Here is a 144,179-nt window from a genome sequence, read left to right on the forward strand (position 1 = left end):
CACATAAGATAGTACAGTGTTGCTGAGACTGCATAGGTAGTGTAAACACGATTAAAGCATCCAGCAAAACTACTGAGGAAATTTCTAGAGCAGTACAGGGCTGGTTAAGACAAAAAGCAATTAGAAAATTCCTCACTAAGGCCAGTGGGCAGCAGAAATAATAGAGTTGCACTGTGGAAAGCATCTGTGAGAAAAGCTTATTTTGTGAATCCACCAATAGGTTTCACATCACCCATATGAGGCTGCCTGCCTGTTTAGCCCGCATGGAACAGAACATCTGAGGACAAATAATCTGCAGCTCCATCCCCTGCACAGCACACCTAGGGCTGGTTCACATATCCTTGAGCAGCTGTTGCCCCACCAGAAATTTACTCCATCAAAGCTGCTTACTGTCACCCAACTCTTCCGGCTAACCACCCTTTCACAGTTACCACCAGCTCAGCAGCTCACAGGAATAGTCCCTTGCTTGGTCAGTATCAAAAAGAACTGGGTTATTGCAGATGTCCATTACTCCTGGCACGCGTTGACAAAGTACAGAACAGACAGGGCAGAGCTGGGAGATTCAGAGGGGTAAGTAGCAGGTAGAGAAAACCTGAGCAAGCTTTGGGATCACAGTGGGCACCCTACCATTTTGGAGAGAGAGTGGCCGTAGAAGATCTGCTGCTTGCATGTCTCCACCAGGCAGGGCAGCTGCCCGGGCCAGCATGGGACGCATCCTCCAAAGGATGCCCGGTGCTGGGAGCCAAGCTGAGAAGAGGTGTTTCTCACATGAGCCTTCTTGCAAGATCTAGCCAAGCCTATGACTTGTCAAATGAATTCTTTTTAAAATAAATAATAGCACTTCAAAAAATTACAGGTTGGGTTTCTGTTCCCTACTATATTCACACAACCTCACACAGAAATTGAAAGACAAATCTACTGACACTAAAAAGTGCCCTCCAGACAAGGTTACAGCAGTTACACATGCAGCTATAAGAGAAGGATAGGAGCTACCACAGAAAACAGACAATAATTTTTGTGCTCAAACAAAAATAATTAAATGGGAGATGATACATGCCTCATAACAATAGCAAATGAACTGAACAGCTCCTTGAAAACCAATTAAATCAACCTCTTACTTTCAAGACTTAGAAAGAACTGAATATAACCTTAAATAAATGACACATAATTAAAACTTTAAGAAGCCATTCATGTAAAAATTGTATCAGGTTGTCATATGAAACCACAGAAAATAACTTTAATCTAAATATTTCCAGTTCCAAGTTGGGGAAATCTAGAGTGAGATCTTTGTGTTTCTGAGCAGCTGCTTGCATTATGCAGACTACAGAAGGAAAGGGGGTTAGGCCACTTTACAAGTTTACATCCCTGTTTAAAAACACTGTCTCAAAAAATGATACAGATAGAATCAAAGTTGACAGAAGTTGTCACAGTTCCATTCCCCAAAATGCCTGTATTTTTCTCAGCTTAATTATCCAGATACATATCTTAAATCAAAACCACACACAAGCCCTTGTTTCTAGCAGTCTCCATCTCTGATTGTTGTTGACAGGACCAGATCCAGCAGCATCTTACACCTTAGTAGCCACCTCCACGTCCTGCTTCCAGGCTTCTCTGCTCAGTTCCCAGGCCAAGCACCATAACCAGGAGGGAAAAAAGAGACTTGCACATGTGCCTGCTTGCATATGTGTGTTCTCACACACACACCCCACCAGATAAAATGTATGTTTATTATATTAATAATAGTAAAAGAGAAACATTTAATCTCTTGTTTTATGCTGTGCCAAAAAGTGGAGAACAAGTGCATTGACGTGAGCTGTTCGTATCTTACTGTACTTCTAGTGAATTAATCATTGCGCTCTTCTTTTTCTTATCTTTTTAAACTAAATTTCTGGTGCCAAGTCTTTTTTCTGCTTTAGACAGCTATACAGCTATAATCGCTAATGATTTTCGGTGGCAATTCCAGTGTAAGGAACTCCCTATCCTCCTGCTCACAACCCTCATTCCTGCCCTGCCCCATCCTTTCCATTGTGCTGACACAACTGTTTGTAGGGACACACAGGAACTGGTTCAAGGAACTGGGTTTCAATTTAAAATAGCACTGAAAAAGTAGACAAAAGCAGAGGAATATTTTAATCTGAACCTATTTAAACCTCACCTATTTTCCTACACCTTTTTAAAAAGATTTGTATCAAAACAACTAGAGAGGCAGGTGCGGGTCAGGAAAAACTAGCTGAGGACAGAAACTCTTTAAACGTCATTGCTGAAAAAGAAGAATGTGAAACTGCATAGTTAAACTGTACCAGGTATTTATTTAGCCAGTCGAAGAAGTAATATAGAGCTTGGGAGGTAAGGTTAAAGTCCTGTTTGCCATTAACTACAAAGCAATGCAAAGAGAGAGTTCAAGTCCATCTTCGAGTGAGCCACTGATGTTTGAAATGTATTCATTAAACAAAGGAACTGCAGGAACAGTAAGTACATTTCGAATAATTACTATTTTTAACATTATTTTCCTGCAGAATTTTTCATGCTTTTGGTTAATTTATTTGGTTTAAGGGCTGCAGGTCACTATTTTACTCTACAGTTTTATTAATTGTATGTTCTTGCTACAGTGCAATAACATGATTTTTTGCCTTTTTTGGCTTGAAGGCTTTTTTCCCCCCAAAATTATTGTTGCATGATAGAATTACCCACCTGTAACTAAGTCACTTTTCTTGGAGAAAATTTGCTTAAAATGTACTTCAGGATAAGAACACAATTTACCCTTTAAAGAAGGATGAAAATAGTTGTATGGGAAATGTTTGGCAGAGAGCAAAGGTTTTCCTAGAAAACCCTGGTCTACTAAGAAGATCTTTTGCTGCTTCCTCAGTTTTCCATAATTCTTCAAGATTAATTATCAGTAAGAAAATACAGTTCAAACACTGACACACTTTATTTCACAGTTAATACATGATTTACTCAAATAAAACGCTCAGAGTTTGGCTCCATCTAGAACAGCGTATTTAGGATTTTTACACAGTACTATTCATCAATAATTACTTAGCTGTTTGGGCCTTATTTTTCAAAGTTTAAATATATATTTTGCCACATTTTAAAATATCTAATGTCCTCCTAGGAAACTGCATAGGAGTGTTAGAATCCAAGGTAGCAACAAAGAGGTGGCTTATGGGTTTGGTGAATATTTTCATTACTTCAGAATACAGAAAAAATCTTTTCCAGAACATGGAAAACATCATTTTACCGGTTCCTGTATCAACTTCTTTTAATTGGAACACAAAATCACTAACATCAAATTCTAGTGAAATTTTTAAATTAATGGTGTTCAGACACTCAACCTAGTTGAAATTCTCTCAATGACTAAAAGAGTAGCTATAATTGTCCAACATTTAGGAACCTGTAGGGTCATTTCTGTTAAACGGAATTTATAATATTCAGAATATATTGTTCCAGACAGCCACACCTATGAAGAATTAATGCAAAATCAGCAGAATAAGAGCAAATACTCTTTGTGCATGTTTTCCTCATCTGGCCATCCACTCAGTTATCTGCCCCAAGGCGTTCTGCTTCTGAGCTCTTTCTTAGTGTCTGCCGGCATCTTTCCTTGTCTGCTGGTTTTCCTTTGCTAACATATCTGATTATGAAACAATTTCCTAGAATCTGTATTTGTGATTGGTGTCTCTATGGCTTAGTTTTATCTGGCATTGCCACTTGGCTCAAATACCAGCTTCTCTCTCTTTTAAAATATGTCTGTCAATATCCATAGGTTGGATTTTGATGGTGTTAATGTCTTCCAGCTTAACAAGAGGATGGTGAAGGTTCATAAACTTTTCATTTTGACTTTAAGTTCCTGTTCAGCTAGTTCCAGCTCTCATAAAGGGTAGTGCCCTGTCTTTATTCAGACAAGCGAGAAATCACACTTCCTTTCTCTGCTTATTCCTGCTTATTCTGTATCTTCCCTGCTACAAGGATCTGCGGTGGGGATCCAAAGCTATCTTAGAGTTTCATATTGCCATGTATCAGAGTAGCTTCAAAGCACTTGGCTTTAGAAAGCAGCTTCTGTTCTCATCCAGGAGCAAATGGGCAGGAGGGAGGCAATGCCTGGAGTCTGAATTTTTTTTTTTGCCATTGTCTCTCGGAGTTGGAAAACTTATGTTACACCTTTTGCTGCAATATGGCTAAGCCCAAAGGCTTAATCTAATATTACATCCCAAGTTATATTATAAATATTATTTTATTTGTTATTTTTGGAGCCTGTATGATGACAGCATTGGTTTTCATTCCAGATTACATCCAAAATAAGAAAAAGAAAAAGCAAGACAGATTTCCTAACAAGCAATATCTGTTTATCATCAGTTTGCCAAGAAACTGCACAGTAGCTTAGAGAAATGGAGTGCTTTTTTCTATGGCTTGGGAGTCTGGATCATTGCAGGAACTTATGAAATTGGGAATCCACACATTTTGCAAAATTTGTGTCTTGGAAATCAAGAACTGGTTTTAACTTATTTAATACTAAAGGTAACACAGAATAATTTTTCAGACTAAAATTCTTAAAGAGGCATTAATGTAATAATGTGATCAGAAATTGTTTTCATATTTCTAACATTCCTTCTCCATTCATACAGCACACAGTCTGTCAGCGATGAGCTCTTATTTGCTTGTATATCTCTTAAAGAGTACAAGAGAGAGACCAAGAGATAGCCCTTCTAGTACTGTGATCAGCCGTGTATTATTAACTAACCACAAATTAAAGTCATTACTGATGCTTATGCATATAATATTCCTGAGCAATGTTTCTATAAGAGTTTTGTAAATATGAGCCCAAATTAACTACACAGTATAATCAGTTAATTCAACTCAATGCAATAATTGACTTAACAAAATCCTTCACCACAAAAATGTGCAGGTTAAAAGAGCAAAGATCTGAATATAGGTCAGCAGTTGTCCTGGTTTTTCAGTATTTGAACCATTTCTCTAACTCTGTAGAAATAAAGAGGAAGCATACAGAGTCAAGAACTTTTCTTTCTGGCAGTGTAATCACACTTAAATCCCAGTCAGTACCAAAGTTAATCACAGAAGCAGGCTTCATTACAAGTATTAACTGTAATTTTAAATATCCTGCATTGAAATCAAGAGTTAACTTTCACAATCTTTCAAAACATGGCTATGCCACTGGAAAAAGTTATGTACCTGCAGATGCAATAGCTAAAACTGTTTAAGTAACTGCATTTAAGGGCTTTCTGAAACTGTTCTGTGATATTTGATGAAAAAATAACTAAAAATTATTTTCTCCATAATCAGTTGAGCCTACTAGTATAACCATAAGATTAAAAAAAAGCATCTATTCTCCTACCAACTTTCTTTAAGTGTTGTCATAGATGATATACAAGAAACAAAACCAGATAAATATCAATGCCTATGCAATGTCTCCAGGAGCAAGTGGATTGCATGAGTAGATGTAAGTTTAGCAAAAGGATTGAGAAATTGTCCTTTGGCCCCTTCATGTCCTGAGGGTATTCATATCTCCTCTAATCAAAGTGCTCACTTATTCTGACTCTTAAATCAGGTTCAGAGTTGCTCCTATTCACTCAGTCTGCTTACCCTTTAACTTACCAACACAACTTTCATTAACATCAACAAAAATTCATATTGGTTTTACATTGAGAACAGTTTGCACCTCTGAAACATTCTTATGCTGAACCATAGCTTTATTTGTTCAAAATTTTGCCTCTGGATGATGTTAAGTTCTGCAACTAAGAACTACAGGATAAAGGCAAAGATCTGCAAGTCAATATTCAAGATTTGGAACTGGCTAACCTGCTAGTGATATCTTTCTATTTTAAAATCATGTTTCCTTTACTATACTTATAATTTGTAAAATAGGATAGAAACCTCTGCCCCAAGATTCATATATGGGAACATTTCAGTGTTTTTCCTGTTAGCTGATTCACAATACTGACCCTATAAAGAATCAAAGAAGTCCCCTCTTAGTGAGGAATTCTTTCAGATTAGGTATGCTTAGGCCTACTGCATAACAACAGAAAGGTGAATCATGTAAAATATCTCAGAAAAGGTAGCTCAAAGCAACACTTTTTCTGTGTGTCCAACACACGTGTGACAATCACAGATGCCATGCACATGGTGCTGATGTTCCCAGGCTGCTATCTCTGTTGTCAAGAACCTAGAGAGATATGACACAAGTGATGGATCTCTAAACAGAGTTAACTTAACAAATGAAGCAAACATTATATTAGCTGATTAAGATTCTGGGGCTCAAATTTTCAAGCTTTTCACAAAAATTGTAATTAGGACTAGAATTCCCAAAGTATATGCTAGGTTTTCAAAAAAATCTAAGTTCTTAGCTTGCATACCTGAAAATATGTCCATATATGTCCATAGGTGAGATATAATTAGTCCAGAAAAACTTCCCCTAGTAATAGGTATTTGGAAATGGTTCTAATAGGTATAATAATGGCCTGATGAAGTCACCTCTCAACTGAGGCTCAGAATAAACTCTCCACTTTCCTCATGCAATATGCAATTGCAAACAGATCAGGATGTCTCCTGATCTGCCTTTCTGGGAGCATTTTGAGCCAGAAAATTACTGTCCAACTTGTTTAATAATAACAGGCAACAGCTGAGGAACAGATATCATACAAGACGTATATTGGTCATTTCAAGCAAGTCAACCATCTCTACAAACTTAGAGGAGAAAGCCAAATGGCACATATTCAAACACGAAATTATAATTGCAGAGAGCAATACAGCATAAATCCTCAGCTACCCAAATTGTTCTAGATTGAAGAGACCTATTTTTACTTTTTCTTTAATATCCATCATCTTGACATCTAAAGACTATGTATAAAAATACCGTCTTTAGACTTTTTTACCAGTATGTCACTACAGGCTGTTTGCCGCTCTTCTCACAGTATGTGCTTTAAGGGTTCGAGTCCATTGGTTTCACTTCTGAAAGGAACAGAGGAGAGAAAGCCAAACTCACAAGATGGATTTTCACTTTGTTCTGTTTATTTCCAGTAAAAAAAAAAGGCACAAATAAAATGTGCCAGGCCCAGTCCCTTTGAAGTTCTTACAGGAAGCTGATATACATCCTCACCAACTCTTACATCCCTCACAAAACAGGGAGAACAAGTGAATAAGGGGAGCATTGGGCTGGACAGCTTAATACCACATCTGTCCTTAGCTGCTAAAACATCCCCATGAGGCCATAGATGGTCAAGGAGTCTGAAGCTGCTCTGAATTATGCCTGGGACTTGTTCCAGAAAACGAACCACAGAAGTGACATAAACTGTCTCTCTCCTTCCCAGCTATGCCAATGATTTCTCTGTTGCAGCCTTATTCTTATTGGGATTCCCTGAAGAATCCCAGACACACAAACGCATTGTGTTATAAAGAAGGAGAGACATTGTTATCCCTTGTAGAAGCATCAGACCACATCAGCTTTGTCTTTAAGATTCTAGGTAGACTGTCCCCATTGCTTTCTGGAGTGACACAGAAGGAGGAATACACTTAAGAACACTACTTCTGAAATGAACATTGCACACTTGCAAATAAGACCAGTAGAAAATAGAACTAATGAAAGAAAATTCAGCATTTAGCCTAATTTTTTTTTGTCAGTAGAAACCATTGTTGCAACACTAAATAAGAATATTCTCAAATTACAAAAACAAAGATGAAAAAGCAGTACTGTTGACACTACCCCTCTGAACACTGAAGATGTGAAGACCAACCTTGAATTAAATCTTACTCAATGGAGTCAGAATAAAGAGTAGAGAACTTCTGCAGAATGTTCCAATCTCTCTTTTGTCCTCAGCAAACAGTCAACTATGCTTGAGCTACCAATACTGCTGTACGTTCTAGCAGGAGACTACAGCTGTAAACCAGCTTTGAAGAAAAAATAATCTGTAAAGGGAAATTCTCCTCCATATTGTCATACTCATTCTTTTAATAGAGAGATATATAGGCAGGCTTTTGTCTTACTACTAGTTATTTGTCATAGTCCACATCCATGTTGTAAAGCCTCTCTCTAATTGCCTCTAACTTCCATCTTAAATTATTAGGAGACATCCTCTCTGCTTCTGTATTGACCACCAAGAATCTCAAAGTATTTATTTTCCTTTATATTTTTGTAAACCAGTTGCGGCAATGGAAATGAAGCCTGATCAGTATATTTTGTTTGGGACATATAAAGTCCTTCATTTAGGCAATATTATTGAAGTGCCTACCATGAACTCCAAAGCATCTGGGAGTTTAATTGATTCCTAGAAGTGCAATGAAAGTAGAGCAGATAAAAAATGACAGAGTTGTTGCTGATGCAAATTAAAATGCTACAGCAAAGCAGCTGGGGAGAATACTGTAGATGTTTACATTTTCCCAACATGCTTACATTGTTTCTTCCACATTTTCCAGGCAAAGCTCACCTGGTTTTGCTCAAGGCCTGGAATGCAGCGAATTGTGTACAGCACCTAATATTTATTCATGCCATTGTCAAGAACATCTTTGCAGCTCCTGCCAAAGTCTGTCATTGAATGTGTTTGTTCAGCTGCATGGCAAAAACATAATACACAGTCATCATTTTTACTTCGTCACCTACTCAATATTTTTCTTCTCCAATTAAATTGACTCATAAATACTGTGCTTTTCATGCCAGAAAAATCTTACTACATCCATTCAGCTAACACCCATTTGTACATTTTTATGTTCTTGAACATTTAGATACTTCAATAATAAGTTCTGAAACAACAGAAAAGCCAAATGCTCTAATTTACCTGGGACCCTGGAAACTCTAATCAGCATTCTAAACGATTATATATTCAGGCAAAACTTTCTGCTAAGCTAAATTTCATCATTACTCACTATCAACTGTAGAAAGCTGCATATGAATGGAGAAAACACAAGGATAGAAAAGGACTTGGTAAAAAAAAAAGTTTAACACCAATCTGCATTTCCACAGGAGAAGACTGACTGCAGCACAGGTGACAAAGAATAATGTTAGTTAGTGTGAGTAAAAACAGAGCGTACCAGGGATTATGGCTAGACACTTCAGCTTCTAACCCAATGGTGTATCACCTTAGTGGCTGCTGCTACCCATGGTAGGTGAAGCATGGATACTCTCTTGTAACTACACTGTAACTACACTGTAAACACATCTACTGCCTTGGACGGCACAGAAACCGCAGCTTACAGACATTTATTTGACTTTGTGTCCGGGAATCACTGGAAAACAAGACTCCCCTGGGAGGTCTCTGCCCTCTCTCTAGGCAGGTTTAATTTATGAGAGATGTTCCTCTTAAACCCATTCTTAAACATTTTCAGTGATGAAGACTCCACAGCCATCTCAAAAAATCAGTTTTGCCATCTTTAGAGTCAGAAAGCTTTTTCCTAAGGTCTAATCTGAATTTGCCAGATCAAATTTGTTCTATCTACCAGAGAGAACAAATAATTCCTGTAAAAGGCTGTTGTAAATAAAATCAAAGGCTGTTCTCATGGCCCATCAGTCTTCTTTATTCTAGAGAAAGAAATACAATACACCTCTTCCAATTTTTCATATATGTCATGTTGTTGTGACCTGGTTATTCTCCCTCAGACTCTAACTACTTTGTGTCTTTCTAAGAGTTTTGTGCCCCAAAACCTGACATAATACACCAGCTCAGGCCTTAAACAGTGCTTAGATGGTTGTTCGAGACAATGTCATGCAACATGGTGTCAAACAGTCAGAATACCTGTGACCTATCACTTTTCCACTTTACTTGTGGCCAGTTACCCTGTTTTAAGAGGAAGTGAAATTGATTTGACATGATTAGTTACTGACAAATTCCTATTCATCAAGTGGATGAATTTCACAAATTCATATTGGCTGCTATTTATTTCCTTCTCATGTTTTGGGGCTTAAAAATTCATTATGAATTATGGAAAAAATCTTTGGCTAAATATGCATGTGACTAGCCAGGATTCCTTTGCTCTTCCTCTCCTTTTCTGAAATAACTGGCATTACATTTGACTTTTTACAGTTTTTCTCAGTGGTCTTCCCTGTGTCCTCCAAAACAATTGCTATCAAATCTGAGGTGGCCATGATGAACTTCATTCTGGGATAATTAAAAAGTGTGTCAAAAAAATGAAAAACATTTGTCCTGCCCTTATTTTATTCTAGGTGGAGGTTTTACCCTTTTAAGCTGGTGTTAATTACACTAGCCAACTGCTACAGTTCATGCATATGCATTTAGGACAGTCTCATCGAATAAAAATATTTCAGCTGTCACAGCACCATATATCCTTTTCTCTTGAGCTTACTTCCCAATTGTCTAACTTCAGAAGAGTTTATCTTCCTGAAGACTATTGTTTTACTTTTGCTGCTTTACCTTCTTCTCTTCCTATGCATTGTGAGTTCTGTCTATCACAATCACATCACCCAAGTGATGTTGCCCTTGATGTTCTGCAATGGAATAGTGTCATATTTTATGTACATTTGAATGTCCATGAAAATTAGAAACAAACACTACTTGACTGAGTGAAACAGGAACTTACAAGCACTCAAAATTAACTGCCTGACAATGAAGTCCATTCTTTGTTTCCCTGAGACACTACACCTTTCAGGATTTTAAAGAGTCAAGGCACAGTCACAATGTGCACCCCTGGTCACAGTGTACAGCATTTATGAAGGCAGCCTGCAAATGTGAGCAGGAAAAAGGAAGTAATGTGGAATAGGGCCTCAACCAGCAAATTGAGAAAGATGAGTTGTGACTTACCTAGTCCTGGCTGAGAGGTCTAGTTCAGTCATGGGGCTGAAAAGATGTCTGACAAGAATAATTTCTCTAATGAAGGCAAAAACTAAAACAAGTCTGGTTCTGAATTCAAAGCCCAAACAGAAGGACTCTGCAGCTAAGCTGAATCTGAATTAAAATGAGCCTGATCTTCATTAAGCTTTAACCATGGTCCCTACATTTTCATTATTCAGTACAACAGTGCTAGGGAAGATGAATTCCCTGCTGTCTTTGCTGTCCTTGCTTCGAGCAAAGCACAGATGTCATCAGACCTGAAAGGATGCCTGGGACCTGTCCAGCAAGTCCAAAAGATCCTGAAGTTTACCTTTTGCCAAGGGAAAGCCACTACGTGAATATCTGAGGAAGCCTCTTAAAAATTGGAAAACCAACTCTAGGAAAAAAACCTCAACTCTTTTTGGAAGACTGATTCACTTTCAGTTCTTCCCTTTTAACTAGCATCAACCAAGAATTTGCTGACCAATGTGTTCCACAGTATGCCTTTACCAACAGTTCGATAGTTAAAGCACATAGAGTACAGGCCCTTAGAAGAGTCTGCTACTTAATTATAAAAAATATCCTTCACTTGATCTTCCAGATTTAATGCTTTGCAGTAGACCCTAACTGTGAGATTGCCTATGTCTGTTTCTTCTTTATCATTGTGCATATGCTTTGAGCTCCATTGTAGACAGCAGAGCACATGACATCCTTCGTTGCTTTTACCCTGCTTCTCCTTCCTGAACAATCTATATCCTTTATATTAATATTCCAGTCATATGAATTCTCCCACCAAGTCTCTGTTATGCCAATTCAGCTGTAATTATGAACAATTATTAAGATTTTCAGGTTTTGTTTTTTATTCTTTATATTTTTTCCATTAGTATGATTGTTGAAGATACTCAGGACTGACCTGCTGTTTTGTTTCTTGTCCTTATGACTTTATTATGAATAAACATCTCTTTATTACTTGTAGTTTTTTGATGCTCATGCAAGCTGGTTGTGTTTATTTTAGTATATGGGGGTTTGCCAGCTCTCCCCTTAACTCTTAGATTAAAGTCATTCTTTTGAGATTAGCAAATGACTGTTCAAAGATGTTTTTCTTCTTTTACTGTGGGCTCAATATTTTCCCAGCAACTTACAGAATATCACTAATAGTCAAGGTAAACTAACATCCTTCCAGTTTCATAGGCATAGCTACACATTCATCTTCAGGCTGCAGCTTGACTGTCAAATGGGAGGTTTCACAGGAGTCCCACCTGAGTTTCTGATCTCCATATCTCCGCCCCCTTTCTGCAGATCTTTTGATCTGCCCTGCATTGCTTCCAGTAGTATCTTTGTGACAGGAGAGGAAGATGCAATAGAGATCAATGAGGCAGATGAGTTGCAGAATTAGTGACACTTTGACTCAGATTCCTGGGAAGCAGTATGTCTTTAGGGACAGTCAGGAGATATTAACACTGTCCTAAAGGTGATGGGGCTTATTTGCTACCAACTTTTCTCCCCTTTTGGGAAAGTGGCTCCCTGTCCATGAACCTCACAGTTCTTGATGGTTTTGGCTTTTCCCTCATTATCACTGAGGCACTCAATCTTACTGTGGTCAGAACAGGTCTACTCTCAATGTTAGCAGGTGGCTGGCATGGGGTCAGACACTTTGCCTACAAAATGCAATAGACTAGACATTCCCCCCTTCATTACTGGACATCACCTAATCTTGTTTACATTATCTCTTTGTCTATTTTCTTCAGCGGTGATTGTATGTATCCTGTTTTATGATAACAGATGCATCTCTGCCTGACCACTTGCAGCTCTCTTCCCTGCTTCTTAAGAGATTTTACTAGCAACCACAATCCAAACCAGATGTCCTTTCCTACCCAGCCTTCTTTGGAAGAGAATGTAGGTCACACTCCCTACAAATCTAATGCAGGACCGGAGCCAAGGCATACAGGATCAGGTCCCCATCTGGGCACAGCATTCAGTTTCCTAATTGCTTGCACAAACCAGGATGTTATATGTATAAAGAATTACATTATTTGCTGCACTTCACCAAAGCATAGTAGAAAACCTGTAGTTTCAGGGTGGAAGGGAAAAGGGGGAGGAAGAGCAAGACAGAGGCAGCTTTAAACCGTATATGTGCCTCTGGGGGATGCTTCAAGAGCCCAAGTAACTAAGTTATGGTGCACCCTGAGGTGTTAATGGGCTGCCCCAAAGCCAACAGCAACTGAAAATCCACTTAATTAGGCAATGGAAACACTCCCTCCAGTCTCGACATAGCTCCATGCCAGTCAGAAGCTTTTTCCTCAGTTAGTGAGCAGGAGGAATGTTACCCTGCCTAGATCTATTAAACTGCTCCTTAGATCTCTGTAGCTGGAGTACTGGAACCACAGCCCAGGTAAGAATATGTCACGTTTTGCCGCAGAAGGCTGACATTCTCTTTGTCAAAGATGGAATAGTCTCTTTTATCATATGACCAGAATAGGGCTATCACCTTGGCAAAATACTGGCTAGACAGGTATGTACCTACCACCCAAGCAGCATTCTTGACATGTGGCAGCCATGCTTTCAGTCACCTAATGGGAGGAGTCAAGAGAGGCAGTTTTCTTGCCATATGAAAACTGGAGGTGACTATTCAGCTGCCAGAGATAGGGCAGAAAACTAACGGGGGAAGAGCAGGTCTTCGATCGCTTTCTCTTTGAAGTTTTATTACAGCAGAACTTCCTTCTGAATATTCGACTGGCTGCAGCAGGAGTGCTGCACTTCAGCGGGCCTCTGTCAAACTCCCTCTGATGAACGTTAACATGTAGGCTTGGGAAAAGCCTCTATACTCCAGAACACATTAGGATCTGCTAAATAACCCGAGACTTGCCTCTGCTAAGTGTTGTACATACTGGGAAAGGAAGCCTTTTGTTAAAGGTTTTACAGCTCTTATTTGCTTTGGGTTTTGTTTAGTCTTGTTTTGTTTTCAAAGAAAGGAAAATAAAATGAATTTAACAAGTAGGTTTCAGATTTTTACAAGGTAAATTGATAGGTTTTGTGCAGTGATTCTCATGTTCTTATATTATAGTACCCATTTACATTACCCTGTTAGTCCACAGCAGTGGAAAACCTGGTGAATACATATGGAACCCTTAACTTGCCTTTGCAACTATTTGAAGCATTTAGGAATCCATCAACCAGGAAAGAGAGCAGCATATTGCAAGTACCATATGGGCATTAGATGTGAACTTGTCAAAGGAAGAAAGAATAAACCATTTTTTACATTCCTCATGGCCTGTATTTTTTTCTTTCAGAATATGAATTGTTTCTAACCATATTTTGTTTTTAAATACTCATTATAAGCCAAGGAAAGATTCAGGTTAGTAAAAAAACTTAGCAGGTTTACGGTGTTCTCTGATGATTACCTAACCCATTTGTCTCATCTGCTTTCCTTGTTGTGTGAAAACACACTGAGGAAAAGTGTAAATGCAGTGAATTGTTCCCAGCTCTTTTACTCACCTTTCAGCATGGTAGTTCCTTCCCTTGGCATTGATATTATTATGCATTTGTCAAAGATAGACTGTCACTTTAGAGCTTCTATTATGTGCAAGATTTGGCAGCACATTTTACCTTTGGGATTTGCTTGTATCCTTTGCATGTTATTGTACTGCTTTGGCATTCAGTAAATTCAGTACACCCATTTCTTTGATGTTCATTCCAGCCCCTAAATGTGGAAACAATGACTGAAATTTTGGATCAAAGCATCCCATAGATGGCAGGCAACATAATTTTGTGATAATTTACATGAACAGAAAGAAAACCCATAGCTAGAATCTAGGCCTGTAACTGTTCTACAATTTATGTACTTTAACATTCAAGAAAAGGAAAAAGAAGGGGAATAAAGAACACAGAGGTCCAGTTCAATTCATACGAATGTGCAATTTCTCAATATAATTAAAAGAAAACTCTTTTTTTTCCAGTATCAAATGCATATTCTCATAGAAGTATAAGAATTCAAAGGTTAAGGACTGAATTGAACAAGGGCAGAAAATATCTGCCTCATATTTGTTCTAGAACTGAGGAAAAAAACAATCTTCCCATTTTCTATTGTTTCCTAAAATACAGTAGCCAATACAACTACAGTAGCAAATCAAGTTAAGTGCAAATTTTCATCTATGATTTAAAACAAAAGAAGTAAAAAAATCTAAAGGAGCAAATTCTTTTCAAAACTAGCAGTCCCAGTTATATTTGTGGTGAAAATGAAAATGGTTTGGTCTAGTTGGTTTTAAATTAGGCCCCATTGACAACAAGTCAATCTAAAGTCATCATCCTTACCATTCATGTGGGCAGATAAAGGTGTGTAGAGGAACTAAAATCTTTGGTTTTGCTGGTATTTCATTCTACATAAAATATAAAATAAAATAAATGAAATACACAAAAATCTATTATAAAATATGCACTCTTTTTTGTAGCGAGGGAACATGCAAGTGCTAGGACAGCTACTAGGGGATATTACAATATTAGGGTCATTTTTTTATACACAGGTTTTGACATCTCCTGTCTTGCTATGTGCGTGTAGCATTATGGTACAGTTTGCTTGGCCGGTAATCCCATACCCACAGGTATGTGTAACTGCCCCAAACCTCATTTTCAAACTGTGGGCTTGAAGAGAAGAGTTTTTTCCTGCCAGCTATATGCAACAGTGCCATCCAGTGGCAGCTCAGCCTCCTCACACTTGCATAATCCCTAGGAATCCAACAAAATTACTATTTAAAATAAAATAAACATTTTTTTTTCCTGAAAGGTAGCAAGCTGCGTTCAGATTAAATGTTAACTACAGAGCAGCAGACCAATACATCCTGAGTTGCTATAAAATCCTCTCGTATCCACGGGCAGATTTTAACCGTACAAACCAGCGTGCGTTTTTCCGTGTTTGGGGGGGGCTGTGCAGGGGCTGGGGCAGTCCCCCGTGGGGAGGCGAGCACTGAGCTCCAGGCTTAGCGGCTTTTAGAGTATGCAGAACTGCACAGGGCTGGTACTAGATCATGTCTTACCTGAAGTGTGAATTCACCTCTGAAGCAAGACTCTGTGACTAATCTTGGCATCAATTGCCATTTAGGGCTGCTGGTTTAGGACCCTAAAATCCCACCCACCTCTCCTTGTCCTGTATGGCACTGAGTTTCTTTCAAGTGATAGCAACAGCTGTACTTTGTACTAAGGTAATGCTCGATTGCCGCATTTAAAACTCTTCTGTGTAATATTCATATGCAAATAAACACCCCCCAGACCAATATACATGTATGCATTGTATCGAGAACTATACAGAATAAAGTATTGCCATAGTGATTCATTCACAAAGAGCATTAAATATCCCCCATTGCTTTAAAAAAGGTATGTGAAGATGCACAACAGAAGTTGTGCATTTGATAATTCTCAGCCTTGCACAATTTCCTTGTTTTGACACAACCTGCCAAAGGCCTTTAACTATTTAAGTCCCATGTGAGAACTGCTGGCAGATGTGCCTATTATTTTAATAACTTTAAGGATGGACAGACTGAAAGACAGAAAGTTTAAATTACTTTCCCAAGATCATGTCGCAAAGCACTGGTACAGCCAAGGACAGATCATGCAGGACTGACCTTTAGGCTCTAACCCAAGCTACTAGCCCAGATAAAAGGAGGGTGGTTGTCTTTTTTATTCAAAGCAATGATTCAAAGCAATGATTTATGATAAGAAAAATCATAGAGTGTGTTTCAGGAAAAAAACCCCAAACGGTTAAAGTTTCAAGGCTGAGGAAGCATCTGCTCAGGGGAACAATCACATTAAACTCTTGCCTAAAACGTCTATCAAGGAAACAAAACCAATCCCTATCTTCAGAGACCAGATGCTCTGCAGGGATTGAGCCAATGATCAGCACAGAAAACTTGCTCATTTAGGCCCTGGCCCAGCACATCATGTTGCAAGAGTGCTGCTTTAGGCTTGTGAGCAATATTTGGAAGTACATAGGCATAGTTCCTTGCTTAAAGCTATAACCGTGTTCAACCATTCTTTTGAAAAGGAGCTTAATGATAAATGAACATGAATATTTCAGTGCCTTCTCTAGAGAGAACAGGATATTTCAGAGACTAGAAGCCAGTAACACGCTCTTTGGCACACGAGCCCTCCACACACCACGTTCAGCCTCTCCTTCCCCGCCAGCGCAGGGGAAGGGCCATCTCCGCGTCCATGGAAGAACCTTTTGGTGCCCTCCACTCCCCTCGCCTCAACCTCTGCTCTCCTCCCTGGAGCTCAGGCGCTCGCCTGCCATCCCCGGAGCAGGGACGGCTGGGCTGGCCTCCCCCGGGCCCCCTCCGTCCCCTCCGCCCCCGGGCAGGCGGCGGGGCCGGCAGCTCCCCTCCCGCGGGGCTGAACCGCGCCTCTCCCCGGCACTACCGGCTCCTGCCAGCCTGCGGAGCAAGAGACCGGCACTAGGAATCAGCACTGTCCTCCTCGTGACATCCCAGAGCCCAGGCACGTTTGGGCGACTTCTGGTGGGTTTTTCAGTACGGTAAAGAGGAAGTCCATGGTGGTCCGTGCATGTTTGCTTATAACCTTCAGATAACCGTGTGCTTTATTCTATTGCCTAACCTAGCATCGCATTAAATTTCTTAAGGATACTGAGTACTTACAGGCAATGGTTTGATGGGATCATGCACAATAAACCTGTCTGACCAAATCCAGATTTTAGAACACAGCAGGAAAATTTGTTTTACATGGTCAGCTGGTCATTTTTTGTATCTCGGAACATATCAGAGTGTCCACAGGAAAAACATAAATTCTATAAAATGGTAGCAGGGTTTCTGATTTACTGACAGTTGCTGGTTTGAGTTTTCACAAAAATATTTAGCTATAGGACAGTGTGTTGGGCGTATTCTTAAAGGTAAATAACTGCAGCCAATAAAAGTTCAGCCTATAAAGGGTCCCATCCTCTAGGAGTTTTCTGCACCGAGAATTACTACCAGCATAATCATGGCTCCCTGCACACTAATATTTCCTCTGATACAGTATGATCAATGTTGTGGAAAAACATTTATTATATTTCTTCTAGCTACTTAAAGGCATTACTGAATTATGAGCATCGCAAAATGAATCCACTGTGCATTTTTTCTTTATGTGACGTTTTTACAATCTTCATTTTCTGCTTTGCAGCCACTGAGCTATAGTGATCGCACTATGCACCCTCTTACAACTGACACAGGGGCCAGGAACTCCTTTCTGCTTTATTACATTTGAAATGCACTTCATATGACAACATTCATTCTCATTCTGCATTGGACTCTTATTTAGCGGGAGAAGCCATTTTTTACTGGACCTGTACTTAAAGGGAGAAGTTATAAAGGAAATTAAAATGGGGGAAGAGGGTTTAAACAGCTGTTTCAAACATGCCTAGTTAACAAAGGTGACAAAGTTTTGACTCAAAAGGGAGAAAAATGGACAAGGAGGTATCAATGCACTGAGCTGTTCTTAAGATGCTAATAATTTTAAAGATGCCAGTTTATTTTCTTTTATATTACATGGTTTTGAGACATGGTGCATTACTGGGGATATTTTAACTTCACTGGAACAAGGAATAAATGAGTAAGGAAGGAATAAATGAAAGCTGAGTTGGGAGTAAGATTCAGCTACACAAGATACAAACTTGCAGAGGGCAGCCCACCTCATGGCTACCACTCACAGCAGCTGCAGACTCAGTAAAGCCTTGTGGTAGGAAGTCAGTTCAAATAAGATGGAAATAGTAGCATGTTCATTGAAATTATATTTTCCTTTGGTAGAAGAAAACAGAATGTTACTCTTCAGAAAATAATCCTAGTAAGTAATATGTAAACGTATTCTTCTCTATAGGGATGAAATAACTATTCACTCTTCCTGCCTTCATATTCAGTGAAAATTTTCATCCAAATCAAAGTATTAATAGAGAGTGTAAGGCAAGAGAGAAATGTATAATAAGTTTGAGTCCTTGAACCTGTGATTTATGGCCTAGAGCTACAGCCAACTTTATTACAAAAATGACTTCACCTATTATAACCTTACACAGGGCTCTCTGGAGATGGTAGGGGGCTGAGCAGCATTAGAATAGCAGAGATGTTCACAAACAATTCTAGTCTCATTCTCACTTCCCTTCCCCCTCTCCTCCTTAATGCATACATATCATCTGTTGCCTCCTTTCCTGCTCCTTGGGGTAGGGAGATCATGGTACTTCTCTCTGTCTTCCTGTGGGAACTGGCCACGGCCTCTCATTTGTCATGAGCTCTGACTGAAAGGTTCCTCTCATATTTTTCTCTCCTCTTGCCTGAAGAACAGCCCAATTCTGAGAGTGACCCCTTTGGTAACTCTTGAAATTTGCTAATGATGGTTGTCTGCGCACTGCAGCTGATGATGTTGAACCACCATCTTTGAAGCACTGCACAACACACCAACTAGCCTTTCATTTTGTGAAACTACTGCATCAACTGTTTTATTAAATATAGATCTGTGCATGTTTTATGGAGACTGCATGTCCATTTGCATTATTCCAGGACTCTGTCTTTAAACTATCTCACGATAATCCTACTTAAGACAAATTAACAATCTCTAAATGGCATTAGAAACAGAATTTTGTTTCACAACTGCAGCCAAAATACTGGAGCCCACAATAGATGGTTAGCAAGGGCACTTGCACCACTAGTTAGGACCTATCATACAGGGAACCTGAAGTCATCAACAGAGATATCATTTCTTCAGGTGCACAGAGATGCTGCAAGCATTATTCTAAAGATCTTGTCAGTCATGACAAAGCTTCCTCTGGCATGAATGGAAGTGACACAGAGTGCCCTGCTGGCATCCTGGGGGTCTGTCAATTATACAGGAGCTGTGTATTTAGAATGAGGTGATCAACATCACTGTTACAGGACATGGCCTCTTCAAGTAGCGTAGGCTGTTTCGCTCCAAAATAATAGCTATTTTGGTGGTATACAAGAGACACAAGACTGGCTGTCGGCCAGATTTCAAAGCATAAATAAGCCATGATCTCATTTATGTACAGTCTTTACAGGCGACAGTAATATGTATGAGTGACCGCTATATTTAGGAATGACAAGATGGGCATTATTAATAGTTTAATTGACATTAATGCAATTACCCCTATCCTTATCACAGTTTGTAGAATTACACAGAAAGCACTGGCTGAGGCCTTATTTTCCCTAGAGCTACCCAAGGATACGACATTTTCCACCATGCCAAATCTAGTCTTCGACATTAGATACTTAGCTACAGAATCATTCCAGTAAATCATTATAAATACATTATAATAAAGATGTTATGAGCTATTGGATATTAACCCCTAGCCCCTGAAGAGAGATAAATACACTGGTTGCAAGATTTCTGCTTTTGTTTCGCAATGGAAAAAGGGTTTTGCTTACAACTAAGGAATTATAAAATGTTATGCTGAAAAGTAAAAAACAGACTTCACCCTCTCTGGCCAGATTAAAGCCAAACACACCCTCAAAATAAAAAAGAATATATCCATAGAACATGAAGAACCAAATTTTTGGTCCACCACAACCAAGCTTCTCATTTACAAATGCACATTTGTGTGTATAATGTTTGGAGACACAGCTATTGTATTTGCATATGCAAATGTCTCCCTTTAAACATCTGATTGCTGTGCCTCACGTCCAGGAAACTTGCTTCCTTTTTCTTTTTTTTTGTTTGTTTTGTTTTGTTTTGTTTTTTGCTCTTGGTCTCTCTTCAATATAGAAACGCAAGATTTTCTATTACTCTCTGATAAAGGAGTACATCACCTACATGTTCCAAGCCCAGGAAGTCAAAATAAACATAAATTTCAGGCTCAGGACTGCCTAATATTAATTTTTCATCAACTTTACAGGAGTCATGGATTAATTCAGTTTCCAGCACAAATAGAAATAGACAAATAGAAACATCATGACCATACATTAATTATACTGAAGTAATATAAAAGAGCATTTAGGACCACTGTGCTAGGTACTGGACAAAGACATAACAAAGCAATGGTGCATTGTTTCCTTCCTAAAGAAACTGCATTGCAATACAAGAAAAGTAAACACAAAGCACTAATATGTACATGTTGGTCATTACAAAAACCAAGAAAATAATTATCACAGCACAGCATATAAAAACCCAAACTGGGATCGCAAAATTAATTTTCAAACCAAATATGAAGTTTTTCCATCAAAACATGTTAAAGTGAATGCCCATACAGTTTTATGGCTTTGCTGGGTTTCGTTTTCTCTAATTCATTAAACCCAGTTCATTTGGGATTTTGTTTGATTAAGTCTAAAATCCACTGTAATAAATACTGTAATACGTAATTATAATTATATACACACATATGAGTTTTTATGTCTATATTAGCATGCGTACATGTTGGTATGCACATGTGTAGAGGAAGGCTTTGTTGTTTTCCTTTTTCTTATTACCTCCTGACAGTAACCTGTAGGCACATAGATTATAAACTTTTAAAGGTCATCTATCATTGTGGTGCATTCCATTTTTAGCAAGTCTTTCTTGGAGGTGACTGGGAATAAATTCAGCTTGAACTACTGCCTGAAAGAGATCTGTCTCCAGTATAACTGACTGCTCAGCTATGCTAGTTTGTCAGCTTTCAGGGCAGGGTTCATGTGCCTTATCTGTCCTGGCTATGCTCCTGATCACAGCTCAAACTCCCAGAGAGAACAACTCCCATAATGAAGAGTGAATTAAAAATGAAGCTTTAGCACCAGCTAGGCACTTCTTATCTTGTAAAGTCTCAAGTCAGGTACTTCATTATACTTAAGCTCTTCTAAAACAAATGCAGATCTGGCATCTGGTGAGAATACTTTCTGGGAAGGTTTCATGTGTTCTAAAGAGAAACTCAAGACAAGGCTATAGAATTCAGAGTTTTAATCTAACACTGAGTTTGCAATATACATTGCATATTTTTGAGGATAACTTTTAAGTGTTTGCAAAGTCAGTGTATTTTTTTTACATAAAACATTTATTTTTGACTACTGAATGGTTAATCACTGAGGCTTATCAGCTACAGGGGCAAAATAATCAGGACGATGGTGGATGTCTTGCCTTTCGATCTCTCCAAAGCAAGGTTGGAGGCCTATGGAGAAGATCCCACGGTCCAGTAAAAGGTGTGAGACAATGTCAGGAGAAATCTTACAATCTATAGAAATAAACAGATGATCTAACAGCCCTTTTCAGCCTTCAAGGCGAGCACCATTTAGATATATAATATACACAGAAGGTTTTACAGAAGAAAAGATTTAAGTCTGTGTTACTTTCTTCATTATTTCACATCATGGAGCAAAGAAAAAAAAGACAAAAGTAGTACTACTTAGGTACTATCCTAATTAGCTGAGATCCGACAACATTACGAATCCTCATCCTTCTCTCAGAGGAGAGAACAGGAGCTTGTGCAGCATCAGGGGGACTGCAGTAACAGCTATGGAGCACTCCAAACTCCCCTACACTGACTAGTTTGTAAGCTGGACGTCAGAGAATTTTAAATTCTGGCTCAGCTCATTGAATTCAAGTCTGGCTTTGGAAGATAGCTCTGGTATTAAGAAGGTGTAACATAGCTCAGAAGACACGGATACATTTCCTGGCTCTGCTTCAGATTTCCTGTGCAACGGATAGTATATGGAACTATTTCTATAAGTAACTTGGCTTAAGAGAACAGGATTCTTCAGTCTTTGCCCAGATGACCTGTTGGCTCTGCTTCACAGTCCCTTTTGGAATAAGCTGCAGCAGCTAAAGAAATTACTACTCTGTAGAAATTATTGAAAATACAACCCACCCACTCCCTGAAGAATGTGTGGAGTCCACAACAGAGGCAAAGAGGGGTGGTGTACAGACTTCCCAGCTGCTGCAATTCATGGCCTTATATATTACTATCAATTATTTTTTTTTAAGTTAATTGAAGTGACTATACCAGGCTGCGAACAATGGCAAATGAAGGCTTTGATTCACAACCCTACTTGGACTTGGCTGCAGCAGTGGAAGAAGTTACTGCCCCTCTTTGGCAGTTACTCAGTCCCTGCAGCTAAAGCAGTGAAAGATGACCAGCCTATAATCTAATTCTGGTTTTCAGGCTATAATCTAATACTGATTTTCAGCCAGCCATGGAGCTGTCATTACCAAATGTCTGTGCAGTGAGTGACCGAATGTTCCAGATAAAAGTGAAAGCTGACAGAGGTAAAAAGAGACAGAGAAGCTGCAGAATGGATATATTTTAAGATTAACTTGATGGCACCTTTTCCAGAACAGAGAAAGGAGAGAAATAACAGCCTTAAAGTTTGCCACCTCACCTGAGTATCAGGCATCAACAGCCAAAGACAAGCAAGTCCCAGAAATTATGTTTGATGGATTTCTGACAACAGCTGTATGGCTATAGTAAAGCAGACCCACAAGTCAAAGCCAACAATGAAGAGGTTATTGGACACCACCTTCGATTTAGTCAAAATTTTGTTTAAGAAGGTCAAACTTCGCTGTTGTGGAAACCATTCTGACAGGTTCAGCTTTGAAAACAAGCTGGGAAAGGGCAGAAAAAATTCCTTTTCCGTTATGCTACTGTCACAAAAATAATGAGCATCCTTTCCCAGCTCCTAGGATACAGACAATTCCTGAGCATTACCTTAGGAAACACATTTGTATGTCTGAGGAATGTTCAAGCTCCCTTCATCCACTTGTCTATCTATGCTGTGAATTCCTTGATTGGAGGTTGTGTTTTACTTCTACTTTTGTTAATACTATGTAGTCTCAGTCACAGAATCACAGAATCATATAGGTTGGAAAAGACCTTTAAGATCATCGAGTCCAACCGTAAGCCTAACACTACCAAGACCACCACTATACCATGTCCCTAAGCACCTCATCCAAACGTCTTTTAAATACTTCCAGGGATGGCGACTCAACCACTTCCCTGGACAGCCTGTTCCAACACTTGACAACCCTTTCAGTGAAGTAAAATTTCCTAATATCCAGTCTAAACCTCCCCTGGCGCAACCTGAGGCCATTTCCTCTCGTCCTATCACTTGTTACTTGGGAGAAGAGACCAACCGCCACCTCTCTACAGCCTCCTTTCAGGTAGTTGTAGAGAGCAATAAGGTCTCCCCTCAGCCTCCTTCTCTCCAGGCTAAACAACCCCAGTTCCCTCAGCCACTCCTCATCAGACTTCTGCTCTAGACCCTTCACCAACTTCGTTGCCCTTCTCTGGACACGCTCCAGCACCTCAATGTCTCTCTTGTAGTGAGGGGCCCAAAACTGAACACAGCATTCGAGGTGCGGCCTCACCAGTGCCGAGTACAGGGGCACAATCACTTCCCTAGTCCTGCTGGCCACACTAGTTTTGATACAAGCCAGGATGCCATTGGCTTTCTTGGCCACCTGCGCACACTGCTGGCTGAGGCTTCTCAGTCTTAACATAGTAAGAATACTAGCCTAATGTACTGCTTTGCATACTAAAGAATAAAGCTTACTGTGAGTTTTTATAGGATTTAAAACTTTTATATATTGGAATTATCATCAGAATGTACTGAATCAAAATTATCGTTTTTTAAAACCAGTTAAATGAGAAGTGGTGCAGTGGGGAGGGTGCTACTTCTAACCACTATATTCTGTCGATTACATCAACTTCAGTTTTATCACTGTTCCCTGTTTTGTTTCTTTTGCATGTTAAGGCATGGTTCATACCCAGCCCTTTATGAAATGACACCCTGATGCTGCATCAGGCTTTTCTTGCGAACAAAGTGACTTTCATACAAACTCTCTTTCAACTTCAAAAGTAAAACATTTCTGTAGTTATTAATGGTCCATTCTTGTGACTATCCATGGGTGAAGGGCATTTGCCTCACTCACATCTTTAATAGCAAATAATTAATGAGGTGTTGGAAATTAACAACAATTAACAATGCCTGGGAACAACAGCAGAAGGTGTTTGATCGTCTCTAGATGAAGTTGAGAGAATTTGTTTCCCAGGCAAGGGCTTGTGCCTGCAAGGAGGGAGAGACAGAGGGGGATTTCTAATGCGATCCTCCTTCTTCTGCATTACCTTGTTGAAAGTCATTGAAGTGACTTCTCAAGTTGAAAAGAGAACAGGAAAGCCTGTGTCTCTGTGATACAGGTACATTAATTCTAACTTCTACAGGGACTTTGAACCTTAAGTTCAGAGCTTTCAAGAAAAATCAAAACTTTCTAAGTGGGATCATAATTCAGAACCGTATTGCTTTGAAAGCCCAGACTTTCTGCAGTAACTAAGTCATTTCTGTAGCAAACACAACAGTCTGGTCTTTCATATGCAATTATTCCTGGTGACATCATGGTTGCAGAATGTTTGCATGTGTTCATAAAGGATAGATATGCTCATGGAAGATGTTGAGCCACAGCTCAGGGAATACAGCAAGAATATACTGGGAATATTCACTGCATGTATGATTTGTCCTTTTGGTCTTTCCCAGGCACAGACAAGATACTGGGCAAAACAGACCCTTGATCTAATGTAGTACAGACAGTCCTTTTCCTCTTATGTTATATGCAAATAAATCACACTAATAAACGTGCAAAATAGTCATAAAAATGTGCCGGATAGTCATAAACACATGTAGGAAGAAGAACAGGACTGTTCCCCTCTAAGTGATATATTTTCCATGTTCCACAGAAATGAAAAGCTGATGAAGAAATTCAGTTCTGCTTTTCCCTAGCTGCACATACTCCAGTCAGTGCAGCATACAGGAGCAAAGGAACTTTAAGGTAAGCAGTCAAGTCCCCACTCCCAATCCTCATAATGATCTTGCAGAAAGATCTACTATAATTGACCTGAAGAACATAACTGTGTCTGTTTACTCTCTCTGTTAATTTGAACAAGCAGCTGTGGAAACAGCTAGAGCTGACCTTGTCCCTTATTGGAGAGCACTGGAAGTATAGAAATTTGTCTGGAACCTGCCCAAAACAAGCAAAGTTTCTTCAGCCTTCTAGCTTGGAATCCTTTATCTTTAGGTTGTGGGTTGTAGCTTAAAATGTTGCCCAATGCCCAAGAAAGATCTACAGCATACAGCAAGAAAACAGATAGAGGAAAAATACTTTCTCCTGCATAAATGTAAGAAAGGCAGGACATTCTAATCTCTTGATTTAAATATGAAATTGGGAGTGTCTCGTTTCTAAGAATGGAATTACATAGTAGAACTGAATGATAACAGTACATCACACTCATTCCCTCTCCTTGGCCCAGGTGAACAGAAGATATTTGGATAAATAATGTTCTAGATGTAAACCATCAATTTTCTCCTAGCATGAGTTCAGTCAATGATCCCAATTTACAAAATAATTGTCTGTGTATTGTCCCTGAATTTCCACATTCTTGGAACATGGTGTTACAATTGGTATTTATATAGACAATGAGGAGTTTTAGAAAGCATAAGGAGAAAAAATATCTCTTTTTGCAAATGTTTAAGGTTAGAGGTTTAAGACACTGATTCCAGAAGTAGTTTTTCTGTTCTCCTGTTCAGTATGATGCAAAGACTATAGTTGATAACCTGCTAATTGCATATGCAGGAAATGTAATAGAATGCCCATCAATTGTTTTTTTGCCTTTGGATTTACACTGTGGAGGTGATTTCTTGTACCTCTGTGTGGATCTCATGATCAGCAGATGATAACGTGTGTATATATCACTTCTAAGTATTATTCTCACAACTTTGTATTTCAGTCAGGCACTACCAGGTAATACAATTTATTACCTATAGTACTCAGATTTGTGATGGGAAAACCTTAAAGAACTGTAACAATGCAAATACTGTGGCATGATTAAAAATATGCATAGAATGCATAACCTGAAATATATTAAATGATATTTTAAAAAAATGAGTTTGTTTGACTCAAGAAAAGAGGAGCACAAGTGCAAGCAAAGTACAGTGGGTATTATTCCATCCTTTTTCTCCAGAGCCACATAATGGGAAAAACACAAAATCGAGAAGAGTGTAACAGAATATAAAATTCAGAGAACAGGTCTGCAACCAGTCTGTACTGTCATTACTTGTCTGTAATGAATAAGATGGGGAAAGACTGGAGAATGTTTACAGAGATAAAGCAGATGCAAGAAACTTCAGAGGCTTCCATGTAAGGTTAAGCCTCCACTTTTCGGGTCAACTGCTGTGGACAAATTTGTCATTCAGTGCATTGTGACTAAATGATGGCAGCTCTATTTCATTTATATCTACAAGCAAGGGTCAAACACCGTATGCCCAAACTGATAGCAGACAGTTTCATCTGAGCGAACCAGGTAGAGAAGGAATGCACTTCAACCGTTTTTAACATCCCATTGGCTTTATCTGTACTTCTAGGCATGACAGCATGCGTGGTATTTATGGCTTAAAAGAATTTCCGTCTGTAAGTTTATTGTCTTGTAAAAATCAGTGAGAAAATGACTTAAATATACCAAACACAGCTTACAACAGGGCAGATAGATTTTATTCTCACTTTGTATACCAGAAAACCTATTAGCATGTTGCTATTTAAAGGTTTAATTATTAGAGCTCCACTGTGTTTCAGAACAGCCATACTGCTTCAGCTCAGCAGGTCCAACTAGTGTTTTACTGTGCCTCCAAGGTCATAAGCAGATGCCTGCAGAAGAATAAGAAGAGGGCAAACATACTTCCCGCTCATATTCTCCAACCTCCTCCTATTTTCAGCTTGGGGACAGTCTGAAGCAGAGGTGGTTCTTACACATTTACTAACCATCAATGAATGTCTCTCCCATGAACCCCTCCACCCCCTTTTTTAGCCACTGTAAACTGCAAGTATCTACAAGATGCTCTAGTAACAATTTCCAAGATCTGATATCCACGGCATAAGGGACCCCCCATCCTTTGGTTTCTACTACAGCATACTATTAGTAATCTATTATCCTACTAATCTTATCATAGTTTTCTTAGTTGTTTCATACAAAGCCCAAGTGTGCAGTCCTCCTTCAAGCAGCATTTTCACTGACTCCAAGTGCTGCAGGTTCGGGAGCTGAGTTGTTAACCCTGAATATGTCACTAAACCAGAGTACTTCTCTGAGAGCATTTTTGTGCAGAAGACCAAGTATATGAAGCTGTTACTGTAAGCTATATATAGCTGAATAGAATGAACAGAATAGTCAGAAACAGCTGGCACTATAGGCTTAGCTTTGTCATCAACTGATGAGCCTTTACTCAAAACTAGGTGCATTGCTAGGTTTTAAATAGAACACCAAAAAATGTGATAGATCTAGATATACAGCAGAAAAGACCATCTATAAGGAGAGTATCTTAATTTAGACATACAAATACTGTGACACCCTGGAAGTAAATGCAAAGATTATGAATATAGACCTTAAATTTAAAGAATCTCTTCCTCTTGTCTACGGGCATCCAAAGCATCTATTTCCAGAGCAACCATCCACAGCAACCTCTGCCAGAACCACTACAGAGAATTACTACTTCAGCATTCCATATGGACTTAAAACCTTAGTGATGGGCAGACCTCGGGCATAGATTCTTCACAGGAAAGGTTCCAGCACTTCTTGCACAGTGAGATCATATAGGTAGCAGGGTGTTCTCTAAGTGTCAAAATTGCCTACAAATTACAAGATAAGTTAAAAATTATTTGGACACTAAACTGGCAAAAGAATAGAAAACAAAATACCTTCCTATCCTAGTCGCCCTAGTTGTAAAGAGCGAAAGTGAGGCAAATCAGCAAGTCATTGCAAAAATACAAATGATAGCACAGTACTAGGCACAGTCATAATGATTAATTTAAATACCATTATTAATTACTTTGTAAAGTCACTAACAGAAGGATGAGTAAAATTGCAATAAAATAATAAGTCTAGGAGTCTGCTTTTTAAGATGATTAAAGTTAGTATCCTAAGCCTACATTAAGTGGCTCAGTGGTCTTATTTTCAGATCCTCATTTCAGATACTAAAAAAGACACAGCTTGCCATAAGCTTTTATTTTAAGAGCAATCACATTCTCAGATATGTATTTGGTAAGTGGAGTAGATGATGACTATACATCTTCTACCTTCTTCAAGAGGTTCAGCAACCCTTTAACCCTCCAGCTGGATACTAATCAGGACTAGCTAAGGAAGAAGGACACTAACACAGTTTGGGCCTCCATCCTGTGGGCTGCATAACTTACTGCAGGTCTAAACATCTGGCAGGGCAAACAAATTTAAACCAAGCAAAAAAGAAAACCTGGTAGGAACTAGAATGAAACATGACCAAAAAATCAAAAGCACTAGGGACACTTAGGATTCTGATACATACGACATCAATCTGCTCTTCTCCATACAGCTCCTCAGGGCTGGCATTCCAGCTTCTTTGGCTTCTAATAAAGTGGGTTTTTTTCCCGAACTAATCAACATGTATTTCTCTCGACCAATTCAATTAAATTTTACAAAGGAAATGCAGTCATCTGAGTACTGAAAGAATCTTGCTCTGTTAACTCCAGATATTGTCTTACTTAGGAGGAGTGTATGCCATTAAATCCAGCAACATGTCAATAAGTTCTCATGAATATATTGGTTTAGTTTTTGCATGTTGTCAGCAAAAATATACCACATTTCATTCACTGGAACATCTAGAGATTGTAGTAAAGAAAATAATGCAGTATTCTTAATTTGAGTTCACAATTTGTAATTTAGGGATTCTGTACATTTTCTGCAACTCAATGGATACCTAAATTTCCCTTTAAGCATTCTACATTCAATCCCTAATCTGGGTTTCTGCCTCCTTTATGTTCACTGCTCCCAGATTATGCACTCTGACCTTGTTTCCAGCATCCCACATATTACCAAGAATTCCTTGGCCAAGAAGATAGTATAGTACTATCAAGTTCACTGTACAAGTGTCCCATTTACAGCCATAACTCACAGATCTTTGTTAATTAGGCTGATGAATTTGTACCTAGACTGTTTGTATGTATACAGCCTTCATTCATTCACCAATTTAGATGACTAGAGGACTCTCCATAACTGTACTTTAAACACAAGAGCTTCACCATCCTATTTGAGCTCCACCAATACCTTGGCAAAGCTGCATGCCCTGAAATCACATCACCCTTAGCTACTTCACCCTTAGTGGCCTGGGCAGATTTACAAGGGAGACAGAAAGGACTTAGAAGGGCTTTAGCTCACTCTTTAGAACACCATGCAGTGGCATGGTCTTCCTTTTCCCCATTTCAATTGGAACTGCGTTCAACTCAAGAGACATCTTTTCCTTTCTAGGAATTTGAACAAGTAAATGAAAAGTAAATTAACAAGTAAATTCAAAACATGTTAATTCACTTTCTTCATTAACTAGTTAGGAAAATGTTATCCAAGTTTTGTTTATTGCCTTATGGCCCACTGATAGCTACATAGGATCCCCAGCTAAGTGTATTCTTACACAAGTTCCTCCAGGTAAAATACACTACAGAAAGCAGGTAAATATAACGTGATATGCTGGGTACCATACTGGAAATGGTACAAAGCCATCTGTTAGTGAACTGTTCTTCCATCTGATAGTACTGATGATGTCATTCACAATAAAAAAGAAATGAGAGGATTGTCAACAAAGCCATAAAATGAAATGATAGTCCCCTAATGTGAAGCAGAATCTAATTGCACCCATTCCCTGCTTGTCCCCACCCACTGCAGCTGTTAGCTTACCTTCACTTGCAGATGTTTCAGATTGTCTTGTCTCCTCCAAGGCCTCTCCTATTCCTACCCACTCTGCATCATCCCTTTTCACTGCAGACTCTTCTTTTAAGGATACTGATGCTGTTGCACACTCTTTGCATTAAGAGAATATTTTGTCAAAGCTCAAAGCTGACACACGGCACAAAAACCAGTTTGCATGAGCCAAACTTCAGGATAGAAGTACTACCTCGTACTGAAGTCTTACACCTACTTGACAAGAGGGGTAGTGTAACGCCAGGGCTTGACGACCATAGCACCCTTATTGCAACCTTCTTTCTCCTCATCAAGCCCAGTGCTGTCACAGATCAGAACATTTATTCAGGGATGCACAGGACAGAAGCCCCAAATACATACACTTGTGTAAACATGGACAGAGTCAGTCAATGTTTCCTGTGTAACTCCATATGAATGTCAGAAAAGGTCCACGAGTTCAATCAGAAGGGTAGAACAGGACTCTTCTGCTTTTTCCCCATAGAGATATATTATCTGATGAAAGGTTTACAGTAAATTAAATCTTATCTTTGGCATAATATTTAAGCCAACAATGATCTGTCTCTGGATTTCCTACTATAAATGCTTTTCTCTTTACTATTAGTTGGAAGATTCTGAAGGAAAAAGAGGAGTGACAAGAACTTCATGGGGAAAAAGGGAGGGGGTTTTTATATTTACAAGGAAAACTTACAGTAGCTTGCAAATTACAATACAGATATTTATTCTCCAAAGGCACACTGGGCAAAAAGGAAGGCAAACCACCACCCTGCATTGATTTAAGTCTTTTGGTATATCACCTTCCCAACTGTTCCATTCGACAGGAGAGTTCTCAGTAATAGCTTGCTTTCTGAATGTAATCTTGTATTATAAATATTGTCTGAACCCTTCCAAGAGGAATCTGTTTTACTACCATTTCATATCAGAATGGAATCGGACAGGTTTGTAAAATGTACAGTTTCTACATAGTAACTTCAAGTTCTTCTAAGCAAAAATGAAAACAATCACTAGCTCAATGGGTCTGACAGTTTTATCCACAAATTTAAGTACAAAAAGCATGTAAATCCAAAGTCAAAATTGCTATTGAAATTTTGTTACTGAAAAGGTCAACCCAAAATGATCAATCCAAAAATCAATAGTAATATGAACCAGATACATAAAATTAAATTGATGGACACATTTTGAGCTAGATTTGGTCTCCAATTCATATTGATATCATCACAGTTTATCCAAATTTACACTGGAATCTGATGAAAAAATAGGCCACATAGAGCTGTAATGTGGTAAGGCACTTAAACACCATGTACATTTTTATAGTCCTCTGCTTCTTAATCAGGAAATACTGTACCCATTGTTAAAGATTTGAGTAAATACTAGACTTAAGATATCCTAGCAGTGCATTCAGATCCACACCATGTTCTCACGCTAAGGCCATTCTTACCACTACTACTGATTTCTTCCTGTATTAAGCAAGAGATTGTAACAGCAAAAAATACCTGTGCTCTAAAATATATTGTGGACACACCACCAGATTAATAGTTAAACTCCTAGTCATGATTCCTATACCGGATCAGAAAAGATTTTCACAACAGTTGGTAGCATCTTATTTACAGTGGACTAAACACTAGACATGGGCTTGCATTCTGAGCAAGTCTGAGCAAAGTTAATTGACTTAACCTTTAAAAAGGGTTGACAACAAGGGATCTGTGTGCCATGAACCTCATAGCATCTATGTCAGAGGTGCTAAAGAATTCGGAATTATCTTGAATATTCTAAGCAACACAGAGGATGATGTCAAGGGAGAGAGAATGAAGTACATTCATTTTCCATGAATGGGAGTTCTCCATGACTAAGAAACTGATTAGACAACAAACAGAAACGAGACAGCAACCTTGCACCTATCAATCAGAAATCACCAACTCAATGTCACCTACCTGCCTCCCATTACCTACAAGTAAAGCTCCTTACTGCGACTGCAATGTAATCTTCCTTCCAAGTTCCACTGCATCCTGCATTAAGCAATGTGATCTGGTATATATCACAGAAGAGCAGGTGAGTAGAGGATCAATCTACACTGGAAAAGATAGCTGGGGGAAATGGCATTTTCCAATCCTCTCTTTTTTAAATGGAAAAAGGAGGGAGAGCGCCAAGTTAGATGTCTCTCTTCAGTGTAATTTAAAATACTTTCTTAGCACTAATATAAATTATAAATGTTTATTCTAATTTATGAACACCTGCTTGACATCAACAGAACTGACACGCCCCTCCAATTACTTTTCTTATATGATGGCATATTTATTTCACTCTGATGAGATGAGGCTTTTCTAATTTCCTGTATAACCACCCCCAGCTCTCTGTGTATCTCCCATTAAATTGTGAACAGGCTTCACACATATTTTTAGATGTTTGAAAACGGCAGGAAGAGCTTTTTGATGTTTCAGAACATGTTCAGCCCCAGTGTCTCAATATTGTTTGCTTGCTAACTCCTCAAGCTTATGTCATCCATATGAACGGACTTCAGGCTTTTGAGAAAGTTTACCATACCATTAACATCTGCCTAAACTGCTGTAGTCAGAGGTCTTTCCTTCTAATGTCAATGCCACTTTGAAAATAAAGTCATAGGATTCCTCCATGTCTTAGAACATATTTACAAGTCAATGTCTTATTTTCTATGATTAGTCTGTAACAATGTCAACTGTGAAATTTAAATTAATGAGCGCTTCACTTATTGAAATTACTTCAGCACTTCTGCTACTTTCATTGATTTCTCTTTACTTTGGCAACCACAAATATGAAGAACATATTTCTAGATGTGACTAAACAGACTAATAATATGCTAGTATAGATGCACCTAGTGATTGAACATTACACTTAACTCTAAGCTTATTTTGAAAATCAACATAATAGGAGAAATATATTATTTATAAAGCACTGTTCGTTTCCTGCGTTTCAGACAGTGTCACCTTTAAGTTATTTTCTTCCCACTCTCTCCACACTAATGATTGGCTTACACTACTGAAACACAGCAGTAAATATGGTATCAACATTACCCCTCCACAGAATCAATTTAAATTTGAACTAATATATTCATCATCCAGTAAATACCATCTCAGCAGCTGATAGTGCTGTAGCTAACCTTCAGGGTATTTTAGCCTTCTGATAGAGGCCAATTTGAAGGAAGAAGCTGTATTTGATTCGTAAGACATAGAGACAGAAGTGAAAATCTTTCCTTCCCCTTTGCCCTTCCCCACACATCAAACAGTAATTTATTTTATTTGTTAAAAATCTTAAAACACTTGCATTTCTTGCTAGTATCTAATAGAGTGCTAATCAGTGGGAAAAGCTAAAGGGATACTTGTTCAGAAGAGAAAGCCATGTGATTCTTTGCCTATAGGTTGGTTTGGGTTTTTTTTAAAGAAAAAAATAGAGGAGAAAAATGGAAAAGTGGAAAAGATAAAACAAGTCTCCCCAAAGGGTGCTCAGTGTGTTGAGCAGCAGGCTGCTCAGGCTGCTCAGGCAGGCTGCTCAGAGACAGCGTTGTGCCTGCTGGAACTCTACACACCCTCCACGACATAGGTTTACCCTTGATCTCCTCAAAAACCTGTGTTTTTATATAGCACAGCCAAATCCACAGCTATTAAAGCTATATTCTCATGTCAAACAAACCAAAAAAAGTAACTAAGGGTGGAATCTGGCCTTCAAACAACAGAATAACCACCAAAGCAAATCCCCACTCTGTGAAATGGATATTATATGCAAACATGGATTTCAAAAAAAAAAAGAAAATATTAGTAAAGTAAAAGAATATGGAGGGTTTGAACTTTTTTACTTTTTTTTTTTTAAAGCCAGATTCTGCAAACCCCTAAATTTCCCTAAGCATCTGTAGCTACAGAGATCCTTGCAAAATCAGTTATTCAGTCTCTCAAAACATTTGTCTACTAATACAGAAACTTGGATAATGACCAGTGGGGCTGTGACTGTAAACTTGAAGCCACTTGCTCCTGTAGAATTGCATGTGCAAATCCTGCAGGCATCACTGGAAGATGAGGAGTGCAGCATCACGTATAGTTTAGAAACTTCAACGTGGCAGTCTGCTGATGCAGGAGATTTATGAATTCTTTCATATATGGAAGATTGTGCTAGAATGGTGCTGCTTGCTCCATTTTAAGTTTGAAGATTAACTGATCTTTCTTCTTTCTTTTGTTTCCATTTTGCAGCAAAACCTGCTGCCCCTGGAGATTGCCCCTGGGGACACTTGACCAGTAAATGTGACAGTTGTGGAAACAGAAAGGTCTCAACCTTCATTTCTGTATCACAGCTTCTCTTTTGTGCTTCATTAATTTCTATCAATTTAGTAGACCAAGGCCTTCATTTTTGTAAAGGACCAAATCTGAAATATTTCCTATTTAAATTCCCAAATGAGCCTCCTTCCCTCAGACCCTACCTGTGATCCAAATCCCTCAGTTATTCTCAGGTAGAGTGCTGCAGCATGATACCAGTGTATGAGGGGCTTTAACACAGTCAGTAAGTTACTTTTAAAATGGTATATTTAAGAGCAAAAAGGCCATTTATTACTTCAGAAAAGATTGTCCATATAGCTATGACTGCACAGAAAGAATGACGTGTTCTTGTCAGAATAGGTGACAGTACTTTTCCGTGTAGAAAAGGCTTCTTAGAGCACGTGACAGAGACAAAATTAGAATTTTTCTAGCAAGCATCCTATACATGCACATCTGCAAGTGTTCCTGCTTCCTTCTCTGCAACCACTACTATACGTGACTGTTTCTGCTGAAATTAGAAAAGCATGTGAATCAATTTTAGCTTCATGGCTGCACCTTAGTCTGACTAAGCAATTACAGATGAACAGCAGAAGACTCACAGAGCCCTTTATTTATTCAAAGATCCAAGTAAAATGTGAAACCTTTCTTGACGTTTGGATCCAAACTGAAATTTATTTCTAGGTTTTCACTCATTTATGAAGACATTCTGAGGCTCTACAGAAATTCTGAATTAATATGCCTACACAGTAGCCTTTTTAGTTTAGGGAGGAGAAGGACATGTCTGAGCCTATTAAGAGGGGCAAGAGACTTGTACACTGAAGCCAGTCATTAAAGCTGAGATTTGAGAAGGGTATAAAAAAAGACAGTTTTGTGAAGGATGACACAAGCTGTTTAATCAGCTTGTAAAGAATTCTGGAGTCACTATTTGTGGACAGTGTGACCAAAACAAAGGTCAGATTCAGGTCTGGTTTTTTATTAATTTCAGCTATAACGGTAACACTATTTTTCTGTCATTGATCTCCTAGGTCAATATTAGAAAAACAGTTAAAAGAACTCATTCACTTGATCAAAAAAGCAAGTAAAATCAACCGTGTGGTTTAACGGAGGAATGCTTTCTCTCCGTGTGATACATACACTCTAACGTGAACAAGCCACATCATCAGAAACACGTGGCATGGCAAGACTAGGGGCAGTTTCTGCAAACAGCAGAATGCTCAATGGTGTAACTACCAGCATAGCTTTGGGGCAAGCACTCATTTTCAAGCAATGAGAAAGCAATTTCTTTGGTCATTTCATATGTGGGGATGTGGAGAACAGAACTGCTGTACAGAAAACAGGCAAACTGGCTGTAAAGTCATTTTACAGGCATACAAGGCCAAAATCAGTCCTCAATTACAGAAGTCTGAAGTAACTAAAACCATAAAAGATAGCTATAGCTTTCTGGGTCTTGCACTGCATTACAAAAGTCTGACAAAAGCTGCCAGAAGAGCTGTACACTTTAATGATAAGAGTGAGACAGAATTTCCCAAATTTGATTCTCCTGTTATGTTTGATAATGAAGCCAAGTATGGTGCCCAATATACCATGCTGTCACCTTCACCCCTACTGCTCTCTCCAGTGCTCAACTTTGAGTTTTATGACAAGATTACAGTGAGATTATTGCATATTGAGAGGAATATCTAGGAGGGCAAGGGCTCTTCTGATGAATTATGGAGAAACTCGTCTAGCTCATGCTGGAAACACCAAGAAGAAATAAAGCAAGGACTGATGCAGGGGCAAAATTAAGCCTACAACTGTTGTGCAGGAGTGCTCTACAGGTGTACTGGGAGGAACCAGTAGTTCTTGGAAAAGAGCTCTGTTGTGAGAAGTTGTGTGAGCTAACCTGGCACAATGAAAACACGGCTAAAACAGAAGCCAAGGCTCTTTGGGGTCTCAGAATATCTTACTGCTGGTTTTAAGGAGCTGTCCTGTGAATTCAATCCATCAGCATCCCAGTGACCCAAGAACAGTCTTCATTAGGTCCTTTCTGTGCTTTCTGACCCTGGCATAGTCATAACATTAAACACATAAGAGTTTTGAGAGCACTAAGGCAGACAGCATTGAAGTATAGACACTTGGCATTTTCCACCTTACACCATCAAACATAAGAACCTGCAATTCATAGAAATACAGAGAGTAGATACTGCAACTGCTCAAAGTTAAAGGACAATTTGGTACTAAAATGGGATTAGTCCACCATTATTTTTACCTCTTTCACTGTGCTACTTATTCGAAAATATATACATTGATTGCTGTCATTAAATAATTGTTTTGCCCCACACAATGCAGTGTTTTGCATATTTGCTGATGTTTCCCCAAAAGCACTGAGGGAATGAATCATTACTGAAACAATTTACTTTCAGTTAGTGCATGAATGCCTTCCCATGATGCTTTGATGCTTTGTTTGTCCTCCTATAAAAATTATTTATGACCCAAGTGTGATCTTTTAAATCAGAATACTTATTCAGAAATCAAAGCTCCAGCATGTTAATGCAAGTAGAAGCCCTGACTAATTTTTCAAAGCCACGTTGAATATTCAAAAGCTAGAACTGAAGGAAAGGAGTTAACATTAATTAATATTTGAAGCAGTAAAATAAAAGCAACAGTGAAGCTAATTTTGCAGGACAATTAATCATGAGTCTTGCTAATTACACATGGGATTTTGCAAATGATTTTTTTCTCAGGTAGCAGAGTAAAAATGACAATCCACTACCCATCAAAATCATTGGCTCCTCACCAATGTCCCCAGCAAGAGCAATTAGTGGGAACAGCAGAGCCCTAGTAATTGCATGTCAAGAGAGGAGAATGTTAGAATTTTAATTGCTCCAAATAAAGACCACTTGCTCATACATACACCTGACTGTCCAAAACTAGTCTGCCAGCCAGAGCAAGTATGTAACCACTTCCAGGTGTCTGCACAAAAATAACTCTGTGGGAGAAGCACTCTCTAAGCAACACATGCAGTTTCTGGAAGAAAATATCAATATGCACTTATATTCTGAACTGCAGTGTCATCACTTGACTATAAGAACTGGGAAAAAAATATATCACCCACTTGGGAAAAATGTGCATATTCTTTATATTTGCCAAATATTTATTGCTGACATTTTTTGAGAACTTTAACTATCTTCAGGGTGCCAAGGGCTTCAAATTTACTGAATTTTAGGATCACCGATAAAATGTTTTTAACAAGACATCTCAAGAGGGCATAAAATAAAAAATTACCATATTCATGAGAGCAAGCCTGTAAGATTGCAATGCTATAAACTGGATGTCTATAATTTGCTTGTGGCTTTCTTAATTAAAAAAAAAACAACAAAACCACAACTAGTAATTAGAGACTCCAGTTCCATTTTTGCACTTTATCCCAATCACTGACATGCTACCATTACTTTTTTGTTTAATATACCTACACATGGATGCACACAATTGCAAATAATCAATAATATTTAAGTATGTGTCCAAGATCTAAATGATGATGGATATATTTAAATATTGCTTTCCAGGAAATTATTACTTTACTGGTCATGTAGTAACTTAAAAAATGTATAGGTTAAAAGAAACCCCTGCTTTTTCCCTATTTCTCTTTAAGGTATTTACCATTTACTCTCATTTTTAAACCAAATGACTGAATTGGCTTCAAAGTACTACTAGCTCCTGTTGTCTTTTGCTCTCTCCTTCCATTTCTATATATACCATATTGAGGTGCCAAACCATTTACTTTCTGCTGTTAGCTTTGTTAAGCATTAAACCAAGAGTAGTAGCCTTAACTTGTCTAAATATATTCTTTGCATGTTCAAAATTACTGTACACTGTTTATTACACCATGACTGCTTGAGAGAAAAAAAGCAGGTCATGCAGAGTGCTGCTTCCTTTCCTGAATTACCAGCAGATCACAGGTGTTTATCAGACTCCCGGAGGTGATTCAGGTAATAAACACCAGGATGGCAGTTTAAATGGTTAGAAGCTTTTCCATCAAATACAGTCCTTGCAGTCCTATCGTTTTGCATATATTGCTCACAAATGGCAAATTATTTATGCAGCCTCCTTAAGTGGTTCCTTATGGTTTTTACTTTATTTTTCCAAAGCAGGAACCTTTTGAAGATATGTGTTCTCATGACAAGGCAAACTATCATTCCATCTGTAAGTCTGACTCATTTCTTAAAGCTCACTGTAGATATATAATGCCAGTGACCTTGTTTTGCCCTTCTGTTTAGCTCAAATGTCTTTTCTAAGAAAGCACCAGTGTCATAGCAGAAGTTACTATTCTGTGCTTGTACAAGGAGACCAAGAATAAACTGTATGCAGTAGAAACTGTCTTTTAAATAGGAAAAGCTTTTTCAAAGATTTTCTTGAGAAAATAAAATTACAATAGGCATTGACTAATGACTGTTACTTCTAATGCAGGTTTTAGAAGGATTTGCTGTAAATTATAATAAGATGAATTTTTGGAAACAAAATGCTTAAATGGAGTTTATTTTTGTCTAAGCTGAGCAACTTTAGAGAGTTGCAGAGCAACTTGACGTAAGTTTGTGCTACTACAGAAAGCTACTGCCTGAGACATACCTCTAGCAATTGCCCATTACCTATTAATAACTGGAATTTGTTTCATGGTGCTGAAATCACCAAGCCCGTATTTAACGCCAGGGTTGCCACATGAACCAACTTACTACTGTGCAGATCACCTGCTTCTTCCCTTCTTGACAAACAGCTCTGCAATAATCACTTAGAAATTCCTTATATGCAAAGTAGATTTCAGGAAAGGATTTATGGTTGTTCAACATAATTTAGCACCAGGAAAGAAAGAGGAAAAGCCAGAACAATGTGAAGTTTCTAAGAATCACTAGATCGTAATTACTGCACCAGTGGTATAACTTCTGTGGCTCTCAAAATTTTATCAGTTATGTCCTCTTCTTGTGAGATGCCACTGATTTCCACAGAAGTGATATGGAATTTAAGGTGTTAGGAAACACTCAGAATCTCCAAGATTAGTTTCTGCTATTTCTCTACAGTTTGACATATAACCGCAAGCCACAGACTAAAGATTATGGCTGCATCATACATACAGGGTAAGTAACAGAGTATCACCAGTTTGATAATGGTGGGTAAGAGTAAAGAGAAAACATGTATTACCATTTCTAACTTTTTAGAGTATGAAAATTAGCCATACAGAAAACAAGCAACTTGCCCAAGAACACATAGTAAATCTACAGCAGAATCAAAACCTGAATCAAAGTCTACCAAGCACTAAAATCCTACTAACCTCACAACCCACCCTTCCTTTGTAATTGAATCTCACAAATAAACGTACTATTTTATAATCAGTACTTTTTATGGCTTAATGAAAACTTATTCAGAAGATATATTAGATATAATGAGGAATGTCAAGTGTTGTGTCAGTATGAAATTCAAGTTGAACTCCACTCCTTTCCTGTTGTCTACTAGAGGCCTAGGATGTAAGTTCTCTAGCACTGTCCATATTTTCATGCCTTTTCAGACTGTCACTGCAGTAAATCTGATCTTACCTCACAGGCTGTGAAAAACTGACTAGGACCCTCACCAATGTATGTGAATGCAACGGAGGATGGCAGAAAATGCCAGTAGGTTGAAAGCAGACAAGAAAGATTTTCTGTGACTTCAGTTTCAGAATTCCAGATGCTTCAGAGGACAATAATTTTCAGAAAAAGGGAAAGTAGTTTTACATGCCAGCTCTGTTTTAAAGGAAGAGAAACAATTTCAAAATGAACTCATATCACAGGAATGTCCCACATGCATTAAGCAATGAGGATTCCAAAAGACTGGCCTGCCCAGGGAACTTGTCTTTTTCTAATTATTTTGAAAGAAAAACAAGAAGAATTCATTTCACTTCAATAAGTCATGACCTAATCAAAGCCAATGAAGAAATAAGCTAAGAGGTGAAATATATTGTTAGACCAAAAAAATGGGTTGGATCATTGAAATGAAAAATAAAGAAATAAAAACTCCGCAAGTCAAAAATTCAGCCCTCATATAATCTCATTATTTCAAGATACTGGTATCACAAAGTCTTACTAAGTTTACAAAGTTTTGCTCTATTGCATTGACTTTTCATCTTTGATAAAAACATAATATCCCAAAACACCTTAAGCAGAGCAATTTAAACAACTGGTACTGCATATGGTATGCAAATTGCAGATGGGTTAAATAATATACATACAGTGCAGCTGGATTTTATCTGGCAAACAGGTGCTAGATTTTGGATTTGCTGACTAGCCACAACTTTAATGACTTTTCAATGAAAGGTGAAATGGGGACCTGAGGAGTCTTCCATTCATGCTTGTCTAGCTATTTTGGTTTTGTTTGTTTGCTAAAAAGTTTCAAAAGAACATAATATATGAGTATATCACAATACCCTTCCTCAGAATATCTTACTCTGAGTAGAAAACTGGCAGTTAATAAGCCAGAAACTAATGTGCTTAGATACTGGAGAAAAATATAGCAGATGATGTGGCAGAAGAAGTTTTAAACACTTCAAACTGAAGCATCAAGACATATAAAGTGCTGCACATCAGAGAAGGTACTTTACATTTCTAGCTAAGAGTCTGGCCCCGCATATTCAAATACGTAAGAAGATAGCTAAGCATTAAAGATATGAGGTTCTCTCTCTTGGGTTTGGAGGAATAACAATGCAGTGTAATCTGTGTGTAGGTTTCTCTGGTTCTTCTAATAGCTCTACCCCATAAACTCTTCAGCATGTTATGGAGCCATATTTTTTAAACCCTTCAGGGTGGGAGGGTTTGAGGGCTTTTGGCCTGCAGAACAGAATGGTTACACAGACCCATAGTTGTTACTGCATGGAGCACTAACATTTCCTCCCTCCCTACAAGTAAGATAACTGGATACACTGTTATGCTACAAACTCAGGTTGTTCTAATATTTTGACCTGCAAAACATACATGTGAAATCTGTGGCACAATTAAAGAAACATTAATATAAACTAAAGATTAATATTTGGTTTGAATGCCCAACACTGAGGCACAATCTAAAATAAGACACTGTCAGTAAATACAGAGCTTAACTATGACCTTCCTTCTTCAGGGTTGCAGAGTGTAGAAGTGAGTCCTATCAAAATCAACAGCCAGAAAGGACTATCAGAGTAGTAATCTAAACTGAATTAAACACCTGAACAGATATTACAGAGCAGGGTCATTAGCTAAATGATTAGACAAAGCTCTTGGGCATCCTACTTATCCTCTCAGTTATAAAGAATGGTAAAAATATTGCTCTACTGAGCACAAAGCAAGAAGACAACATTGTGTTTTGGAAAAGGAGAAAAGCTCTGACTGGAAAAGAAACTTGCCTAAGGTTAATACAATTGTCCAGTTTCGGGTACTTTACAGTCCCTCTCCAATATATCACTGCACACTTGCACAAAATGCCATCACATAAGCACAGTAATCCTGCCTGCTCATTAATTATGCCATCAGTCACCTATCCTAAACACGCTGTAGCTGAAAAGAAACTGCAAGATCTTTTTTCTTTTCCTCAAGGGTCTTTACCTTGGCCCCGTGTCCGTTTTAAGTTTCCATCCACGTTCCTCCTCTCCTACAGTGTTTGACCTATTTAGCCTGTTATTTGGCATTCTTTCAAAAACAGAAATCTAAAAAATGTACGGTGAGGGAGAGAGAAGAGAGACAGGGAAATAACCCCAACTCCCAGAATCAACAGGATGTTGATATAAGAGATCCAGAAGTTCCTTCCCACCAGACAGATCAATGAACAATTATCTATAAAGGATAGGGCTAGGCAGCAGGGTTCAACACTGCTCAGAATTATTTACTTCTCCTGCAATTTTAAAAACTATTCTCCTTGCCCTTCAGTGTGATATATATATATGGAGGGGCTCTGAAAGCTGAAAATTCATTAGATGAACTAGGAACAAGCTAATAAAGCAAGCTCCCTGTAACACTAATAAGTTGGGGGGAAAAAACCACTCTCCTATAGACAGAGTACCTGCATATGACTATAATCCATCTGTTATTCATCACAGCAAATATTGGTACAGAAGGAATCAGCCAGAAGTCCCTTTTCATTAGGGGATAAATACTGCTTGTCTTTTGCAGAAACACAGGGCAACTGTGTGAAGAGTTTGCAAAGTCTGTATCCATACTGCAAGACGCCCACTCATGCAGTCTGGACAACGCCAATTTCAACCCCAGCACCTATCCCAGAAAATTTTGTGGCCTAATTGTTGCACTGCATCCTCATGCTCTGCAAAGCACTACCTCCAGTCTCCAGTGCTGTTTCAAAGGCATTACAGCTGAGACAACACAGATGGCCATATTAAGATAGAGGCTACTTTAAGTTGCCTGCGTTGTACCAGCAGCACCTATCTTCAGAGTTGCCATCTGGGTTAAGGATGAGGCAATGGCCTTCTTTCTATTTAGCCACCAACACATGGGTTCATGCTTTCAATAATCTGCCCCACAGCCATGATTGCTAAGATCCACTATACCCAGATGTCCCGGCAGAGATACAGATGGAACTAGGACTGGCACCAGATGATAGTTAAATAGCAAAAGGAGGCCTACAACAGTGAAGCCAAAGACTGGGGGTAGGGAGGATGAGAGCTGTAAGCTGCTGCAGGGAAGGAAGATGGTATATGACCCTGTTGAGCAATTAATTCAAGGATACGGAGCCCATCTGAGAGAAGCCTGCTTCTTTTGCCCCCAGCTGCCCCCTGCACACACAGGAGCAAGTACAAGTCAAGAACCAGGGAGGGTGTTTCTAGACATCTCTGCCTAAGCAAAGAGAAGGGAGATGGACTCATCCCTACAGGAGACTATACTGGTCTTTGGGCACCAGCTACATGAAGAGGGAAAAAAGAAGAATTGATGTTTGCTCTTATAAAGACAACTTGACATGGGTGCCCTCATCCTTGCTGTATAGACATGAAGCACTCTTCCCAGAATGGCCTGCAACACTGAACTCCTAATGCAAGCAATGAAGCAGCACAGGCAAATGCCATCCACCAGACATGCACCTCCTGGCAGGCCCTGCACCCTTCCAGTGCTGAACTTGGAAAACAATGAAAGTCTTACATGGTGTTTTCTCAATGGAATTCCATCAAGTTAAGGCTGAGACTAGCACAGATGTGGAAATTCCTCACTATCCCTTTAGCAGAGAATGAGGGTGCAAAAGGCAGGCCTGTGGCTGCTCTGGAAAGGACTCAGAAGGACTTGCAGCAAGCACCGAACACAGCTTCTCTAGAGATTGGACACCGGGGCAGATTGCTACATCAGCAAGTGTCTGTGCCCCCTAAGAACACTCGTCCATGCTGGAAGCATAAGCAGCAGGCTAATGAGCAGCTCCAGGTACTCCCATGGAGCTGACTTTGTGATCCTAGTCACCAGCTACAAAGGAAGGCTCCCAGCATGGCCGCATTTGTTCCTACACCTCCTCCTGGCATTGGAAGGCAAAACATGCCCGGAGGTGCTGTGCAATCTAGACAGCTGGGAGGCTGGAGGGGACAGGCACACCCCAGCTGAAGTAATTGGCCTGGCATCAGTGGGATAAGGGCGCGACAGGATCAAGTTAGCAGGAAGGCTGGCAAGTACAGCCTGCAGGAAGCTAAAATATATGTTTTCAAAAAGTGTATTTTGGACACAGCTTATCCAGATCATGGGCAGACAGCCTGTAGTCTGGATCCAAGGTCTGAACTTCAAGACCTGAGAGTCTCAGGCCCCTTTATTTTTGTTTATATTATATTTAAAGACACACCTAGTTCTACAAGGGCACTGTCAACTTCCTCCTTAGTTGTCTGTGCCCAGCTAGAATATGGCCTCTTTTTGTGCTCCTCATCTTTGTCAGGATAAGGTAGCCAAGGCTCTTTTGACAAGACTCGGAGGAATTCCAGATGGCCTCAGCAAGAGACCTCTCTTCTAGCTTCCTGTAAAAAAGCTCTGACTCATCTTTATGATTAATCATAAATAGCTTGTTTGGAAATACTTGGTGGAAGTTTACCTAACTGGACCTAATCAATCACACAGAAAGTCTGGGCCCCATGTATGAAATCTCTCTGGTATTTTTTCTTCTGTCCATCAGGCAGTCCCTGGGTGTTGTCTAAACTGTGTACTAACTTTCAGGGTCTTCCCTTTGCCAACAGCCGTTTTCTGTGAGGACAGCAAGATTTCCTGATGTTTGACAGGTTTTTACACTTGAAAATCTTTTTTTTAAAGAATTGTATCAGTAGCAAGTGTCTTCCTTCTTGACTCTATTCTCGTTGTAAGATTCTTAGCTTTGCAGTCTCCTCTTGCTCTTTTCCCACACTGAAGTGCTGTGTTGCAACGTGGGAGGTGTTCAGTATAGTTACCTTCCCAAGAATGACACTTGTTTCTGCTCTGGAGCTACTGTCAATTCATCATACAAAAACATGAAACTAGCCTCCACATCTGGAAATTAGCACATCTGGAAATTTTAATCTAGAGAACAAAGTAATCTCTAAAGGGCTACAGTGATGCAAGGCAGATTGGACTGACACAATAGAGTTCAAAGGCATCAGCCTCCAACACCTGTGCCATGCACACAGTGTGTTGGAAAGCATTCAACCTGAGCCTGGTGCCAGTGCCAGTTGCATAAGTATGGCACCTGCTCTGAATGTCTCTGCCAGGATGCCTGACCAGGAGCCAATACCTTTTTCCAAAAAAGGTGTTAACTCGTGGGTTTACAGCCTAAACACCTCCCAGAGACAGAGAGTAGATGGAGAAGAAACATGATTTATAAAGTAGATCTACCAAGTGGACCATCTCTCTTAAATCCTGTTTTGCTTGTCTACATAATGTAGAAAGTCTCTGCCAAACTGCTACGGTTCTGTGTGCAAAACTCTGTTAGAAAGAGAGAGAATTTAGTCTTCATCTGTGTAAAGGTGACTGGAGATAATAGAGCAGGTTGTAATAAATTTCTTTCTTTAATTAATGCCTCTGAATCTCAGAAAGGGGAAGTCTGCTCTGTAATTAGGTATGTGTTAAGCTTTACTCTACATTAGTCAGGCTCTCCACTGCAAAGCAGCATATCTCATCCTAGTCTCAGAAAGAACAGGGTTTGTTTTGTACAAATATATCTGCATCTAATGAACATCATTTATTACTGAGCCTGTGATGCAGGCCCAACCATACTCCCTAACACATAACTTTTCTCAAAGCATCAAAAGCTAAACTAGTGTCGTGGCTGTTCTAAAGCCATTCATAGCACCAAAACAGATCAACAGTGCAATATTTAAAGCCTGTGAATGCATGGCTGCCCAGTTTGCCCAGGAATGATTAAACAGGAGATTTGTCTGAGTTGCATCTTGAATTGGTGGAAGGGATGAAGACGGAAGTAAGTAAATGTACTCAAGAAAAAAGGCCATCGTGTTCTCTGTAGACACTGATCAACAGGAACATAGCCCTGTTCTCTGTAGACACTGATCAACAGGAACATAGCCCAGATGAGCAAATGCTTCAACACATCCACAGAGCTTCCTCCACCTTGCTAGAACATTTCTTCTGCTACTTCTTCACTACTGTCCTTACGACAGGCTTGCTCTTTCCACCACTAATGTAAGACTATCATTCTCCTAACTAAAGTCAGTCCCTTTTGAGATAGTTCATATTCAATCCCCTAAGCTCAAAACATCTCTATAATAATCCACAGACAAGGAAACCTGAATTTAACCTAGACTAACTCTGCCTTCCGTAACACAGACCTTTGCATGTCTACTTTCAGAAGTTCTTTTCTATCAGTGGCAGTAGCACAGTGCATTTTTTCCCTGTAATATCCATGGTGCCACTCTAGACATCATCAGATTAAATGACAAGCATGGAACCTATTCCAGCCCCTTTGTTTTGGGCTTTTGGAGCTAATTTTTAAACTACAGTAACAGGCCAGTCTGATTCTTAACAAAAATGAAACTTAAATGCTGAGAATATGGCCTACTGCACTGAGCAAATAAGGCTTAATTCCACCTTTTGGTAATAAATTGCATATGTAAGTGCTAAGTATAATTTGATATTAATAATTCATTGTTATTATTTATGTTATTTAATAACAGCATAAGTATGGCCAGGAAAGGAGGCAGCATGTCCCACCACTTTCTTAAGTGAACAAGTTCCTTCCTCTGCATAACTATTCCGGCCCAGAGGTGCTTTATGTTAGATGAACTGTCCAGCCCACCTCTACTTTTTGCAAGGGAAGGAAGCTTCCAGCTAAAGGAAAGAACAGTCTTAAATATAAGATACACAAGGGTGGAGACCATAATGGCATCTAAAAGCATTTCCAGTAACACGGAAATATCTTTATTGCTTTCTGTATGCTTGTTAATTACATTAATCACGATGAACTTTAATATTATTATCTACTAATAATCTTATATTGATACCAAGGTAGATGCAATATATAATACTATAGGAACTCCACACTTGTCTGCATGAAGGACAAATGGAGTGCATTTTTTTCATTATAGTTTCTGTTGTATTTTATTCCTACACCCTGGGTAAAGTCAATCATGTATTGCCATGAAAAGAAATCCATAACTCATACTGTTTTGAGGTCAGCATTTCCTATTTTGGGAATGAAAAGGTTCACTTAAGTATAGACATAGAGGTTGTTATATAGCCCTGGTAAAAGCATAGCAGAGTCAGAGATTTACATACTTAAGCCAAAAAAGCATTATGAATGTTAATATTAACTGCATAGAAGGAATTTGAATATGAAGATTAATTTATCATCCATTGCCAAACAACAGTTTATATTGGAGTGTTGGAGAAGAAAGTTAACTCATGAAATGGCCAGTGCCAATAAAAACGCTTAATAGTGCTTTATATAAAAAGTACTTATATTTGTTATCACCAGAGAAGATTGAGTGAAAGCTACCCAAAACTAGAATGTCAAGGAAATTGTATGGGAAAAAAAGCATTGCAGAAGAGAAATGGCATTGACAGGGGTGGAAGAAAGGACTCCTATAATGCCTTAATAGAGATAAAGCAAATGCTGTGATAAGGACTTTAAAAAAACAAACAACAACAAAACTGGCTGCATTGGGTTTTTTTGCCACTGGATTTCTGTCTGAGTTTGGTATAAGACATACCTACACTAAAGACCAAAGAAATTACCTCTGTATTAGACAGCCAACGTGCAAGTAGATGCCAAACAACCGATTTCCCTCCATAACTAATATGTTGTGCTGTGGACAGCTAAGACCCAGCTCTGAAAGCATGCCCCCCTTTCACACTGTCCAAGACAGCTAGGCAGCCCCAGGCCTGCAAGACAGTCTGAAGCTATTCCCATCATTGCCTCCTCACCTCCCCACCTGATTCTTGCTTCTTCACAACTTCTTACTCATTCATCATAGCTGTCAAAACTTCCTTCTGTAAAAGCCCTTGAATGAACATCCGCACTCTCTGCCTCTGCTCAGACAGCATGACACAAGGGCTCAGGAAACGGTACTGACTGAGGGGAGGCACTAGGACGTAGATGCTGAGCTATGCCCAGCAGGCAGTGATGGGAACCAGAGTGGACCAGAATGCCTGACTCAGGCTGTGAGGCCCAAGACGTCACCTCCACCCTGCTTGCCCCCATCCTTCTGGTCTCAGCATAGCAGGAATAGATGAGACACTCATTGCTTCCCTCATAAAAACGGGTGAGAGCACCTAGAGGAGTCAGTGCTCAGCATCCTAGACACAGAGGACACACATGGCCTCCCTACTCTTTAAAGGCACAACCCAGGCAAATGGTACAGATGCAAGAATCCCAACAGAACCTTCCTCAGCAATATCCAGACCACAAAAGATTTCTCTTCCTCCAGTGTCCAGTGTATGGTCAGGGGCAGAGGAACACAGCTCTTTTCCAGAAGGCTGTAGTCCTGAAACAGTTGGTATGATAAATACGGGTGCAGGGGAAGACATGCAGCTGCCTTGACTATCAGGGTCACAGTAATGAAAGATTCAATCATGGAAAAGCATGTGGGCATCTTAGCACACACTAAGAGGTCTTAAGACGGTATTAAAACAGATTGTTGTGCTGACAGAGCTTTCTCAGACAGAACAGCACCCTCTCTCATTTTCCCTTCCTTCATTCCCTCACTCCTCCCATGCACAGACATTCTCAACCCACTGACGGCTGTGGACACCCATCCACCAGTGACAGCCAGCTGGATGGCAGTCTTGCATACCACTGCAAATCTGCCCTTCTAAACATGCATCTATGATACTTGCTAATCCCAAATCTTTATAAATGGAAAATTAATTCTTAAGAAAGAGCCGAGAAAGAGGAAGACTTCTTTCTGATTCTGCAGAAATTTCTGGGTTATTTTTCTTGTCCCAGAAAGGCAACTCTCTGATTTATCAAGAGATTTCTACTAGTAACCCATACAAAGAGCTGTCGCACAGCCCTGCCTATAATTTTCAGTACTATTTCTCTTGTGAAAAAATCTTTTGCACTCTCCCATCCCTTTGTTTTTTGTTAAGTTTGGGGTACTGTCATATGGGAAAGTCTTTCATTTTTTCAGTCCCATTATATCTCAACTGAAGCCCCAGGAAAGGGCATTTAGCAGTCTTACACCTGACTAAAGAGAGTGGAGAAAGGAAGTAAAAGCCAGTTGCTGGAACATGGAGGAGACATCTCACCCAAGCCTCCTGCACTGAGGAGGAAGAAGCTAGAAGTTCAAAGGGAACTCACATAAAGTCCCTGGCATAGAGAAAGCATCTATTGGAAATACAGGAATTAAAGGGTGGGACAGATCTCTGCAACACTCACATGAATTCAGGCAATACCACACCCAGTCTGCCATGGCCAGCAACTGATCAACAGTAAGTTGGTAAAAGTGTCCCCTCACATCAGAGATACTGGATCCCCAAAAGAACTAGTGTTAAATCACAGAATAAATCCTGACACAAGTTCCTAACCTCAAACTTCCTAAATGGGAGGGTAGATGAATCCTTCACAGGAGAGTTTTACCACCATAGGACTACCAGGAAACTATGTCACTGTGTGTGCAGGAAGCATGATCCCAAGTTATACTGACAAAACTCTACTTGTTACTGGTAAAAAAACCTACCCCATACAGGCAAGATAAACCATGCCAGTCAATAGTTTTGTAGATACACTAAGGATTATTGCTACCACAGTTACATGATTTAGAGATCAAACTATTCATGCTGCTGAAGCCATTCAAAGAGAAGTCTCTTGCATAAAACACAACACCATAGCTAATGACAGGTTGGATATAATTAGTCATCTTTAGCCCTCCAGGGGGTAACTAATAGATTTAGCAGACATGCGACATGTAATGTAGAACTTTTTCCAGATTTCTCAAAACCAATTATTTTTTGGGCCCGCTTTTGCCAGGTTAGGAAGAACTTTCTGAAAAATAAGAAAAAAAATCCCAAAAACATGGCAATTAAGAAATCTGCATACTTTTGGACAACATTAGGAAAGAAATTTAATGCTGGTTGTTTCTCCAGGATATGGACATTTATACGAGATCCTTAACAGAAGGAGTTGATCTCTCTAACTGGTCTTTTTTTTCTCCCTGAGACAAAGTGTTTAGTAGTTTGTATTGTAACTAAGAGCATAAATATAGTAATACCAGAGCTCTGACTGGCTGCATTTCTGACAAACAAATCAAAATTAAAGTGTAACAGCAGTACTGGGAAGGACAAGGTGCCAAAACTGGAAAGGAAAATTCCGCTGAAAACAATGGCGCTGATTCTGACTTGACTTAATAGCAATGTCAATCAAGAGTAATTGACGCTGAATTCAGAGAAGTTACTCAAGGGGAGGGAAGGGGATGGAGAAGGAGAGGGAACAGCAGCTTTCAGAATTCCAGGCTGTAAAAGATATCCAGAGCCAAAAAAGAATTCCTTACTGACTTTCTATTGCATTCACATTTGTGAAACAATTTCATTTCTTTCCATAAGACCTTTGCATTTCCGAAGCTTCTTAAAGACCAAATATTTGGTGTAGTGTGTTACATTTGCGGTAGTTAACAGAGCAGCCAGTAAGAAACAGTTGTTGCAATGAAGCGTATCCACTGCAAAAAGGGCCACAATAAGGAGAGGAACAAAACTGACCTGCCACATTCCTGTTCCAAAATGGAGGACACAGTGCTGAACAAAGTTTGGTCTGGGTTCATTTTAACTGACCTGTAGGAATTCGTTGCACAGACTGTGAGATCCAGCTCTGAGAATTTCGTTCTCCTTCTCTAGGCCTCCATCTCCTGAGAATCCTACCCTCAGTTTCAACCTCTTCAGCATTCTCACTGAGCATAGCTGTCTCTGTGGGTCATGGAAAGTTTATATATGATGCTGGCCAAAGACTACTGGCAACCTAAGACTTTCTGCTGCGTATTTCACACACACATTTGTAGAGCTCATCAAGCTTCAAGAGCTGTCCCTTGGCTATACTGCGCTCACGGCTTACAGTCCTGGCCTGCATTAGCACATCTAATGTATAAAATACTTCTTCCTGTCCCAAACCCTGCACTTTGGCAGAGAGGCTATCAGTACTGTGTCTGCATATCTCTGCCAGTGAATCATGAAGGGTACAGAAGGATATCTGTAATGACAGCAGAATCTCAACCCTTTTGTACTTGTGCTGCTGCTGCTTCTGTATGTCCACTGCTCTGCCTACCTCTCAGCACCCCATATTTTTGACTTGTCCTCACTGCTATGCTGCTCTGACTACTCAAAGGACTGGCAGCTATTCACAGTTACCAAAATAGTGACATTCTCATTAAATATGCCTGTTACATAAATAGTTCTCTGATCTCCTTTGTGTCTGATGCTGCTGCCACGGTGTTTATAGTTCACACTTTGACAATGTCTTTCAGAATTCAAGTATTTCCACGGTATTAGAATGTCCAAACACAAATGCCATCTCAATCTCATCTCTCATTTTTATTCAAGTTTTCCTCAAAACTATTCAAAACCAATCATAAGCACTTCAGAAAGGACTGATCTAAGCAAGAAGCAGGTCATCTGCACGCTAACAGCAACTACCACAGTGGAAGCAAACCAAAATCACAGAACGCTCTGCTCAACCCAAAATGTGAACTCAACCAGAACCAAATAACAGCTGACATGGCCACCCAGAAATAAAATGAGAACAGAGTCACCGCCAGACCTTTGTCCGTACGGTCTCTGAATACTAAAAAATGTTTGCATTTGGGTTCTAGTGCAGGATTTTTTAAATGTATCAATAGGGCTATGTTCTTTTTCAGTCATCTGTGTGACAGGATCACAAAAATGATATAACATTGGAGATCTTTCTCTTTACCCCAGAAAAGTTATACAGCCTTCCTTAGAAAAAAAGGTGGGTGGGTAGGGAAGGAAGCCTGTGTTTGAAACTGAAGGAAGGCAAGAATGCAGCATTCTCAGTTCTTCCCTGTAAATTAATTTTATTGCACCTAAATCAAAATGTCAGCACGTACTTTATTTTCAGTTACTTTTATATAGTATATATTACACAGCTGTGATTTCATGTTGCATTTCAAAAATACATTCCCACAAAGTGTATTTCTAAATAGCAGAAAATGTCACAATTCTTTCACCTGAAGACACAGGCAACACCTACGGCCTAATATCTTTCTGAACCATTCTAGTACACAAATTGCTGTACCAATGGTGTAATTCCCCTGGATTTTGTCCATAACAACAAGCAGTAATAGAAATTTCAGAAAAAGATCGAAGAAAGCCTGAAATGCTTTCTGAGTAGACTAAGGAGAGTTTCTTCCTTCTCATCAGATAGATATGTCCTAGAATATGAAAATAACCTTTTTTTGATATATCCTATTTATATAAATGTTACTTTTAAAAACAGCTCTTGCCTGTTGCATGTTGCTGCTGTTTTTTTAGAAAGGTCTTGGAGGCCTTGATCTCTTGCAGCTATGAATTTTCACAAGTCAACCATGCACTGTCATAAACAGGACCTCACACATGCACATGGCGTTTTGTGAAAGAAGTGGTAAGTGTGAGACACTATGAGATTTCATTGGCATTGTATTTTTAAAACCCCCATAACTTAATCTATTTCCTCAATAGTTACAAGTATATGAGGCCATTAAGCCTATATGTCATACCATTAGAATAAGCAATCATATTAATTTTACATTTTTGCAGTATGAAACACAAAAACAGTGTATATACATGCAATTATAGGCATATGGAGGCTAGCTATTTACGTCTGAAATTTGGTAGCTTGTAGATGCACAGTATTTTTATTATTGATGTACCAGAGAATGTTGGTCTATATGACTGACAGGTCACTAAATTTATATTTACACTACAGAATGTAGCAGGTTTGGGTAATTATGGTATCATATCAGATACCACTCTTTTTAAAAGTGCTATAATATATATTTTCATGGCAAGGTCATCGATTTGCATTTAGAGAGCTTCTAAGTTAGGCATTACTGAGGTTTTCCTTTTAACTGCTTGGGTGCTGCTGGACACTGCAGGTGCTTTACAACCCGATCTCACCCCTCCATGGAACTACCAAGCATTGCAGGGCACAATGACGTTCCACTGGCTCCAGAGGAATCATTCAGAGAACAAAGGCAGATGCAACGGGGGAAGCACTAAAGCAGCTTATACAGCGCCTACTTTAAAACCTCCATTGAGGTAAAAGATTGTGACATGAGGGCACAAAAGTATTTAAGCACGTGGCTGACTTTGGGTTTAAAAAGTACATGTAAATAATACCTAGCTAACTGAGAAAATGGACCTTAACAATTCAGACAAATTCTGAAACAAGCACTTCCCGCAGATCAAAGTGCACCATTACATCTGAAAGCAGAAAAAGGCCCTCCATCCTAAACTCATTCCCTAATCCTGTAAAAATGTTTCTGTAACATCTCAGTACAAAATGGACAGCATTTAAGTTCTGCAGACAGTTTCAAAGATTCTTGCTTTTACCTATGCCAAAGGTAACATTTCTAGAAGTCAAAAGTTGTGACAGAGATATATCTAATGTAATGTTTATATTATGCAATGGCTAGATAAAGTTTATTAAAACTACCTCTCATGCTCCCAATGAATGCCACTGCATTATGTAGCTACCTTAATGTTCATCCTGTTATATCTCTGGTTGCCATGGCAATATCCTCCTAGGTATTTGTAAGGTCACAAAAAGAAGAGCTAACCCTCTTACTCCCAGAATAACTAATGCAGCGCTGTTACTGGCTTGATGTAAATAGTCTCAGGTGACAGCAAACTGTACATATAGTCAATTACAACTGCTCAAAGGAAATGATTTGTTGTAAGAGCCACTGTTCAACCTCGGTGACATCAATGTTTCTATGGCAACAGTTGCCTCTTGCACTGCTTAGAATTGAGTATTGATCAAACTAGGGCTAGCACTATTTCAGAGACTTGCTACTTTTCTGTGTGGCAATTTACAATAGGAACTCATAACATCACTGTATATTTCAAGCCCCAAGGAACCAATTTAGCAGACAGTTACAGTAGAATATTAGCAGAGGTCAATAATGGAAGTCTGATTATAGTCCTAGGACAATTATTCAATGCTTTTGTTGTCTGCCCTTTCAGCATTCCACCAGCTATTAAAATTTTCAAATAATAATATTCATCCCCGAAGAAACTGCTGAATTCATTCATCTTCTATTTTAAACTTTATTTTTCATTGTTATGTTATCTATCAATAAAATTATTCAGCTATATTAGCCAAGATCTGACCTCTCAGAAGTAAATAACTATTGATCAAGAAGTGGAGCTCTGATGGCATACTACAGGGTTCCCATTAATGGTCTCATTGGTCCAGCAGACAAGGTGATTCTTGCAGGAGAGCAGACAGTGTAGAAGTAGCAAACAGCACGGGGCCATTCCTGGCGGTGAGCAGTAAGGCACACCACTGTTCTGCATAGAGGCATGATGGGCTCCTCTCCCGGTTCTGTCAGCAGTGAAACAGAAAGGCCTCTGTAAAATGCGTGTGTTCTAGAAATAGCACTAAGAGCTGTTTTACACCTCTCGCACACAATCCCTGCAGCAGGGCCTTCTCTCATTTCAGAGAGGATGAGGAAAGTTTTCATGTCAACCTGCTTTCCTTTATGAAAACAGATAGGGCATGATTTTTTTGTGTGTTAAATGGCAAAAATGGCCACTCTTAGATTTAATTAAGAATTTGTGATGAGTAATAGCGCTCAGAATGTCAAGAGCATGATGTTACTTTAAGAATGTTTCTTCTTAATTTCTTGTGAAGGGTTGCAGACTGAAGAGATTACTTGCTTCTTAATTTTAAAAACACCACATACAATAGCCTATGATTTGTCACTACTTTTGCTCCTACAGTCATTTTTCTTTATGCATGAAATAGGGAGATGAAAGAAAACTCTTAGTGATGTTTACAATAATAAAGAATTTACTGTATTTGATTTGTCTAACTGTATCAATTAATGGGTATTCACAAAATTAGCCTATCTGTTAACATGATGCACTTTAAAAAATACTTACTTTCCTGTACTTCCCAGCTATTTGCAAAACGCGATCTTTATGGGAAGCAAAGTTTGTCTCCTGTTCTTCCACCTAATTTAGTAGGTCAACCCAGACATTTTAGTTCAGGCCTTTCTCCATGTAAATGGTACCTCAGATGCACATACATTTTCATTCAAATCAATAGGAGTCAGACATATCAAAGGAGGAAATTATCCCCTTATTGAGTCTTCTTCTCCCAAGTAGATTTATGTAACTCCTACACAGAGATAATGCAGTTAATTACATTCCTCTTCTAGTACATCAATGGGAAAATAGGATCCAACCATCAGGGATGTTAAGTAGACAAATTCACCAGGAATTTAGAAAATTCCCTTTCTCACCTCCAAAAAGAGGGAGAAACTTCCAAGCTCAGCAAGACCTAAATGAAAAAGCTAGAGGGAATGAAGAGAAAATGAACAGATCATTTAGGAAGACAGTAAGATTCTCAGTTTGTCACCATTCTCATTTAACTTGTTTGTCATTGTCTCCCCAAAGAGGGTCAAAAAGATCAGGCTGTGATGTCACCAGCATACCCCTGGCAGCTCCCCCATCTTTTTTCCATTAGGTTCAGGCTGTGTTGTTTCCTGTCTATCTCAACGTCTAGCCAAGATTGGGGCCTGGATGAAACTGGTTAGCTGATATACAATCCAGAGCAGGCAGATGTTATACTGGAACCGGCAAACTGAAAGGAGGTGGAACACATGTAACTACCTTGTCAGTGGAGGACCAGTTGTAATAACCTAAACGCTTTTAGGGAACCCTCTCTTTGTGCTTATCAAAGAGAAGAAAAAAGAAGTTAGCCTTTCAAGTCTAGTATTGATCAAGGATAATGGGAACTTTCCATTGCAGCTGCAGAAGTCATTCGAGTTCCTGTTTGATGGAAAACAGTCATATGAGTTGTATGAAAATGTCTAAGGACAGTCTAGAAAAAATGTCATTAATAAAATGCAGAAACGGTTTGTTACTGAACTTATTGCAGAAAGCGTAGTGCAATGACTGCCCCACTGTTAAGTTACATGGTGTTAAGTTAAAGTTACAATGACTCCATCCTTTAAATAGAAATGGGATAGGGCGAAAGAATCAAGGAAAAAAACCCCACAAATTCTAACACTGTTTTAGGGTTAATGTCAGCTGTTTCCTACTGGAACTAACAACTATATCTAGGCTGAGTTTTTAGGTTATTGTTCCATTTAGGCATAGTGCTTTTTGGCATCCTGAATTGGACCTTGAAATGATCAAGGAAGAAACTGACTTCAGTGAATGCAAGGACAGATTTTTAAAGCAGTTCTGTGTGGTTCTGATCAATAAGTACATGGTTTATGGTCTTGACTACAGCATCTTGATTTAGAGAGCTCTCTTGTAGCCCAAGACATAGTATTCCTGTATTGGGATGAGCTACAGTGAAATGACATGGAGACCATGAGCTCACCTATCATTTCTCACCACAGTCTGCAGGTAAAAATATAACAACTCATACTTTTTATCTTTCTGTATATCACTGTACAATCAGCAGTACTTTCTTTTCACCAAAACCTACTTGACAAAAATTGTAAAATGTGAAAAAGCAGTAAGTCTTTCATGTTGCAGAAATACAATCCACATCAAGTCCAGCCTTTAAGTGAGCCAATCATCCAACCGGAAGATACAAACTGTCAGAAGTGCTTTAGACAGACTGCTTTTCACTGTTTTTGAATTTCATTGTGAGCTGATATTACACAATAGCCATCAGTATCAGCATGAGCAACTAGGACCAGAGGTGCACCAAGAGATACCACTTCTGGATAAATTAAACTACCCACATGCTAGCAGTTTTATATTCATGGTATTCAGTCCTGTTCACCAACTAGAAAGAAATGGTTATACATTGAGAATGAATTCATATTAGAAAGAGTGAAACCCTAACAACTCCCAGTAGTTACAGCTGAGGAAGGATACACTTTCCACTTGAACAGCCATGCAAGAAGAGCAGTCAATCCTCTACTGTATTACAATAAAGATGACTCTTTACTCTGCATTTCAAACCGGTGTGACAGAGATGGACTTTTACCCTTTCAGCCTGCACAACACCAGTGCTATTCTTCTCACCTCTGAGTAGTTTAGAGAAACAGCAGTTAAAAGCCTGAGAAAGAAACAAGGATGTGATCGGCTCTCTTATACCTTTGCTTGATGAGGTATCAGAAAGGCAACATCCTCAAAACCAATAAATCAGAACAGCCAACAGAGTCAGAAGTTACCTTTGAAACATATTCCTAAAATTCAGCTTACAGAAAACAAATAAGCGACATAACAAGGGAGCTTACATACACAACTATCAAGAAATATGAAATGGGATCTTACGTGCATAGTTGCCAATGTCAAACTTGAGATATAGCTGTATCTTTAATTTCTACTGGAAGCTCAACAGATGTCAATTCCCTTGCAATTAAATGCTTATCACAATAAAAGGGAGCAAATGCAACTGTTGTACCAGACATTTATTTTTAAGCATTGTGCTTTAATATCCTTGGGTATCAAAATAAAAATTAAAAAACACATTTTGCCATTGCACATCAGGAAAAAGGATAGAATCTTGTTGAAGTCTGCCCAGTAAGCACTCCAGAATAAGCCTTCTCATGGCAAAAGCAATATGAAACTTCTCCTTTGAAATAACACTATTACTGAATTGTTTTAATGGAAAAAAAAAAAGCTCAGTTTCTCCATCTATAACTAGAAACAGTAATAAATTAAAGATGGAAAATCCTAGGGATATTCTTTGTGTTTGATTTCAAACATATTGTGTTTGTTAAAACAAGCCCCTCAAAGTAAATGCTACAGCTATAATCATGCAGGTTCTGTAACATTAGGAGCCCTTAAAGGACTGGCAATATGAAGACTGAGAAAATCTCAGACAGGCAGTTAGAAAAATCCCCCTGATTAACTGATTTTTTTTTCCTTAACACTGACCTGGGCAAGTGATTAAGTACTGTCAAGTAGTTTTTTAGGGCTTCCAGAGAACTTGTTTCTTTTGATTAGGGGATTTGCTAAAAATAAAATTAAAAACTGTACAAGCTTTCATGTGCTAAAACTCCACATTCCTATGTTCCTCACTCTGGCTTCGCTAACATAGGTTAACACCCAATCCACATATTTCAAGGTCAGAAGGGACCACTGTGATCATCTAGTCTGAAGTGCTGCAAAACACAGACCATAGAATTTCACCCAGCAATTCCAGTGTCTAGCCAAGTAATTTGTGGCTGAACTAGAGCATATCTTTCGAAAAGTTAGCCAGCAAGCTCTTAAGCATTTGTGGAGCTTCATTTGCTTGAGTATGTTCATTTAGCTCACTTGAGTAGATGTAATTAATTGTTTAGGCTTAAGAGTGTGTGGGGTCAAAATGCCAAGCAAACAAAACTCAGCTGCCAAAACCCCAAAAGTTTTCCATTATTAGTGAGGGAAGGCGTTGTTTTGATTCACAAAGCTCTGGGTCATTCTTGCAAGGTACAAGTTTTCTTAAATTTGATAGGATCTGGAATATTTAGAGCTTAAAAAAATCTGTCTCAGCAATGGCAAAATCCTTTGGCTGACCTCACAGGCGAAGGCACACACACAGATCATAATTTCCAAAGATTTTGGAAAGAGCAAACACTTGGCAGCCTCTAAAAAGTAATCCTGAAAGTGAAAAAAAAGAAAAAGGGGAAAAAAAAAGAATACTCAACACATCTTTTATCTTTGGATATACACACACAGCTTCCCCACGAATGAAGGGAAATCTCATCTACCTGTTTAAACCATCATCCAACCCATTTGCACAGGCTGAAACAACTTTATTTTATTCTGATTATTTAACGTGTTCTCAAACTCCTATTGAAAAAGAAGGATCAAGCTACAAAATAGGTTACATTTCAGACAAACACTTCATAATTTGAGTACAGTCCCACCTAGGCCTTTGGTATAGGCTCAGCTCCAAGTGTAATGGAACTTCATTTCAGTAAGTCAAGCCCTTCCTTTTGTAGAAGAGGTTTCACAATAAACATGTCATCTTTTCCTGAAAGGCAAAATGAGGCCAATTTCTCTATGGAAAGAGTAGAAGCAAAAGAAGTACCAGTAGAATGACAAAGTACTGTAATAAGTCAAAACATATACATATACAAAATACATACAAAACATTTCCAAGCCTGCTACCAATGTGGAAAATCTCTTCCTTTTCTCCATGTCCATCTCCAAGGTTTGTTCTGGAAATCTAATTAAAGTTGCAAGCCTAATTAAAGCTGTAAGCTTTCCAGAGCAAAGCCTATGCTTGCTCTGATTGTGCTTGCATGACGTACTAGTAAGTACTAGCACAAGTATTTTAATGTTACTTGCTGTTATGTGTTACAGAACCAAGTCAGATGAGAACAAAAGAGGAGGAAGGTGATAAAACCTTCTGAAATAAGGTAATTTGAAATACATGGGGGAGTAGAAAGCTAAGATGTTAAAAACAATAGAAAAGTGGGAAGGAGAAAAAGACGGGAAAAATGGGAATGCTGTTGAAGTAGGTGAGACAAATGCAGAGTGGAGATTCTTAAAAAATCAAAAAAATCTAAGCATGAAGTCAAATACCAAATGGTATTTCCTGACAGGGGTCATTTGCAATGTGTTGCATCACTGTGCTACAGTAGTAAGACAGATATTACATAGCTAAAGCTTTGAAGACAGTGCTTGGCTTGCCAGTATGGAGCCTGCCCTCACCTTTATTACTGAAGGAGGATGTTCTTATTTGCCTAGTGCAATGCATTATACCCATAAATTCCATCCACTCAGCAAGTCAAATTAATGCTAACCTACAAGATACATTAGTTATGGGTTTAAATCAGTCATTTTTAAAGATATACTGCAACCTAGTTTCTATCCAGGTTTGCAATATATTCACCATTCAAAATACCCTGCAAACATTCTTCAAGATGCATTGTTTGTTGAGGTGTCTCACCTTTTCCAGCAATGTAAAGATGTAAAGAATACACGATCTATTTTGTGTTGCTCCATGATCACTACCAATGAAACTGCAGGCTGCCAAAATATTCCAGTGCCATGGGAAAATGCACCCAGCTGAAATGCATTAGTTAGTCACATAATAGTAAAACCTACTACTTTCCATCATGAGTAGTTTGCACTGGGATTACATGACAATGTGAATTTTTTTCACGTGATTGCAGAAAGAGAAAAGGTGATGAATTATGTGTGAATCTTTAATGGTGTATGGCAAAATTAAGGTCTACTTAATGGTGATGTGCAAATTTTCTCCACTTATCAAATTGTCCTATTTTACATAATATTAAGCATTTGTGTGCATAATCAGTTATGTGTTATAGTGTGTATGTATCAGTTATCAAAAATAATTTCAAAGTTAACAAACTGATTCCTGTAGTTGCAGAGCTACACCTACTGCAATCATTTTAGATGAGAAAGGGGTAGGAAAGACAAAAGGAAAAAAAAAAATAGTAGGGAAAATTCAGAATACAGAAGTTTCCCTAGAGGGAATGCAGGATGTAGATACATTTCTACAGCATGCGCCACTCCTTTGTCAATATTTACCCAGCAAGTGGAATGATAATGTGCAGTCATTATTAAACTCAGCCTTCTAAAAGAATAGTTTCTGGCTCTTGATACAGTTGCTCTGTGTAAATTATGCCAGGGATTATGCTTGGATTGTGCCACTGGCATAGTTATTTCAGATCTCCATCTTGTTTCCAGATGGTTCATCTGTTTGTTTCTTTAATATATTCAAGATTCATTGTGTTTGCCACAAATTTACACATTTTTAATGTTGGTTAGTCAGATAAATCTGATCTTAGACAAAGGATAAAGAGCTAACATCTGTAGGTTTTCATGCTAATGCTAACTTAAAAATTTCCCTAAACAGTGAAAGCACAATAAAGTTTTTGAAAGATTAGCCAAACATTAGAGGTTTTCTTGCTCATCAAATATTGTAGGAAGCAAAACAGATCTGCTCAGTTTTACCAAATGATTTCTTTTAGTGCAGGAAGCCAAGAGATGCATGAAGCAATGCATAGCCCATATTTTTCCTGCCAAGTTTCAGACTTTTGTTCCTACTCTTGAAACAAACAGTATTCATACAAGACAGATTCATATAGTCATCCCTTCTAAGCACTTCATGGCATTTATTACTGCTTTTCTGCAAAAGCAGCTACTGCTTTCATGGACAGGGTAAAAGGTAATCAACACTAGGTCTCAACTCCCAAGCTGTGTTTTCAAGCTTTCATAGTGAAACTCCATAGAGTCACCATATTTTCCCCTTGTACCTTCCATACATTTCTTATGAGACTGTTCACAAAGGACAGAAAGGGATTCATTGTTTCTAAGAGGGCTTTTCATTTTTGTTACATATTTTTAGGTACAGGAGATGTTAAAAGTGTCGCCTAAAATAAGGATAACATTGTACTGGCTACTGTTTACATACAGCTTGGATTCCCAAGGCCCATGGTCTACTTGGGCAATCGAGGCAAATAATTACTATCCCCAACGTACACGTAAGAAGTGGGCATAGGAGGGTGACTTGCCCAGGTCAAAAAAGACTGTGGGAGACATTAAAATGGAGCTCAAGTCTCCTGAGTTCCAGTCCAATGCATCTTACTTTTTTGCTAGATTATACTAGCAAAGGAATGGGGAGAAGTGTGAAATGTTAAGAGCTTTCTCTGATAGACAGGAATATACTCAGAAAAAATGTAGAGGAAACAACATACTCTGAAAGCTAAGTTTTGTGTTTCACAAACAAATCCCATTGTATTACAGAAACTCAAGAAACAGATCTGCATGGCATAGCTGTTTGTAGAAAATACTGAGCCATAGCCGCTAATTACCGAGTCCCCCAAGTTTTGTTAGCAGTGTGAAATGACATTTATTCACAAGTTGTAGCATTCCCACTCCTATTTCATTATTAACTAGCACTAAATGGTGATGAAGAAGCAGAAACCAAGCTCAATGTCCTGGCTCATATGTCAGAGAAAGGATTATATTGCAGCACAGACCACAGGTTAATAGAGGTAATTTCAGAAAGAACTCCTCACGTACTGCTGCATTTTCGTACTCAGCTCCAATGTGGCCTTTGCTTATCAAGGCAGTGTCTCCAAATTTTAGCAATCTTCATGTCTTCATGCAATATATATTACTTTATGGAACATATACTAGCTATGGATTTCTACTCCTCAGCTACCTAGTACTTTTGACTTCCAACTACCAGCTCTCATAACGTATTTCCCTCTCCAAGCCCTGTCACCTTCACAGGCCTCACATCTACTTGACTACCTCATTCTCCATAGAGAAACGCTACTCAGCAAACTATTCTGCCAGATATGTATTCTCTCATAACTTTCCTAAACTCATTACTAACTAGTTAGTTGGTATCCAACAACCCAACCTCTTGTTTAAAAGCAACTGCCCCTCCTCATCACCAGCTGTGTACCTCAGCAGCAATCACCAATGGGGAAAATCTAGACCTCTCCATACTGCTTTTAGCAGAGTTTGAATGTACTTCCATGACTGGAAAGTCTGGTCAGGTGTGGGAGCAATGGAAGAGGCCGGGTGGTTGCTTAGCCATTATCCAAGAGTTTATATACAAGTTGCAAAATTATTATAGTAAAAGTTACAAAACCTACTAGGAAAGGTTTCCTGTAGTAAGCATTTTCTGGAAGATAAGTCTTGCTCTTCTGGTTAGAAGCCACTAATTTTAGAGGTATATTTTAATTGTTTGGGGAGGGGCTTGCTGTTTTTTGTGCTTATACCCAGAATAAGAGGATTTTGAAGTGGAGCTTCAGAATGATATATTTCTGAACTACTCTTTTCAGGTCAAGTGCTAAAGCCTACCCCTGACTGAAGAACAACTGGAAATCCATGCATAGTTCAAGTTCTGCTTTAATCCAAAAGTATAAACAACTTCCCCCAGCTGATCAAGAACCTATGGTTAAGTAGCATATAAAGCCAGCTAGCTTTTCCTGCAATTTCTATATTTTCCCAAGTTACTAAATTTCAACCCTTCTGTTGGAAACACTTTAGAAAATAAGAAATGACTTAGCTTCTTGGAATCTCCATCTCTCAACTCCTACAAATAGTAGCAAATGTTGGACAGGGTTGTCAAAATTTCTTTCATACTCCTATAAAACTCTTAGGTTTAATTGGCAGAACCACATCTTTGATCTTTTAATGTGGAGTGGTTCTGGAATTTCATAATCCTGACAGGTTTGTCAGATACAATGAAGTCAAAAGCCACAGCCCAGATGCAGAGGCATGAACGGCAATACAAACAAGCTCTAGCAATGCTGTTCCTCAGTACTTTAGTACCAGAAACACTGTATTAAGCAAGGAGGCCATACACTTGGGGTTCTGTCACCTAAAAAGCTTCAATTGCCCATACCAAAAATAAAATGCCACACATTTGAGAATCCTTGTGGAATCTGTGCAAACATCAGTGAACATACCTTTTTTGCCCAACGGTATTTTCAGGTCTATTTTTGAGATAAAGAAATGAGGCAGAAAAATATCTTCAGCCTTTTAAAACTGCTACAAGTTCCTAGAGCTTATTTGTATATGCATATTATTAATCAGTGGCATCATTAAGGGTTGCATGTAAAGTTACACCTGCAATTATACTGATAAAGTTTTGGGTCAGTGAATGGAAGGTTAAATCAAGTGCTTAGTAAAATAATTCAAGTCACAAAGAAAGCTTTGGACCCAAAACAATTAAAATGAAGCTCTCCCATTCCCCTGTCCTGGGCCTCAACCCCAGGAATCTTTGCTCTGTACTTGACAGTGTTTTTTTCAAAGCTTAAAAAAAGAACAATAACAATTTTTGCAGCCACAGAAGCATGTTCACTCTTTTCCAAACAGTACATTTGCAATTCATCAGTTAACATTCGGCATTAGATAATGAACCATTAACACTGTTCACCTGCACTGTGATGAAAATATCTCCACTTGCCATTTGAATAAGGCAACAAAAGAAACAGAGCCCACGTATGGTTTTAAATATCTACCAGCTCACAGTGGCATGTCACAGCAAGAAGGCTGAACAAATATGCAAAAGATTGTTGTTTAATGGAGAGAAATACAGTAAAATTATTTATAGCGGGGCAGTAAGTTCTTACGGGCAAAGTAAATTACAAGCAGATTTTTCAATGACATTTTAAGACTTCATATTAGATTCTTATATACTGTTCAAAAATCAATTTTGCATGGAATTTCTGTGAGCGTTCCATTATTAATAAAGCAGCAGTAGGCAACTCTGGCTGCACTCTCACAACAGCAACACCTGACGGGGAAGAATGCTGCCACACATAATCATTGCTTTAAAGGACTCAGCCCTGCATTGCCTGCACAGAGAATCTCTACCTGGGACTGGGCCTTTACACCATCCGTAATCAAAAGAATTTCAAAGGCTGGGGAGGAGATGAATTATTGGTACATCTCTGCAGTTCTTCACTTCACCCGACTCAAAGTAATTTAACTTCTATGGGCATTAAATTAATCCACAACCTTGTACAATTAAATACAAAGTGAAATTCTCATAGAAACCAATTAGCAAAATGTATGAGAATTTAAAAAAAAATGTTTACATAGATACAGAATGGGTCTAAATTATTTCCTGTTGTTTATATCATGCAAAGATGGTCACTTTTTTTACTGAACAAGTCACCTTTTTATCTAACTCACTCTGGCTGCTGCATCTTTCCATATAATTTATGTAGATGGCATGGTTTTGATTTCATGAGTAACAATCAGAATTGGGATATCTTTATCGTAGTAATGTCATGTAATCCACATCTATCTTGAATTACAATTCCCCCTATGCATCTCATCTTCAATTTCTATATGCCTGAGAGTACTACAGATCTCACTTTAATTTAGGACACACTGAAGCATATGTTTGACTTTAAGCACATGTTTAAGTGCTTTCACAAAGAGACCTGGAATGAGGCTTTCACAATGAGGAGATGAAATGCAGAGCTAGATCCAAAATAGCGAAGATTAAAGTGCTTTAGGAAAGTTAGCAGACAGGAGAGACTGCTGTTGCCCTCAAAAACAACACTGCTTAATTGCCCAAGGTTTATGTGACCTGAGGTTTTCTTACCTTTTAAATGAAGAGTTAAATGCTCTTTCCTACATCGCTGACCCCTATGTTTAAAAATTAGTAATGAAAATTTTCTGATAAAGTCCATCTGAATAAGAAATTCCACATACTAAAGAAAAATCTCATAGCCTGACATTATTATATAGTATATTAAATAATAGAGAAGTCTGTGTACCTTGATTGGCTAACAGATGAAATCTGAATAGTGCCTAACACAACATAATTCATTGTTCAGAATTTATGAGACTCATCATCATTTAATTAACAATATAAATATTAAAAAACATTTTCTAATAAAATTTTATAATTGTAATAAGACACTCCACTATATGAATTATGGAGTATTAATTCACACCCAGTTGTGTTGAAACTGGGTATGAATGAATAGATCATAATTCACAACTTGTCATGTCCTAGTACTGAAAATAAAAATGCAGACAAAATAAAATGGAATAATACCTTGCAGAGACAAATTAGCTAAAATTTAAGTTATTAATATAATTTATTGTTCCAGCTCTTTATTAACCAGCTTCTCACATATTACATGATGCTTAATCTCGTAGTCCTTACACATGGAAAATGTCTGCTTCAGCAGACAGTGATGTGATGGTGATGACTTCAGAGATCTTGCCAGGAACACTAGTAAAGATGCTCAGATTTGCACCAGCCAAGAACTTGGCTGATTAGCTTAAAGAGCAATTTTTTCTAGTGAAAGGACTCCAAAACAATGGATCTTAACAAGTAATTAGGCTGTGCGACATGTTTTCATAAATTCAAATCATAAATTGATTTGTCAAAACTACAATTTAAGCAGAATGCTTCAAGAATCTTAGTTGAACCAGACTAATATTTATGGTCAAAAAAGGGAGCAAAAAGAACAGAAAACTCAAAACATCTTTCCAGTTTCTAACTAGAAATTGTTTATTTTTCATCTCAAACCAATGTTTATTTTTAATTTGTGAACACTTTTTAAAGTGTGTACATGTTAAATAAAATATCTTCATTTGTTCTGTGAGCCAGAATGTCAGTTACTTCCTAGCTCTGGTAAAAAAATTGAGGTTTTTGTCATATATATTTAAAAAACTCAATATGCAAAAAGTTTACAGAGGCTCAACTTGTGTGAATTTTAGGGATGCTTGAATTTGAATCAAGGTCAGTCTTGGAAATCAGCCATCCACTTCTGGAATGGCTGATATTAAGCTCCATCCAACTCAAGATAAAATATAGTGATCCAGCCGGTTTCACTAAAGTTCCTCTCAATGTGCATCCCATGTCTATGTGCAAGAAGGAATGTTGGAGTACTGTAAATCCAACACAGAAATTAAGAGGAATTCGAGCTTTATTCTGGTTCTCATCGAGTGCAACCAAAGTACAAGGATTCTATCTCTGCTCCGCAAGAGATACCTTCTTTCAAACAACATGGACTGTTTGCGCAATGCTCATCACGTGACCCAAGCATTTGCACTGATGACAAATGACTGGACATGCATCCATCCCACGGTGGACTGCATTTTAGCCACACAAGGACGGCATTTCCTTTCGCATTACAGAGAAGTATGTTAGGGCCCCTGGGAAAGAAATCAGATTGCAAGAACAATTCAGCTGCCTGTAATCCACTTTCTACACATCTGAAGAGTTCCAAGAAGGGCCACACAGAAAGAGCAATGGGTCAAATACAATTTTCTGTTGGACCAGATCCAATCATGACCCATAGACTGTGACAAAATATGCCACAGACCCAATTTCCCTAAGACGTGCTTCTTACCACTGGAAAGCTCCATATTGCCCTTCCTCTCCAGTGCATGCTAGTTCTTGTGTCATTTCCCAGTGATCTTCTCCACTTCTCTCTGCAAAGTCTCTGAAATAACTGGCACTGCTAACATTTGCAGACAACTGTGTGGCTACCATAACTGTAAATCTGTATCCCTCTCACCCCAAGAAAAGAACTTAATGCAAACTAGAAAACTCAGAGGAATGGATTACATTAAATCAGCGATAACTCAGTTCTTATTCAAACTTATCTTGAGGTATGCAAAGAGAGAACAAGAGGACAGGATGCTATTTCTCAACATTGGCTCTTTGTATTATTAGGGTGGCTGAACATCAAGGGTGAAATCTTGGCCCTTGCAAAATTAGTGGGAAATTTGCCATTGACTTCAATGGATCCAGGATTTTAACCTGGGTGAGCACAGTTCCCATATGTGCTTCCATAATGAAAATTAGGAATGATTTGTCTGGTAGCATATGGAATCCATTTATGCATTATGAATAAGATTATTATTTAAAATGGAAGATAAATGTAAATTAACTACTACATTAATGCATGCATTGCACATATGAAATACAGAACATGGGAAGGAGTATCCATTACATTCTCTTTTTATCTGTATTAGGTAAGAGTCTAAAAACTTTGTTGGGGAAGAGACTTACAGGACAGGGGAAAGGTAATCAGCAACCTATCAAATTCTTTGCTAAGTTTTATAATGATACAAGCCAGGTTGCCTGGGTTCTGGATTTCCTGCTGCCTGTCAGTTTAAATGGATCTTTAATATTGCTTAATGGCAGGTTTTCTGTTTGTGAATTAATTTTACTATTAAAAGAAATATATTTGAAGGAATAAGAATGGAGAAAAAGCTGAAAAAGGGAATCTCATCCCTCATGGCTCTGTACTGTCTGACCTTTCCCACCAGAAAAATTATTCTGCCTCTTTGGAAACATGGCTCAGTGCCATCCCCACTGCAGACATGGTTTCAAACTGCCTTGGAGTTGTGCCACAAGGAACCTCTGGCTTATTATACAGGACGGATGCCAGACAAACTGGCTGAGGTGTGGTTGGGTTTTATGGACTTCCAATTTGAAAGTTATGCTATACATAATGTGATTAGATCTGACTGGAACGTTATTCCTCATTTTCTTTTATTGAAGTTTAATTGTTTCCTTATTCCACTGTCATCTCTCCATTTGACTAACACTTGTGTATCACTGGTAAGATGTAATACTCAGCCTGGCTTTGTCTTTATACACCACTGCTCTGTGGACCCTTTTATGTTCACTCAAAGAAAGAAAGAGAGAAAGAAAGAAATTATTCAAAAAGCAAATTCCTTTTTAAGGCTCAGTCCTAAAGTTTTTGCAGAAATCCTGCTTGCAGCAAATGTTTTACCTGAAGTAGGATAACAAACATAAGCCATCAATCATACAAACAGACCTCATTCTCACTAAAAGGCATACATAGTTTAGATGGCCATCACATTCATTTTTTAGCCCCTATTTGTGCGTTCTGATCTATACAAGCAGATTGCTGCACACATCCCATAGAGCTCCTTTTCCTCTGAATAGGTACAGTGACCACACAGTTTGATCAAAACAAAAGATAAAGACCTTCATTAACACGGTTTTTATCTTGGGATCAAAATTACTACCATTTAAAGATTTTGTATTTGCCATATTCCAATCTAGCCAATTAGTTTGGCTAAAAAAGCTCCTGAGGTGAATAAATTACTTCCATGCAGTTTGGTGCCAAGAACATATGAAAACAATATATATAAGATTTACAGATATTCACAATTTCTAAGGTCAGAATGAGTGACTAATTATAATGTCTTTGCCTAACTCAAGTGCCAATTTACATCATGTGCTTTTCCTACTAGTAGTGATCAGTTGGATGTGCCATCACATGGCTTGGTTTGTCTTAAGGTGCACCACATCACTCTGCCTCTCGTAAGCTCAGGTCTGCACCTGCCATTAATATTTTACCTTTATATATGTCCTGTTCCATTCCACCTTAAGCTAATACCTTGCAAGGATTATTGACAGGTGATTGCCAATGGAGAACGTTATGGTGTGGTCTAGTACATAAACTCCACACTTCCAAAACCCTTAAAAAATGAAAGAAGCCCACAGGCTTTGTGGTTACACAACTAATCCTCAACTCTAAAGTTTATTTAAGTAGATCTAAACTTGGAAGCTTTTTTCTCAAGGAAACTAGAGAAACTCATAATGAGGATGTACATTTTTATGCCCCCTAGTACATTGTGTCTCATAGGCATACATGTACTTCTTGATTATTTTTGGTAGAGGTGGGAGCTAACTGGCTCAGTAGCTGTAAATAAGGCAGACTTTCCCTAAGTGGAGAAAAAGAAAGTTGATCAGATGCTATAGCACTAGTATTTAGCATTAATAAAAAAAATCCCAAAGATGCAGTTTTCTTTTATAGGAAGACAATAACTTGAAAAAGCCAATATATGACTAAACAGCTTCATACAAATGCCATTTTTACAGTGCCAGTGGAACAGAAGTCATAGAATTAAGCTGGGCTGTTCTTGAGTGTGTTTCCTCAGGAAGCTAGTGCTGAGTTGGGGGCAGGGGGGGAGATGACACAATTTTAGTTCTATTCATTTTTTTTGTTTCGATTCAAAGATTTTTCTCTTCTATAGCACTATAGAGGCAAAAATGTAGGTATTTTAACGTCAAGTTGTATGCTTATGTCATAATTTAACCTACTTAGTCACATATCATATGGAAAAAATCACTTTATTAGAGGTTTTTATATAAAAGACTGCAAAGCCTTGTTTTGAACAGCCAGTGACAGCACTGGCAAAACACGGGCTAATATGCAGTCCTTGCCATTGTTCAGTTCAATTCCTAATAATATTGTTCCTTGCCTATAATGTCCATGATTCTCATATCACAGATTTTCTCTTTTCCCTAGTGCTCTGTGACCTTGCTTTACTATCCAACAAAATAGGAGAGCCAGCAGGATGCCTTTATCAGCAACAATCATTTCAAATGAATGTTAACATACCTATTTCCTGTCTGTCCTGCCCTCTTCCCCCCCACCTTTGGCTATGATTTATTAAAATGCTTTTGATTGAGTGCACATGGTCCCCTGCCTTCTACTGGAGAGTATCAGATGGGTTCAGCTGTGTGTCATAAACTTCATTCCTTCAGCAAATAAGAGAAATACTCTAGTCTTTCTTGAGGAACCAGTCATGGTTGGGAAGTAGGAATGTCTTTGCTAGGGCTATGAAGTTCCAAGTAGCCATGGTATGCAGCACAGCGCCAACAGCAAAATTGCTATGGGGTCATGGATTTGTTAAAATAAATGTTGTTTTCTATCCAAACCTCAAGTGACATTATAACAAGGTTTTACTGTTCTTGCTGTCACTTTGCATTAAAAGTCTTAGACCAGTGAAGAAAGGCAGAGCTGAGGAGTAGAGGACAAGTAGGGAAGTGCAGAGACACTGTGTAAGTTCATTTTTGGTGGCAGAGAAAAAAAGATTCCAATGGCTGGACAAAGCAGGAGAAATGCAGATTGAACTGTAAACAACAAAGCTCTGTCTCAGCCTTGAGTGCACTAATAGACCTTAATTGCCCCACCTGGGGCCTCCACACACCCCTGCCCATGGCCTCAGTAGCCTCATTTAAGCTCATGCTTGAGGTACACTGTAGGTGTACTTTTTCCCAGACCTACACCTAAATTGTTGCTTGACTTTCCCAGACTGGGTTTCGACTTGACTTGTTACTTTGCTTTTGCCTTGGTCATCACTGGTCTATCAATAGGACCTGTTAACTGCCACCACCCTGTTGCACTTCCCTGGCTCAGGTGCTGTATGACTTTGCCCTGTCAGTGAAGTTACTGCCTGGCCTCTGTTCTGACCACCCTTGGCTTCCTCCTCCCTGAGGGAGCAGCTGGTCCTCACTGGAATAGAGAAGGGGAAGTTCTCCTTGAGGAGTGCATCCTGGAGAAGAACCAATAAAGGAGTGCTACATATCCAAGAAGAGGAAGGAAAAGAACTCTGCTTCCCCCTCTATTTCACCTCCTCCAATCCCTGTTTAGAGACAGAAACATCTTCCCTACAAGGATGTGAAATGTGTTTCATGAATTTCTGAAAGGAAGGCAAAGGCAATTGTAGACTCTTGCAGTCTCCATATTGCTGGCAGTCGTGCAAAAAAGTTGCTGGCAAACTGCATGGGAAAGCAAGCAGTAAATACATTCCAAGAAGTAAAAATAAAAATAATGATGCTTCAGACTTACTTAGTTTCCATAGTATCAGAAATTTTAGCCAACAAGACATCATTACTTACCTGATGTAGGATCTCCAGTAGCATCTCAGCCTTTTTACCAAGCCCCTGTCAGATATTACCATAAAATAATTACCTACATCTGAAAAAAAAATAAAAAAAACAAAAACCCCACAACAAAACCCCCACACACACCATGATTTGAAGTTAATTGCTTTCATAGAGGGAAGTGAATAGTCAGGAAGATGTCAGAAACTGAAGCTGTATAAAGAACATATTCTTAACTAAAATCTAAAGGACACCACATACAAACTGTGAAGGAGTCTTGAATTTGATGGTACTGATAGTTCTGCAGTTATGTTGTTAGGCTCAACAGGCTGACTGTAAGTGAGCATAAGGAGATCCTCATAGCTTATTATAGATGAATAAAAATAAGGCCCAGAAGATGGAATTGATGAGAGAGCTCCACCTCTTTCAGCTCAAGCAAAGAGGCTTTCCTTTTCTAACTGATGGTAGAATAGAAACGGAAAAACATTGACATCACCTCTTAAGACCCCCCCAAAAAAAAAAAAAAAAAATAATGCTTGTACCTTTTGGCACAGGTCAGGTCAGTAGAATTCTCTTCCCATGAGATGCGGAATGGCTGCATAACTACTCTGAAATAGTTTTTATAGCATCTGGGAGCTGTTCTGAGGCTTACTCGCCTGAGGGTTGATGCTTGGTCTGTGGATCTCCACTGGCATGGAAATACTGGTCATGTCTCTCCTGGCCTGTCCTCATTCCAAACACCCTTCTATACATTCAAGTGACACTTTGTTCCATTCCATTTATTTTGTAAAAGCCAAAAGCTTTGACCAGGATGTGGGAGGACTCAGTATTTTTATCCTTCTCAGATCTTAGCACACAGCCCACAGGAAAGAAAGATCTGAAATTACTTGTTTGCTTCTTTTATGAAAAATAACAAAGTTCACAGCTGTTGATCTGTCAGTCATTTTCCCTGTTAAATGTCAACATACATCTGAGGTCACTAGAAGTGCAATATCCAAGTAAGATTCAAAATAAAAAATAAAAAGATGTGCATGTTTAACAGACAGTCCTGATTTATTTCCAGCCTCCTTAAAGTAGCGTTTTTCCTCTCCCCCCAGATTTTTGTCCTCTGTTGTTGTTCTCACTATCACTTGTCATTACAAACACAAACCCTCTTTCCTTTTTCACAGAAGCTAAAGAAGCTTGGTTAAAAAGATATAGCTTCTAAAAGCAGTACTTCCAAGATGTGCACAGGCACTGTATTAAGAGTCCATGTATACAAAACAAGGACTAATGTAAATGGCAGTGACAGTGAGACCCTTCTGCTCCTGGCTAGGGCCTGCTTTTCCTACAAAGATAAATAATTCAAAAATTATTTGCCTCTTTATGATTGTTCTGATTGATATTTACTGCAAGAGAATGTTGTACCACTGAGTGCACACTGTTTGTTTACCAATACAGCTTAGACTGTAAAATAGAAAACGAACAATGAAATAGCCGAGATGCTCATCTTTCAAACAAGCATACTGGAAAGATGTTCTAGCACATTCTGTTCTCTGCAGCCAAATTAATTGCTTTTTTGAAATAATAAAGGTTCCTGGTAATTCCTGTGTAAATTCTTAACTTATTCTAAAAGACATCTAAAATGTGTATCAACTATAAAGGTTTGCACTAAGGTCTCCATTCATGTTCACATGCTGGGAATATAAACAGCTCTGCATACTTTTTTCTTAAACACACTGACAGTAGATTTGTCACTCTGTTCAGTTTGTCTCAAACCAAGAAACCTTGTCCAAGCAGTTTCTCCTGAGCTGAGGTCATTGTGAGGTTTAGGACTTACCACATAATATGTTCGGGTTTGTGCTTTCAATTTACTGTATAGTGATTTTAGTACTTAAATATCAGTCTATCTCAATATAGTTGTATGCGTTCCCACTCTAATAATTCAAATCAATCAGCCATATATTGCTTTTTCTATTTCTCCTGAAATGATTACATTTACATGCTACCAGTTCATTAACAGAACTCACAACAGCAAGAGATTAGGGGGAGAAATTGATACAACTAATGAAATAATGAAAATTAAATCATTCCCTCAAAGCACTGCATTTTTAGCAAAGTTTTGTTCTGTGGTGAAACAAAACTACAGCTGTCAAAAATATGGCATCCTAACCCCTTAACAAATTTTAAATATACCATCTGCAGGCAATGCAGTGCAGATAAACAGATGTCGCAGAAGTACAAAGCCCAAAGAAAAGAAAATGGTTTGACAGTTCTAAGGTTAATATGTCTGAAAAAAAGAGAACATATGTTTCTCTGATGAAGAGAAAGAGGGACTGCAAAATGTAACAATTGCTAATGTTTATAAATAGCTCTTGAATGACTAACACGCAGTTAATACCTGCATTCATTATTGTTTTGAGTTTCCTTAAGAACAGTAAGTAGATCAATTAGAGAGGACTACAAGTTCAGCATCTTTCTGTGTAGCATTAGTTGTTTAGTTTAACTGGAGAAGGTCCCTACACTATCTTTAATCTGCTTGTGGGGTTTTTCTTCCCCTGTCCAAGAACTCCTCTCATTAAAGCGAACTCTTTTGAAATATGCAACACTGGCTAGCTTAGTCCCACTTACTAATGGTCCTGAATTGATTCTTAATTAGTTGCAGTTTTGGTCAGAATCCCATTAAAATAGCTGAGTGCTCCAACAGGAAAGAAGGAACTGGCTGGTGTTCTGCTGTAAGCTGCTGAGACTGAGGGTGAGCTTTCACCCACGATGGCAGCTATGCAGAATGCAATGAGATTCAAATCACGCTCTGTGTCCTGGTTTGAACACAAACCTTCATATGGTAATTTGTCCTCCATCTATAAAATATGATGAAGAAAGGCATCCAGATGCTGTTAGAAAAATTGCATTCTTCCAATACTCTTCTAGTCTCTTCTTAAGGAAAAGAAAGGATACTAATTCAGAAGAGTATGAAACCTTTTCAATAAATCACTGATTTTTTTTCTGTGTAATTTTATTTGCTGTATATTTTCTAACCTTCTGTTTATATTCTAGAAAGCCTCTGGGAAGCTAAAGATTACATTTTCATGTTTTACTTCCAAATGACTATTTGCTATGAAGTGAAGCGTATTTTTGTTTATGAAGGGAATCAGTGGTCATTGTACAGCTATTGCTTTATGATTTGAGTTTAATTATAGAAAAGTGGGGTATCAAGAAAACAAGCTCTTCTAAAGCACTATCTGGAGCAAGTGTCCCTGTTGTTAGGGGACAGTGATGTCACGTGAGCAGCTTTTGTATTCAGCAGTAATAATTCACTGCCTGCATGGGAGGATTGATCCCAGCTATGGTATCCCCAAAGGAGCCTCCACTAGGAATGGGCTCACATACTTTGATCTGCAGATTAACATGAGCAGGATCACAAGCCTTTGTCTCTTGTAAACATTGTATGTCCCTAAATTTGTATCCAGCAAAAGGCTGAGTCTTGTGTTTATTTGGGTAATGAATTGCAGTAATTAATGCATGCATTGATTCCTCTACTGACTCTCCCCTAAAGGCCATTTCCATTTTTAATTTATAGAAAATGCATACGATTCCTTTAATCAGAGCACAGTCTGGAATCTAAAATAAACACACAAAAAAATATAGTAAATAGAAGTGAGATTACTGAGCAGAATTAAGGTAGGAATTTAGGTAGACAGAAGTTGTATTTAACGTTGTATTAAAAGACAGCTACATAGCAATGAGTTTAAGAATATGCATTTGGAATTTTCAGGGCAGATCCAACCCTATAATCACAGAAGCACAAATCCTACTATTTCACTGAACAGATTTCCACTTACTTCAGGGCTCAATTTGGTCCCTAACATATGAATGTATATTTATGACATATATTTCTACTACAAGGATGTTTTGATGCTGTCTTTCTTTCAGTCTTTATGGCTTTTGCATTAAAAAAGACCCTACCATTTACTAAATATTCTTGAGGGGGGAAGATTCAAAGGAGCAACGTGTGCTTCCTTTATGAATTGTGAATATTTCTTATTTGCTAAGTGCCAAAACTATACTCAGCATTGTACAAGATACAAAATGCAAACAGCCTTTCCCTCACAGTCCTTCAGCCCAAAAGCAGTTTCTAGCATTCCAGACATTACCCTGATCTTAAACTGGACCATTCACAAACGGCATGGCTTCAGAACAAAGCAAAAATCAAGTGCAAACCAAATAACACAGTTTAGAAATAAAAAAAAAACAAACCAAATAATATCAGAAATTTTTTAAATTCCTGCAGTACTTTCAGACAATAATACAATTATCTTTTTCCTTACTTTGGAAATGCCTGGCTTGTATCATACAGTTCTTTGTATATATAAAATTTCCATATATGTATTGAAATGTGTGTAAAATATGCCTGGGGAAGTATGAAAATACAGCATTATAAATACACAGCAAGGCAGATGATGCTGTGCTGAGGAATGCAATCTAATATTTTTCTGAAATGTACAGGTAATATAAATTAGAAAATACCCCACAATATGTATGCAGCATAAAGAACACAAAAAGAAAGACCGATTTGGAAGCACACGCAAACTAAAGGAATACCTGATTAACCTTTCACTGACTCCTGGGCCACGTGATGCAAAGCTTGCCTTCCTCTTAGAGTGATGGCTTTAGAAGAAGATGTTAAATTTAACCTCTGGCGCAATGATAAATTGACAGTAAAAAATTCAATGGCTTGGTAATTACCAATCACTTTGGACATCGGCAACATTTTTCAGTTCTGTCAGTGCTCATTGGCACAAAAGCTTCAGCTGAAATTCTCTCGATCTCCCTCTTTTTAACTTTGTTTTCATGATGCAGATTAAATCTGCCACCCTATTACTGATTCATTTTCCTAATTTTTCATGTCTGCACCATGCCCCAGCTGCACTAGGCTGATAATTGTGGAGCCCAGCCCTGATGATTAACATCAGAAGAATTAATTATGCCTGCCATTAAAATTCCAGGTTGCACATGGTGATCAAGAAAAATTAAGTTTCTCTAGGCCTCTAAATCATTTCACCTTTGAGGAGAATGATAGTGCCTCGACAGCTAAACTGCAGCCTGCGTTCCAGAAAAGGTCTAAACCACACACCCTTTGTGTAATTCACTAAATGCCTTCCTAGTTATTCTCACTGGTTTATTCCACTTGCTAAAAGGATTTACTGCTCTCCAAATAAAGACAACTAAAGTATCTAGCTGATTGCTTGATTCCAATATAAACCACCTTTTTTTCCTCCTTTCTGAGACTCTTTGAGGAGTATCTGTTATATGAATTTCCAGATTAAAGCATCACACAGAGAATGAAAGATCCAGGCACAGAAGTAGTTCCACAGAATTGGTAGATAATTTACTTTTGTGCCAGTTACAAACTGAAGGGAAATTATTATTTGAGTACTAGGTAAAGACAATGATATTTCTCAGAAATAAATTGATAATGAAACAAAAACAGATTCCTAAGATCTTTAGGCTAAGTAGTAATGAGTAAGGAAAAGCCTGTTGACTGACTCGTTTCGAAAATTATTTTTGCATGGGAAACTCAAAACATATTCGGTCTAGCCTAAGGTATGACATTTACTAGAGCCATAAAGAGTAAAATGGTATGCATTTATCAGGTTCTTTTTCTATACTATGTTTCATTTTTAAATTACCATAATCATGTATATTACTGGCTTAGCTTTAGAAGACTGTGATGAGGAGTCATATTTTGATGAACGGATGTAAATATCTTATGTTAAATGGTAAATGTCACTCACTACTCTACAAAGAGTATGCATAAACTATGCATTGTATCTGCTTCCCTTGTTATGTTTAGGCAGTACCACCACAGCAAAACTATTTAGATGTGGATATTCTTGTTAGCTTTTATAGGTAACAGATTTCTAGAATAAACTTAGCAGAATCAGACCAAAGAGCAGCACCAGAGCAATTATCTTCCTCTATAAAATATGTTATAAAATAGGAGGACTCAATGCATTTAGAGATTAACTTCTACGGGAAGTCATGCGCATGGCGAAATAAGAGAAAGACCCTTGAATTTAAAACTTAAATCCTTGAGTTTAACATGAACATCACTGCTATAGCTCAAGGATATTGTATTCTATATAAAATAGGCCATTTAGAACTTGTGAGGACTTTATTGCACTGTCTCACGAATGACAACTAGCATAGTATTCGTGATTAAATGAACATTTATTGTATTTGTAACAGTATTCCAGGAATGCCATAAAATGAAGCATGAAGTCATCCATTTAAACATTTTTAAAACATGTCTTAACTGAAAGTGTTGAAAGTATCTCCTTACAAGACTTTTGGCTAAATCCAAAACCTTTTTCTTTCTCCCCCAGGACACAAGGGATAACTCAAAGGTACCAAGATTTTTGGCAAATCACAGATGCCTCCGCAGAGAGTCAAGAAAACAGTCAAAAGCCTATGAAATAAGGTGAGAGAAGTCTGAATATACTCACTGGTCTTGTGCATTTCTAACATCCATGAAGAGAGAGCAAATGAAGTCCTTAAAGGGGAAGACATGGTAAGCAACACAGTGAAATGGAATTAAAACACTGGTGTAAGATTGTCAAACATTTTCTGAATTAGACCAGCATTCAAAACCATAAATCCCATTTTTAGCAAGCATGGCTATCAGTCAATACATTTAGGTGATAAAAGGTTAATCACAGATTTAATTTTAAGACTTCAAAAAACACAAATTTAACAGTAACAGGATGAAAATTAACTGTACTGATTTTTGATGCACTTAAAACTTACTGCAAATGGATTTACTATGTAAATACATAAATGCTGTATCAGAATCACAATCAGCACACTATGAGCTTTGGGAGAAGATTATCTTCACTGACTCCAGTCTTGAGAATGCCAAAAAATAATTTATCTTGAAAGTAGTTTGAAAGGTTATTCTGGGATTAAGCTTTAGGCCAGGGAAGACAGGGATTAATATGTTCCATTTCCCCTAAAATAACCAACAGCCTTTGTCCAGTTTATTCCTACTAGTTCACAGATGACTCTTGCTCCTACATATGTGGACATAGCACTTTATCTACCAGTCCACTGAAATACAACAGATGTTAAAGAGTACAAGAGTACAACAGCACTAGCATCATCTCAAGTCACAGAGTTAATACCCAGTCCAAATCCAGGCTTCCTCATTTATGGGAACTTGAATATGATATTTGTAGTGATTACAGTCTGTTCACTAATTACTGTAGTGAACAGACAGAAAACTTCAATCAGGATCTTACATAAACTATTTTGGTTGTAAGACATTTCAGTTCTGAATCTCTAAATTTTGGCTAATGCTAATTTCTACTCAAAACTTGACACATTAGCACAGGGAGAAGAAAAATACTGTGGAAGGGAAAGGAAGGGAAGGGAAGGGAAGGGAAGGGAAGGGAAGGGAAGGGAAGGGAAGGGAAGGGAAGGGAAGGGAAGGGAAGGGAAGGGAAGGGAAGAATAGCGGAAAATCTGCTTGCAGAAAGAATTTTATATAAGTACAGAAACATTTATGTTGTCATCTGAAATCAGAGAAAATTCTGTCAGAGCATTGTCAGGATGTGAATTCTTTCAGCCTACTGGAGAGCAGCTACAAGAAGTGACACTGCTTCTTGTTAAAAGTGAGATTCACAACTTGGCTTGCAAAACCCCTGTAACACTTCGATGGTTAGAATGATCAGCTCTAAATAACAGAAATAAGCCACACCCCATTTCCAGATAACTTTAGGCAAATTTAAATTGAGATTTAGTTACCAAACGTCAGTAGCTCTGTATGAAATATATTAGATAAAGAGGTCTCTGCCATTTTAAGAGATACAATTCCAGTTTTTAACTGCTCAGCTTTTTTTTTTTCCTAAAAAAAATTATCCCATCCCTCCTAGGTAAACACCATCTACCATCAAAAAAAAACATTTTGCATTGTCATTGATGGTCGTCATCTGCCATCCTTTATCCTGATTTACTTTGCCTGTTCATTCCAATTGCATGGTTGGTGAAATAAGTTACTACTGGACATCAGCAGAATTTGGCCTTTAAGCTTTTGTTGGTAATTCCTGGCACCACAGATGATTGAAAGCCTCTGCATCTGCCATCCAAATTTTTGCTAATGTGGTTTTCTACAATATCACATTACAAACTTGTATTAGATATACAGTGTGGTCACCTTTGGCATGAAAATAATTCCAACAGCTATCATGTGTACAACATCTGCGTGAAAGACAATGAGATCTTCAGCCTAATCTCTTGTGCACTTGCTTTTTGTCTTTTTGGCATTACATCTTTTTGGCATTACTACTATTCATTGGTTTGAGTATCCACTTGAATATTGTCTATTAAGAGATTTTAATTTTACTTATTATATATTTGCATTAATGTGACCATGAACTTGAACCCACTGTGACAGGTGCTGTAAAATACAGGAAGTCTTTACTTAGCGAGTTCACTTTCCAAGACAAGATGACTGACAATGACAGACCAACAGAGGAATACAAGTAAGCAATGAGACTGAATTTGTCAGCATGTTATTATAAAGTTTTTGTAGCCATCACAAAAAAAAAAAGTTTTGAGGGGAATAATGTAAAAGCATTCCTTTCAAGCAGAATGAGAATCATGTCTGTCATTTTTTGTTACGCACACATTGATACAGCAAGAGGTGCTTTTTGTGGTGATATTTCTTCTGTGATATACTCCTCCCTTCCATGTTATTTAGGTATTTCTTCATCTCCCAAATCTATATCTATTTTTCCCATGCTGTCAATGTGAGGCTCATGTCATCCCCTAGTCTTCAAAAACAGTGCTAACAACACACGAAGGTGTGAGAACACATACAGCACAGCAAATAGTTAATTTTGAGTTGCCGCCTGGTGCATGAATTCCTGAATATTAGCCAAAGAGTTCCAGAGGAAAGCACACCTCCTGATCATCAGCTTTGCCCCACAGCTTCACCTGTCAAACAGACTGGAAGCAAACTGGTAATGCTAGACACTTCTGCATCAGTCATATATCCCAAGGCAGTTGATGTCCCTCTATCCCCACATATAAATCAGGTGTACCTCGCGCGCACTAAACTGAAGTAGATCGGCAGGTCCTATTTCAGCATTTTTCCTTTCAATTTGCCATACTTTCAGAGCTGTATCAACTTGCTAAAGATCAGAGACAACATTCCAGTGTCATGTGAGAATCATGGAGGGAAAAAAAGAGAAATAATACACTTTGAAGTGTAACAGGCTTACAATTATATAGAGATATTGCACTGATGCAGCTAGACATATCTGTCTTCTATATGAAATAAAAATTGCTTCACAAATACAGGCAAAGGAGAGGAAAGTCCTTTTTCCTTAATTGTTGTTGAATGAGATATCAGTTCAAGAACCCTAGTCTTGCTCACATGAGTAACCACTGACTCCAAGAAGATAACTTGTGTTTCTAAGGACAAGTTGTATGAGCAAGATTTGTAGAATCAGCCTCCAAATTTGCAGAGTAACACAGTAAAAGCAATTACTAGTGAGGAATGTGAGAATCCAGGGAGTATTATACAGCTTAAAGTCATAAGTGATAAAATGTTCCTGTACTGTAACACCGTTTTCTGTGTTGCTGGGCTGGGACACTGCAACAGACTGTTTTGGTTCCTTCTCTCTGTACCCACTACTGGCAAAGGAACCACTGGCAAGCCCTCATGCTGTGATCTGCATGTTGCTTTGTCACAGGCTGTAACATCTCTGCCTCTAAGCTGATGTAGATGGTACTATGTCTGCTGTCTCCTCCACAGGCCATTTGTTTCTGAGCAGCCACGCGCTGGACTACTGCTCTGTAACGTACATATAAGCAAAGACACTGCCAAATGCAGTGTATGCAGTTGTGTTTACTCTACTTAACACTACTGCATGTCGTCTCTTTTTCTAATGAATTAATAGTCATGACTTTTGAATAACACTTAATTGTTATTAAAGTTAGCAATATTGGTATGGAGACCCATTTACTATTAGAAAGTTAAAAAGAACAACTAATCTTTTATGCACACAAATTCTGGACTTATTTACCCTACTGATTTCAATGAAGTGTACCAGTTTAAATAATTCCAGACTTGTTTCCAGTTAACTCTTAAACAAAGAAAATAGGATGATTTATGCATACATCTTCAGTTCTATGCTAATTAGATCTGGGCTCAATCTCCCTTGCTCTCCGTCACTGTAATTTGACTTGCACCATATCTGCCTAAAATATAATACAATGCATTCAGCATATATTTATCTATATGTAAATCCAGAAGCATGTATACACTCAAACACATATCAACAAAGTTTTGCCACATGTTTATGGGGCATTTCCTATTACAAACTCCCTGAGGATGGTCAGGTTTCAGGTCCTTTCCCAATTACGCTGCAGCAAGCCAGGGAGCTTGCCTGTCTAATGTAAGTCACTAGAAGACACTTCTTCCACACCAGTCTTGTGGTGTGGAAACTGGCCCATGCAGTATATGGTGCAGCAGCCTGGTCACTGGAGTACCATGGTCCTGGAGTACCACGGTGTCCTGGTCCTGGAGTACCATGGACTGGTCACTGCAAGAATGTTCTAGCTCTGTGGCTCTCAACCTACATGTTCCAGCTGTTAAACTGTCAGATATATGTAGGCTTTCATGTTACACATCTCTTCCCAACTCTGTGTTCATAGAAGAGGACCTAAATTTGGAACATACATTTTTCTTTCATCACTCAAATCCATATTTAGAACCTATTCAAATTCAACCCTTTCTCAAGGATTTCTCTATCCTGAAACAAAAAGCAGTTTAAGTCTTCCTGCTGATAGGTCATTGTCTGTTTCCACCATCTTTCACCTGGCACATCCAGGAGAACTCCTAACTGACTCAGATGTTAACCAGAGCTAGCTAATACCACTCCAATGTTTGCTAAAGTCCAAGCAGACTGTTAATTCTTTGGAAGGCAGATGCCCATTTCTGCAAGGCAGGGAAATGTTCACATCCCAGAATAAAAGTTTTATCACACAGAGTTAATCTTATGTTCCAGATACACATATAACTTGCTAATCACATTTTGTACAATCATATTCAGGTTCATGAAATTGCATATAATTGGTCAGAGGCTGGGTCCTGATGCTCTAGGTTTAAGAGCTATAAATTATATTTAAGAATATTATTTTTCTTCAAGTAATAAGTTTTACTAATTTACTGTCACCACCTGCATAGGGGGCTCATTCAAAATATAAAAGTAAAATGGTGTTTATTCAGGTCAGCCCATTTTGCTGGCAAGATCTGGGGGGATGATTCACATAAATAAAGATTTGGCAAAATATTCCCATGACAGTTTCAGTTTCAGATCTCCAGGGAAGACTTTGGAAATAGCAAAATACAGTGAATTGATTTTTTTTTAGCAATACTCAGAATAAGGATAACAGAATTGGAAAAAAATTCACAATCATTTTTACAGAACTATACTTACAATATTACATTTTGCTATTAATGATATTGCTTAGGCAAAAAAAACCCAAAGCACACATGAGAAGTAGTGATTAATAACGTTCTAGTTGGTTACACTTTCATTTGATGAGGGCCTGCTAGCTTGGTCAATATTTCATCCCCGGTGATTTCCCTTTTCACATGCTACTAATCCATGCTCCAGGTTTGGAGAACAGGCCACTAGTTTTAAACAGTCTCTAATTCCTTCCATTTTACAGTGTCAGCTATATTTCATTTTAAAATCTCTTAATATTGAAAAATTAGTAACCATCCTCCATATGCTGTAAAATAACAAAACTAGCAAACTGATGGCAATTTAATATTTTCTGGTTTAAAACAGTAATTTACAAAAATCTGACATTCACCGTCAATGCATTTTTCTGCTGTGAAGAAACCTGCATGAATTCTGTACTAATATACCCTTATATGACCTTCCAGAAAATACAATGACAATACCTTTTTCATAAATAATACTTTTTAATATTCTTTGCAGTGACAGTAATTGTTAAAAACATCATTTGGAGTGAAAAAAAATCTAGAAACTTACAAAGTATCCTCACATTTTCTGCAGTGACTAGGGTCAATTCCTCAAGGGATTGATGGGGAAAAAAACACCTTTCTCATGGCAGTTTTCCCTCCTTATCCTATACTCAACATAACTAGTAGCAGCCAAAGGTCAGGGGACAAATGAGAGCTACTCAGCTAAGTGAGGCTCTGCAAGAGACAAAGATAAATTGATATGGATGTGGGAAACTGGAATGAATGAAGAATTAAAAAGATGTTCCCACTGGTCTGGCACCTGTAACAAAAGACAGAAAACCACATACCCTACTACCTATGTCAAAACTGTTTACAACATTTCAGCTAAGACTGGCTGGGAAAAATAGTGTGACATCTCTTCAAAATCACAGAGTCAAGCATTTAGGTGTTTACACAGGTTTTACTCAGACACATAAATTCCAGAGTGTAGGATATATTGAAAGATAGGTCATATACTTGAAATATCACTCTCACATCAGATTCTCTGTTGAAGAACTGGATCTTTATACGCAGACATGCTTTAGCAACCTTTCTGCAAGCAAACTCAACTGAGGACCAAAGTCGGAAATCTCATATAGTCAATTTTTTGATGAAATTCACAGCACTTCATGATTTTAATAAGGTCAAAAATGCCACAACTTCTTTGAAACTCAAAAAAGTTTGCCTGAGAGACAAAACCTTGTGGATTCAACAGTGTTCAAGTTTTGATTCTGCTTTGATTTAATTCAAATAGCTTTGCTCTTTACCAGCTGATACCTTGCTGGAGCAAATCTTTATACTCCTTTTCAAGAATTGCCTCTTTCTGTGAGGGGATTTGGCTTCAGTAATATGGGGAAGACTCCAAATGATAAATAACCTGAATATTGAACAAATGGCAACATTTCATTCATGCAGAGCAGGAAAATTTAGCCCCCATGGGTTATGTTACTGAGAACTCCTTAAATCAAAATGTGAAAACTCAATATTGAGGTACATAAACTATAAGCTTTATTGATCATGTCTCTTGTGACTGGGCATTCCTACCACGCTACAGACATAATTCTGCATGGGGCTGATTTCCTTCAACTCTGACTTAAGGGTGCTCAGCATCTAAAAAAAAATCATAAAATCCTGTTTCTGCACACATGTTCCTCAGAATAGAATGTGGAGGAATTCTCAAGGGTATTCTTTTTCTTCAGCTTTTCTGAAATCCTGGTCAGGCATCTAAGAATCCTGAAGGAAATTAATGGATGTGCTTTCCAGTGGAGGAGGTTGCCTATTTGGCATAAACTGCAGTAACAGTATGAAATGCCTTCTGATAAGAGGCCAATGTCATTTTGTTTTCTGATCTACTGCAACGCTAGTAATCCATTCTTACATATTTGCATAACTTTGCTTTATATCAATTTGAGTGACTATTTACCTGTCATGTATGGTGTGATACTGAGTAGATGCAGAAAAGGACAGCCAGCGGAGGGTGAAGGAAGATGCCAAGGTTATAAACCAGTGCTCATATTTACAATCGAGCTTTATTTTCATGAGAAGCTTCTCCAGCACAGACATAGGTGCAAGTGGAGAACATCAGAGCTCTCTATCAGGCAACACCCTCCCTGGCCCATTCCTGTAAATTCTCCTCAGTGGCATGTTTTATTGCCCCGGAGACACCACATGATGGCTATTTATTTAATTGCTTGGAAAGCCCAGCCAAAGAAGGGTGTCTCAAGTTTGGCATGTTAGTTTCCTGCTTGCAGATTTACAATTTAGCACCATTCGGGTTTTCAGAGTCTCCTTGTTAAAAGTGCGAGGGGCCCATTTCACCAGATGAAGTACAACTGCTTTGTCTGCCTCCAAACAGCCGAAATCCCCCAAAAGGCACAGAGCAGAAGTGCAGTCTGAAAACTGGTGTGTGCCGCCCCTCCAACCACTGATTAATATTCGACATATTCTCCAAGCAGAGCTCTATATCAAGTTCAGTGTTTTCTCTGTCCTGTCCTTTCCTTCCCTCCTCCCGCCTAATTTTGTAGACAGACAGCCATAATACGCAATAGAAGCATAACTCTTTAAACTGAAAATGTCATCACTTAAGAATACAAGAGAGTGGTATGTGTCATGTATGTCTGCAAAATGCAGTTGCTGTCTGTTACAGTCTGTAGCAACTTTTAAATCTGTCATCACGGCATGAATTTCATATTAAGCTCCTTCCCAGTGCTTTAGCCAGGAAGTAAAGGGGGGAACATACTGTATCATTTATGGGCATGCTGGTGCTGGGTCAACCATGACATCACTCTCCACTCCGCTGAGCTGTAATGAGGTGAAAAGGCAGCTTTAGAACAACATAGCACTTTATTTATTAGGAAAATTTAAGTGTGCGTGTATTTCAATTTATGATAAAACTGAAAACAAAGGTTATGGACTATAGCTCTCCTACAGCACAAAGTAAGGGGGGGAGGGAAGGCATTTTGTAGATGGTGAAAGATTTAATGCACATAAAGCACGGAAGATTGAAAGTTCCGGGCAGGCTAAAATCCTGTACTGACAGCCCAACCAATTAGAGATGGTACACAGTGCATTTTGCTGCAGTCCAATTGTACTATATCCTTTGATCAGAGGGTGTCACTGGAGCAAGAGTCTAGTGGAGGCTAGCTAAAATCTTCAAATTTGAAAGGATATAGGCATATAAATTGAGCATAGAAGAAAAAAATTTGGTGAGAGTTGGAGGCTATGAGTCTTTGATTGCAGAAAGTTCCCTAGAAACCTGCAATGCTTTTTTAATAACATTGAGAAGCTGGGCACTTCATAGCATCTCTCCAAATTAATGCTTAAATATAAGATGGACGTTTGTACTTTACAGTAAGGATTTTTTTTGCTCACAGCTGGAGATGGGACAAGAGTGGCACAAAAAAAGTAGAAAGCCACAATGCAGAACAGGTCTGATCAGACTTGCAATCAACTGCTCTTGTTCCTTTTTTCTCAACTACTTCTTCTAGTGTTCTGTTTTATTTTTAAGGTTGGCATAATTATTTTTCATGTTTAAGTGAAACAGTAAGGAACATATTATTTTTACTGCAGGCATTGTACCAGCGGTTGGCTTTTTCTGGAAAGCACTGCAAAAGCATCACTGCTGCTTACTTCCCTATTTTGAATCTTGCCTTGCTTCTATCTTGATCCCACTGCCGGCTGATCACTAGCCTGGTAACCTTGTCTTCCTTGGCACGCACAGGAAACCCCACACCCACAGCGTTCAAAAAAGACTTTTAAAACACTAGACGCAAGCTGGAGTTTTCTGTCTGTGAGATCTGAACACAGTAAGGACCAGGTCTATGACATCAATTTCTAGGCAATACTGTCATACAAATAATTATTTACATAAATACACTGATACATATAGTTAAATAGAGAATTACATCTAGGTTTAACTAAGAAATGCAAAGTTTGATATTGAGATTTTTTCCCTATTACAAGATGTTACTTTAACAGCTCTGGACCCACAAAACAGATAGCCTGAAATTGGTCTGTAGCCAGAATATCTAAGGTTCTAACCTTCCTAAATCTCACAAACCTCTAATACCTAGCAAATGTCTGAACAGTATTTGGCAGAAAATACTCCATGAAAAACCCATCTGGAAGGGTCAGTGTCAGCCCCCGAAAAGGGGGTATTCTTTTTTCAAAGTGGTGGTAAGCCGATGTCTCAGCATGGTGCTAACACACAATGTACTGCTGGAGTTGTAATTTTTCAGATGAAACTTAAAACTACATTCCTCAGTGTTCATAGAGGTTTAAGAAGCCATTATATGTTTCTCAAAGCAATTGTATTATTACTGGCCAAGCTCTCACAAGGGGGAATTAATTCTGCATAGTACATTTATCCCAAGAAGGGAAAATTGTTTCTTTTTTTTTTTTTTTTTTAATTTCATACATGTATCAGGCAAATGTCTTGGACATTTTTAAGATCATGTTTCAAAAGCTAATATCAACCTTCCAGAAAAAAAGGGAGAAAGTAGGCAGAACAGATAATTTTCTATATGGTCTTATTTCTGCCAAAAATATCCACTAGACAGCACCAAATATTTCATAAGTTGCAAGGGCTACATTTCCAATTATGCTCTGCAATGTATATGTAAAAGAGCTGAGTAAATGGGGCAACTCATGCAGTAGGCAACTCCTCAATCCAAATGCAAGCAAAAGCTAGACATCTTTCACTCTTTCTTTGTTCTTTTCTTGATTTTTTGGGAAAGGTTAACCTCCTATATTGTCTTTTTCTGTTTTCTCCCCATTCTAATCAGGTTCAATCTATCTACGGATTTCCTTGCTTAGGAAGAAAGGTCTAAAGAAATGGCATGAATATAAAGTCTCTTAGTCCACCACTCATTCTTAAAATATCTTAGTCTGCCTTCTCAGTGCACATTTGAAAAACAGTTCTGGAAAGCTATCTGAGAAATCTATTAGTGAAAATATTTTTTAAATTTTACTTGTAAAACATTCTCTTTACTTCCCCTCACGTATGTTACTTGTTTCAAGTACAGCATGAACCAACAGTAAACATTGTTTTCCATCTCTAGCTGTGATGGAAATCACCTGGAAGACAAAAGATGACGGAGAGCATCAAACCCAAGATTATACAGCATGAACCAAATTCATTCTTCATATGTTTCCTCAAATGCTGACCTAAATTGAATTACACCGTGAGTGAGTCTGTCTCTCTATCTGCATTTCTTATTAAATTGCTCCCTGTTAGCATCTGCGTTTTCATTATACCTTGTGGCCTTTTCTTTCCCATTAATAACCTCACCATATGCCCCAAGTTCAGTACTTCCTCCACTGAATTTATTTTGTCATCTACAGATTCTTTAAACTGTTTCCTTTTTTAGTATGTGAAACATCTTAGTAGAAGACAAGAAGCACAGTGTCTAAATTATCCACTACTTGCATGATGCTCTTTTCAACAGGTAGCCCTCTGTACCTTTCTATATTTAGTAGTCCTGTTTCAGACACCCCCAGTCACACTGAATAGCATGGTACTCCCTATGAATCTACAGTCTTCAAAAAGGAGGAGAGAAAAAAGCAGAAAACATCATTATGTCACTGTATGAATCCAGAATAGGCTACTCTTGAGTACTGAATACAGCTTTGGTTTCTCTAGCTCAAAAAGTTGTAGCAGAATTTGAAAATAGAAAGAAAAGGGCAGCAAAGACAATTGGGACTTGGAGTGACTTCTACACAGAAATGATTAAATAGAGCAGGACTCTAGCTTAAAGCCCTACCTCTGAGAAGACATGATCCTGACTATAAAAATCAGAAGTTGCATGAAGAAGCTGAAAGGTCTTTTCTAATACAAGAATTATAAAGTATCAAATGAAAATAGTTCAATCAATGCACAGTTATACTAACAAAATTAGATGCAGGATGCTGGGAACACTGAAGATTCAATGTGAATTTTAAAAGATGTTAGATATTTTCATGAAAGAAAAATCCATCCAGGACTATTAAACACAAAGATATCACCTTTGCTTCATGAAATCCTAGAGCCATCCATCAATGAAGACTAGAAGAACAGAGAGGGGATTATCACTATATGTTTGACCTAATCTCATGCCCTTCCGCAGGCAGCTATTAGCCGCCACTGTTGGCGGAAGAAATCTGGGCTAGCTAGGCTGATAGAAGAACTCCAGTAACGCTAGCAGCAAAATTTTAAAATCTCATCATCTGACACAGCTTACTGCCTGTGCAACGAGAGTTAGTAAGAAAGAATGTGTACTCCTGCCCCAGCTGCTCCAGTTCACGGTTTCAGTTAAAACACTAAACTGAGCTCTGGAACACAATACAGATCTCGGCCAACTTTCTCCTGTGACAGCAGTGACATTCAGCTAGTGAGGAAGCAGAGACGGCTACTCAGCAGTGCCTTACACTGCTGTAGTAAGATTCACAAACGCTCTTCTGATAATGTCTGTATCATCTGCATGCTATACTGCATAGCAGTTTGGCTCTAAAGTATGAATGTTTGTCTCGCTTTCAGCCTGCTCGCTAGCTGACACTACAGACCTTCTATAAATACTTCACCTACATCTTTCTGTGTTCACAAATCAGAGGGTCCTTTTCCACTTTAATTCTGTAGTATTTCTCACAGTGCCTTATAACCTGTACAGAAAAAGCTGAACGGGAAGAAACAGACAATGAAACACAACGCAGGAAGATGCCAAATCAGTCAGAAACCCCCACCCTATCCACACACAATCAGCGCCAGCTGTAGTCCAATTAAACTTAATCTAGTCACATGCTCATGTGTTCCTCAGAAATTAGAGGAAATCAATTCAAATGCTAATGAGAAAACCCATAATTTATTATCTGCTGAGGAATGCATGTTACATTAATTTTAACTGTAAACAATTATTTTTATTGCAAGATTAATTACACCATCTTACACAACTTCCTTTTTTCATATTTTTTGAAGGAATTAGTTTTCTGCTACTGTTTTGTTGATCTGTCACAGTATTTTAAGCCTGGAAAAGTATAATTAATTTAGGAATACTACAAATGTGGTTTTCTATTCTTCTGTCAAAGGAAAGTGGGACAAATGCCTGGGGCAAAACACAGAAAGATCCGGCTGAAGATCTTGGCCTAAACAAAAGTACAAGAGCTGGTAAACAGTGCATTCTTATTGGGAGTCTGGAGCTAAAAACATAAAGGTAAGAAAAGAGAGAAAGTCCAGGTAAAAGTAGAAGTAAATTTTCATGGGTATTAGCCAAAAAAAGAATGAAAAATAGAATTCTGAGTTAACCCAAAATGTCATTCAGCTAGCCCCAGTAGTTTGCTTTATTTTTAGTTGATCCCTTTTATGTGATGCTTTCTTTTCCTCTGTACATCAATTTTTTTTTAAATCAACTTCATTACACGGTCAGGAAGTTGCAAAATATTTTATCAATAAAACACAAGGAAGCAGTGGAAAAGGAGGCTTTCCTGAAATGCCTGTATCTTGTTTGCTGACCAGAAGTCTTACTGTTTTTCTATGAAGTATGTGTACAGAATGAAACATCTGCATTAGGCTGAAGTTTATTGCAGCGATACAGAGGCAGAGAACAACAAAAATAATCCAAACGGTGTTTATTTTTTCAGTTCCCAGACTTTATTTTTGTTTGAAAAGCCCGTTCTAATCTTAGAAAATGTCAGTGATAAAATGCCTTATCCTAAGCAGCCCATTATTCTTTTTGTGTGTTTGATTTTTAACACCAATAAGAATTCAGACACCCTTACCAAAACAAAAATCAAAACCAGAAATGCATTTAAAGAGTTAATTTAATGGCTGGACAAGCAAGCAAGACCATCCAATGTAGTAGTTTAATTTCACATTAATTGCTAGGAGTTTCCTCAATAACTAAAAACTAAATCAAAACTCATTTTCCTCAAAAACTAAATCTGGGCCTCAGGTTTTTGAGATGACTGTGGGGCTCAGGTTTTGGGGCTACAACTAAATAGGAGATTTTTCTTGACAAGTATTTTAGCGCTACCATTGGTCACATTACTCTATGGGAAACACAACAAATGTAGATCTTTTCCTCCTTGCAAATCCTTTGCAAAATTGATTTGCATTTTCACTGATTTATTAAGTACTCATAATGTATTCAAAGAAGACTTTAAACATATCTGACTGTGTATCATTTAAAAAAAATTTTACTCTACTTTTTATTCTTGTCATATGTCTAGTAAATGCAATCACATGTTTCTGTTTATAATAAATGGTTAGCACACTTTTTAGCTGAGAATAAAAAGTGTAACTTTGCAAATAAGAAAATGCAAAGAGTAACAGCTAACACTGTTCTGCACAACTAGCCTTGTTCACATGCATATAGCGAGGAAGATAAGATCATATTCAACCTACAAACTGTAGTGCAAACAGAATACATTATGGTAAATAGTCACCAAAAGCATCTGAAGATGGGTTTCAGAAGGTTGGGCAGAATGAACTGTTTGTCCTCAAACTGTGTTTTTAGTATTAAATCAGATCAGTATGTTATAGAGAAACAGGGGACCAGTTTATAACAGCTGGCCCATTTCATACCTGAGAGTAATAGCTTAGTGAAAAATGCCTGAATTTCTTAGTGTTTCTTTCACTGTCTTTACCTTTCTAATAAACATGGAAACTGTACTGCATACAACACCCACTCTTTTCCTCTATCTTTGTGTTTAAAAAAGCATCCTTTTTAAAAATCTGTCACAGAGGATTACCATTAGCTATCGTGAAGTCTTGTTCATAATGCAAAGCTAAAAGGAAATAAAGGGCAAGGGAACTTCAGATGTCATCTGTGTTTGAATGTTGCTGGACCCTATACTTCAGCAGACCGAACAGTTCAGCAGTCACCAGAATTATGCTTTGCCTGCTCTAAAACACCTTTGGTTTTCTGAGCTAAGCTGAATGTGACCACGTCATTTGTTGCATTTGTTAAAGAAACTCAGTGCATTGTAGTTCCAGGTTCATCACTAATACTGGTTAAACTGTAAACCTCTCTACAAGTTAATAAAGTAAATGGAGCACACTAGCATATATCACACGTATGTTAGGAACCAGTGCTCCCATGAAGCTCTGATTAAGCAGTACAATCTTCATGCTTCAAACCCATACGTTTTGAACTCCTTTCCCAATAAAACTAGAGAATGCGATGAAGCTACTCTGGACCCCTTTGTACTTCACATACTGATGACATAACAATGACCAAAGGAACTTTTCCTTGGGACAGGGTATTATGTTGCCGTAGCGTGTGTGTACCAACACCCCTTCCTCTCAGTTTCCTTGAGCACAACCTGCAGTTCATTCTGACTAGCAGAAGCTTTGCCATCTGTCTTTACTGACACTTCTCACCAAGTAAAAACAGTGCTGACAGTTTCCAGAAGAATGTAGAGTTTTTCAGAGAGATATTTAGTGGCACAATAATAATCACTAGAGTTGTAAAAGTGTCTTTAAAGACAACCTAAGGAGAAAATTGAACCACAACGCCAACTCTGTTAAGCAAAGAGCCCTAAATAAAAGTCATTAAATTGTATATTTCAAAATTTTATAGTTCAAAGTCAGAAAGAATTATTAGATGCTTCCAGCTCACCATCTGTTAATCAGAAACCATTAAGTTTCATTCAGATAGCCCACACCGATTCCCAAAATTTCTAGTTAAACCAAAATACTTGGCCCCATTGGGGTATTAAATTACTTGCTGAGGCAGAAGGTAGAGGAGCACAAATAAGAGTCCAATAGGCAAAACTTCAACACAGGCAGGAAACTGATGAGGTGAGATATGTCTAAGTGATCTCAGCAAATGAACTCTAGCCTTCACTATTGAGGGCCTTCCCCATCTGGGTTGCAGGTGTATTCCCTCCCAGACAGCAGTCAGTCTAACACAAGTACATGAGCAAGACAAGTCAGCTGCATCTAAGAGGTTTCTCTGTACAACTCAGAACACTGGCTCACACTATCTAGTGTCCCGTGTCTAGTTATGGTCAGCTTCTTCTCCTTTAGAAGAAGCTGCAAACAAACAAAATCCTTGGATCTATATACTTAATTGGATGTCTGGGGAAATTCCTTCTTGACTGGCTGAAGCTCTGAAGCTTGATTACTCTTGTCTTAATTAATTAACCATTAATTAACCATTGTCTTAATGCAGAGCTGGCTGTGTCACAAAACAATGCAAAAGCATTTCAGAAAGAGCAATGCAAGCATCTCAGTTCTTGCTACAACCCGCAAAAGGAGGAACTCAGATTTACAAACTCCAAGGACAGAAAAGGTAACTGGAAACATCCAGCAATCCACTTTCACTGCTATCCCCACAATCCTGTCCCTGTAAACACACAGGTATTAGAATTTCTCATTGAAGCTGGATTACAGCTTTTTTCTTTTTTTTTAAAGACTATCTAATCTTCCTTCCTTAAAAATCTAAGTAATGGTGAGTCCTCCACCTCACCTGGCAAGCAGTTCCTGCATCTAATTACTCTCACAGCTTCCAGCCATTCGATCTTGTTATGCTTTGTCAGCAGGACAGAAAAGCCCAATTATCACATTTTTTTCCCATGGAAGGGTATCTGTGTGCTTCTTGACCTTATCTTTAAGAAGCTGTGTAAGTAGAACTCCTTGCTTCTTTCTTGGAAGAATAAGGCTTGTTCTCTAGCACCTGTATCATTTTCATGGCTTGCATTTGAACTCTCTTGCTTCCACATCTACCTCTTGAAGGGTAGTCTCCAGAAAACAACACAGTCTTATTAGTGATCTTGCCAATATTGTTTGTACTTCTTTACTTCTACAGATACTTTTCTTCTCGTACAGCGAAGGAACCCTTTGCCTCTTTTAGCTACAGCGTTGACAGCTCATATTGAACTGAATATTCATAAGGTACTACATTCTTCTAAGACAGAATTACTGCTTACGTTCTTAACTTCTAGGTATAGCATATCTTGCTATATTATAGCAAGTATCTACATTATAGTATCTATAGTGATACTAATGTGCATTTGGAAATAACATGATAATTGGTCTGTGACCGAATCACTGATATCCATTTAACAATTGTGCTTTTTCTTTATTGTTACTAACTCACTAATGTTTGTCTCATCTACACGCTTTAGCAACTAATGCTTTTCAGAATTGTCTAGCTTTTTTGACAAAAATATTAGTGTCAAAACAAGCCTAGATCCCTGGGGAGCTTCACTGAAAATAAATTTACCAAATTAATCTCTCCCTACACACAAATATATTTTGGTATCTGTCATTAGCCTATTTTTAATCCTTTTAGTAAGTGTTCTGTTAACACAACACAAGTTTTTTTCTAATCAAAATGTTTTCAGATGAAAGATATGTGCAGACAACTGCAAATAATAGAGTTAGCTTAGCACTTATAAACTGGACATACATATGCTACTTGCCTGTTCCACTTGAGAAGTAAACCAGGTTAACTAAAGCAAAAGTGGATTAACTAGGACATTCACAGCAAAATTGCAATGGGCCATACTTGTGCAGAGTCACTTAACGCAACACACCTGATGTGTATCTCAACTCAGATTGCTGCTGCACTTTACCAACCACATACAGCTGCACTGAAGACGTTCCACATAAGTGCAAGATTCGGCATGGCTTAGATGGTGCCAATGATGGAAACATCATGTAGCGCTACCTGGGATGCTTGTATAAGCTACCAAAGAACGCCCCAACTAATGATTTGCAGCCTCCAGCTTTTCAGAATCTCCTTCCTCAGCCAAAGTTCAGTGAACTGGTATAACTTTTTGTGTACAATGCTGTGCTTTCTAAATATTGCACACACCAGTTTTCACAGTAAACTGATAGATGCCTAATTAAAATGTGTTCTTTTTGGAAGCTGTATTAATTGCACAGGATGTGCCTGGTAGATTTAGTCTTGTTCCTGGTCTACATATGTCTCGATTGCAAAAATTCTGTCAAAAGCTTGACTGCCAAATTTTTATATACTTACTGGATGGCATTCAAATACAAAAGTTGCCTGTAAACCTAAAAGCTAGTAGCTGATTACACCCAGAAACTTAATTGCTCTCTTTCCCTTAAAAAACTTCCTAGTTTGGAATCTCACCTTTTGGGTAAATGTGTGAACAGAAAGCCTGAATCTTTGAGGGTCATTTAATTCTTATCAGAAGCCATGATGAATATTTGAGTAGCTGTACAGCCTTAGATGTGACAGTTACCTGTGTACTGCCGTAGCTTCATCACAGATAATGTTGTAAGCGTTCCCAATAGAAACTCAAACATTATCCTATGAGCGGGCTGATATCAGACCGTCTGTGAGTATAAACATTTGTGCAGATGAATTCCTGCTGCATATCAGCTGATGAACATATAGATCAGTTTCCTCTGTGTAAAACAAACTCTTTCTGACTAATCAACCTTTGCATCTTGACACTTCAGTGGTATAGTATATACATCCTTTCAGCTCTGCCATCAGAATGTAATAAATCTTCCTGCTAGTGTCATAATAGTCTTCTCAATATTTATAGTTACAAAAATTTAACTCTTGACTGCATGTTAAAAAACGTAGAGAGGATTGATTGTTAAAGTAAAAATCAATTTGAGGGTTTTGATGATTTAACAAGCCACAAAAGCATATAAATGTATCACAAAAACTTTGATTGATTTATAACTTTGTAATCCATCCCTCCTCATCTATTATACTGTAAGTACTATTTTAGCAATCATTAGTAGCAAGACGAGATAGAACACTGACATCTTCCTGACACAATATGACCATAACTGGAATCTTCTAATACACAAATGCTTTTACCTGGCTATTAATAGTGCCCTTCACTAAAGATGGACTGGTATTGCCAGCCGTATTGAACGACTGAAGTTTGCTATCAATCCTGGAAGTGTCTGCTCCGGATGGTTGTACCTACCGGAACAATAGTGGAGTGCCAGCCAGACTACCATATTACTGTTCTTCTTACCAGTACTTTCATTTATCTCTGTAGAAAGACAATCATTTAAAATTAAATCCATAGTAGTAAGGGAGAGATGGATATTTTTCAAGATCTTAGAATCAGAATCTGTCTCTGATCTCCATGAAAAATGTTTTCATTTTTCCATAAGCTTACAATTCTCCCATATGCATGAGACTTCAAGATCACAGGCACAGGCTAGGACCAGCAGTGATGTCAAATAAAGATCAAGAGCTTACTACGTAACAACTCTTTGTACCGTCACTATGATAGCACTTTTTCTGAGGTTTTAAATTGTCTCTAAAGAATTTTATACAGGATGAAAGAGCACAAAGTCTCCACCAAAACCTAAAAACAAGCAAGACTGCCATTAACTTCATTTTAAAGAAATTATAAGAAAAAAGGACTCTTTGTCACTTGTACACTAAAAAGGTGGTATAGTTCTATAGACTATATACACCATGGATGTCAGTGGTTTAAGCAATATAGTGAACAGCTTGGGACACTACACATTTTGTTTCTTCCTCCCCTTGGGAAATTTTTGGTAGGTGACACTTGTGTTCGAGCTTTTAAAATTCTTTACAGAAACAGGTGTTGTGAAAGCCAGCCTAGACAGCAGGCTCTCCCAGAGCGATTCATGGCCCTGCCAGACGGAATCCCCTCTAGTTTCCTCATATGTCTTACTGCTGTACATTTTCACCCTATAAATGGATGCATTTTATTGCTAAAGTGCCTACCCTGGGCCAGTTTCTTATCTTCTTTATACTACTGTAAATCTAGCACAATTCCTTTAATGATAGTGGGGTCATTTTGCATTTATGCTTGTGTAAATCAAATCAAACTTTGTAATTTCTGTCTCCACTTTTAACACTAAATATTCCCATTAACTTCAGTCATGTCTTTAGCTGTGTAAGAAATCCATAACAATGGCAACAGCCTGTAATGTGTTTAAGACATTTAGAAATACATGGCATTATATAATGTGGTCTATTTCATATGCATTTATTGCTTTTATATAAGTAATTCCTAAATAAATTCCTGCTGCACCCTATTGAGAGCTCAGTTGTGGATAATTCTATGTCAAATGACAAGCTCCAAAATTTCTCCAAACAGGGTTTTGTCTGCAGAAGAGGACTGTGAATTGGATCTTCATGCAGGTGTCTAGGCCAACTTTTTGGTGACAATGAGCCATTCCAGGTTGAAATCTTTTGTTAAACTGTTGTCTTACACTTTCATCTACTTTACTTCTCAAGTGGCACACTGCAACACATTTAAAACATAATATTTAAATACTAGTAATTAAGTGTTTATATTAATGCCAATCATGAGCCAGTCTTTCTGCATCAGAGTGATTCACCTTGAACCCTGCATTGCAGTCACCTTCCATGTGCATATCATATCCTTCACTCACAGAAGAAAAAAAAAAGATCTCTGGGAACTCTAAAATAGTGACTTTTCCCCTTGGTTCCAGTGGGCCAAGAAATTCTTATGGGGAAATAAATACTAGAAATATCTGATGGGAACAAACAGTAGCCACGTTGTATGTGTACTCATTTTCTGAAGACCAAAACAGCTTCAGGATGGATTATAATTTTTAAGATACTCAGTCATGTCCCTAATAATATGGGGAAAGTTGGAAATGTCACTGCAGAAAACTAGTATGCAGATCATCGGTGCCACTCTACCAGCAGTAAAAGGGGGAGTATAGAGGGCTATAATCCCATTGAAATTGGCAGTAGAGCTTCCATAGATCCCAGGGGTTAATTGAAAGAGTGTCAGAAAATAAATCAAATGGGAATTTGGGACCAGAAAGAACAAATAGATGCATGAGACCTCCTTGGATATTTGCAAGAAGCTCATACACCTTCCAGTGTGAATACATGACAGAACAGGATTGGTCAAGAAAACAGCAAATACATATAAAATTACATAAGTACTTTGCCCTGCAAAGGAAGAGGGCGTAAATCTCCTCAGTGCCTAAACATGCCTCAAAGGTTGCCTTCTTTAAATCCAGCATCTCCATATACCTCTTGTTCTCAGGTCCTTCTCATTCAGGCCCCGTCAAGAAATATTTCCGGATTTGGCAGAATCTTACTATTTATTTTTAATTTCAGAGAAATAAAAATCAGACAGGCAAAATAGCATAATGCACACAGTCATGCTGAGCGCCGATTTCGAATGAAGTGTCATGTTCGTACTTGCATGCTAGCATATATTGTCCACTGTCTGAATCTGTAGTGTAATATAAAGAATTTGTAAGAAAACTCTGTCTGTAATGTTTTCACCAATGAGCATTTCATAGATTTCACCTTAGCCCTTTAGCAATCAAACCAGAAGCTGAAAACTGCACACTCGATTATTTATGAAATACCTTACTAAGCTGCTTCTATAGCTGTGTTTTCCTTCCATTGTGCTTTCTTTCTCCTAGAGAGCACAACGAAATAGACACTTTTAAGAGTACTTTTTAAACATGGATTGGTTTAAACATTAAACTGCCACAAGCCTAAAATAAAATTTTATTAAATTACCACTATATTGAAGATCATGGCCCAAACCTGAAGACAACTAAGTATATTGGTAGCATTATTGTATGATTAGTCTTAGCAAATTTACGAGACTGTCCTAAGCATCTGCAGGAGCATTTCAGTATTCACAGGTGCACATTAATTAGTTAATTGCTTATATTATACATTAATATCTAGGCAAGGATTCCTTAAAAATTATTTAAACACTTGTCTTACTCATGTAAGTAGCCCCATTAACATCTATAAAGCTACTCCCATGAGCAAAATACAGTTCACGGGTGTTTCCAGGATCAAAGGTTAGGGCATTCTTGGAAACTTTTGAACTAAATTGGCCTTAGAAAGAATCAGTGAGCTGCGGGTATGCTCACAGTTCTTTACTCCTGCAAGTGCTTGCAGAATCAGGGGCCTTTATTCATAATAGTAGAACACATTTCCATTTCATTCTTAGTCCAGGTGTTCTTCCCATTTTGAAATTCCTTAGAAAATATTACTTTAGTGAATATTATCAAGTTTTGATTTATACAGTGGGTGAACTGTACTAATATTTTAGTACTCCATTTCCACTCCACCATTAATGATTTTTGGTTAAAATCCCACTTCCGTTATGTTATAAAGTTGGAGATATATACATACAGATAGATACATAGTCCATTCTTGACAGATTTTTCTGTTTTTCTTTCTCTCTTTTGGATGGCTATTAAGTGGTTATCTAACACACCAAGAATCATTTTGGAGGGAAAGAGTTCACTGTTTCCAAATGGGCTATTTTATGTGCAGCGGATTCTGTCATCCTCAAACAAGCAGTACACAAACGCTCTTATTTAGCTGATGGAGACACTGTATAGATTGGAGAACCTTTAATTAGCACAAGGACAGCACATTCCACCCCTTTGTTTATGATACTCACAAGGAAAAATTTTGTAAAATTTTAATTTACTAAAAATATTTTACACATAGTTTAAATAAATAAACGCAGTACTCTCTTACTGTAGACATTATAGACCTGATCTTGTAATCATGCAAGTGCCAGAAATTCTTTCCTTCTGACTTCAAATCTTTCCAGAAACTGCCTCTATGTGAGCACACTTTCTGGATCTTCCAGTAATTATGGACCTGATCTGTAAACACTAACTCACCAAAGACTTGTTATATCAACTTATCACCACTTATGAGTCATCCTACAATAATTTACAAGGTTGGATTGCAATTTTATGGACATAATTACCGCAATGAGTACAGTAATGCACTCTTCAATGTTATTTCCCATCACGCTGCAAAACTTCATTCTTTAACACCACACTACAAGAGACAGGACTAGTAAGTATGGTATCAACAGACAACTACAAATACTTAGGAATACAAACCAAAATATTTTTTGTATTTACATATAAAATTCTCTCCTCTTCTGGCCATGAAAATTGCCCCTTCTGTGTGAATGTCAGGCCAGGAGCTGGCCAGGAGTGAAGCACTGCATTCTAAGTGTGATACTGTCAGGTTTTGTGCATGCATATGGCTATCTGCAGGCCCAGGTACCACATAGCCAAAGGTCATAAAGGAAGTCTGTAACAGAATTCCCTCAGCTTACTATAAGTACAAGCATACCAAAGCTGTTTTCTGTTTTCAACTGAATTTCAAATCATGTTCAGAAGTTCTTTTTGTTGCAAAGGCTCTGAGGTAGCTCATTCAGAGCCATCTCAAGCGTGACCCCACGCTGTACTTTATCATGTACTCATTTCCTCAACAGTCTGGACCCAGAGAACAAAAGAAAAACATCTCAAGCTCTAAGTGGAAGCCTGTTAACTGTTACACTCCTCTAAAACAGCGGAACTCTCAACAACAAATGATTTTTTGCCTAATTTTTTGCCTACAGAACACAGATCTTTCTCAGCTCATCCAAATGCATGGAGTGAACTCCCACAAATAATAAGGACCGGTGCACAGGTTGTGCCATTCCATTCCCAGTGCAAGGCACACTTCTTTGATATTATTGTCCCTAAAATAAGCCCACACCAACTTGTGAATTTTAAAATAAAGCCTTAAATCTCTAGCAAACCAAGACATTCCATTGCACATGCTTCTTCCCTGGGGAGAGGATGAGAGAATGACCAACGTTACAGACATTAATCGCATTCCTTCATGAGCTGCTGAGCCCAGAACTAAGATGACAAACATCATTTAAGAGCCTAAATGTAATGGAATCTTGGAACTGTGTCTCCTGAGAAACCCAAACAGAGAGCTTTAATAACAAGACAGAGTCTTAATATGAAAATGTATAGAGGCAAAAAACACTCACCTGTGTGATGTCTGTTGCATGTAACTGCAATTCACCAAAAAAAATACATTTTAGATTTCTTTTACACATGGAAAACAGTGGTCTGCATTTCCTACTAAAATTAAGAGAATGTAAATTGGCATTTCATAGCTTCATATTCACAACCATCTCTCCAGAACCATTTCTTCTGATCACAAGAAGTTGTTTAGACCTACACGCAGGAAGATTTATGCTTAACACTAAATATGTAGATCTAACTTATTAGTCTGAAGCAATTTATTTTTCCTTGATCTGCACATGCTTTATGCACAGGCATGTTTAAGGAATGCACCCAGTGAATCCTTCCTGGAATATAATACCCAGAAGAGAACAGGCCAGTCCACAAATAAGAAAAGGTACTTTATTCAGAATCACCCTCAAACTGAAAAAAACACTAGAAAGCAGTCAAAATATCAATTCTTCCTTAAACTAACAACCACCCATACTCTTTCTGTTTTGTTATGAAAGACTGACATATTGAGGTCTCTTAAATCTAACAATTGCTGTCCCTGGATTTATGCTACTTCCAAATAAAATTAAATCTCATATTTAAAATAAAATATATTGAAGTATTATAGTATGATATTTACTAGTAGCAGTGCTACTGGTCTCCAGAAAACACTTTCCCCCTTTCATCTACATGTCATTACACTTTTTTCCAATGTTCTCCATTTAATCGCCCTATCTTTTAGCATAGTCTCCCTATGAAGACATACCACACTTTGTGGTATGTGCACCTGACAAAGCATACATTTATAATAACCTTCAATGCATGGGTGATATATGTTAAAATGCATTACAGGAATTATTCGTTTTTTAAAACACAAATATATAGAAGAGAAATATCACCTAAAAAAGTCAATTGGATGGCATATAAGCCAAGGGTGTAATTCTTTGACCAACTCTAAACAAACTGAATTTGTGGATCTGGGTGAAGTTTCAGGCTATTGCTATTAAAATTAATCTTTCAGTTGAAATTATAAGTGATACTTCTTCAGGCCATTTTTGCCATACTAAGAAGTTAAGAGTAAGGTTGATGGTATCAGGGACAACAGGAATCATGGCATCAGAAACATATTTGTTACAGTGGCAATAATAAACAAAGTAAAATTAAGAACAGCAGTGGACCAGAATCAAACTTCTAGTTCCAAATGTCACTGAGCTTTAAACACCAGTGAAGCCCGCATATAAATTCTGTGGATAACCCTCCCCTCTGGCCAAGCCAAAATCCCAAGGATAAACACCAGTGAACCTTAACTGAATGTGACTCCAGATATAGTGGAGAGCAAGAAATGTGTGGCTTGTTACCATGCAACATATTTAAATACAAATTAAAAAAAGCAATAGATGAACAAATGCCAACAATAATTCTAAGAATAATACTAAGGATGTGCTTACGGTAAGGTACCCATACAGTTTATAAAAGAAAAAGGGTGCTTTAATTGTATGTTTCAGTTTCTCGGGGGGGGGGGGGGGGCGGAGGGGCAGGGGGCGGTGAGGGGGAGGAAGGAAAAGGCAAACAAAGCTGAAACTAACTTTATTAAGTGGCATTTCTAGGCTAAGAAAGAATCACAAGCATTTGGGAAAAATAAACACAAGAACCAGCAAAAGGCAGCCGTAATATATGTTTAGGAGAAGGGAGTAAAGAAGGAGTTCTACCATTTTGTCATTTTCTGTTTTGAGTTATTTAACAAATGCAGGGATAACTGCAAAGAAATCAGCTGGATGCAATTATATAATGACACCATGCCAGCTTCAGTAATGCTAGAGCTCTAAAATAAGCTCAGAGCTCCCTCTCAGCCTAAACAGTGTTATTACATACTGTTAAAAGATTATTTTCAAGCAAACTTCATTACTTAATATTGACATTACTCGACCATTGAAAGGTCCAAAACATATTTCTATCTATTCACATCTTCTGATCATTATAGTAAGGCTTTCAGACTTCTTCCATTTTGCTGCTTCTACATACTTTGAATTTTTGTCAAGTTGCTATTTCACTATCATCAGGTCTTCATTTCAATCTCTTTGGAGCAATGTCTGGATTTTTATATGAACAGAGCAGATTTTTATCTGTGGCCTATTCAGAATACATTAATGAGATTTTATGTCACTTATGAGACATAATTCAGATTATGAAAGTTGACATAAAGCTGCCACTATTAACTCAGTGTCTATGTGTGTGATTATAGGGTACAAGAAGAGCTAATAGAACAAGTGTTCCAGATAAACAGTTAAAATAACTTACTGACATTCAGAAAATTCCCTTTACCCCATATTTCTTATGCAACTACTAAAATGTGCAAATATATAGGTATATTTGTACAACATCTGCTATCTAAGAAGACACACTTAAGCAAAGATTCTAATAGATTTTAGCAGAAGTACTCATGTTTGTAGCGCACAGGAGATCAGGCTATGTTTGGGTATGACAGTATATGAAAGAGAGAATGAAAGAGAAAGACAACTTAGGACATTATGCATGTAGTAAATAGTACTATAATTGTTCTTTAACGGAGATTTTCCAAATATTATATATCTTTTAATAGAATAAAACGAAAATATATCACATATGGAAAATTGATTTTTACTTCAATGGAAGCAGAAATGGGGCTGATACATGAGATACAGACAATGTTTCTGAAGGTTGTTCATTCCCAAAAGGGGTCTTTTTGCTTGCAAAAATGCTGTGTATTTACTGCCACCTCAGCTAATGAAAGAAAGACTATGATTTTCTCAACTTTGACAGAGAAACAAGCATATTAATGGATAAGTTCATAATTGCCTTGTTTCAGACTGGTTTTATACTTCATAGAATGTGCATTCAGTGAAGAACAGATTACAGAAAATTCTCAAAATTCTCAAGGAATAATCAGCTAGCAGCTATAAAACAAAGAAAAGAAAGTACTTTTTTTATGGAGTGCATAATTAAACTGTAGAACTCAAAAATATATATGAATCCAACATTAATTAGATAAATTAATGGCAGATAGTTGCACTGATGGCTAATAAACAGTGCTGTACAACAGTACTGAAAGGAGTTCAGGTTTATTAGTTTGGACTTCACATCAGCACACTAAGAAGGCAAACAGCAAAAATAAGGACTCAGCAGAAGGCCAGAAGATAGGTAAGGGAGATGCTAGGATACAGAAGGAGAACTCAAGTGGGTTTGCAATAAGGAATCAGCAGAAGTCTTGTGGCAGAAGGTGTTAAAACAATGACTCACATTCATGAGAATTCAGAATTTTTTGAAAGCTGCCCCTTCACTTAATTTTTTACACAAAGACAACAGTTAAAGCATGGAACAATGAGAAGAAAGAAAGTAGGGCTTTTTGAGAGCAGATATCGAATGTCAAGCTCAATGAAAGTATGGCATGTTAATTCTTTTATTGCCCCTTTACTTCGTATTTGCACTCACCTCTTTACCCTGTTTCATTATGAAAGCAATTGAGAATGAAGGACAACCACGGATTAATGTACCTTTAACATACAAAGAAACACAGTCAAAACACAGAAAACTCTAAATTACAAAGCACATATTTATCAATATCTCTCTCATTCATTCTAAAAATAAAAAAGTGCTTCTCTGGAGATCTTTTAATCCAGTCAGTCACTACTTCATTTGGTGGTGTGACTTATCTGAGCATGTTCAGGGCCAGATAACCCAGTTAAATCTGTAGCTCTCCAAACTGCCGCTATACAAAGACCTTTAAGGAAGTGACTGGCTCTTTTGCAGCATTCTGGGAAGCAGCTGATGGATGATACTATATCATGGTGCTGATGTTCAAATTATGGTTTGCCTCTGTGGAGGTGAAAAATTTGTAAAAGTTCCCTCTCATTATGTCAGGTTATGCTATCTAAATAAATTAATTCCTGTGAAATAGTACAAAAATAATGTATCATAATTTCATAATAATTTTGCCTGTTGTTAAAATAAATAATAAATAGGCAGTCAGGGGTTTTTTTCTTCTGAAGAGATAAGCACTGTAACTCAGAATGCAGAGGAATAAGTCACTTACTTAACATTTCTCAAAGAAATTACTGAAAGCACGTATCCAAGCCTATGGAAATGTGAAAAAATCAACTATTTAAGGTCTTCACCTTCATTCCTTCAGATACGTGTGAAGGGAGGCATGAGCCTGACCTGTGAAACAAGTAACGAGATGAAACCTGCACATCTCAAAACCAACCAAACAAAACCCCAACGATATAGTGAGAAAATATGTCTCCTTGTGCACCTACAGTTATCAATCATTCTTCACTCTCCAGCTTTCTCGCTCCCTTACTGTGGACTCAAGAGTCCATTCTTCCTCTAGAGAATATTTGCTGGCTTGGGGTAAAGTCCTGCTGGACTTCCACTCAGAAATCGGGATGTGAAACAATAGAAGGGACTCTAGTGTCCAGAATCGGGAGCTGAGCCAGTATGAGGAGCTCTTGCAACCAGCAGCTGCAGCTCATATTCACAACTTATCCTTGGTTTTTAATTTTAAAAGTATCGTCCTATTTCTTTCTCTCCTTGCAAGGGTGTAAAATAATTGCTAGACTTGAAAACCCATGAGCTTCCCTAGGTATCTGAGGGACAGAGTTGCAGACAACACACTCCCTGGCGTGCCCAGTGGTTAGGCCTGGGCCAATGGGTGTAACAAAATGGATGTAAGCATGCACATTTCTTCTGCTGCTATTGGTATCAGTCAAGGAGGGTGGGGGGAGGCAAGAGGCTGAACTGGAGAGTTCATCACGCAGCCATGCTGCTGACCACAACCCTCAGCCATCTTGTTTCACAGGGATAAAGCAGTTAGGATCCCTCTGCCAGGCTCGCTAGCACCTCTTTCTCCCACCAGCTGACATTTGCCCAGAGTCTGTGTTTATAGAAAGGCGCTGGACATGCAAAACCTATTGTGGACCCTGTAACGTAACATGCTTTGTCAGTCACAAAGCATTGCTACTACCTCTTTCGTAGCAGCCCAACCTTTCTACTCAAAACCATAAAGAAGAAAGAATGATCTCACTTTAAATGCACAGTCTAATTAGCTGGTCCCTAAGCATAATATTTGAACATTAACACAAAACTCTGACTCAGTGAATCCTTACAGCTGTGTGAAGGACTGTCATTTTCAGGTGTGAAAAGCACCAGGGAAATTTGATTACAATGTTAATTAATACTAGCAACTAAAATAATGATAAAAACACATCTATTTATACAGCAAAACATCCATTCAGACAAAGAAATTCCCACTGGTAACCTTTTCCCAACTATGTGTCAGCCGTTCATTTTCATTTTGCTGATGTTTCTCTTCTCTCTTTGGTTAACACATTCCTGGTTATGCACTTTATCTCATTTTCCAAGAAGGCCTCTATTTATGAAGAGTCACAGCCATTTTCTTCTGGATGGAAATGCTGCCCTCAAGCTGCCATTGTAACCTGAAACAAGGATGCTTCATTGCTTCAGAAAAGACCCCAGGGACTCTTATTCATACACATATTTGTCTTCTTTATGATGTACACACAGATTTCCATTGTGAAGAAAAGCTGTGTGATACCAAAAGGCTGTGCCTTTCATGAAATGAAGGTTTGTTCAGGATTAAGATTAAACTGCAGCATTTTGGGGAAGAGAGAAAGAATCTTACCAGAAAAGCACTTCAGCTACTGTAAGGAAATGGACAGTCAGACCACGGTTTTTGCTGTATTCCTTCCTCCTCATTTCATTTCCTTTCAGGTGTCTGTTCCCTTCCAGTCCCCCACCTCCATCCTCTAAAATCTGTTGGTTTTCAGCTTCATTCTTGACCCTCAGCTATAATCCTATTATTTTCCTGCACACTACCCAGAACGTTCATCTACATCCACCTTTTTAATAGCATTGTTAATGATTTGAGCGTAGTAAATCACAGTCAAGATAATGGCTGCAAAAAATTAATAGACGTGATTTTTATGATATAATATACTAGTATACTAATCGTCCGAACAGTTAATTGAAAAGCACTAAATATTTTATTATTAATTTGGTATTCCTTCTCCTTTTACCATTCATGCTTCTGTTTATTTTTCTTTCTTTAGAACTTTTTAACCTACAGTTCCAGCCTAATTTATCTTTATTAAAAAATTGCACCCTACTGGCATCTAATCATAGCACTTTAAAAAAATATTTAAGAAACTGAGAATTTTTTTGGACGCTGCTGCAGATGAGATGGGGAACACAGATTCCATTTCAGTATCTAGAAAGCTTGCTGTAGAAGGAAGTCCTACATTTTCAATCATTTTTTAAAAATCGGACTTAAACTATTGTCACTCTGAAGCACGCACACTCATCATGACAATCAAGCTTAGACTCTTAAAGGGACAGAACACTTGCCAGTCCAGCAATATCTCGAGGCCTCTATTTGTTTCCAACACTGTCCAACAGCTCGCAGGACAATTAAAAAAAAAAACACAATGGGATCTATCATAAGTCAAGACTTTTTTTCCAAAAAGATCATCATAGTTAAAGGCTGTGTCATGTGTAAATTTATGAAAATGAGCTTTTTTTTTTTTTTTTTTGCTGGCAGAGGGTTTTGAGGTTTGTTTGTTAGAGATTTTGCCTTTAATGTTAGCACTTCTCTTATAGTATTCGAAAAAATGCAGGGCATATCCTTTACACAGTCAATGGCTAGCAGTGTAATACACCAAAAATGATTAATTGTGTTGTTTGGTATTTGTAAACGCACCCAGGGGCTTGCTTAAGTAACAGACTTGCTTCTTTCCGAAATAAAAGCATTGACTGAACAAAATCAGTGTTCATTCTGTTTAGGTTTTGGGAGGGAGGGCTTGTTTTTAAATTTTGAGTGAGCTTAGCACTTATGAAAATATTGCATATACAATTTAGAAGGCAAAGAAAGGGCTGTTACTATATTAAGCAATACTGTCTATAATACCACAACCCTGTGATATCCATGCTGTTACAGTCTTCCTGCAAGGACAGTCCCACTAAGCTCTGTGATGATCCTGTGATGGTTAATATAGTTATACACTTACACAGCTACATAAAATTGATGCTAAATTAGCAAACCAGACACTCAAAGTTTAGTAGAAAGCTCCACATAGTCTGTGATGAAGCTTTTAATGAGATGACTGCATGCAGTATTTTTCCACAGATCCCCGCCTCATTCGGCAAATGAATACTTATGCAGTCTTTTCTCTATATGCTCCACAGAACATGTGGCCTCAAATGCAGAATTTTTCAGTTCTATGTGGGCCTCTCTCTAGAGTTCCTCAATAGAATATAAATGCATTTTTCTTAAAAAGCAAGAACAAAGCCAAAATCTATTAAATGAGGCAGTATTATTATTTTGTGTGGTACTATTTTCTCATTTTCCTGAAAGGAGAATAAAGAAGTGGGAAATAGCTACCAGTTACCACAAATATGACCAGTAATTTTGGATGCTCATAAAAAGCTGCTAACACCTGACTCGCAGATCACCATCCATAGCACTTTACAACTTTTTACAGTCAAAACACAATTCCCTTTGACATCCTTTGCAAGTGCTGAAATCTCAGACCCATATGTCTCTATTGTCTCTATAAACTTCACTCCTTCGAGGAGGACTATATCAACCAGTACCTGAGCACATAATGAGGCTCTCCACAGGGCAAGGATCTGTCCCCAGGACATGAGCTGCAGGTTTACATGAGCTAGCCCTCTGTAAACCTGCAGATCTATTCTGATACATGTTCAATATATTGCAAGTAACTGCAAATAATATGGAGGATTTTATTCTCACTCTGACATTCTAAAAGTTTTATCTCAAGTGTACATATGAAAACATAATGAAAACATTATTGTTCTTCATTTGAACGTGGGTGCGTGCTTTGTCATTTTTAATACCTTTCCCCAAGTACAACATACAGCCACACTTAAGACAGATCTCCGGTAAAAAACTGAGCCCTGAATTTTCAGATGTGCAGAGCACCTGCAATTCCTGTTGACATCATCTGGAGCTGCTAGGCTCTCAGCGCTTCTGAAACTCTGGCCTTAGTTTATAGACTGTCACAGGCATACTCATTCTTTAATGAGCAGCTAGCATTTTGATACACTTTAATGTGATAAAGGCGCAGATAAGGGAAGCAGGAAAAAAGTGGAGAGAGTTAAAGTAAAACTATTCAGAAAACCTATTAATTCTGCTGTTGCCATATGCCTAATCAACCCTGTGTTTGACATTGCTCAGCTTAGCTGATACATTTCAAGGGTAGGTATACACTGCACATAAAATGTATCCATAACCACCTCGTCCTCTCACTTAAAACACCTTGTTTACCTGTGTGAAAGTGCAGCTTCTTGTAGAACAAGTCCATATGTTCAATGTCACAGTGTGACTCTTGTCCTCAGTGTAAGGACAAAGAAGACTAGGAGCCACCAAAAAAGCAGCTCTCCTGGGTAGCTGTGGGAGCTATCCACGACCTGCAGCTATGGAGACAACTGCACACCTGGAAACAGCTAACTAGCTGGTTCTAACACCGCAGCCCCTGCTCTCTGCACTGGAAGAAGCTGATGGCCAGTAGATTACAAAGGAAGAGCAATCCTACCCTCTCTGGGAAGATTTCTCTGTGCTCAGCTGTATTACTGCGTTCATTTTCCAATCCATCAGTTAAATGCTTCTTTTTTGATATGCATCTTGGGATATTTTATGACCTTGTGAGCATACAAAATGACCTTCCATTTGCCCAAAGCTATTGTGTACATTCAATACTACCTTAGCCAGCCAATCTTTACCTTTCATTGTCAATACCTCCATTTGTATTCATTTGTATTCACTTGACTCTCACATAACAAAAAATGTTGAACTACATTGTCTTATAATATTAATTTACTAATATTTAGTAACAAAAGGCAATCAGTTCTATTTCAGACTGTATTGTGTATTCTTTGTGAAAAGGATGGTCTTCTGCTTTTCTGAGGAAAAGAACCTGGCTCATTATTATTACAGCACAGGTTGTGCACTTCTCTGAGGCTGTTGTAGTAGTGTTTCACAGACAAGGCAAGAAATAGAAATCTCAGCAGTTCCTCCAGAGACAGCGTGAAAGGTGTCACACAGGACTGGTCCCAAGGTGAAATTCACTCTAGTTCTAAAGACAAAACAATTTTGATGGCATTCTTGAATATTTTGGCATTTTAGGAAAGACTTAGAAGGACTGGGTGCTACATTAATTGTCTTATGGAAGAGCAGGCCAAGAGATGAGTTAACAATTCCACTGTGGTGGAACAGAACAAAGCAAATATTAACAGAAAGGGCAGGATATTTGGTTTTGTGCACTGAGTTTTGAAAGGACTTGTATAGTGAACCTATTTTTGTTGATTCGTATCTGGATAATGCAAAACTATGTTTGATAGGTTCAATTTTGAACCTACGTTATAGCTTAAGAAAATCATGTCAAGTTGTGCTGATGATGTCAGCTAATTGGTTTTATTAGTTACAACTGCTGAATGTAATCCTTGCAAGGGGAAGAGCTTCCATTCCTTCTCACGAATGAACCTCCTTGACACAGTCCTTTCTTCCAAGTCCATACAAACAGCAACCTGATAGACATAATGCAAGCCTTGGACATAACTAGTCAATGTTATGATTTGAATCTCACTTTCCAATTACTTATATTCTCACCATGTTCCCCTGGTATTAAGACTAAGCTCTTACCCATTTTCACTGGGTAGAAGGGCTGCTTTGCATCCTTTGAAGCCACAGAGCTCTCATGACAACAACTCCACTGGCACAAGAACTGAAAGCCCATAGGGTAGGACTAATAGGTCTCACAGGGCTATCATACAGGTGTGCCTCCTGCCTCTAGATCTGGAATGGGCCAGAGTGCGATACTGGCACTTTAAGCTTTCCTACCCGCAGGTCTGCAAACTGGGATCATTTCAGAGTCACAGCTCAGATTTCTCTTTCAAACAGCGATCCATTTAGATTTCTTTCTGGCTTCTGTGTATCTAACAATGTTTTTATTTTTGTCATGTTCTGAGGATGAGTATGTGTTCCAGCATACACACAAAGATAGCAGACTTACTTGTTTTAGGAAAATTACCATTGCTACAGATAAAGTCTTACATATGATAACTATTTAAAAGAACAGAAGACTCCCATTCAACTATGTACTGAAAAGATACCATGCATGCACAATTAGGCTGCTCAAACTGCTTCACCAATGAGTTCAAAACAAAGACTGCCTGAAATAAAAAGGCTGTGATGGTTGCCACCACCTTTCAGAGCTTCTAATGCAGCAACACCCCTCTCTTGTCAGATATCCACAGGTGACTCTTGAGAAGAATCCAAAATACAAGAAACTTCATATTTTGATTCATGATTGCCCTGAAGAAGGACAATGTCAGATGCTGAGATGACTAAAAGTCATGAAGATTTGATATTTAATTTATGTATCACTGTCTTCAGGAGGGATAGGTGAGGCAGGAGAGGTGGTGGGGTAGCCCTATACGTTAGGGAGTGTCTGGATAGTTTAGAGCTCGATGATGGTGACGATAGGGTGGAGTGTCTATGGGTAAGAATCAGGGGGAAGGCCAACAAGGCAGATATTGTGGTGGGAGTCTGTTACAGACCACCCAACCAGGATGAGGAGACTGATGAACTATTCTATAAGCAGCTGGGAGAAGCATCACGATCGCTAGCCCTTGTTCTTGTGGGGGACTTCAACTTACCAGATGTCTGCTGAAAATACAATACAGCAGAGAAGAAACAGTCTAGGAGGTTCCTGGAGTGTGTGGCAGATAACTTCCTGACACAGCTGGTGAGTGAGCCAACTAGGGAAGGTGCCCCGCTGGACCTCTTGTTCACGAACAGAGAAGGACTTGTGAGCAATGTGATGGTTGGAGGCCATCTTGGGCAGAGTGATCACAAAATGATAGAGTTTTTGATACTTGGAGAAGTGGCGAGGGGGGTCAGCAAAACTGCCACCCTAGACTTCTGGAGGGCAGACTTTGGCCTGTTTAGGAGACTGGTCGACAGAGTCCCCTGGGAGGCAGCCCTAAAGGGCAAAGGAGTCCAGGAAGGCTGGACATTCTTCAAGGAGGAAGTCCTAAAGGCAGAAGAGCAGGCTGTCCCCAGGTGCTGAAAGACAAGCCAGCGTGGAAGAAGACCGGCCTGGCTGAACAGAGAGCTCTGGCTCGAACTCAGGAAAAAGAGGAGAGTCTACGACCTCTGGAAGAAGGGGCAGGCAACTCAGGAGGACTACAAAGGTGTAGCAAGGCTGTGCAGGGAGAAAATTAGAAGGGCCAAAGCTGAGCTAGAGCTCAATCTGGCTGCTGCTGTAAAAGACAACAAAAAATACTTCTTCAAATACATTAGCAGCAAAAGGAGAGCTAAGGAGAATCTCCAGCCCCTAGTAGACGGGGGAGGGAACACAGTGACCAAGGATGAGGAAAAGGCTGAGGTACTTAATACCTTCTTTGCCTCAGTCTTTAATAGTAGGGCCAGTTGTTCTCTGGGTACCCAGCCCCTGGAGTTGGAAGATAGAGACGGGGACCAGAATGGAGCCCCCATAATCCAGGGGGCAATGGTTAGTGACCTGCTGCACCACTTAGACACTCACAAGTCTATGTGGCCTGATGAGATCCACCCGAGAGTACTGAAGGAACTGGCAGATGTGCTCACCAAGCCCCGTTCCATCATTTACCAGCAGTCCTGGCTAACTGGGGAGGTCCCAGCTGACTGGAGATGAGCAGATGTGACACCCATCTACAAGAAGGGCCGGAAGGAGGATCCAGGGAACTACAGGCCTCTCAGCCTGACCTGGGTACCAGGGAAGCTGATGGAGCAGACCACCTTGAGTGCCATCACACGGCATGTAGAGGATAACCAAGAGATCAAGCCCAGCCAGCATGGGTTCAGGAAAGGCAGGTCCTGCTTGACCAACCTGATCTCCTTCTATGACAAGGTGACCCGCCTAGTGGATGAGGAAAAGGCTGTGGATGTTGTCTATCTTGACTTCAGTAAAGCCTTCGACACTGTTTCCCACAGCATTCTCCTGGAGAAACTGGCTGCTCATGGCTTGGACGGGTGTACTCTTCGCTGGGTAAAGAACTGGCTGGATGGCCGGGCCCAAAGAGTGGTGGTGAATGGAGTTTACTCCAGTTGGCGGCCGGTCACAAGCGGTGTTCCCCAAGGCTCTGTGTTGGGGACAGTTCTGTTTAATATCTTTATCAATGATCTGGACAAAGGGATCGAGTGCACCCTCAGTAAGTTTGCAGATGACACCAAGTTGTGCAGGAGTGTTGATCTGCTTGAGGGGAGGAAGGCTCTACAGAGGGACCTGGACAGGCTGGATCCATGGGCCAAGGTCAATTGTATGGGGTTCAACAAGGCCAAGTGCCGGGTCCTGCACTTGGGTCACAACAACCCCATGCAACGCTACAGGCTTGGGGAAGAATGGCTGGAAAGCTGCCCAGTGGAAAAGGACCTGGGGGTGTTGGTTGACAGCCAGCTGAATATGAGCCAGCAGTGTGCCCAGGTGGCCAAGAAAGCCAATAGCATCCTGGCTTGTATCAAAACTAGTGTGGCCAGCAGGACTAGGGAAGTGATTGTCCCCCTGTACTCAGCACTGGTGAGGCCGCACCTCGAATGCTGTGTTCAGTTTTGGGCCCCTCACTACAAGAGAGACATTGAGGTGCTGGAGCGCGTCCAGAGAAGGGCAATGAAGCTGGGGAAGGGTCTAGAGCAGAAGTCTGATGAGGAGCGGCTGAGGGAACTGGGGTTGTTTAGCCTGGAGAAAAGGAGGCTGAGGGGAGACCTTATTGCTCTCTACAACTACCTGAAAGGAGGCTGTAGAGAGATGGCGGTTGGTCTCTTCTCTCAAGTTACAAGCGATAGGACGAGAGGAAATGGCCTCAGGTTGCGCCAGGGGAGGTTTAGACTGGATATTAGGAAATTTTACTTCACTGAAAGGGTTATCAAGCATTGGAACAGGCTGCCCAGGGAAGTGGTTGAGTCGCCATCCCTGGAAGTCTTTAAAAGACATTTGGATGAGGTGCTTAGGGACATGGTATAGTGGTGGTCTTGGTAGTGTTAGGTTTACGGTTGGACTCGATGATCTTAAAGGTCTTTTCCAACCTATACAATTCTGTGATTCTGATTCTGTGATTCTATCTTGATCCCATATGATTAAGGGCATGTCAACATAATGCTATAATGCATAATGATAGTTAGGTTAATGCTATACAACTGGTTTTGCTTGGCTTTTCAGATACTAATTATACTTTTCTTGGATTTACAGCTTATAACTGAAGTTTCCCTTCCAAACATGCTTTTTTTTCCCTCCAGATAGACGTTTTGCTGGTATGTATCACTCTTCATTGTTTTTGCACAACACTTACATTTTGTGAAATAAATGCAAACATGAAAATGAAAATTAAGGAAAACAATGCTAAATAAAGATCACTAAGTAGAGCCTTTTCAGTATAAATTGACTCTTATTTTAACCTCACCAAGAATCTTAACACTCAGCTAATGAAAACTCAAAAATAGTGTCTTAAGTTAGGTAAACAGAGGCACACAAGCTGAAGAATTCCCTCAAGTCACAGAAGGAGGCAATAACAGAAATAAGAGTAATGCCCATAAATACTGACTATTGTGATTCTTAGCTTTAACTACAAAGACTGATGTCCTTGATATTAGTGCAAATATCAAAGAGACTAACAACTGTAAGAAGAATTACTCTGTGACAAAGGACTAGTGCTGTCAAAGTAATGATATTACAGCAGTGTATCAACAGAAGAACAGCCATACCAAAATCTATCTAATCCCTCATCCTATCTTCTGTTATGGCCAATAAGAATGCTTCGGAAGGATTATATATCATATACTGGTATTTCTCCAGAATAGTCTTTCACTTCCTAGCAATCTGTACTTTGGGGACCTTCTGAGCCAAAGCAGTAAATTTGTATTTAATATTTTTCTCTCAGAAATTTGTCTAATAGTTTTTTGAATCATAATGAATTTTTTTGCATATTCAATACTAAACCTAAACATTGAGGTCAGGAATTCCACTGCTTACTTTCTTTTGTGTGAAAAAGGATCCCTTCTGTTTGTTTCAAACTGAACACCCACTAGCTTCCTTTAGATTCCCGCTCATATTAGAATAATACTATTTTCATTCTAATTAGTATATAAGTTCCTGGTACTTTAGAACATAATAGCACAAGGGTAGGTGGTATGTTTGTTTGTAGTGAAGAATCTATTTTGGCTTTTACAAAAATGTAATGCTTCAAATAGATTTGGTGGGTGGAGATGAATGGGCTCAGGACACTGTTTTTTCATAGTTTTAGCCATGAATTCTTATCCTGAAATTAAAACCTTTTTTATTCTAGGAAATCTCTGTGCATTTACCAGAGCTGAGAGCTTTTTGCCAAACTTAAAGCTTAACACCGAACACTTAAAGCTCTTTTCAGTAGCTTCAGAGTGAATGTCCTATGATAACTTTCTACCTGAGACTGACTTAGGAGGGGAAAAAAAAAGAAAACACAGCAAAAATAATTCAAAGTTCTTTCAAAGCATGAAGTTGTTTACATTCTTCTTCCAGTATTGAAAGCTGTTACACTGGAGTAATGATTTCAGATCTGAGAATTGAGTCATCTGAAATCAGAAGGGCTTTATAGAAGTGGGACCAGAAGGTTCCTACATCTCCAGAACAGAGAATAAAACATTGCATTCCTTTGCTGTAATACACAATTCATTAACAAAATGCTTTTATCCCCCCAAGTTATGGTGGGGGTCTCTGAGAAAATAGTAACCTCTAATGGTTACTTCTAGTTTCTCAATTAGTTTCAGCTACAGAGATCTGTGCTGCAGAGTCGCCATCCTACCAAAAAGATTTCTGGAGACAGCCTATGCAATGGAATTTCCATTTTTATCACTGTGCTTTTTAAAAGCATTCTGGCTAATTAAGTACCTGCAAAGTGTGTGTGTCATTGTATAATTAAATAGTTTTCCAGTATTCATTTATACAATCAGATAGTGCTTTTTTCATAGACTCTCCACCTTAACACAGTTGTACATGGTATTTTAGAAATAAATCAGAGTGCATGTCTATATTACAGTTTAAAAGTAGGTCTGCAATTCACATAAGTATATCTGAGCTTGCTTTGAACTATCTAGTAAGACTACTGGTAGTCCCACAGCAACACAGCAGCCACAGCAACACAGGAGTTACTACAGGCAAGGTACCACTTATTTACTTAGGGCCTAGGAATGTTTTGTAACTCAGATTGAACTTTTTTCCCGTGTAACTACACAAAGATTGTCTTCCAAGGAATGCTACAGGGATTAAAACTGAATCAACCCTATGGTACTACAGATAACCAGATTAGGAAATAAATGAAACTTCTTCAGGCATTTTGGGAAAATGACAATAGACTCTGCCGCTGATAACTTAACAATCTCTAGAAGCTATCAGTTTGTTTTTAAATAAAATATTTAATAAAAAGTAATGTTTGGGGAAAAAAGAAGCTGTTTGCTAGAGACAAGTAATGGTTTTAGATTAGATTTTCCTTTTCAATCTTCACTTTTAACAGTGTGACATTTGCCCCAAAGACAGTACTCTAGTTTGTGCTACTATGCCTGGGAACTACATGCTGCAGAGAGCAGTTGTTTAATGAAAAAGTTTTTATAATATATTCATGGTAGTTAATGTGAGCAAATATTATGTCCTAATAAAATATATCCTTATCAGTGCCACACAAGTTATTCATCACTCCACTATAAGGGAGTTTCCCAAGAAGTCACTCCAACAACATCAGTAGAAAATAAATAAATACATACATACATACTTATATAAATAAGAAGTTTGGGTTTTTTTAAAGCCTTATCACTGAATGTGGTTTATAATGGAACTTGCTGCTAAATTAAAGTCTACTCCCTCAAGGACTCTTATGTCTCTTTCAAAATGTTTTTAAAGCATTTTACTCTTCAGTAGATCACTACAACGCCATGTAAATAAAACTGATTAATAAGAATTCAGTGAGGAGAGAGAGACATTTACCATAAAACCAGGAATGCTTTGAGCTCTGTAGAGATTCCTTTCTGCCACACACAGCTCGGCTGGAAACATTCCACTGGTCCCACAATGCACATGTTTTCAATTACAAGCTACAGATTTTATCAGAGTTTAAGTTAATTATTTTATACCTCTGAGATGAAAGCAATTCATGTTTAAAAACAAATGTACATATCTTCCTATTTTAAAGCAAAAATATTTGTACTTCCCAAGAAGAGGCTGTGAACCCTTTGGAATGATTTTTTACTTTTAACATCATTGTTATAGGGAATCTATTCCTCTCTGGTGGTTTACCTCTCTTGAGTTATCAAGCCTTCACAGCATAATGAGATCAAAACTACATCTCGTGGCAGTCTATTATGCTCTTGTTATTTACAGGCTTTTTAGAAAAAAAACAGCCCCTGCACTAGCTTTTGTAAAAATGATCCAGTATGCATTTTCTACCCACTGCTGTTTTCAATGTCCAAACTGTATCAAAGTAAAACAACCCAAAGGAAATGAAGCAGCTTCTGTCAACATTCCCAATGTGCCGTATGAAGTATACATCCAGTATAATTCTTGAGATTTATATGTTAATAATATCAGCTTGTATTTAATAAGTAAATCATAGATATTGTTTTATAAAATGAAAAGAATAATCAGTTATCACAGATAAATCTCTAAAATATGTTACTAAACTTTATGCCAAACCCAAAATTGTAACAGTGCAGAAATGTTGTATTTTCAAAATTTGGTATTAATACATATAATACCCTCTCCAACAAATCAATATTTTTTGGTCTCTCTTCTCTGAGAGGAGAGTACACACACCATGACATCACACTGTTTAAAACTAGTCAAAAAATTTGTCCAGCATTGTTTGTAAAAACTGGACGAATGCCAGAAAAGAAGATGAATAAGAATTCATTAAGAGTCCACTTCCATTGCTGAAAGCTTATTTTCTTTAAGGGCATTTGGAAAATAAAATCTTAATGTTTTTGAAGTAGAAGATACTAGAGGTCTGTAAGACAGGAAAAAACCCAGAGACTGGGGTTCTATTTTCCTCTCTTGCCATGGAATTGCCATACAGCTGCAGGCAAGTCCACACTGCACACCACTACCTATCAGTTTATCAGTCTTTGAAATAGGAAGGATAATGTTTGCTGATCTGATTTAGTAAAGCACTGTGAGATTTACATTAAAAAAGTGTTATGTATTGAGTGTAAAACAGATAGTAGATATCCTAAAGCAAAGGAATGACTCATCAGCAATGAGATAATTTGTGGCAAACACTCATTACTTTAGCTAATTTGTTGCAGAAATGAATACAACCATAACAAATATCTGGCCAAAATAGAACTGAACAAAAAGGGCATCCTGGAAATAATTTCTGCCCTTCTAGTTTCATGCTAATTGTCATGTAAATTAGGAGAGCTAATATTACACCAGTTGGGAAAGTAAAAGGTTTCTTTTGTTTCTTGAGTGACCCTCAGAAAAGTCTTCCCCACCTGATTAACTAACATTGTGTTTGTTTTGTGGACAATAAAATGTAAAAAGTTTTCCTTTTCCTGTCAGCAAATGATGAATACATGTGGAACAGATTATTTAATACCACTAGACCACCAGGGAAGAAGATTTAGGTGAGCAGCAGCAGAGCTGTACCATTTATTTTTATTACCATGCATTAAAAATTACGTTTACAGATAATTGTTTTTCTCCCTCCAATAAACCAAGATTAAAAAAAATCAAGGAGAATATTTAATAATACCAGACCACCAGGGAGGAATTTTTAAAGTTGATTTTTTTTATTGACAAATTAGATTCTCTTTTGCTTTCTTTCTTTCTTTTCTCCTAAATTTCCAATTATTTTTAACTGCAATTTGTGGGGAGAAAATTTGAAAATAGAATGAAAAAATGAGTTTTCAGCTGGGGGAGTTTCACACAGATTAAGTTGTCCCTTTATAAGGGTAATTAGCTAATCAAATGGTCCCTCAACACCAGCAGTTTTATAACACCTGTGCAGCTGCCCACATGTTATATAATGTTTTGCAGATGTTAGTCCTCAAAGGTCTGGTCACGCAGTCCTATTTCCTAGTATTCTTTGTCATTCCTGCTCCTACTGAAGTCTGATACCACTGCTGTCTGTTTCTGTGGGAGTGTTACTGGGTATAAAGTTGTTGAACTGACTTCACTTTCCTGCCAGGAATATTGCATTTTATATAAACCTCTATTTTAAATTCCCAATTCCAGTTTGAAACTGAAGGACTGTAAGAAAGGTCATTCACTTCTGTGATGCTCCTGATGCTAGGAAACCCAAAAAATACCAGAAACATAAGTAGTCAGTTTGCTTATGTGAGAACTCCAGATGATTTATCTATAAAAGGAATTTGGGGCCAAATTCTCAAGTCAATGCTCATTAGCTAAACAAAGCTGATATGGGCTTCAAAGTCAGTAGTGATTTTGCCTAAGTAAAAACAGCGAGCCCGTCAGAATCTGATAAGCATCTGAATGCCTCAGATTTACAAAAAGAAAAAGAAATTAAGCCACTGAATGTTTAGCTGTTTGTCTGTTACAGTATAAAAGGAACCAGATGTTAGAAGAGGAGTCTATGCTATTATGTAGTGCTGGTCAGGTTCACACTATTTTCTATTTGAAGAAAACAAACAATTCTGCATGCACAGCAGGGCCATAAAAACATGCAGTGACACATGAATGTGCAGTGAACTTTTTCAAATGTGCACTGACTTTTTGAAATATAAATGTTGGCTACTCAGCAACCACCTACAGCTCCTACAGCCACTGCTTGGATCTGCGTTTGCTCGTTCACAAAGTGGCTATAGAGAGTTTTTCTTATATACAACTTTAAAAAGAAATATATATGCCTGGAAGTCAACATTTGCTACATACATTTTCAGTTCTATCCTGTTGTTTTATCATCATTATACACACCAACCGCTAGCTTAAATGAGAACTACACGCTCACTAGGAAGGGCTTACAAACTTTCCTACATTGCTCGCACATGACCAGAAGACTCAGGCAAGGAAGTAGGAATGGCCTGCAGTGACATACTGCTTACCTTGTTTGTGTCTAACAAGACAAGAGAGCTAGTCTGAACCACTTCTGCTTTCACAGCCAACTGCTCCTGCCACTGCTGCCCAGGAGAGTGTATGGCATGGTGTTTATCACTGCCTGTTCCTCTCAGTACCAGCAGATGTTCCCAGAAAGAGAAGAAAGCCCTGCTCTAATGAGTACAGTTCATTTCTCAATTCTTACCCCATTCTTTCCCAGACCTGGTTCTGGTCTTAACGTCCCCCACACAGGAAACTCTTCAGACCTTGTCTTCTTCCTCTTTCCCCTTCCAGGAGACTCAGAAGGTTGAATAGCAGCTTCTGCTTGGAAGGAAAAAAAGGGTCCCCAGAAAAGCTGAAAGGGACAAACAGAACAATATCCCTGTCCAGCCACCAACCACAGACTCAACAAAGATGCATACCCTGAAACCTATGGAGTATTTCCAATCCCTTTTCCCTAACTCCTTCATAGCACTTGTTGCTCTTACATGTCTAAGCTCTCCCCCAACACTCACCTTCACGCTGTGGAGGTGATTTCCTATGATTTCTCAAACCGAATGCCATGATTTCTCAGACCCCAAATTCTTCAGAGCTCTGACTCCATAAGTCTTCATCCCCACCTACAACCTTCTAAAATTCTCCCTCTGAAGCCCTACCGACCAATGTCTGCTTTCAGACCCCCAGCAACTGAACTTCCCCTTCCCTTTACATCCTTAGCCTCCTCAAATCCCAGCCTTCATTCTGTTCCTCTCCCAGAAGTCTGTATAACCATAAAATTGAATTTTGCCTACATTGTTGTACCACTGAGGAGTCAATCCAAAGCTCACTGAAATCACTTGAAACTCTCCCAGAAAGTTTAGGGGTTTTATTTTTTTTATTAGGCTTTAGCTTTGATTCTAACCTTCCTATACTGGGGAAAAGTTAGTAAGTTTGTGCTTTTTTTCTATGCTGTTTTCAAAACCTAGAAGATGAAAGGGAATATGTTGGCAAAATACCTAAATCTAAAAAAGATTAATAAATTGTGATAAGATTCATGAAACTTCACATATTTAATTTGCCAGCACATCAGAATATTAAATCTAAAAATGTATGCTTTTTCTTAATTTTTTTTCAGCTGTAGCTAAGAGGACAAAGCAGTAAAAACACACATGTTCACAAGCCATTCAGTATTACTCTATGTGTTTGTCAATAAATATGTTTAGTAACTAAGTAATGGAGTTAAGTAATAAACAACAGGAGAGAGAAAAAATGTTTCAAATGAGGTTTGAAATGAGAGGGAGAGTCAATGAAGCAGAGGAATGGAGTTACTATGCATACCAATCTCAGAAAAGGCTTGAACATTAACATGGAGGAAAATATGAATTTTTCTTCCCTCTCTGGATATTATTTGATCATAGGCAGCATTCAACAATTATTCAAGTTCTCTAATAGCAGCAACAAACTGATTTTTAAAGGGACACCATAAATGCTCTTGCAAAATCAGGTTCAGCTACTACAGCCACTGGAAGTTGTTGTCACCTGCAAAGTTAAAAACTAAAAATCAGCTGAATCAAAAGGCTAGGCTCCTCCCAAACAACTACAAATCCTAGGGCACAGTCATGAGGTTTTCTGGCTCTTCAGGTGTTGTAAGGGTTCAGTTTCAGATTCCTCATAGAGCAGCAGTCTCCTTTTCCTTACTGCTCACAGCAAGTACAAGAAGCAAACAAAAGAAATGCAAATCTTTCTAGCCTAAAAGCAAGCTAAAACCAGCAGAGGCAAATAGCATACCAGTTGCCCAGAGCAACATCTAGCTGATGAATGAAATAACAATGATGGACAACAAACTCATCCCTATTCCCAAGGTAAATTCTCATTCACTAAGTAAGTTAGTAAAATCATCAATATCGTTATTACATTTACCTTACACAGCAGCTGCACTGTCCCTGCTGTTATATTTTATTTTGACTACTTCAGTAACCAGTAGTTTTTCAGAAGTGTAGGCACAAATATCAAGGGAGAAAAAGCAAGGTGAGACATGGTAAATGGACTTACAAGATAATTTTATCCAGCAGCTTTACAAAGTGGATAGTGAAACTGTTTACAATGTTGACTCTACTTCCTTTGCCCCTTGTCTTGAAATGCAGTGTCTTTCTTGGCATGGGAATGGTGTTGCTAGTACTTTACTTTAATTTTGCCTGTTCAGTGACTGAACATAAGAATAAGTCCTGGCAGTGGAAATAATTTGTTTCTGAATTTTTAATGCTAATGAACATACATTTATATAATATTCATGATGCCTTGCACTTAGAACTTACAGTTCCTTAAGATTCAAAAGCACTTTACAAATAAACATAAAAATGATATGTAAGGGTCACTCACATCATTATCCTTAGAATATGTGCTTCCTGTGTCACACCACAAAAGACATTTTGAACAAGTCAAAAATAACATGAGTGAAGTATTATTGTTTGAACTGAATTTGGACATAAGACATCCAGATGCACTCATCTTTCCTTACAGAAATTGTTGTAGGTGGTCAAAGCCCTGCATTAAATATTTCCCAGAGAAACAACACATACAGAGTCAGAGCACCTCAATATAGACTTGTTCCTGAGCACCATAGTTCAATACTAGGGACTAGTACCAATGACTGACAACTTGCTTCACACATTTCCTTCACTATTGTCCCATTTTCCTCCTTTGGCAATATTTGTACCATGACAGACTTAATGCACAAGCACAAGACCTCTTTTCATAATTTTGAACTTAGTTGGATATAGGTAGATGAAGTTCAAGGCAACTTTTAATTGCATGAATAAGCAACATCTCTCTGCCAGTTCTGGACTATATTCCAGCTGAAATTAAAAGTATTTCTTTTCCTGTTAAGGCAAAAAGGTATAGCTTAAATCCCAATTGCCAATGTTTTCTTTACCTGCTACTGTGTTCCATGCAGTTTGGAAGCATCTATTGCATTGTTTTCTCTGGGAAGATATTAAGTTTCACCTGTAATTTCTGTAATGCAGTATGTGTAAAGGAGTTTGATTTATGCATGCTGCATGAAGAACTCTAGCCAGTCCAATGATTTGTTTTCACTGACAAAAGAAACCGTATTTGGTAAATTCAGCCTCTTTCCCTTGTTTCACTCTTTTAACTTTATAATTGTCAGGAACAGCTGTGTAGCTTGCCAATCACCTTCCTAAAAAATAACAGGCCTCCAACGGACAGAACTTCTATTCTCCCGCTAAATTTGTTTTTAATTATATTACAAGTAAGAAAAAAAAATGCCCCAGCTGTTAACACTGACTCAGAAAGGCCAAAAGGAGATGTAGAGCAGACATTAGGAAATACGTAAAAAATTCTTGTAGTTCATCATGCTCTAGTAACAGATATTTCTGGCTTTGAATGAATTCTGAAATATTCTGAGATGACAGATTAAACAATAGACTCTGAGTATTATTTTCAGATTTTAATGCCTCAAATTCTGCTTCAAAAACACAGTGTATTAACTCTGTATTTGCAAGTAAATACTAAGTTATTTGTCATAATAACTTTACAACTTTGCGTTTCACCTTGTCTTGCCTTGATTGCTGAAGGTAATAGGGCCTGCTTTATTATGCCCATAAATTGAGTCAATTGACTTATCCTTATATCCTGTTTCCTGAACTTAATGAGAGATTCTGCATCATTAGGAAAACACATCATCCTACAACAGGATCAAAAGCAAAGGAAGCCTGATAATAAGTCATTCGGATTTCAGAGAATGTTCGCAGGCAAACTTTCAGCGTTTTGACCTGAGCTAGGACAAAAAACTGGCTTTGTAAGTAAGTTTGCCGATTCCTGTGCTTACTTTGCAGATGGCCCAGAAAACACAAGCAAAATTGAGCTTTTTCTTAATGGAAGTTGCATTCAGCTGAGTATAAACTCCATGTGCTTTGTATGAAAAGATAAAAAAGTTCAGAAGTCCAAACAATCAAAAGAAGAAATCAAAGCAACAAATTAAAGGAGCTGCTTCCAATAAAGTCATCGAAGTTTTTTTCAACTTTAATGTATTTTCACTACCAACACAAAATGTCTATTATGTATTACATTACCATCACGATATTTGAATGTAAAGGCTCCCATTTTATAATCAAAATAGAAGGACAAATCTCTTAAATCCCAGCAGATTGAGTTCATTGAGCATCTGGGCACTCAAATAGAGCACTGGTACCACCCGGGTAAAAGGATTCACTGGCACAGAGCAGGTCACAGGAGAATGCAGTCCCCCTGCTTGATTCATCACTGATGTGTCACAGAGCATGTGCCACTGTTTTGCCCATGTCAGTACCCACAGTACATTCTGTATTCCTAGCACCATTACAGGTTTCCTGTGGTTTAAATACAAAACACTACCATCCTTATCACCTTGCCCCTGCTCAGAAAATATAAGAAAATAAAAACTGAACTACAATTTTGCAACTGATGCTCAGATGTTCTCAATGCATACAAGTGCATAGGAAGTTGCTCAGAAGAACTTTCAGTTGTTGATTTTCTACTTTTTTCCATAAAGATGTTTTTATTCACACAAAGAAAAAGTAAAAACTTAAAATGGGAGTAAGACCTAGAAAGAGAGAAGACTGTGTTTAATAGACAATGTTTTCATCAAAGCTGAAAAGCAAACAGTGGAAGTATTACAAATACAGCTGTTTTCATGCCCTTTTTCAGCTGATTTCTGTTTTTTCTGAATAGGAAATTTATGAAATTAGTAGTGCAGACATTAAGTAAACCAAACTGCAGTGTTGTTTCTTCAATATGATTTGAGTATGCATCTGTAGTCCCTTGAATACCTGTCCTTGGGAGTTCACACATTACTAACAGGTATTTTTCATTTACTGTTATCTTTAAAGGATTAGGAGTAATTTCCAGACAAAATCATGTACAATTTACATAATACCTTCATTAAAATGATAAATTATCTATAAATTTAAGGTTCTGACAAACCCACGGAACTAGAGAGCTTGAAGTTAATAATAAACGCCATTTTTTCATAGTAGTAAGGAGTGACTGCAACATACTGTATGGTACACCATACCTGACAATCCAGTAATACTTATGTCTGTTAATGATAAATTTTCAACCTTAATTCTGTCTTTGCACTTGCAGATATATACTAACCCATTATTACAACCTATCTTTTCTAGAAAGGTGGTTATTTCTTTTAGAAGAGACTATTTCTATTTTGATTGAATTCAGTTATGAAATAAACAATCACACAGTAGAAGAATGTTAAAAATGCTATGTATATTGTCTTGAATTAATCTAAAATAATGAGTAGGAAGGTTTTCCTGCAGTATGGAGTTTTATTGTCAAATGGAAGTTCCAAGAGAATACTTCTGAGACTCAGTGATCCATAATATTTTTTCACTGCAAAGTACATACAAAATAATTTTATAGGCATGTTATCAATATATGGTAGTACTAGAGAATGTAGAGTTGGATGTGTCATGGAGTAGTGCAGGAGACTCCAATCTGCAGACTAATGACTTCTCTTCAGTATGCATATTATTGACAGAGTAGACCACAATGGTCAATTGTGTCAAGCTCTACCTGGTCTCTCTTTAGTGCACATATTCTTTACACTAAAGCTCATAAAGCCTCCTGTAGAGTTGTCACAGTCTTTCAATAAAGACTTTGTTTCAGATCAGCCACTGTCCTGCAAAGTTACCATGTTCTGGTGGTCCAGACATATTTAGCATCTATTTAGGTGTTCTATAACACCTCTCAACTGTGACTATTCTCTAAGAATTACGCATTAAAAATATATACCCTGCAAGTATATTTTTGCTGTTGTTCTTTTAGGCACTACATAAGAGAGACAGAAGTTACAAGACAGTGTAAGTGCTCCCTTGGCCACAAATACCTTCAGTAAACGATTACAGCTGACAGCGATGTTGTTCCTAGTTAAATAAAGATTAGTAAATATATTAATTGTATGCTCAAATGTTGCATAGTCTTGTTATTTGACCAGTTTAATGGTGCTGTGGTTAAGGTTAATGACAATTTTACATCATGCAGGACATCCGTCACGCAGATGGCTTCATTTCACTATACAGTTTTATAATAGCAAAGATATGTCCCCTTCTAGGAACGGCCTCAGATCCTGAGTGAATCCATGCAGATCATTTAGATACAAAAGGCAAATTCTTTTTTTTTTAAGTGTTTAGCCTAAAATTAAATAAATACAAATGCCAACAAGCAGGTAAGAGTTAATCTTTCTTTGGAGAGGCTAAGAGCTTCATATGTATTGGCTGCATCAATTAAACATTGAAATTAATACTGAGAAAAGTAGCTGTAAAACTCTACTACAGTAATTTACACACAACAAAATCTGAAAGTTAGGCTCAGAAATTTACTCATGGCTCTTACGGAACAGTTGTGCAGAAGTACTCTCTGCTGAACTGCAGAAATAAACTTTTACCTAGAACTCTAAAGACCTTTCTGGGATGTCACACATGCCCCATCGCTCTTGTGATTAATTCCACTAACTGCAGGACAGGGGAACCTCAGCTCCAGGCTGTTATTGCTTCTAGGATTCATTAAGAGGATGCAAACCTTGGCATCTTCTGGAAAAATGGAGAGCATTGGCTTTCCCTAGAGGTGGTTAGTGTACCTCCTCTGTGCTTATATATTTGTATGTGGATTGAATACAAGCCAGTTATTTCTGCAATCACCATACCAGGAACCTTCAAGGAAAATAAATGTGCTCCCTGTTTGTCATGATAGAATACTATGTAAGTAAGTTGTGGAAGCCAGTTTCACCTGCCTTCATGAACCCCACTCTTTGTTTATGAGACAGAAGGAAATTGCATGTGCAAGGAAAAAAGAGGTTTAAGTCTATGAATTGTGAACATGAGTGGTGTGCAAAAGGTTCATAAATCAGGCCTTTCTTTATCAGAAATGCCAAACATACTGTATTATCTTTACACTTGTTTTTTTTCTTGGAAATACTTTACGGATGTTTAAAGGGTGTGGAAAGGAAGAAACTCTTTCGCTGAAACACTAACATTGGCAGGCATTCAAATTGCTATGTAAACTGACTGTAACCAATTCTAAAAGTCTCCTAGCTAATATTATGTAGTATTTTATATAATATCTCCAAAGGGTTCAGAGGAGAAATTTTGAAGTAGAAAAACTAAAAGACAAGTTTGATTTTTGTACTGAACTCTGAAATAATACAGTCTGGGATAATTCCTCCTCAAATAGATCTGTGTTATCAAATCCATATCCAGCTTTTGTGAAATTCTTTTTCATGCTCTAATGTATTTCTAAGTCCTTCCACATTGCCTGACACTTTTTTTCGCTTTATAAATGGCCATGGATGAGGTTGTGCTGGTGAAGATGTAACTTTTTCAGACTGCTATGGTCAGGCCTAGAGACAGCTTGAATATTGGAACTGAGCTCCAATCCACAGGGAGCCAAAACACAGAATAACTGGGTAAAGTGTTGACAGTGTTACTAGCCAGACCAACCGTTACAGTTTAATTAGATAAAGCTTTTTTCAGGGTTGGTCATTTCACTGCTAGGTATAGTATGTAATAATACTTGCCTGATACCATAAAAATCTGATGATTTATTAATAAATAATAAACCTCATGAATAGTGAACACTTGCATAAGATAAAAACTATTAGTTAAATTAGCAAGGACCACTCAGATGAGGAGAACTTCCAGTTCTGTTTGATAAATGCATAGGATTCTTTCTCTTTTTCCAGAAGCAGGAACCACTTCCCACTCTACTATTTGCAAATAACATCCTCTTCTCTCTTCCTACATTGGATATATAAAAGCATATAACTTTTGACTATTTCCTAGAATATAAAGGTTGCTATAAGCATCACAGTTCACAGAGATACTCGGAAAAACTACTACCTGTAGTACTCCTTTCAGAAAAACTAGTCTTTATTCGTAGTCAGATCCAGAACTTTCAGCAAAGCCAATCTAATTGTTTTGTTTTTATAAATTACTTCTAGCCATTTGCACCGCTTTGTTTTCACCTTTTTCCAACCTAAATGATGACAAATAACAGGTCAAGAGTTTCTAGTCACACAGTACAAAGCTTTCACATTAATTACAAGGTACACAAATGTTGTTTTGACTTGACTTAGGTTTTTTTCTTAGCCAAAGAGACATACTTAAATCTCTGCAATAGACTCTGGATACCTTCCTTTGGCCTGACTGCCTACAGGAAATAGCTTTTAAATACCAAGAGTGCACTATAGTTGTCCAAGCTTCAAACACGGATATGAGATTTGTAACAGTTTTTATCATCTTCTAACATGTGCCAAAGAGGAACACACTGAATAGCTTGAAGCATTGGAAAAGGAGAGAGAATGTGAATCAGTGCCTGCATTAGGTCCTGAAACTATTGGTGAGTACTGGCTTTGAAGAACAGTCACTTACTGAAGATTTATATCTTGTTTAAACATTCAAAACAACTGTACAAAGGGCTCCTCTCTCATCGCCTTAAAATGCATCCTCTTAGGTACACCAAGCTGTATCTTTCTGTGCGAATTTCCTCTGCTCCATTCAGTACTCCTTCTTCTTATGGAAAGACTTCATGTATCTATAGCAGCAGTGTGAACAAAACAGTTTTCCACTCACTGGGAAACAGACAGAAAGGGAGCTGGCTCAAGACGTCACTAGAAGTCCATTCCCAATGCTCTGTTACTATTTCACCTCTCATTAGAGGAGGGAACTAACACTCTGAAATACTGAATTATTGACAGAAGATTGGTTGCAGACATTTTATTGCTTCAGTGGATAGAATAAACTCACCATCATCATTATAATGAATACTGCAGTAGTATTAAGTATGACCAGAACATCTTTTATCTCCCCTAACTGAAACTACGAAAGAATATTACCTCATTTTTCAAACTGTTAAGAGCATTTGAGAAAAACAAGTTACCTGCTCTTTAAGATCCTTACCAATTGTGTGAGGTTACCTTTTTTCATAGAATTTTTCATGTGTGTCCGATTTCTGTGGTTTACTGAAACTTCCGATTGTGAAAAGAATAAAGCACCGTTTGTCAGCAGAAGAGGTGATCGGAATGCCTAGCTATGGCCAGAATAAAGTACCACCTGCTACTCCATGCAGCAAGGAAAACTACTAGGAGATTATCAGTGATATTAATTTCAGAGACTAGGGTGTTAAAACCAAGTAACTGGAAAAGAATGGTAGTTTCTTTTTTTCCTTTTTTTTTAAAGAAAGTCTACCATTTTAAATAACCAATCAGAAACTTTAATTGCAGTCTTGATTTTGGTGGCTGACGGGTGCATGGGATGCTCAAGTTTGCCATACTTGGCAAGTGGCACAAGAAAAGTAAGAGTGAACAAAATATAAGAAAAAGACAGGAATAAAATAAAGAATAGCACCTGTACCAGAAAGGAGCTCAAGGAATAGAAAATAGGGGAAAATCAAAATCAAAACTTTCTAAATAGTGATGTCCTAAGTGGGCTTTATGATGATCCTAAATAATGGGTTTGCCTCTCCCTCCACAGGCCAGACATAGTGAGATAACTTTTTTTTTAAATGTTGCTAGATGATATTCTTCATTGTAAGATATTTTAAATTAAATTCCATTATCTTAAATATTATTTTGCAGTATTTCCCATTGCTTTTGCTTTTAGCACATATGTTGATAAAACTTATAAATAACCAAAGAGTATTCTTTTGAGGTAAATATTTGTTTAATTGGTATATAGCGTGTTATCCCTGAAAAGTTAGTCACTTTCTCTGATTCATGTGAGTCTTTCTAGAAACTCATAGGAGAAAGACATTTTAGTAAGAGGACAAAACACATCAGCTAGCAAAAATGGAGAGATGCAATATCTTTTTTTTTTTTAGTTTTTAAATTTACAATGTTCCTTTAAAAAACTTCCTGCTCACTGAAGAACACAGGTAGCCAAAGTCCTAGGATTTTTCTGTGAAAACTGTGCAAGTATTTGTTTAAAGAATTATCATATTTAATCATTATATAAAGTTAAAAAAAACCCACCTGTTTTGTGGTAGGAAAATAAAAAAAAAGCTCAGAGAATACCATTGAGCAGACTATCAGCAGAATCCAACTGCCTGCGATGGAAAGCCTTACAGAGTATCCATACAGCAGCTAAACAGACAACCGGCTAGGAAGCAACTTCTGGACAGCTAGCCAGCTGGATTTCTGATGCTTATCCACCAGAGAGCCAGCTAGATGGACAATAGGCCAGTCACAGTAACCACGACTCAAAAGCCAAGGACATGAGGAACGAGGCAGTCTGTGGAAATGGCATTTAGGGAGCTAAATAGAAGAAGGGAAGAAAGCCAGTTAGCAAGACACTTGGAAGCTTAGGCAAGCCAGGAGCAACCCACTCTGTGATCCATACAAGCAGCCAGAGAAAGAGCTGGCTGTCCATCAAGTGATGAACTGGGATATTGAGGAGCTTGAGAGCTTGCCAGGTCAAGAGCCTAGAGAGCCTAGAAAAGAGGTCAGGCAGCTGTTGACAAGCTGGTTGATTGGTACAAAACCTGGCAAGAAAATAAAAGCTCACCTCCCTGCCCGTTTTCTGTTGATAGCTGTGACAGAACGAACATTCCTGTGGAACATTTTTGTTCCATCAAACAGGCATCGTTCTATTGGAAAAAATTCTACAAGCTCTATTGAAGGAACATTCTGTCTTTCTTCTAAAAATACCTATTGGTCATAAAAGATGTTACCCTCCTGGATAACTAACCAGTCTGTAGGACTACTTCAGCTGCTTTCTTCCCAATAATGGAAGAAATGCCTCAGCCAAAATTGAGGCATTGACACAAAAAATGAAGTTCTGGATTTCAGCTCTATTGACCCTAAAAACTGATGGACTTTTAAATAACAGATATATGAGAGCAGATAACAAAATGATGCATTACTGCTGAAAAAATAGCCACAAACAAATGGGAAGGAGGTAAAATATAGGCGTTCACTACACACATGTAAGTCTCTACTGTTTGTGTTTTCTCATTTCTAGAATATTATCTGTAAAGAGGCCTAGATTGCATTTTGTTGCAGAGCAGTGAAGATTGAGTTAAAATAAAAAGCTGTTTTCTGCCAGCTCTTCACTTCAGCAAAAACAATAGGAACATTTTCTGGCCAAAGTCCAAGGTTTTCATGCTTTCCTGAACCAAACAAGTATACAATGTTAGCAAGGGTGTTGCTAGAAACAGCTTTTTAAGTTGCAGAGTGGAGCTCAGTTAGGTAGTAATACTTCTAATACCATATAGGTTTCACTGAACTCAGCATCACAACATATGATAGGTGAGAAAGGAGTCTGGTAAATAAAGACAGCATTATTAAAGATTGCTGAACAGATTGACTGTTACAAAGACACCCCTGTATTCTTAAGGTAGATATATTTTCCATGCCCTTAGCCAAAAAAAATCAGTGGCACTGAGGAGGTGAAAGAAAGAAATATGCTTATCCTTACCTTGGCAAGAGAGGGTGAGCTGTGTTCCAAGCTTGTATTTTTTATTCTCATTCTGACAATCACAAACACTTACTTAAGCTGAAATATTGGACCATAGCACAGATTTTAAAATATGATTTTTGAAACTTGAACCCTTGACTCATATTTACATGAGAATTATGACATTCTATCCCTTAATGCTAAAGGTTTGCCCATTACACTAATACTGTACTTGTGTTGTTCAGCTGACCAATCCCAGCACAGAAAGTCCCACCACACAATGTAAAATGAGTGATAAATTACTTATCTCTCATTACTTATGCTCTAAGCCATAGCAACAAATAACACATCTCAAGCTATCCAGTTCCTTATTTTCATGAAGCTATATCAACCTTATATTTCTCAATACGAATTTGTTTTACAGTTCATCAATTTAATTCGTGTTTTGTCCATCAGTCACCAAGCCCAAATTCTCTTCTTTCTCTTTTTTTTTTCTCAGCTTCTTGCAGCCTTGAGCCAAAACTTTTAAACTTTCTATCCACAGCAACCATCGTAGCCTGGATTACATCCAGCCTTTTACTAACATCTGTCAAGCTCATATTTGTGGTTGCAATGGAGTGGAATAGAAAATAAAGATGGATGGCAATGGATTAACCCTAACACTTCTTTATTACACTGTAGTCATTTTATATGTCTCTACTGCACTGAATCTTACTGAAGTTTCCATACGTTATCTTCCCCTACATTCTTTATCACCTAGTAACAGAAGATAAAAATAATTCTTTTCATTTAATGAGGCAAGTGTTGCACCAACATTATTAGTGACACAACTAAGATTCTTAAGTCTGAAACGCAACCTATTCCCCATAATTGTGCATGATCTGTTTCAAACACGTTGAAGGTCATAAAAGTACCTAAGAGGAAAATATTTTTGTCTGCGAAGAGTAAGAATAAAATCTATATATGAAGATTTTATTTTCAAGATTCCAAAAAGCAGTACTGATAATTTTCACTTCTACTACAAATTCCACCCAAAAATCTCACTTCCTTTTATAAAAATTAATTAACCCATATGAGGCAATTCTTATAGACAGGATCTAAGGAAGATGATACTAAAAGACCCACACAAGCTAAGCAGAAGGCAGATCTCCTGACATTGTGCTTGTTTGTCAAACTCAAAGCAAGGAAAGAAGAGTGTAGTTCTTTGATGTGCTAACAAAAACTATTTATTGCAACAGCCTGGTTTTTATTATTATTTTAATATCTATGTCTGTAGACTTCCAAGTGCAGCTTTTATTCAGGGAAACTCAGTGGTCACCGAATTCAATAGGTGTTTGCATGCAGCCCTTTTACTTAATAAGAAAGAAATCCTTCTTTGAGTGCATGGTGTAAATAACCTGAAGGAGTCATAAATGTGGAATATTTGAAAACTTGAAAATTCATTAGCTCCTATTAATTTTCAGTAGAGTCTCTAAGCTTTACTTTTCACAAAAGCTTTGTAAGAGGAGAGGATTTGCTAAATTTGCGCAGGTATGGCACTTAAGGTGGATATGACAACGAATTACTGAGCTGTTTACTGACACTGGAAAGAAATGAGCTCGGAATTAAGTTTTTTTATTTATTATATTCCATTCTGAGCATAAAGGTAGGAAGTTAGATAACAACCCTGATCACAGAATATAACACATGATAAAAAAGTCCCAAGAGGATTATTAAAAAGTACTTTGGTATTTAAAATTGTTGAGTTTCTTCCAAGCTCAGTAAGACACTCTGCCTATTACTTTCATGAAGCACTTATGGAAATACAGCTTGGCCTAATGTTCTAAATCAATGTGTGTGAAAGATAGAAATTTTACAAGTGCTCAAAGTTGTTTTCTTATATAAGTGCCTAGGGGACACGAAGAACTTGATTAGTCAATATGTATGCTAGATTTTCATCTAGAACCAGCTGTTAGGAAGGCAAATTACTCCTTGAATTTGTTCTTATTTTGTGATTACTGTGTTTGAAACATGAGCTGCAATGGTGTCTGAAATCTGCCAACATACAGTGACAAAAGAAGACACTAAAGATTGTCTCATTATCATTTGAAAAAATAGGGTAGTAACCAAACACTACTAAGCCAATAAGGAAGAAAAAGAACATAAAAGAACAAGAAAAAGCTGATTTTTTAAAATTTAATTAATTCTGATGAAAGATAAAGCAGTCCTGCATCTCTAGGTTAAAAGTCACTGAAGTAGTTAATAAATTCTGTTCTGATTTGGGCCGCATGCTACTTCCCCCATTTCTTGCCAGGAAGTAAATGTCATGGATTTAAAAGACTCTGTAAATGAAATGTAAATACTAGTGAAGTCATTGACTATTTTTTAAGCATTTGTCCCTATGATAAATATATCAAATGGAGAGCTGTTTTTCCTAGTAAGGGTCAAGCTGATCTTGTTGATGTATTTTTGAAAGTGCCAGATAGACAGGCACATCAGTAGAATTTGCAGTATTAGTAGGAAGCCACAAGTAGGACTCTCCAAGTAGGACAAGAGATCTGAAGCCTACATACTATGGGAAGACTGGGCCACATGAACTTTTCTTATGCTTGTTGACAGTCTGTCTTCACAGAAAACGAGGTAGAATGCTCCCCCCAACCCAGGAAGTCATGCACACATAAAAGCAGTTTGTGGTTTCTCAGCTTATCCACAACACTTCAGACTAATGCCTCTCCATTCCATTGATGGCCCTCTGCAGGAGTAAAAAGTGAAAAATTTCAGTCACTGGCTATGCCAGCTAACCACCATTGCCTGTGCAACTCCTACTGCCATCAGCATCTAATGAAGCTGTTCTTTGAATTTTAGGAGCAACGAAGATGAGAGAGCAAAGTCTCTGAAGAAAACAATGCAGAAGAAATGGCAACACATTTAAAAAAAAAAAAGATTGCTTATTTTGTGAGATGGAAGCATTCTTCCCCATCAGCACGTGAATGTACAGATAGCCTGTGTATGCACACATACACTTGGGGGAACAATATCACGGCTCCCAAATCTGTACCTTCCAACAAGTTTAAAAGATTCTATTTTAAGTTGCAGAAATCAAAGCTCGTCAGCAGTCTGTTCTACCTAAGCCTTTGTGAGTTCTGTGAGAGGCTATGTTAAGGAAGGGAGAAAGGAAAATAACAATTGCTAATGCAACAGCAGTGAGATTTGGAGAAACTCAAGTTGTGGGCCATAGTGAAACCTATATAGTCTCTGCACTTCTCAAAAACGTTACTAGATTGGTTTTACCACATATACTAAGTGATCTATCTCTGTAAATTATTTCAGAGCAGAACTGATAGTTGTGTCCTTCACCAGTTACATGAAGACCACTGTTATAGCACTAAGTAGCTTTTTAGGGTAGATTAAAGTAAATAAGTGGCACCTTCAAAGTTCTGACACAGGACTAAAAAAGAAAACAACTTTTTCTTGCATCAATGTCATCATTTTTTTTGAAATCTTTTGTACTGATTTGAGTTAACAGAGCCATTCATGAGTTCAGTTTGATTACTGAACTATTCACTATAATATGTTTGCTTGTTTGCCTATTATTTTAATAACATCCATTAAAAAGTATGTTAAACTAGATTTTTCTTATAAATTTTCATCCTGGCCCATAAATGTGAAAGAAAAGATATCTGAGAAGAACTTGCAATAGTTGTAAAATCATAAATTTTTCCTGGCAGATACCTCAAAATAATGAAACTGTTCCATCTATTTTTGTGCTTGTATAAATTGATGCTTTCTACATTTTAATTTAATTTAAAAAGTCTTCAGATTATTTCATGTGCCATAGCTAAACTGGCTTTTTTTCCTGAAAGCCTAAGGTAGTACTCAGAAAAATGGAGAGATTTAGTCACATCTAACCATCACAACTAGTGTATTTCTGCCTCTACCACCTCTCAACAGTGTGGTACCAGTTCTACAGTGACCTCTTGTCCTCAGAAGTATGACTCACTCTAATGAAATGATAGATCTTCATAACTATAAAGCAAGACAAGTTATTAAAGGGGACCTCTTACTGGCCTTCCTATCAATGAGTCAGCTAATATCTAGCAGCACCTAACTCCCTACACGTTCCTCCCTCAAACTGCAGACTTGTTATTCTTTCAGTTATTCGCTGTTTAGAATAAGAATATTTCAGCTGCCTACTATAATCTATTTCATTTGCTATAATAGATGTATATGGTAACTATCACTCGTCGTGATTCGGTTGTAAATTGATGAAATTATTCCAAACTTTGGAAATCCAGCTCTTTATCATTCTCTGCAGAGCATTTTTCTTGTTTTACAAAGTTGGGTTATTGCCAGGAAGTCTATCCTCCTTGCAGCATCTGGCCTCCAGGTTCTCTAAACCAAGAACCAGCCAGGCAGAATTAAAATAGGAAGGCTGGTATTTATGAAGTTCTCTGCATGTAAGAGATTTCTTCATAACTTCTCCAGTACATCTCTGCCAGCTTCCAAATATGACAGAAAAGAGAACACAGAAAAGTTGGAAATATTTTTCTTCACTGTAGTTTTTTTCATCAGAATGGGCGTGGCTGGCTGTCTTCAAAAGCAGTTCAAACAGCAGCAGACAGAAGTTTAACCACAGTCATGAGCCAGACCAAGGGTACACATGGTTTTAGGCTGGCATTATTCATAGTTTGCATTCATGGAGATTGCTCTGTAAATATTTATCTTGCTAAAAATGCTTCCTGATGCTCTTAGCACCAAATCCTCAACTGAGGGACACTGCTATCACAGTGATGAAATTGAACCAACTGAGGTGTAATTTCTAGCTCTGTTGTCTGTAATTCCTCTGCTGACTTTCCTGTTGCTACTACTCAGTGTCATGCCAGTAAAAAAAACCAGCAGGCATATAATGAGAAATTAAAGTCAATGAATATTCAGAACACATCCTTCCATGCTCCACTATTCTGCCAAAACACTTGGTGAAGCAACACAACAATTATTCATCCAAGTTACACCCCATTTTTGGCAGTGAGGGCTTTTATTTTATTTGTTTATTTTAATTGAATAAGTTTAACTTTAAGAGGTACTTAACTTCACACACAGATTGACTGAAGTTGGAAAGGATGTCTGGAGATCATCTTGTCCAACCCCCCTGCTCAAGCAGAGTCACCTACAGCAGGTGGCCCAGGACCATGTCCAGACGGCTTTTGAGTATCTCCAAGGAGAGAGACTCCACAACCTCCCTGGGCAACCTGTGCCCATGCTCAATCACCCACACATTCAAACAAAACCTCCTGTCTCCTGGGCTCCTGTTTGTGCCCATTGTTTCTTGTCCTGTCACTGGACACCACTGAAAAAAGCCTGGCTCCATCTTTACACCTTCCCTTCAGGTATTTATACATACTGCTGAAATCCCTCCCAGCCTTCTTTTCTCTAGGCTAAACAGTCCCTGCTTTCTCAGCCTTTCCTCCAATCCCATAATCATCTCAGTGGCCCTTTGCTAGACTCTCTCCAGTATGTCCCTGTCTCTCTTGTACTGGGGAGCCCAGAACTGGACAAAGTAGTCCAGGTGTGGCCTCACCAGTGCTGAGTAGAGGGGTAGGATCATTTCCCTTGACCTGCTGGTAACACACCATCTAATGCAGCCCAGGATACCTTTAGCCTTCTTTGCTGCAATGGCACATTGCTGGCTCATGTTCAACTTGGTGCCCACCAGGATCCCCAGGTCCTTTTCTGAAAAGCTGTTTTCCAGCTGGTCAGTCCCCAGCACGTACTGGTGCGTGGGGTTATTCCTACCCAGGTGCAGGACTTTGCAATTCCCTATCTTGAACTTCATGAGGTTAGCCCATTTCTCCAGCCTGTTGAGGTCCCTCTGGATGGCAGCACAACCCTCTGATGCATCAGCCACTCCTCCCAGTTTGGTGTCATCAGCAAACTTGCCAAGGGTACACTCTGCCTGATAATCCAAACCATTAATGATGACATTTAACAGTATTGGGCCCACTATTGACCCCTGGGATACACTGCTAGTTATTGGCCTCCAGCTAGACTTCATAGTGCTGATCAACACCCTCTGAGCTCAGCCTTAAGTTCCTATTTACATATGAACTAGTTCCTGTTACTAAAGACATGATCTAAATAACACTGGAGGTAGGCAGGATCTTTCTTCTGCAGAATCATGCAAAAAAGAGCAACAGTCATAAATCACTGAAAAATAAAATTTACTAAACCCTCTGAGTAGTGCACAAGTTTGCGTATTAGTGTTATGAGATATGATGACGAAGGTATAAAAGACAATGATGCATCACCAGTGATGCATTTTTAGTCCGAGAAAGTGATTTGTCTTTCTTGCATGAATTTTTAAATTTGCTACAGATCATTTCACTAAAATGCAAATAGCACTTTGGGAATAAATCTAATAGACACTTTTTTGCAACTATAAACACTGGTTAAAATCTATTTTCAGTTACACGCAAGTAACCTGGGGGGCTTTTGAATTTCAAACTAACGCTTAAAAAGCATGTTATTAGGAGTCACAAATTATTAAAGTGTCTTATTAAAATGAAATTATTAATTATTATTATTAAATTAAAAATTATTAATATTATTAAAAATTAAAATATATATTAAAGTTAAAGTTATCTCAATTTAGTTGCTTAAATACTTCCCAAAATGGTATTTCTAGCTTGTCAGTAGAACAGGACTTTCATATTCATTGAGATTCTACCTCCACAAATGACATCTGGTAATCAGTTCTTTGGTACTGAAAGAATGAGTTAGCATGCCGTAGTAATGTAACATGTAAACTGCTTGATTCTGCAGCGTAACTGAACTCAAACTGACCCAGTGGTGCTGAAATGAAAATTTACAGCTTCCAATCAGAGTGGGATTAGCACACACTGTGTGCTAAACTCTGTTGCTGAGTTTACAGTTAAGACCTGAAGCATTCACAGTTTTAAGATTTACTTTTGGATTGAGTTGAATTTCACACATAACTCACATGCCAATAAATATTTATGGAAAGTTTAGTTAATTAGCTGCCTGGTCAAAAGAAAGCAAATGACAATCATTATGAACAGCCAAAACACCAGAAAGTGATATGGTGATCAACAATTAAACCATGCACTTTCTTCCCTTTTATACCAGTGGAAAATGTGCCAGGATCTCTGCATTTATTCACTTAAAATTACTGCAGAAGGAAATACAATTTGCAATAGGCTCTGCTTCAAGCAATAAATAAAAGAAACATTTCACAGCTTAGTATACATCTACAGCACTAAGATCAGGAGGCTATAAAAAAAGCATTACTTAGTGAAATTTCTCTTTTCACTGCTTCTGGTGGAGGGGAAAGGAATTACTTCTGTTGCATCACAACAGTTAATGATTTCTTAGTGAAGCAGAAATAGCAAATTCATTTTTGAAGAAGCAAGTAACATTCTCTCTCCTCAGTGTTCTGGATTACTGGCTAACTAGTAATGGTCATTTTGTATAGGGCTTTCCCTACTACATTAATGTAACTCTTTTTTGCAGATCTATTGTTCTGCATTGTATTGATCTTTTACACACAAACACATGGACACACACCTGAAAAAGACTTGAGACTGCAGTCATTATCTTCCAGGTCAAGGAATACAGGCCTGAATTTAGGAAAGACGACTTTTAATGTCCCTTGTAGAGGCAGGTTCCTTATCTTTAGGCCAGACATTAGAGGACAATATGACTCCAACATATATGCTAGTATTCGCCTCCTGACTTGAATAGAACTTATCCTTCACTTCTGACCTTCCTAAGAGTCCAAAAGCAATGTCAAAAACAAAAACGAGTCCAAAATCATTTGTCACCACAGTTGCTTTCAAGTATCTCTGCACTACTGGGAACTTCATTAATAAAACTGAGTCCATTCATTCATGTTCCAAGTTAATAGACAGTTACATATGAAACTGATGGCATTAGATATTAATAGTAATACTAATAAGTTTTTTGGGGGTTGATACATATAAAAATGAAAAATGAAAATGAAAAAATGAAAAAAAACCCAGTTATCAGTGACTCAAGAGTATAAAATCAAATTAATGCATAACATGGTACTGTCAATCATTAGTTTTGATGCCACATGAAATTTTACTTCTTCTCAGTTACATAAAGAGCAATAACATGTTCTCATGACTGATTCTTTCTTAAAACTCCATCCTTAAAGAGAAGACCACTTTCCACAATTGTTATATCTTCTCTTCACTATAAGTAGTATTTCATTAATTTGAGCAGCATAATTTTAATGAAATGCTTCCCACCAAAATCCTGCCAAATGGAATTCCATTTTCTTCATTACCTCTATCTTTGACAAAGAAAACTGTACACATTTCTAAGGCTTCTTATTTTATATCCTTAGCACAAAAAAACCAAAAGTGTAAGACACTCTACTCTGTTTCAGATACTGCTGGATAAACTGCTGCTACACAATTATCAACACAAGTAAGTAAGTTTAGTTTATGTTTGGCTATGACATTCATTGCTTTCCTTGCTACCATATGCATATGTCTGTACCATATCCTCTTTAATATGAGGAAGATATGCTTATTTTTTCATATTATGCTATTTGAAGAGATATCTCCTTTCAGGTAGTTTTGCCATTCATTCAAATCTCAAAAAAAGCATTGGAAAACACACCACTCATTTAAATACTTTAATGGAGGCAGTATTTTGAGGAGAGTGAGTGGGTGGGACCAGAATCAATATACATAAAGGGGTTTTGTTACCAGTTTTGTCATAGATTTGTTTCTATTTGAGCAAGTAATTTACTACTCTGTGCTAAGAACTGCAACATCTATAAATAGATGAAACAACGAATTATGAAGTAAGCCTTGAACCCTCATGTGTATTCAGATATTCAGCAGTAGACACAATGGAAATATTCAAGCATGTGAAAACCATACAAGGTGCTTAAAGATCATCATATGAAATATAAAATGTGCAAATTATTCATATTCTGTTACTGCTATCTTTTTATTAAATTTACTGTAGTTCAGCCACAGGTCATCAGAGTCAATGAGGAATCACCAGGGGAAATGGTCTCTGGTCAAACTAGATAATCATAACCATTTCTTTTAGCCTTAAAACTCTATGAATCCATTTTAAAGCTGTTATAAATCTGGAGAGTTACATTAAAACCTCATGAGTAATAAACACAAATACATCTGTTTAATTCTCTTTTAATACATTGTAAGTTGCTATGTACTAAAGAAACCCAAAATGAATACTAACTGAAATAAACAACTACACATATAAAATTTAGATATTTTATCATGTTTTCAAAGCACTTTCTTCCCATATGAAATGTACTCCACATAGCAAAATGCAGCACTCTTAAATTGTATGTGCATTTTCTTCTGTTCTCAAAGCTTTTTGCTTTACTTTTACATTGTGAACATTTTACAGAGTGGAATGAACAGGGTTCAATTACTGATTCCTATGGGAAGTGACTTCTACTCAACTGTGAACAAGTAATAACTCTGGTGAGCCTGATTTCTGGTGAGTCTCTCCACCTTTTCTTTTTTAACCAATTATTTATGCACAGCATTTGCGTAGTGGGCCCTTACCAGACCTGTACAAATACTTTAACATGGGTACCTTGAATTCTTGTTGTTGCAAGTTTAATCAACACCTTGTCATGTGCAATCAAATTCATTTTAAAAGGATCTAAATAAACACCACCATTTAATTGTTCATACTATCAGACAAGCAACTCTGCTCATCTAATAAGAAGTGTATATCTGTGTTCCTACCCTCTTCATTGGGTTAATGGTGATTCAATATATTTAGAGCTTGAAGCTACTTCTCTAAGCTTGAACATTTGAATGAAAAATGGGCAATTCAGCTACATCTCCCTTGGCAAAACAATCCATTTAATCAGTGTTATAGTTGGTATCTAGACAGTAGGTTTTAATCGGAGTATCTATCTATTAATTCTAAATAGGAGGAAGTAGCAGGAGTAGAGGAGGGAGTGAGATTCTTTGTATCATTGCTGAGTCAGTTTATTTCCTGTAACTATCCATCATAGCAGGAGAAGCAGCAGGCAGATGCACACTTACTTCAGAGGAGATTACTTTTTTCCCTGGGGATTCTAGTGTTGGATCCAGACAACATCTGTTCCACCACTCCAAAGAAGGTTTAGTATCTTCTTTTGTTTCTCTCTGTATAAATGTGCAACTGTTTTAGCCTATCATGTGGCTATATCCTCTAAAAGATGTTATGGGCTTGGCACTGAAATTATGGGTTTTAGTGAAAGGTGGAATAAAAGTTGTATGACTTACACAGGCAGTTAGGTTAAATGAATATGATGGTATCTCCTTGTCTTGTACAAATATAGAGTAAGCTTGTGAATAAGGGCTTTCAGGACTGGTGTTTTCTTTTGAAAGTCTTTCTACTATATCCACTGTCTCTGATCCACCATTGGATCAGAGTATGCTACGCAGTGACACGGTTATCAGTAAACATATAGCTGCACACACATACATTCATGCATCACATTATTATCTGATTCTCTGGTATTGTAACAAATGTAAGAAAACCTAAAAGCAACAATTTTAAAGTGACTTGCTCCATCCAGACAACTTTAGATCTAAAGCTTAGTTTCATTCAGTAATCACCCCATGGAAGTGCTTGTCTCTTCATATTATGACTGAAGAGATAGTCTAAGTACCGTACTTTTACAAAAGTGCCTGAAGTGAGACACTATGAATCCTGTCCAAACAGAACAAAAAGGCTAAGATTTGGCCTTCTGGCCATTAACTAAAGAAATGAAAATCTATTACTTAATAAAACATTTCTAGGACAATAAAATTCTGTTTATAAGTGTAAGAATTCAGCTGAATTTAATGGAAGATGCTTGCTAAAGTTTTGTATTCTAAGATTTTTTAAAATAAAGTTTCTTAAAATACATTCCTGACATCACATATTTCATACATTTTGTTCTGTTGCATGTTGCAGCAAAACTGATTTTGTAAATTCAGAATAGTGTTTTGATCTGCAACATGTAAAATTCAAATAAACAGGACAAACAAAAAAGTCCAAGAGAATAAAAAGTGGTAGTTTTGTGTGGTTTTCCTCTTTGTTTTCATACTGCCATTTTGTCCCAGAGATATCAAATTTAATTTTAAAATGCTGAAACTATATTTTGAAGTGATCCTTTCAAACAGATTCTATTCATTGCAGAACACTCCTCTAAATACTGCTTGATAGCTGTTCTTGAATGTCAGGACCATTGCTACCAGAAGTCCTCATCTGTGTCTGATCTAACAGCAGCAACATATACAGCCTATGCTTGCACATGAATGATTGGATTTTATCAAAGAAGGGACACAGGGACACTTAGGGCCTTGTTCTCCAAACTTTCACTGATTGAGCAGCTAAATCAATGAAGAACATTACAAGAGTAAGAGTTTGCTGGATCAGATTATAAAATTGGCCAAGACTAAAGAAAACTGCACAGACAACATAGGCCAAAAATCATGGTTACTTAGAAATGCTTGGAAAATTCCAACTGAAAATTGATTTGATATCTTTTTACTTCTGAGGAAAATAATTAAGTGTAGTAAGAAGATATGGAAATGGCAACTAATAGCGGGTCACTTTACCTTTAGTAATAATAATGCCCAATGTACACAATCATACCCTACTTCAGCAAAATATGAAAGCTTATTTGAAGTCAATGGAACTACCCAAATTTATATTTTAAGCACATCTTTATGAATGCTGTTGAAGAAGCACAAATATTTAAGATCATAGATGAAATCAATGACAGTAATGTTATATATGTAGGTGTGTTTGCATGTATACACACATACATACGTGTGTAAACACACCCGTATATTTATATATATGTAAGCATACACAACCTTTTAATTATAGGACATAAAGGCACTTGGCAGATATTTAGAACCATGATATCTCTGTGGACTAAGTGTTATTCCCATTGCGAATATGTTGATTTTTGAGTTTCACTGGAAAATACTCAATAGGAATGCTTGGTATTTTCAGGGCAGATCATAAGAATAGCCATGGCAGGTCAAAACAAAGGTAGCCTGGTATCCTGTTTCTAGCAAAAGCCAATAGTAAGTGCCTAGGGAAGAGTACTAAAACAGAGCAATTATACAGCAATACTTTCCCTGGACATTCTTCCAGCTCCTAGCAATTTGTGGGACAGACTTCCTGAACTAGAGGTAATATCTGTGTTTAATAGCCCTTGATGGATTTTTCTTCCACATATTTACCTAATGGCTGTCTAAACCAAGGTAAAATTTAGCTTCCACAACGTCCAATGACAAAAATTTTCACAGCCAAATTCAATTTTTTGAAAATGTATTGCCTTTGTTTTAAGCCTGTCACCTTCTACCTTAATTTCATGGCCCCCCGTTTTTGCATTAGAAGAAACAGTCAACCCCTATTCCTCTTCTCTCTGCCTCTCAAGATTTTACAGGATTCTATCATATTTCCCTTCATTACCTGTTGTCCTAGCTGAAGAACCCTAATCTATTTAGTTACTTCTGTTACTGTCATGTTCTCTTATTTTACGACTTTTCTGGTTCTGCTGTGTGACTTTTAGCTGAAAGGGTCAGCAGTGCAAACAAGTATTGAAGATATAACTGCATCATGTTTTAACAATGGTTGATTCCTATTCCTTTCCTAATAATTCCTAATATTTTATTCAATTTTACCATTACCCAGCACTCAACAGATGTCCTCACAGAGCTAGCTATCATAACTCTAGTACGATGGAGTAATCTCTCTCTTGAATGATAATAATCAATTCAAAGATCATCCCTGCATATATAAGCTGGAAATACTTTTTTTCCCGTGTTAGTTGCTTTACTTTTATCAGCATTTAATTTAATCTGCCATTGTATAGCTCAGTCTTTCAATATCATGTAACTTCTTCCTACCATTTCA

This window comes from Ciconia boyciana, chromosome 10 (assembly GCF_034638445.1).
Source record: "Ciconia boyciana chromosome 10, ASM3463844v1, whole genome shotgun sequence".
In the NCBI taxonomy this organism is placed as follows: domain Eukaryota; kingdom Metazoa; phylum Chordata; class Aves; order Ciconiiformes; family Ciconiidae; genus Ciconia; species Ciconia boyciana.